This window comes from Megalops cyprinoides, chromosome 7 (assembly GCF_013368585.1).
Source record: "Megalops cyprinoides isolate fMegCyp1 chromosome 7, fMegCyp1.pri, whole genome shotgun sequence".
NCBI classification, from domain to species: Eukaryota; Metazoa; Chordata; class Actinopteri; order Elopiformes; family Megalopidae; genus Megalops; species Megalops cyprinoides.
In genome coordinates, this window is record NC_050589.1 from 19,751,883 (window position 1) to 19,896,061 (window position 144,179).

Consider the following 144,179-nt stretch of genomic DNA (forward strand, 5'->3'; position numbering starts at 1 on the left):
GTGTTTAGCAATTTGGCCTGGACTGTTTTCTCCATCATCAATAACACCTAACACGTCCCATTTTAATAGATCACATTTCACAATCCAGTTCTGGGTGGGACACTGCTGTAGCTGCCTTGAGCAAAGTACTTTACCTCCATTAAATAACGTAACTGCATAAACGAGTGACAGCAAGTTTAAGGGGTTGAGCTGCTTTGGATAATAATGTCTGTTGAGAAGTATTCTTGTCAAAGAAAAAAAAAAGATCCTTACATTATACTTACTGTGTGTGCTATGGACCAAAGATACAAAACTGATCACATCAAGACCAATGCCTTTGTTTTACATTTTATTTTACAAAGAAAAACCAGAAAGGCATCCTCTGATTTAGAAGTTCCTGAAAGAGAGCAGAGAAATACATTTTGTTAATTACTTGTGCAAGTGTAAGGGTCTGCTTAATTTTTGTTCAAATGCATTACCATAATTTTAAAGTTTAAATAAGATGAACTTTTAGGCAGCTAGTGTCATTAATTAAAGGGCAACACTGACACCTGCAGGACTCAGGGTGCAGGTCATCCCTGCTCACGTAACAATGTTCTTACTTTGTCACGATGCCGTCGTTCTTCGCCAGCCTCAGGAGGGAGTCATCAGCTTCACCCTGTGGAAAACATGTAATAACATGGTGAGTGCCATGTGTTAGCAGGATGTGCACATATGAACTTGGAAAAGGAATATGTTTGTCAAGTCAAAAGCATCAGACTGCACTAAAGAAGCTGTAAGTACCATTCTTCGGATGGCACCACAGATGGCATAGGTCTTGAACTGCCCGTTGAAACGGCCTGTCACTTTGTCAACCTGGCAATGAAAACAAAGAGCATAACTGATACCAGAACATAGTGATCAAATTTGATTTAAAAAATAAAACTGACAGAAAGCAGTAGCACATAGCAAATAATGCTGTTTCCCAGTGTCCTGTGCTGTCTACCCACTCTACTCCAGATGGAAACGTTGAACAATGTCAAACAAACACTTACATCAGCAATGTTGATCTGGATAGAGGCATGGTCCTTGGCACCAATTATTCTGTTGCTTGCAGAGCTGCAAGGCAGGTAATCATAACGAATTACCAAATAAGACAAACAAGGCAAAAAGCATGTGTAAAGACACAAAAACGACACTTTATCCATTGACTGTGCCTTGAAGAGTAATTAGTACAGAACGGGATTACCACTCAAATCAGATTTACTTTTTCCACATTTATATTGCATTTGAAGGACAAATGATAGTCAAGTATGCCTGCATGCAATGTATAACACATAAATGACTCACTGAGTTGTAGACTGCACACTTAAAAATAAGCACCAATAAATGTCACAAATATTATTTAGATGCAACGCAAAATAGATGACTAGTTAAACTTTAGCCACACTTACCATTTACGAGGGACGTACAAGTCCACGAATTCACCAGCATCGTTCTGCATCTTGATTTATGTCTGATCGCCCTTAATTCAAAAGAGACAATAAGACCAACCATTTCTGGCAGAATGCCTTGCTTGTCAGAATGTTAACAGTATGTCTGATTCAACGGATCCCTCTTCTACATCAACCGCAGCATATACCTAACTGGTATTCAGTAACACGCTTAACAGCATGGCTAGCTATCTATTTAGCTGGCTAATAACCTAGTTCCTATTCACGTAACAGCTATTATTTAACTAAATACATACAACAGCAACACTGGGAGAAATTTCAGAACCTATTCAGTTAACAGGACATCTACACAAACGAACTGCGGTAGCGATCGACTAGCTAAAAACGCGAATACTGTTGATGGCTCTTTCAAGAATGAAATTACAATAACGTTACAGCCAAGAAGACCGATTCTAGCTAAATTAGCTCACATATGTGGCCGGCTAGCTAGCTGCTAAACATGTGGCTACGGAGACTTCAGTCAGCCTCGTCTTTGCATGGTAAATTTAGCTATATATGGAATATATTGGGCCGCAGACACCGTGAAAAAATAACATAGCTTCCGATCCTATTGCAGCATATCATACAAAACCAGAATATTATTTAAAATCTACAATATATCATATTTTATGAACAAGCTCTGTATTCACTCACCGCTCTTCAGATATGGCTGACACGGAAAGGAAATTCCACCATTCAGGAAGTGACATCAGGAGCTGACACAATACAAATACTTCCTGTGATACGGGCTAACCAGAAATAGTTATCCACTTTGGGTTAACGAAAGTCGTAGTTTGATCTATTTGTCCTCGGAACCAAGACATCAACAGATACTTTGTTGATATCAAGTATCTGTTGATATAAGCAGGGAAACGGTATGCTTGCTTCATTTCCACTGAACCATTGTTTCAGGCTTGAATAAGATGTTTATTAAATACTGGATTTCAAGTCGGGGTCAAAAGTATAGACTGTCGTCTGAAAGTACTGTATAGAGCTGTATAGTTGTGAGGTGTGATAGAGACCTCACTTTAATTTATTAATCAAACATGTTACTAGTACAGAATACATCAAGGGTAATTGTTTAGTTTAAAGTAATTTATTGTTGAAGGGTGAAGATAAATAATAATTAAGTTCAGTAACAGAATGGAGTAGTAGAGGAAATAGCCAACACAAGTCTCAAATCAGACGTTGTCATATGGTCCAGAGGATTGAGCTAACTGGCACTTATTGAGCTATCAGTGCCTTGGAGGAAAAGATTGAAAAGGCACCCATACAAAAACATGGTAAATACCATCCCCTCACCAGTGAGTGCCAACAGCCATGGACTGTAGAGGCTTTGCAGGGTCAGAGTTCTGACCCTTTTTGGTCTCAGTGGAGCAAAGAGGAGGAAGCTCACCAGGTTGAGAAGGCTTCTGAGCAGATTTGGATAAAGATGAATGACCACTGGCAGAGCCTGCAGGGAGCCTTGACTGAGCTTAGCTGGGGACAGAAGGTAGTGGTTCCAGCATGCCAATTCCATTGCCGAGTCCAGCTGCAGTGTAGGCTACTTGACTGAATGCAGGGGATGGGGAAGGTACACATCTGTAGAGGGAGCTGGTAATGACAACAACCAGCTTAGTTGTGTCTCAGGCCAATAAAATGTTTTATACTTTCTTAAAAATTTATTTTATTATTTCTCTTGCATTTTCCACCCTTCTCATGCAGCTATTTTTTTGAAACCAGTTTCCAGTATTAGGGTCCTTTCACCATGACAGCTTCTGCACTTGTGCAGGAGTATAGGTGAGGTAAATGCAATCCTCATATGTGCCAACAGAACTATTTTTCACACTGGAAGTCCAACCCTGGCTGACCTGCCTACTCCTATCCCAGTGGAACAAAGCCAATTTCTGCCACTGGTGTGGGCGCCTGGTTGCTGTCAGCTGGTGTCTATGCTAAAAATAAAAAGTCTATGCTAAAAATAAGTGCCTTGCTGACTGAGCCACTCAGAAGCCCTTTTTGCTCTTTTGTAGTTATAAAGTAGGAAAACTTGTAAAACAACACATTCACATTACAAAGGATATCTGACAGATAATTCCCAAGTGATACAAAATCTAGACTGGTCTTTGGTTATTGGCCCAGTAAAGCCGATTGAATTGAGCAAATGAATCACAAGTATGCACAGTTGGTCCTGAGGCCTGGTGTTGGGAAGCAGGTTATGATGAGAAAATTGAAGAGATATAGTCCATAGGTAAGTGTAAAATATGCCCAAGGCCCTGCCCGGTGTGGCCTCCAGATGTGTTTGTCCATATGTCAGTAACCCTTCAAAGCATTCACTCATTCACCTCAGATTTGTCAAATGTATCATGGATTGTACATGTTGTCATGAACCTTGGTGCATAACCACACAAAAAAGCCCATTACGGTTTCAAAATGCAGTTTTCAATGGATTTACTTTGTGATACTTCTCAAGGTCAAAAGCCATGCTTAGTTTATCTGAAAAACATATTTCTTCCCAAAATCAGTAACATTTATTAGCATTCACTCATTCTTCCCACATTTTGTTTATCCACCAAAATGGACTTCAGATACTGTATGTCCAAGCTACTGCACATGGCTCAACGTCATTTGCCATGCCCAATATAGAAAATTGCTGCCTCTAGACAGACATGATCTTAATATTCTACACAAATTTTATTGTATAAATTTGATATTCATTCACTCATTACAGTAATATTTGCAACATGTCTCTAGATGTACTCTTGATCAATGCTAGTCATCAAGCTCTCAGTTTGAACATGAACATATATAGGTTTATTCATCCTCATTTAGACATATTAACACACTTAAATTTAACGTGAAGACAATTTTGGTTTTAGCTTTTTACTTTTTTCTTTCTTTGTAAACTAATGCATTTGTAAACTAAAGAAAAGATTAAATTATAATACCCACAAGAAAATAATATTCAAATGTTCTTATTAGACAAAACAACCAATTTGACACTACATGTGAGACTCATATTCATATAAGTTATCCAGACCTAAAATCAAACTTGCTAAAAGAAAATTGAATCAAAGAGCAAAATCAAATTCAGCACCTTTGAAGCTAGATGGTATAAAACAGACAACTTACTGTGAGGTACTATTCAATTATTTATGCTGTTTTTAAAAGCCCAGATCCTTTTTAACACCAATGCTTGTGTGGTTAGGTGATAATGTGTCTAACAACCAGAAAATAAAAAGTCACATGAATAGGAGTCTGAAAATATATTTTATTTTTTTCTTCTCAGTGATTTTTATAAAAATCTAAAATAGGTTTATTCACACCGGTACAATGAAGTAAGTCATGATTGGCAGAGCTGCATTCTACAACATTATGGAAAGAATGAACAATGGCCCCCGAAAATACATGAGGTATTGGATTAAAAATGCATAGGACACGGAAATAATAAGAGCAACGACAATGGTGGAAACGGAAACAAATGGGAAAGCCTTTTATCAAACAGAAACCGTATATTTCTCACTTGTCAAGTGAGGGCTTCATATTGTACAGCAGCATTACTATTCACTTCACAGAACACAAAAAAACAGCCAGCAGAATTTGGGTGGGACTGTTTGTATAACGACAAGAAAAAAGATGTTCAATCATTTAACTCATGCTAGAGTCGGTGTTACCCAGCAAAATCAATCTGATCTTTCCCCCATTTTACCTCTGCCATAGGCAGCACCGGAGGTGCTGGAGTGTCAAAGCTTTGGTCAAAAGAAAGTCACAGTGTCACAATGCAGGCAGCTAAATATCATGTTTCCTGCCAGCATCGGTTCCCAGCCAAGACCTTAAGCGAAGTGAAACAGAACAGATGAGAGAATTGGCACCATGACCTGACTGAATCAATAATTCAGCACAGACAAAACTGTGCTTCTTTTGTTTCAGGCACTTTGTACTGTAATGCACTCTGTGTGTGTAGTTGCAGCGTGCCGTGAAAATAGGAGAAAACCAAAAATACAAGTCAATAAAAACACATTACGCATCTTTTAGTCACTATTTTAGGACGTCAAGCAACAAAATTCCCCCAGCATGAGTTATTTGTGTATCCTTTTCTTTCCTCTCATGATTCAGTGGGGTCTGGAAGGGCCCTTCCCAGAATGCAGTTCCCCCCACAGTCCAAACCACTGAGACAGTTTGTCAGCTTTTCCCAGACTTGATAGCTGACAGGGCCTCTTTTTATATTAAAAAAAGAAAACTGAATAGAGGTGGCTGCAGAAGTCAGTCTCCTGCAGAGAGGGATCAAAGTTACAAACCTCGCAACACAAACTAGTTGACAAACAATTCCTTCATATAATTCAATTTCAACACTGAGCAAGGTTTGATCACGTGATTTCAGCTATAGCGTATTAATCTGGAATTATTTCCACTGTCTGGTTGGTTGTCCTATGCAGCCAGCATTATGGCAATCTATGCAGCCCTGACTTTGAAATTTGCCATTTGTTTCTGCTGATGACGTCCCTCCTCTTATTTAGGGTGGTTTAAGTTAGGTAGTTTACAGTACAGTACTTCCCATTTAGGGTTACAACTTGCTGAACAGCACTGTATCCTTACAATTAACCAAGACCAATCAGCTTCACTATGAATAAACAAAGACAATGCAGACAGACTTTTTTTTCAACAAAATTAGTAAAAAAGGTGAAAATAAAAGGTTTGTATTGTTGATAAATATTTCCTGAGAGAACACAAAAATATAATGGATGAAAAGTGTATGTCTTCTCCTAAGAAACTTTACATGCTTATTGCAGTTCTCACCACAAGGTGGCACATTTATCAATAGCACAATGTTTAATGCAATGTCATTTTCAACATCCCTTTTAAAATAACTAAGCAACACTGGCAGGGGTGCTACTAACGCACGAAAATACATACACTAAAGTACTGTAAAACACAGACCACACTGCAAATAAAGTGCAAGTGACTTGAATGTGGTTCTAGATTGTAAAACTCACAATATGTCTATAGGAGTAATGCTTCACAAAAAAGATTCTCAACAGGAATTCTGTAATAGAAAAGGCTTATTTTCTGTACACTGACAACACATGGCAAAATAAAGAGTTATTGTGTAATTCTGAATCTGCACCATATTAGTAAAAGTACATGCATAGGACACACAACAGGACAACAGGGCACAGACTATACATGTATCCCTTTCTACTTTTCATGTAATGCACATTTCCCCCACTTTCTAGCCAAGGGATATCATGCTGACAGTGGCACCAATCCATAGACAACTATCTATATATGTGGCAAATGGAACAATACAGACATGTTGACTACTATCCCTTTTTGCCTAAATTTCAGTATTAAAGACGTAAGTCTCTTTTCAGTAAAAAGTACACTGTTTTGTGCTTATTTAAATATAAATCCGAGAGGAAATGCATAAACATTCAAGTCAAAGGGGAAGACAGTGGCACACACATTTACTGACAAAAAAGACTACCTATGGAGAGGAAGAAGTCATAATACAATAGCACAATAAACGTGCTTATTATTGCGATCTCTAACATAGAGTGTGCTTAACTGGACGATCACCTTAGTGCTACATTACCTCAGAGCATAATTTGGAAGAACAAGCATATATGCGTATATATTTATAAAAGAAAAACACACAGTTAATCTTACAATGGGTGTACAATAATACCTTACTTCTACCAGTGCTTTGTCCCAGACATATAATGCATTAAATCTACAGGTAATGTATGACAGCATGATAGACCAAATACAATGAAAGACAAAAGAAAAAAGAAAAAATATTTTGATTAAGTGCATCCCTTATGAATAAATAGCAAAGTTGAAAAGCAAAATGTGGAAATGTTTTTGGTTAAATGTGAACAGAAATGTTCCTCCCTCAGTATCCAAGTCAAACAGCACTTACATTCTAGAAGCTGAGACAAAACACTTCCTTCCAAAACACTTTTTAATCAAAAATGCGGGCGGGGAGGGGCTTTTCAGGGTGTAATACCAGGTTATCTTAATCTTCGAACAGATTGAGAGCAAAACCCTAATTCATTCTTCGTATTTCATAAAAATGTGCAATTATGGTCAACAGAGGGTTTACTGTCTGAAGACCTGAAGTCGCTCCACATGTAATAAGCCAGCTGTACGGTGGCCTTCATATGGAGCATCAGCGTGCCTTTACACCAGTAAAAACAGGTCATCCACAGGGATGTGACAGAAAAAGGGGGCCACGGCATCAGACTGTTTTGCATAAGCTGCAGCTTAGCGGGCAGTTATGTAAGACTAAAACACACAGCTCAGCATCACCGCTATCTCATTGGGATTGTGCTGTGTCGGTTATAATTGTGTTTGTACAAAGTCTTAACCCACTGGTTAAAGTGGGCTCACAAAGAGACATCCTTAAAATAATAATTTGAATGATAAGAATACTTGGAGCTGTACTTAGTCGTATGCAAGCCGCTGTCTCTCCTGGGCTTGAGTAAGCTGTCTGGGATGTTTCTCCGTCCCGCTCTCTCCGTCTCTCTGGTGCAGTGTCCCCTCCTGTTGGTTGTGATGCACTTCTGACCGTGTCGTGACGGTTTCTCCCTGCGTTCAGGCCGCGCCGCGGTCCACCCCTTAGGGCTGCTGCACCAGCCGGCGGTAGTGTGGCATCACCAGGCTCTCGGGGAGGTAGAGCGCCATCTCCAGAGCGACCAGGATGGTGAACTCGAACGAGATCAGCTCGCGGCGGTTTATTCGGAAGCGCTCCTCCAATTTCTTTTGCCCAGAGGGAGAAAAAGTTAATAAAAAGAGGAAGATTAAGGCAACGTGGATAAAAATAACTACAGAACAGAATTAGAAAAAAAGACTTAAAATGGAATACATTAGGGAGAAGGAAAAAAGAGCAAAAAAAAGTGATTGAACTGGAAAAATAAAGTCAGAGTATGTTGAAGTGGTAAAAACTCCCTTCCCTGGAGAGACCGTGTACTACAAAGTGAGAAAGCAGGCATCATTTCCACACACATGCTGTAGGCAGATCACACCAGAGACCAGCTTGGCATTTAACATACAGATATGACTAATTAAGTATGTCAGGGTCAACTCCTTGGTGATATAGTATAATGACCCCAATGCAATCCCAACACCTGCTCTACCTCCCTGAACATACTGTAAAACTGGAGTTCTTTTACAGAAGACTACAAGTCATGACAGCAATACACACTGGCTTCGTTAGCAATCCAAATGGATAGGAAGAAATAAGGTATAGCACATTTCTCAACAGTGTTTCAGTTCTCATTGCTTGTAGTCTTTTTTACTCCTAATTTATTTATTGCTTTTTAGTCCTTACTTCTGTTTTTATGATATATACATCTCATTAATGTGCATTTTATTATATTATTTTCATTTATTTAATTATTTTAGTGCTACATTGCAAAGCACTTTGAGCTGCAGTTTATTATTATTATTATCGTCATCATCGTCGTCATCATCAGTACAGCTGCACATATTTGTGTCTTATCTGCATAATATCACTATACCCACACACACACACACACACACACACACACACACACACACACACACACACACACACACAGACATATATATTTGGAGGGATAGAAAGAATTTGAAATGGCCAATTGTACTACTGTACCCTCCAACAGAGCACCACAACAGTGAATACTGATTAGAGGTGAGGTGCATCTCCACTGATGTCATCTGAGCACCTTGCAGGTGCGTGATGAGCCGCTAGCAGAAGCCACAGTGGCAAGGCGAGCAGACCCTGGCTAAAGCCACCCACCATCCTCCTGCAGAATAATGCCACCATTTCAGACACCCGGGCATTTTCATCAAGTGACACAGCTCAGACTCCATCAAGGGTCTTAACTGTACGACTCAAGCATCTTAACTGACTGAGCCATTTCGAAGCCCCTGTGATACTGTAACACAAACATTATCCAGATATAATGAAAAGGGGAGAGATGACACTCACGTCGATGAGCAGTTTGACCTCCTGCTTCTTCAGGTCGCTGCTGATCTTGGCTGCCAGCAGCACGCAGGCTGCAGACACCAGCTTTCGGTTGTGCTTGTTCAGCCGCCCCTGGAGCACGAGCTTCTCAAAGTACACAAAGGCCATCGCCATCGTGACCGGCTGCAGGCCACACTCCTCGCTGACCATGCGCATCTCCCTCTTCAGGCTGAGTGGTGGGGACAGAGACCCGTACGTGACATAATGACACACAGAGACAGTCAGAGTGACAAGGACACACACAGGGGTGACATGCAGAGACACAGACACAGAGATTGACAGGGGAACACACACAGTTTACAGACAGACACAAGGAGACACAGGAATAGTGATAGGGAGATACACAGAGTTTACATACAGACAGACACTGAGTGACAGGTAGACACAGTCAAAGTGTAAACAGCGGCAGAGAGACAGTGACTGGCTGAGAGACAGGGTGAAACACAGAGGCAGAGAGGCAGTCAGACAGACAGACAGACATACAAGCTGAGAGGCGCGGTGAGGTAGCATAGTTTTGATACAAACAGACGCACGGGTGAAGTAATTTGGAAACTAACACAGGGTTTACCCACATATTGACAGCAAACTAAAGAAATATCTAACTGAAAGGGACAGGCAGAGATGCAGTGCATGCATCAGCTGCTACACTGTGAGAAAATGAGAACACAAAATCATGAACTTGGCTTCACTGATACGAGAAGCCGTGCAGCATGCTTGCTTCCTGTTCATAGTACCTTCTTATCTTGCTCAGTGTCAGCTTAATGTGTGGAAACTTTTCTTTGAATGTCTCGTTCATGTCCTTCTTCAGGTCTGACGGTTTCACATATTCTATCACAGTTGTCTGGAGAGAAAAGAGAGAATTCACTGTATAGGTTCTTCCCAAGTAATCTTGTTTAAAGGACAACTAGGACTGTCCTCTCATTACAAAAACCCAGGAAAAATATTTGGTTGGAGGTACTGAGACAGCTAACTGACACTTTGTGTTACTTCATTTAAGGTGCTGAGTTCTTTGGGTGACAGACCCTTTAGCTGGACACCCGATCTTCATGTGTAAAAAGACACTGCGTACGGTATGTGCTTGAAATAAAGTATGGATTAGACTAAGACCACTGGATAAAACCCTGATGCTGGAAACCAAAACAAAGCCTGTTTAAAGGGACCAGTGTGGTAATTTCATTACACAGATCCCATATAGTATGGGTATGACCTATGCTTGGTCACTGGCACGCTGCATGCCACCCTGAGCTGGTCCGGGATCCCCATTACTAGCCCGGCGCTAACGTAGCGGACATATGTAGGTCGATGGGCCCAGTGTTTATATTTAGTGTGAGTGCGGTGGTATTAGAGACGCTTTGCGACTGAGCCTCTTTTCCAGGTTGGCAGCGTCTCAATGACAATGCAGCCCAGAGCTCTTTGAAGCATTCATTGCGAGCAACAGAGGAAAATAAATAGCCAAGCTTTGATTCCGCTGGCGGAGGGATAAGTCTGGGCAGTGGCTAAATGCAGCCCTGACAATGTGGAATAATTGTCTTAGTGTCTTCTGGACCCAGGCTCGGCAGGCAAGCGGGGAAGTGTTTTGACAGGATAATCAGAGGCTAAAATGGCCTGCGCTGGAGAAAGAGGACCTCTCCTCCATCCTTTTGACATTGACCAATACACTGCATTCCATCACTAGGAAGGTCTTTTTTGTGTCTTTGCACATGCTGATTAATGAGTTTGCAATCCACACTGAACCAATGGACAGAGCACGAAAGCAAAGAGATTTGTGGACAGAGCCATGAAAGTAATGGATTCAGGCTTACTTCATTCACCTAAGAGAGTGAGTGCCAATACTTTGGTATGCAGTGTGTTTCTGTAAGTTTCCCACTTTTACAATATGTAATAAAGCTTGATGGGGAACAATGGGAAGTCAAGCATGGTGTGAGCATCATCAGCCTGTGGAGAAGGACAGGGCGCTGTATGCAATCTCTCTCACCATATAGGAAGCGAAGATAAGGACCCTCTTGTGTTTGCCACAGGGCCACTGGGGGTCGTTTAGCATGTTGGGGTCGTACTCTGAGGGATCATCCACACCTGGAAGAAGCACATATACCACACACATACCACAGGTGGTTAGCATGGCAAGCTGAGTTTTACTTTCCCTGAAGACAAATATGGGTCTGTGTATGCCTGTGTGTCTGTGCTTGTGCCCTCACTCTCAATGTGGGGACAGCACCATCACCAGCAATGTTCAAACACATTCAAACGCACACAATGGGTTTGTATTTACACACACCCATTACGCACGCAGTAATACTAACCACATGCACTTGCACGCTTTCACAGCTGACTGTGTGTGTCATCATTTGAGCTGCTGCTATATCTGGGATAGGGCCAAGGTGTGTAGATAAAGCCCTATACTGATAGTAAGCATCTGCGGCTGGGTGATTAGAGTAGTCCCCCCCTCCGACCAACTGTGTTGGGCGAGGTAGTCTCTATCAGTCAGTACGACACCCTCAGCTCAGACACAATTATGAGTGAGTACTGCACCCCCTTGGGAAGGGGACAGGGGGAAGCTCGGATCCAGGAAGGAGCACGCCTGGTGGATTTCTGATTGACATGAACGTGGCATGCCATCTCTGCCATTCAAAGTCTGGCCCATGTCAAACCAATGAGTACAGTGCCTTGATGACAGCTTAATTCCTCTGGCGAGTGTGAGTCTGTGCTCCTGGAGTGCTACTCCCATCACTCGAGCAGCAGGCCTGAGTACTCACAGTGAACACCTCAGCCAGGTACGCTGCTCACCATTTAGGCTTGTTACACACTTTGGTGAAAATACTGAAAATCAGACCAGGAGGCCCTGGAATGCTCTAATAACATTCTATTGCACACTTCTTCTTGAATATTGGCATGTCAAATGTGTGCGATGTAGCGACTGTAGCCTAAATACTAAAGCTGGATAATCTTGTGGTAACTTATAACATCTTTCCATCCAGCTGTTCCTGTGGTTATGAATGTCCTGTCACATATCACTCATTGTGGAACCCAATTGCTCACTAGGGAGAACAGAGCGCTGAGCTCCCATAACAAAGGAAGTGCAGACACATTTGACTGAATGTTCGCTACGTTTCTGGAAAAAAAAATCTGCATTCCACAACTAGCAGAAACTATCTTTGGACAGGACAGCCAAATGCATAAATAATGAATTGGAGTCTATAAAAAGAGTCTCCAGACCAGCTGTTACAGGCTCTACATTCACTGTACACTGTATAGAACTGAGACAGGCTTTGCAAAGGGCTGTCTGTCCCGGACCTACCCAAGTCGAGGCCGACAGTACTGTTGAGCCTGGAGGGGGTGTAGTTCCTTGGGATGCTGTTGTGCGAAATGGGCATCTGAATGGTGATGTCCACCGGCGCATTCTTCTGCTTCACCAGGGCGTTGGTGGGGTAGAGGAACCTGGCGTAGGACACGGTCTGGGGAACAGCACACCAGTCGATCCATTAAATATCATTCATCACAACACCTTTCTGGCATGATACTAATATAGAGGAATTAGCAGACTGCACTAATGAAAAATGACTGAAGAGCAAAGACAAACTGGGGCCAAGCAAATGAAGCCACAACTGGACTGTGCATATACAAATACTGACATTCTGAGGGGAGTACCCCATCACACAGCTCCTCATCTAAAATCTGAGGGGCCAGATGTTTTCCTACAAAGAACCAACATTGATTAAAGGCAGCTTGGGCCTAAGGTGGCAACATATTCTTAGAAAGGAAACCAATGGGTTTTATAAGTGAGTGCATTGGAGGAGGAAGGCCCAATGGTGACACACCCTCATCTCTCCATTCTCCTACATATTTTACACATTGATCCCTGGTTCATCACGTAATTTGAGGAAAATCCATGCAATGCACAAATCTCAGGCATTTAAATCAGACAGCTAGATAATGGGTCATTGGGTAAATGAAAGGTGTAATCTGCCACTACAGAGGTTCAATTAGTTTTGTCAGTTACGTAAAAATACTGTTGCATTTTACCCATGTGTTTTACAGCTGTGCTTCTTTAAAACCTGATAGGGGGAGCTGCACCAAACTGATTCAAATATTTCTGTGCTTGTTTTATTCACCGATATTGCATCGGAACTGTGATTATAAATGTTAATCTGTCAAACAATTCAGTCCCTTCTGCCCTCATCTCCTTACCCTGCCATAGGCCCCCAGCTCCACGTCCTCCAGCCCGGGTAGCATCTCCAGGCTGGCGGTCCCAGCGGAGGAGCGCCTGTGTCTGTGAGTATCCAACTTTGGCTCACTATACAAGGATACAAAGAGAGAGAGAGAGAGAGAGAGGGAGAGAGACAGAGAGAGAGAGGGAGAGATAGAGAGTGGAGAGAGTGAGGGGGGAGAGAGAGAGTGAGAGAGAGGGGGAGAGAGAGAGAGAGAGAGAGAGAGAGGGGAGAGTGAGAGGAAAAGAGAAAGAAGAGAGAAAAAGAGGAGAGGGAAACAGAGAGATGCACATGAAATCCCTTAAAATAACATTGCTCTCCCCCACTAAAAACCCAGTAATTAAGGAATATCCGGGAGATTTCACGGGACAGAAATAAAATAAAATAAAATAAAATAAAAACAAAGATATTCATCCAGGGACTTATGTGACTTCAACACAATACCCATTCACACAGATGAATTTTTACAGCAGCAGTGCAGGTTAGGTACCCTGCTAAAGGGACAGACAGCAGTGTCCCACCTGTGGTTCAAAACCCCCAACCTTCTGTTCACAAGGGCAATACCACTGCCACCCTAGCATGTTCTTAAGTCAGAACTCAAAGCACACTTTAGTTATATCATTAGATCAAGTTCTTCAGAAACTCTCCCTTTCTACGAATGCCACGGTACAGTTGTTCCTGTAAAAAAAAAAAAAACAGACTGAAAAACAGATGCTCCCATATTGAAATTCACACCTGTGACAGACAGGCTAGGCTAGTATAGCTGACACCAAGACTTTCTAACAGCCTGCAGACAAAGTGATGTATAAAATATTCAATAAACCAACAGTGCTGAACCTCTATGTACAAAGAGGCTTAAAATGGTTGTTGAACGCAGTCCTCGCTTGTATCTCTAAACGACATCTGTCATGCCACCATAACTCAGCAGGCAAAGGCGTTTTACGCTGACAGATGGCTGTTGCACTGACCTGATTGGCTGCAGCGCTCTCCTCGTCACAGTACCCTGCCCCTCGGAGAGATTTAGTGCAGAATCCTTGCTGTCTCCCACTTATCTCCTCATGGGCAACTTGCATAACATGCAGTGAAATGCAATTTCCTCTTTATGTTAAAAGAGAACAAACAAAAGAGGAGCGCTAATTCTTCTGCCTGGCTCCCGCGGCTCGCATGAAGGACACGACGGTGCAGGAGGCCTCTGGTCAAGAGCCAGCATCCTGAGCATCCTGTGCCATGGCTAACTGGAGCCACACGTGGGAAAATTTCAGCTTTTCCGTCCCCCCCCCCACCCCCAAACCAACGCCCTACACCCAGACCCCTCTCGCTGCACGTACATGCTGCATTTTTAACCACGCCAAGTTTATTTTTATCACAAGAAAACAAGCCTGGTAAGTTACTGTAATTAAGAAGGCTGGGGGGGGGAATGCTGTTTACAGTACATCTGGGCTTGACAGAATCTGGGAATTGGCAATACCCTGGGGAGAGCACTGGAATGTGGCCCCTGCTTTAACAGGGAAATGGGAGGGGAAACGCGGGCAATTTGCACATGTAATTTGACGCACATGTCACAGCCTATATTGAACCATATTAATTTACTATATATTTCATTTTTGATCTCTGCACAAAATTAAATGTAAGATGTAATAGTGGGCACAGTTGTGACATACGGTCACATATGTTTGTAATGGTAATTATATTTTTTTATTCAATATTTTAAAAAAGTTGACATACATCAGACCTGCTCTTCTAACAAGGGACAACTTCCCTAACCAGTACTCTTTTTCACATTCCAGACCGCTTGTTCATTGTGGTTTTTCAACATCTTTCTGTCAAGCCCCTAAAATTTCAGACCTGTACAAACATGAGAATCTTTGGTTTGAGTTCTGGGTTTCCCAGGCTTCATCTCATCAGGAAGTGTACCAAAGCACATTGACCTGAGGTCATAGGAGGTTTTTCAAAATGCATTTATTTATTATTTACTTGTATATACAAAGGGTGAGCAGGAGAGAGATTCTACTAGGAAATGGAGCAGGGTTTGTGTAGCCCATTCTGTACCTGATGTAGAAACCTTCCCCATATGGCAGGACTGAGAACGCAGCACACAGAGACCTTTTGGCACATATCAGCACGATCCTGGAACACAGAACAGCACATCCAAACGTCAGTCAAAATGACACACAAAGGCAGTGGTCAGCTCCTTGTCAAGTGCTGGGAAAACTCATAAATACTCATGCCTGGACACGCATGCATGCAAACATATGCACACAAGAGCAGACATACACACGCACACCCCCCAAACACACAAACAAAAATACACTGCAACGATTGATCCTGCAGCATTTTGCTTCTTTTTCCTGTGACTAAAACCTGGACACACACACTGCATTAGAGAGACCAGGGAGTTTCAAAAGGGTAGAGCTTGACATTTCTATCATGGGAAACCCTTTAAAATATTGTTAAGGGAGAAGCCTTTAAAAGAGAGAGCGGTAAAATAAGGCCAAACACAGCCTACAACATCCGCGGGCCACTTCTACGGGGCCAAAGCATAGGGCTGTCACCAGTTACCAGAACAAATCAATGAAACATTGATTTTCTTTTTCCACTGCCCTCTGAGTGTTTATGCTGCCTTTTCAATAAAAATATGTGAGAGTCCCCGAAGTATCAAGTGCTTTGAGGGGAAAAGGGGTAAAAAAAGAAACAACTCGGGAAACTTGCGAGAGGAAAACAAAAACAACGATGATGAGAAAAATGGTCACGTGCTCATAATTGCCTTTTCTTAAACACAACTTGCCTTTTTCCACTGGATCCGGGCCAAAGCCATAAACTACCCACACCAGCTCTGCAGCAGAGTCGGGCAGGTGAGATGAAGTACTTATTTTAAAAAAAATTATTAAAAGAAAAAAAAAAAGCCAAGTCTGGCAGATGGTGATCTGAAGCACTCTATGTGCGGGGAGTAAGAGGTTTGCATTTGAATCACGTCCCTCCTTATTTAAGGCGAATTTCATTTCATACTTTGATGTGCAGCATGCTGAGCTTCAGATGTGTTTCTGAAAGTGATTTAATTCCCCCGCACCATAACACTGAAACACTGCAGGAGCTTTATGGAACGGTTAAATGGATAAGTGAGCCGGCGCTGCCAAGTCAGTTAAGGGCCCGACTTTAGGGACCGCTTTCACAAAGGCGCTGCTCTAGGAACAGGCACGGCCTAAACCTGGCCAGCGTGCCCTTTCCAACGAATGCGATTACTCGGCGGGCCGCCCTGGCATCAGCTGCTGTAATGCCTTGCTGGCCGCAAGAGCGGTCACGCAATCTGGGCGGGCTATTTTCAGCGTTACGCGCTGTGAGGTGCCTTCTGTGGAAAAGACACCATGGAAAGTGCACACGCGACCAGAAGAATTATTGTACACCAGGTGTAATGGAGCTCTTGAGGCACGTCGTATGCTTCTCTGTGCTCCCTTTTCTAATGAGCATCAGTCGCCACCTGGTTGAAACCACTAATAAAAAAAGTGTTGTGCTTGAAACTGTCTATTCAAAATGCTCAGGTGAAAACAATCTTATTGAAAGGCCAATGTTAAGATTAAGTTTTTTGTATTTGGTGAAGGGTGCTGTGGTAGGGCTGCATTATTACTAATGTACACTGTATATATGAGACCAGGCACTCAGACCTGTCCCCACACCTATGCTGACCAAATACCCGCTTCTGAATGCTATAGGTAAATGCTTCTAGCACTATCTACAAAGCCTGCCTGAATTGCTGCAGAGCCACTGAGCACAGGAGAGCTGGTCAGAGAAGGAAAATTATACCTGCTTTATAGTATAGGGAGATTAACAACTTAACATGTTATGGTAGCCACAACCTATACAGGCTGCAAAAACACCATGAGTGCAATTTTAAGGTTGGAGCTATTTGAAGAGTGGCTGTGGCCAGCATGAAGCACCATGCTGATGACTAGCCTGAGATGTTCTGACCTTCAGACAGACGTAATTATAGAAACTGTTCACTGGTTAACTGAGGACCACAGCACCTTGCGGGGAGGTGACAGGGACAGAGTGTGCTGTATGCGGGTGGCGACGACCTTACCTGCTGCCACGCGTGTCGTACTGCCTCATGTTCTTGATGAAGTGAACCTTCTTGACCGGACGGGGCCTGGGGGAGCATGACGCGCTACGTGACCTGGACAGGGGGGGAAAAAGGAGAAGTCACACCCGGTGATCTGGCCATTTCACCGCTGGGAGGTTTACAGAGTTTATAGCTGTGGTCCTGCGTGGTTTCTACAGATCAGCGAATGGAAGCCGAGTGTTTTGGGGCCTCACTGAGTCAGCGGCAGCACGCCCCTCCACAGGGCCTCTTGTGCTTCACCTGCATGCCATAAGGCAATTGTCTTCCTTGCACAGCAAGAATGACAACAATGGCTGAATGATGAACAGCACGGTTATCCTTCATCTCTCTTTCTTGCTGTGTGACAGGCCCCTATACCAGAGGAGATAAGACATGATCACTCCAGAAACACCACCTGTACAGGACCTCACAGACTATGCAGGTTGGATGAAAGGGTTCTACCACCACTGACATCTGATCTGCTAAGTTATCTGACAGACTTCACAACAAAAGCAACGGGGGCCCTGAAAATTCAAGGACATCTGCAGCCTCTCTTGACAAGCATCTGTCTGTAAGTATGCAGCTACAAGCAAGTCTTTTAAGCAACACTTAATGCAATTGACACAAGAGATCTGGGTGTAAGGGCCATCTATCTACTCAGTTCATCCAACCAAACACTTTGTATGGATAGTATCTTCTAATGCTTATTGAGTTGTTATTGCTGGACAATTTTTGTCAAGCCACTAAAAAATACATCTCAAGGTCCAGTGAAATATAAGAAATATATTGTCATTATGACATTATTGAGGTATAGCATCTATCTATTCATTTTCTCTACAGTGAATAATTCTGGTCACTCTTCTGGAAGGACAACCTTGGCCAGCATCTGTTCAGAATGGACAGCTCGTGTCATTGCGCAAGAGGCTGTGGCAACCAATGCCTCCCATAAAGTAGACCGCAGCCACAAGCCCCTAGCGATGCATCAGGGCAAACACCTTCTTTCTGCTTGGAAAACTGTTACACAACTACACAACGGTCCTCCTCTTCCTCCATGCCATCTGCTGAAATTTTGGGTGACCCAATAAAAGTACTGGAGTTCTGATTATTCTGGGTATGGGGGTGGGAGGGGGAGAGGGGGGCTTATTTTTTAAATTCAGAACAGATTTTTAATTCCCTGATCCGGCAGTCAGAGAGAGGCTGCCAATTCCGTCCGGCTTTGACGTTTTGTGCGATATTCGCTGCAAACGAGACTTTCAAAAACAAGCTTAGGGCTTAGAGGGTGAGTGCACAGCTGCGGTGCTGGAGGCAGAAAAACCCTGTTGCGTTTTTACAGCTGTAAGTAAACCTCATCTCGGGAAAGGCGAGAGGGTGGGGTGACTGCTTTCACATGTTCTAATTGTAAAAGAAATGACAACAATGTCGATATGTAAAATGATACGCAAGAACCCTTTCCCCCTTGCAGAGTTTGTGGTAAGTCATCAAAATGGGTGAAAGGACCTGTCTTCGCCCTGTTAAACTCCACACAATCTGTTACAGCGCATTTAACCTAAAAGAATCTGTCAGAGCCCATTAGAGCTCATAGACTGTCATAGTCCATTAAACCTTCCTTGGCACTCCGTGCATGAAAACGCAGCCCAAACACAGAAATTTCCATTTTTGGACAAGAGAGGCAAGCTGCATATTTTAACTTGATGTTTACCATCAATTACCCAGAGGATGAGGGAAATGCTATCATCATTCAATCAAATTATCCACACTCACAACCTGGCTCTCCTTTAAATACCAAACATTTTTCCCTTTGTTTTTTAAAGCATTCCTCCTCATTCTAGACACATTTTAGGTGTATTTTTAAATCATCTGATAAACATTTAAACGATGAGGGTACATTGTATCCCATACAGGAAATGACAGGAGGGATAAGGGAGAAGGGAGCAATGAGTCACTGCAAAGTGAATGCAAATGCAATTTTTTAAAGGGTGCCACAATTAACTTTTGTTTGTATTCTAACAAAATGACCTCCACTAGCCTTAGGTAGCCATTAGCCTTAAACCAAAGCCTTAATCAGAGCTTCTTTGTTCCACCTTTCCTGTGGTCCTGTGACACACTGTCATAACGCAGATTTACCATAATATCTCACTTAAATTTATATACATATGACAAGGAAGACAGTATATTGCACATGTCAACCTGGATTGTCATTGTGACTTATTTTTGCCATAGAGTATTTATTTTTTTGTAATCACAGGCAATCTGGGCTTGTAAAAATGCAATAAATCAAAACAGCAATAGTCCAGCTGAATTTACATAACAGAATTACTCTCTTTCTGCATGCCAATTCATGTGCTGCGTATTACGCTTGTAGAGCAGACATAGAGACAGAGGGAAATAGAATAAAGAAGAGTGCAAATCTAGAAACAGTGACCTGAGGACAGCTTTAGAGGTTTCAATCAGTAGAAGACTGCAGCCCCATCAACTCAATCAATCACTGAGCCTGCTCTAAAGCCAAATACAGCCGGGGGATATGTCACTGGCTTTTCAATAACCCGTAAATCCCTGTCACTGCCAACTTCAGTGTATCAATGTGCGCTAACCACTGCAGATCATAAGCACATTGCTGCCACCTCAAGATATGGCCTGCTGTCTTAGTTCTAAGAACCAAAATGCAACGGAGAACTTGACTGGTCAGTGTGGTTACCTGCCCTAATATAAAAGCCTGAAGTTAGGTGTTTCTGTTTTCTAAGACAGTTCCCATAAAGGGTGCATGTGTATGGTTCAGATGCAGTTAGAAGTGCTCAGCGTGTGTGTTTATGTGAGTGTATATAGAAAATGCCCTTATATGGAGTCTTACAAAGTTCATAATGTTCATTGTGCAGTCCTGATGCACATTAAATATTGAGTAAATTCTGGCAACTGAAAAGCCTGTGCTCTCCTTTCTGCATCAGTCAACGAAACCTGAAGCAAATATTTCCTTAAGTCAGCAAGCAATTACCGTCGTATTGTAAATAAAGGAACTGCCAAAAGAAGAAGGTGGAGTATGACCTGTACATAAGGCTGAGTAACCGGCTGACTTGCCAACCTTGACTCACATCTATAGCCCTGGATTAAGAGGCAGGGGAGCATGATGAGGGAATACCCTTTAAAGCCCTTTTGTGTGTTTGACCTGCATCCCATTTGGCAGAAGGACTGGTGTAAAGGTTAAAGACTGCTCCCTTTCCATATGGCCTGGAGACAACACTGGGGCACTGGACTGCCATGAAAACAAACTCCAAGTCAGCTCACCAGTATGAGATAGCAGTACGGGATAGCAGTGTGGAATAGCTGTGTGGAGAAGTTGTAAAGGAAGGAGGGTTTCTAGAGAGGAGACTGCAGGATCGAGTCTTACGTGGGATGCTGGTAATAGATGTTTGACCATGATTCAGTAATATTCTATTATTACTGTGTTATAAATGTAACTGGTCTTGGTCTTTATTATAAATCAAGCTCTGCAAGTCAGCCTTGACCAGCAGGTAAATAAAGTGATCTAACACCTCAGCGCTGACAGCTGCTTCCTCTTTATTTGTCCAAAAGAATGCTTGCAGGTGGGTTTGTAATCAGCCAGCAACACACTGTGAACACTGTGGCTGTCTGACACATTACCGGTTTTACCACCTGCATGCTGTGCCGCTACCATAAAGGAACACGCTGCACCACCTGACAGGTATAGTTCCAGTGTCCAAATAGAAAGAGTTATATGGTATCTTTCACTCCAGGGGTGTGTGTGTGTGGGGTGGTTTAGGGACAAGACGCCAAAGTGAGAAGATGGATCAAGTGCCTCCAGCATATGGATTGTGTTTGCCTCTCTGTGTCAAACACTTTCCATTAAATAATCTACAAATGTCAACAAAAACGCGCTAGTTTACATCCTCGCCAAATGATGTATGATGTCGCTTGACTTCCAGCGTGGGGGTGATTAACACTAGCGTCTTCACCGTTTCTTCACCGCGAGTGACTTTAGAAAGCTTTGGTGCCATTTAGGCGGCTTTTGCTCGTCGCTGCTCTTGTACGTGCTGAGATGAACGACGCAAGATGTGGAACTGCTAAGCAGTTTATCCTCGGGCAAACCCCAAGCTGAATACACTGTCCAATCTGTTTTGGTGACGCATTAAAAAAACAGAGACATATGGCTCTGCTTATGGCCAAACCCTAATAAGGTACATGGGAGCAAAACCAGCCTTTTATCACACATGCAAACACAGATGTTTACATAATTCTTGAAGATAAGAACCAAAGGAAATTGCACTACCACCACTATATTAAAATAATGATAATGGGGGCTATTCAACAACAACTGATCAGAAACAAAATCTGCAGCCAATTCAAATCAAGGGCAACTCAAATGTTACTTTGATCTATTTTGTGATATGTGTTAAGTACTTGCAGGGTTCTGCATTCCAGCTGACATTCTGTAGATCTAGACCCCGACCCTCCTCCAGCTAATGATGCCAGACAGTCTTATAACCAGCCAGACCTTTTCATTAAAGTGTACGGAGAAAATACAAACCCCTGTAAAAAAACCCTGCTTTTTCCATCATTACTTAAAAACACCAAGAATCATGTTGGAAAGCTTTCTGAGTGTGTCAATTTGCAATCTGTGCATGATGACGACTTGCATTGTTCAGAAACTACGTGAAAAGATAGACAACTAACACAAAACTAGAGATGATGCTCACAATTCCTTTCAATGAGGACTTACTGAGAGAGGACAGCTTTCTTTTCATTCAATTATTGAACTACAAAAACCTCACCATACACAGACTGCACGCTGACACAATCACGTGAGGGTTTTCCACACGATTCTACAGGATTTTAAATGCCTCTGTAATGAACAGTGCACATAGGTGGTGAGCCTTAACCTACAGAATGCTGAATATTCAATGCACTTAAGCACCTGTTAGACATCATAAAAAATACGACTACGTAATTATTGACAGCTAGTTCTCCTCCTACTTGATTATGCTTAAAGAGCACCTAGGGAGGTTCTGTAAACAGGGTCTATACTAATTAATTGATGACCAAGTTGTAATGTAACAGCTGCAAGTGCAATAAACTATTCAAATATGCCATTTTCTGGAAAAAACGTCAACAAATGTCAATGAAACTGAACGCCTGGAAAGGCAAGCACATATACTATACCAAATGGCCATCATAACGCTTGGATACATCCAACATGACATGGCGTTTAATTTCCTATAGAAATACCAGAAATGTTTTTAACACAATACTTCAGTTTTAGCTAGTGGAGATTTTACCTTCAGCACTAAGTCTGGCTGTATTTTCACACTGCTTACTTTAGAGGTGTAGCTACATGCTGGCATTTTGATAAAGGGCGTGGGTGTTCTTAAAAAAAGATCTGTGTCGCTATCTGTTTGAGAATTTCCCATAAGAGCAATAAGTTACATCCAATAATAAAGTTACATTCGTGTATGTGGTCTTGACATGTTTTCAATTTCAAACAAGCTACTATTTGTTTTGTTCTGCTTAGCTGAACACTGACATAAACGGAAATTCAGACACTGGACAGTTTCAGTATGTGTCACTTTTTGACTGCTGATAATTACATACATTAACGTAAACATTAAACATGACGTTGAAATGAAATTAGTGAATAAGTTTTCTCAAAGTGCCTTCATTTCTTCGGATGGTCTTTGAAAATTAATTAAAGCTAGTGAAGGTGGTCCTGGTAACTTAGCTTGCGGTTATGACAAGAAGCTACGCAAGAAAATTGATTACAAGTTAGACACACAGTTAAGTTTTTGGGACTATGAGCAAAAATAAAGTAAGCAATAGCCAGCTAGCTGTTTAGGTAGATAGCTACAAATGAAATACAAGCAAGATGGCTAGATAATAGTACTGCTTGCTTGATTAGTTACAATGCTTAATATCTTTCTACAGATTATTGGCTAGCCAGCTAAAAGGGCGCTAGCTGGGAGGTTGAAATGAGAACATGAAAATATAGTGGGGAACAGAATGTAAGCAATGTCTGCTTTAGCTATATGTTGGGATCCAAAAACAAAATAGCCTTATCTAGCACTGAAGCAAGGAGCAGCATTGACATGAACCAGCCTGCTACATGAAGCTGACAAGCACGGAAACTCACAGAACCATGCCGACGTAATGTTTACACATGGTGAATCGCTAGCTAACTGGATCAGCTATCTGGGGATACAAGCCGAGCTGAATGGACACAAATAGAAATAGTCATGAGACAATTGTAGCATGGCTAACCACCAGACTTACCTCTGTCGAGAATCCAAAGTCATCGAGTTGCAACTCTCAACAGAAAGCAGGGTCGGTGATTTCCTTGCTCCAAACGGAGTCTGATGTCCAGTTGGGGAAAGGAGGTTTCCCTGGGAAGAGAGAGACCCGACCCTTCCCCTTTCCAAAAAGACCTCACTCGTCCCAACAGCATTGAACCCTGAGTCTGTTGGTAGGACCAGAATCGGGGGGACGTTGATAACCCCGATCCTCGGGACAGGAGTGGCTATGCTCCCGCTCACAGAGTGTGACAGATTGGCAAAGGTTCCATAGCTGCTCGTTGTGGACAGCCTGGCCGTTGCACCGGTGTTCACGGCTTGACACTCATTGTCTCCGTGGCTGGGGTTACCATTGCTCACTTGGTACACTGGCCGTCCGTCAAGGGAGATGTTGTTGAGGAAGAGGAGGGCTGCTTGTCTCCTGCGTGTGTCTCTACTTTTCCGCAGATGCTCTTTACTCGCCTTGCCTGTGTTGGTGCTTAACGTGCTGTGCGCACCGCACGCAGCAGTCGCCATTCTCAAATGAAGAAAACAAACACAAACTGTAAGCATTCTACCCGGCGTGAGGACCTCTCCACGCCCACTGCAATATAACTGGATCACGGTGAAAGATTATGTAAAGTAGATGGTATTTGGACAGAACGGATTGGCTGTTGGTTGTTTTGTACAAAATAGCGCAGTAGATTTTTACCAAAGCGTCTGATGAAGGTTCCCTGAATGCATTTCGTCGTCATAAATGAGAAACGTGTCTTCTTGGCCGTCTTCTTTAGAAAGACTTATCATATTTTATATAATCTTCTCTTGCACACACTGTGCAGTCCAGTCTGAACTGAAAGCATCATCTTTGATGTTTTGATATACATACACACATATGTATGTGTGGGTGTGTGTACATACATATGTATAAAATTTCCAACTGCTTTCATACATTCAAAGTGACTGTCGTTATATATGGTGAAACAAATAATAAAAAACTATTCAAAGGTGGTTACATCACCTCTTTGTATGGCACTCACTGTATGTGTATAACGAAAATCTGAATAAAGTCAAACCCCAGGCTCTCAGCACTCAGCTACAGGACTACATTACTGATGCTGCCTTTAATGGGAGGGGGATCACAGTCCCACCACAGCTCATATTTTGCCTTTAGCTGAACTTAAATTCTAATAGTGTTAACAGAAGCTTCTTTTAAATGTCCAGACAACAAAGTGATAAAGCAAGATTTTGTTTGGACATACTTAGGACTATGCATAATTTTAATCTTTGTGGTTTTTAAAAGACAAACTATTATTATTCTGTTTTTTAGAGTTGTTAGTGTTAAATATAAATCCATTTCCTGAGAAAAAAAGACTCATTCTGAAGTCATTTGTTTTCCATTGAGTCATGTTTTTGTTGAAGGTTATAAATAAATATGGAGGTCACAGTGCATTTTCTCTCGCTGTCGATTCTACTGAATGCTGGATGAATCCACCCTTTGCAAAACAAGCAGTACATCTTTGTTTTTACAAAAAAAAAAAAAAAAAATGCTGAAACATTTTCTATTTGAACAAAAAAGGAGGAAAAATGAAAGCGAATCCACATTTCCTTGCAGTACTTTTACAACGACATTCATGATGAAGTCTTTCTTTTCTCTGCCTCTCCCCAGTGACTGTGCAGTCTCTAATGACATCATGGAGAGATGGGGATGAGAGATTGCCGGAGGATCCCGGGGAGTGCGGCTGCCCGGTGCACCCATCTGCTCCTCGGAGGTGCTGGGGTTTCGAGCATGGCTCTGGGAAGGTCACGACACCACCTGAGAGCCTGTTAGCACTCAAAGATTTCTGTCATCCCCTTTTTTTCCCCTCAAGACAGAATCTATGTGAGTTCACGCTATGCATACTGCTTGAAATGCCCCTATTATGTGCTGTAAACAGGACATCTTATCTCCCTGCAGCCTTGCTGCTTCTCTCTCTCCCTCTCTGTTTTTCAGGTACAATTGAAGTTGTTTGGTATTCATGCACAGCATGCAGATGCGGATGGATGCAAATTGGGTGATGCAAATGCCAACAAAACCCAGTGTATCATGAATATTAACTCGGCGAGGCAATCACATACGCTCTTATGCAGTCCTTATTAGGATAAAAAGTGAATCATGAATATTGAATTTACCGTGTTATGAGTCTCTGGAGTAGAGAATGTAGAGTTTGTTATAATCTGAATCAAAATTTTGACAGTTTGGTATAAGGTATTGAGGCATCCAGGAACAGTTTGTATAGAAATATGATAAATTGCACATTTAACAATGACTGTTATCATCAGAATAGACAAAACGTTTTTGGCTTGCGCTTTCAGACACATTCCTCTCTTGTGACAGGCCTGAACACCCTGAAACTCACAGTCATACATCCAAATGGCTGATAAAGTGAAAAGCCGAGGCATGGCTGAAAATATCCATTAACTTGTCTCGTCTCGGTGCAACCACCTCTCATTGAGTCCCTGAAGATGTCCAGTGTTCTGCTGGTGTCTCCTTCGGCTCATTTGCTCTCAGAGGTAGTAGTCTTCCTCCTCAATGTCCCCATCGCCCTCCTCAAAGCCCAGCGCCTCGATGTCGTGTGTAATGTCCGTGATCATCCGGTTGAAGTCCTGGGACCCCGAGGGCAGGGACCAGCTGTCGTAGCCCCGCACCGCTGTGGCTGAGGTGCTACTCATGCTGCGCTTGATCCGCCCGAAGCTGTCCGTCAGAATGCCACCCTCCCGGATCCCGATGCCCTCCAGGAAGCTCTCAAAGACACCCACGTCCTTGTCAGGGATAAAAGGCCTCATTCCTAAATATTAGCCAGGTTGGACAGATGATGGAGAAAGAAAGCAATTTAAAGCTCCTGTCAAGAGATACTTTTCCCACTGCTGAACAGCCTGGTTTACTTCACCAGTATATCTCCCAATATCTCACCAATCTATCCCCAAAGCAGTGCAAGAATTTAATGAATACATACAGATTGTGTGTATGTAGATGTCCATGTATCTATGTATGTGTGCACTAGTTATGACAGCACTAAGGGATTGATGAATGCTTGGATGTGGTCAGTTATATTGTATATATATATATGTACATACTGGCTGTCTGTCTCTCTTTCTATGTAATAATGAATGTTAACCTCATTGATAAAACAGAAATGAAAACTTGTTGGAATATTTTAACATTACTGAAATAAACAAGCCAAAATGAATGACATGGAGGAAGTTAAATGTTATATAAACTCACAGCTCTGGAAAATTGAAGCATTAGCTTTTCAACATAAACACTCATTTACCCATCTTGTCAGCAGTTTGTGCTTTCCCGTGAGAACCTGAGAAAATGCTTTAGTGTTTTTTCCCCACTGTAGCTGGCAGCGGGGCCATGTATGGCATGCCTTTCCCATAGCTGCAACTATGCCCTCTCGCGCCACAAGACGCCCCTGACTCTGATGAACAGGCAAACGGATAGTGAGCACTCAGAGTGGGTCCCAGGCAATCCTGTTTACTGGCAAGGACATAGCACTCTCTGTGCTTTGGACTGAAATTTCTGTGGCCTCTCGAGACAGTTCTGGACAGGGCAGGTTACCATGAGCTTTCATTGGCAGGGAGGACATTACTTGCTTGCTTGTCATTCTAATCAGTCTTGATGATCACCAACAGCCAATTATTCAGGATGAAAATATGCCAGGCCTGACTATTCATGAATATGTATAAGCAGAGAGAGAACGGGTAGCCCTTGGCAGGACTTTTTAACAGAGAAAGGAACCATTTGACGAGGGAACAGAGACTGCCCGTGAAATCAGCAATCTTTTGAGCGGCAGCCTCACCCAAGAGCAGAAACTTCCTGGTGTCCCCATAGAGCTGGAGGAGGTCAGCACAGAACTCGTCGATAGGAGAGCCCAGCCGGTACTCTCTCAGCAGTAGGGCAAACTGCTGGATCTCCTGGGGGCTCAGCTTGCTCCTTAGCTGCAAATCAAATGGATAGTGACAACCGTGGGCAAACAGAGCGAGAGCAAAGAGGGCCAGACCAACGACCTGCACGATGTCGTCTTCGACAGCGGACTGCCACAGCATGTCCTAATCTACGGTGTCACTTAGTGGAGTTTGCGTCTGTCCACTCACATCTCCGTCCCTGTGTGCCACTCAGCTTGATTAATGAGATGAGGTTGTATGTGTATCTGTGACAGGCGGAGCACCCCGTGAGGCGGTTTTACCGTGATCATGTACTCCTGCATGAGCTGCAGGCCGGCGGTGCTAGGCTCGCCGTCACTGTGCAGGGAGGCCATGCTGCGGTGGGAGTCCTGCAGGGACAGGGACGAGCTCTCGCTGTAGTTCTCGCTGTAGTAGGGGTCAAAGGCGTCCTGGGAGCCGTCACTGTGGGAATAAAGACAAGAGCACTCCACTTCTGAAACCTTAAGGCTTTCGAAGTGCGTTTAAAGCCGTGCAATGAAAGGCACATCTCTGTAATCATTGGGGCAAAATTACGCCACCTACTGGAATTCCCATGCCAGTGTGATTTTTTCCCAATATAGCACACAGAGAGCAGGCGGTGCAATGAAATGAATTCATCTAGAAAATGCATTTTGCTTCAAATTTACCAAAGAACACAAAGAACTCACAAAGAACTGCAGCAGCTGAAATCTGCATCGTAACCATACGTCATATCTGTCAGGCAGCTGTCACCTAAAAAATCAGGGAAAGGAATCCATGCATTTTCACCAAAGCATAGAAGGTCAATAACTTGAACATTACATCATCAATCAGAATCTTTAAAAGGGTACTGCATTCTCCCCTGGAGTACTGGACATATATATTGCACCAGTGAGATCCCCTGAAAGAGCATCCTCTCCTTGTTTTTATGTATATATAGATAGATATAGATATAGATGTGTCTTCACGTTTGATTCAATGTGTCTGCAGTATACACATCGCGTGCTGGACTGTCAGGTGTCTCCAGTTAAACTCACTCCTCTGGAGCCAGTAGCGGTCGGGGGTGGTGTAATGGTAGCCTGCCCTATCCACGCACTCAATGGTCTGGTGGCCGTAAATAATCTGGAACATCTGACATATGAGGGCACAGTACTCCTCTGCAGCGTCCTGGAAGGATAAAATGACAGCGAATCACATGGACACACAGACCTTTCACAAACTCCTCCCATGCTGATCCCAGAGCCCAGAGATCAGGCCCATGGCACATAAACCTCCCCCGTCAACATGCATCACAGAAATCAAGTACACAGCACAGAGATCTCACACATCTAAATTGTATGGATTAAAGATTAAGTTTGCAATACACTGCATGTACACACACACACATATGCACGTGCGTGCACACACACACACACACCCTCTATCATAACATGCATCAAAGGGATAAGTCTCATAGCAGAGAGAACCCACCCCGATCTAAATGGCATGTGTCACCAAGATCAGGCCCACAGCATACAGATCTGCTGCATCTAAACACCATGCAACACAGGGGTCAGGATCACAGCAGAAAACATATCCCCATCTACACAGCATGTGTCAGAGAGATCAGGCGCACAGCATGCATATTTCCTGCATTTAAACAGCATGCAGCATAGAAATCAGGATCACAGCAGAGAACCCACCCCCATCTAAACGGCATGTGTCACTGAGATCAGGCACACAGCGCACAGATCTCCTGCATCTAAACAGCATGTAACACAGAGATCAGGATGACAGCAGAGAAACCGCCCCCATCTAAATGACATGTGTCACTGAGATCAAGCTCATAGCACAGACATAAACCCTCACAGCTGGGGATCTCACTGATGGTGGCTCACATAGTTGTGAGACTTTGAGCACGCATTACATAAGCCAGAGTATTATGTCACAGTGGAAACCCACTATGACATAATACAGCCCCAGCAGGCAGGATGATAGTATTGGATTTCACTATGGATATGTTACTGCGAGGATGAGGAATGCAGCCATGCATGCAGGGTTTACGCTGATAGTATTGTCAGATGTGATTTGTGCTGCTGCCCAGCGCAGGCCTTAATTCACTGCCAGGAAAGCGTGCCTTACTCTGTTTTCTACGGCCAATATCACCAGGTTGCAGTAGGCATCGGGGCAGGGGGTGGGCTCCAGCGGGTTGTGGTTCCGCCTCTCCCAGCTTCCGTAGGACTTGCCCCTCTCCCAGCTCCCCGTGCAGGCCTGTCTGCGCTCCCAGCTGCCACCCTGCGCCTGCTTCCTCTCCCAGCTGCCCCCGGGTTTCCCAGCATGCCTCTTCTCCCAGCTGCCTCCCATGCCGCCGGTGTTGCGCCTCTCCCAGCTGCCTCCCACGGGCCTCCGGTCCCAGCTCCCGCTCATTGGCCTCTTCTCCCAGCTTCCTCCCGCTTTCCGGGTCTGCCTCCGCTCCCAGCTGCCACCCACTCTCTTCCGTTCCAGACTGCCCCCACCCCCGGTTCCTCCTCCTCCTCCTCCCCCTCCTCCTCCCCCTCCTCCTCCTCCTCCTGCTCCACCTTGGACGCCGCCCGCTCCCCCGCTCTGTTTGGCCTCGTGTCTGGATGAAGGCTTCCAGTCCACCCCACAGATGGTGTGCCTGCGCTCCATAGTGCCCCCTGCTGGCCGTGGGTCTGTGTTACTGACTGTCTGGCGTCTGCTCTCAATGCCCCCAGGCTTCTTTTCCAAACTGTCGCCTGCCAGCACTGTATCCACATTCAGGCCTGGAGCACACACACACACACACACACACACACACACACACACACACACACACACATACACACACACACACACACACACACACATACACGGGAGAGATTAAAGGCATTTCTAAAAAAATTGTCTTTTTTAAACAAATTAAACAATGTTATTCAATGTCAGTTGTCAGTTGTAAATTACAAAACACTCTCTGTGGCATAACAAAGAGTATCAAACTGACTGGTTCACCAAAATTTCACAAACAGACCACAGACAGACTTAAAATGTAGTCACAAGATGATTTTAGATCAGCTAACAGCATTTTGACCACATAAGTGGTGTTATTTACTGTTTGATAAGTAGTTCTGAAATATTTTGTCATGAAAATTGTAGCTGTTTAGCGTTTTAAGATGAAGTGGCAGTACAGTGGATAACACTTCTCACAGCTGCAGTGTTAGGGGTTCAAATCTGGCTCTGTCTGTGGCATGTAATGACATAATTATGTCTGCCTGCATTGAGGGTACTCGACTTTACTCCCACAGACATACAGATCCCTCTTGTGTGTATGCCCTGCAATAGACCCGCAGTCTATCTACAGTGTGATCTCACGTTGTGTCCCCTGCCTGCTATGACACTCTACAGCATAAAGCGCCCGCTGAAAATGGATGGAAGGACAGTGCAAGAGTGCGTGGGATTTAGGAAAGAGCTCATTCCCCTCGGCCGCAGGTCCCGCGGCGCCTCTCCCGCAGTACCTGTTTTGAGCACCAGGAGGTGCAGTGCGTCGTCCCGCAGGTAGGAGGCGGCGGCGATCTCGTGCGTGGGGATGCGCAGGAGCAGCTTCTCGTTGTCCCGCCAGGTGAGCAGCAGGCAGCGGGCGGACAGGCTGAGGATGCAGTCCTGCTCCGGGCTCGTCTTCAACGGCAGGACCTTCAGCGTCTGCAGGGGGGAACATAAGCTCTGCTCAGCGGCCATATGGGGACAATGTCCCAGGAACACAATCAGCTCAGTGTTTTGCAGTACCCACGTCACACCCATACATGTCTTAGCATGTGCTGCATATACAGTTTATATCTACACTATTGTATTATAACATATAATATGTAATATAATAAAGGACTAATTTACAAAATACTGTGATATTGTTAATCACATGCTGTGCATCCCTCTCCAGCATGATCTGTATAGTTTACTTTTTACCCATCATGCACTTGCACGACTGTATTTTTTAAGATTTTCAGTTTAAGCCCCTCACTCAGCCTTGACCAAAAGACTTATGATGTGTAAGCTTTCCAAGCAATCTGTGGAGACAGCTCGTTGGACAGAGCTCTCCTCGCTTGTGTAATTGTATATTGCACACTCTGGCTCTGCACCACATCTTCCATCAGTTACTCTGCATGTGCGTGTGTGTGTGTGTGTGTGTGTGTGTGTGTGTGTGTGTGTGTGTGAGTGAGTGAGTGAGAGCGTGCATGTGCGCATGTATGCATATGTGTGTATGCCTGTGTGCTCACTGCTGCATCTTACAGCAGGTGTGTTAAGGCTTTGCTTACCCGGGCTGTGTCCAGTAGCTGCAGCAGCTCGTCCCGGCTGGAGGGGTTCAGGGAGCACGACACCCAGGTCAGGTGGCCTAGAAACTAAGAATGTGGGTAACATTCTTGAACAACAAACACCTGCAGATGGAATGGAAAACTTTGCTCTATCTGAAGGCGTGCCAGCTAGCTATGCATGTTCTGTTTATGCTCACACAGAGAAGGGGGTTGCTGTGGAGTAGCAGCCTGAGAATGCATGTGATGTCTCTTTGAGGATTCTTGTGTTAGGGGTTTCAGGCCTTTTCTGGGGTCTGACCAGGGGTCTGTACCTTCACCTCCTTCTCCACGTAGTCGTAGATCAGCCTCTCGGGGTGGATGAGGTAGTCTGGGGGATACAGGGGGACGGTGTGCAAGGGCCGTCGGTACAGACTGCCCCTGTCCACCTGCCTCCGTCCCGACTTGGGGAAGACCAGACGCTTGATGGGGGAGACAAAGCCCTGGATGGAGGAGGACACACTGTCAGCCCGTGACACTGTTGCAGTGCCACGCTCCCGCTTGGTCACACCGTCACACTCACACACTGTTACACCATCACACTTTCATGATCTCCTGTTGCAATGTTGCGCCATCATGCTGTTGCACAGTCACACTGTCAAGCTGTCATGCTGTTATGTTGTCACACTGTCATGTTTTTGTTTTGTTACATTGTTCTGCTGTCATTGTACTACATTATCAAACTGTTACACCATCATGCTGTCATTTTACACTTGTGCTGTCCTATTGCTGCCCTGTTACTCTGTCACAATGTCATGTGATCACTTATACAGTATATACTGTATATATCCACACACACATGTATATATGCTTACATATATGCGCACACACACACACACACACACACACACACACACACACACACACACACACTCTCACAAGTCATCTATGACAAAATATCAAAGCACTCCCTCCTCCTGTACCCCAGTGTATTACCGAAACATTGTCAAATCCTGACTCAACCAAGCAGCATGACAGCATGCATAATTACTGTTGAAAACGGATAGATTAACAAAGACTAGAATCTGATTTCTTAGCAAATAGGGTTCTGCCTTTAGGTTTTATTGGCAGTTATGAAACATGGAAGATGATCATCTCTCTTGTCTTAAAAGTCAATCAGCCTGTGGGTTCTTAATGCAATTTGATGTGTGAAAATTGTAGTCATAACTAATAAGCTGCATGAAAATTACTGTCATCTATAAAATTCAACTATACCCCCAAGGGTGGTACTGTGGTGCTATTGTCCTCCAGAATGGTATTTGCATATTTCTGTAATATTTTTTCATATATTTCACAATGCAATATCTTGCAAAATAGTTTATGTAAAAAAGTGATCTACTTCAAAATAACAGCAAGCTAAAATTAGTGTCAATTTCACTTTCAAATCACTTTTACAATTTGCTTTCAAAGAAATAATGCATAACACTCCAGGCAAAACAAAACAACATTAAATTCAGATCTATAACTTACAACTTTATTTTATTAATGATGCATGCTCTGGTTTAATTTTTATTCCGCCCCTGGTTGACTGTGTTTAGACGTTTGATAGCTTACTTGCTGGTAAAAGTAGAACACATTCCTGGGAGATTTGTCACTGTTTAGTCTGAACGGAACTTAAAACATATTAGTGTTCATAGCATCAATAAAAAAAAAACACAGTGACAATCCTCCAAAAATGACAAAAAACTGAAAAATAGAAGTATGCATTATTTATACAGTTGCTGCGATACGTGTTTCCACTTTTCAACTGAGTTTTGACAACCCCCCGAGAGAACAAGGCCCATAAATAGGCCTTAAACAACAAGGGGTTCCAAGGCACAAATAATTCAATTCACATTTGATACTGAGATTCCAGAGCCCTCCGAGCGCATACCAGACAATTACAAAAAACAAACAAAAACAAAAAAAAGAGACAAAACAAAAACAAACAAGAGAAACTGCGTTAGATGAGTATACAGGGTATGCAGAAATGGTGACGATCGGCTTGGTTCAGAGATTTCCGCTTCCACAATGGTGAAAGACTAGAGAAAGTGAGGGGGTGAGCGAGATGACCATGATGATGATGAACAGAACCTACCTTTTTGGCTTTCTTGGGCTCATACTCCATCTCAGAGTCAGTGGACGGTGCAGTGGCCGCAGTGTGCCGGCTAGCTGTGGCCTGCGCTGCTGTCCTGAGCGCTGCTGGGGATTTCAGGCCCACAGAGGAACAAAGGAAACCTACTTTTCCTGTTGCAGAGGAAACTCCACCAGAAATCCTGATATAAACTCCCCATAGTCTCCATTCTCTGTGTTCTGATAACACACACACACACACTAAAATGCAGACACGTGTGCGCACACACACACACACACACAATCACCTATTATCCCTCAAACACTGAACAGTGATTGTGCCAAGGATTTTTTTGTGTCATACAGATATAACACAAAATATGGTAGCAGTAATTGTACCAGCTAATCTGTATTCATGGCTCCCTTCTGATAACACACCTGAACACCTGAAGACGGTCATATTCCAGAGCATCTGATGGTAAGTGCTGCAGGCAAAACACTGGTTTGTTACTCTACTGCAAAGAGGTGAAGTCCAGAGCTGTTTTCAGTGTAATCCACAATCTCCTTCCCAGTGGGGCACTAGCAAAACATTGTAAAGCATTTTGCCTTCAATTCCCATGAGCCTCTCCACAAAGGGCTTTGCAGGTTCACACACACACTTAGGTCCACTTACTGCAGTCTCTATCAAATGCTTTGTTTTCTGTTTCTGCTAAGGGAGACCAGGAGCCGCAGTTTTGGGAGCCATGTGAAGCATTGGTCAATGCAATGGGTTTATGATAAGAGGGCTGGATTGAATTTGATCAAATCAATGTTTAAAATGATGAAAACTGATTTGGTTATCTAAAATTAGATTCAAATGCCATTTTGAGAAAGTCAGCAAGGCCTGTAGAAAGTGGTGCTATGCAAACCGTTCAATATTGTGCTGAACAAATGCAAGAAATGGGCGTGAGAGCTAAAGAACTTACTGATTAGTGTTTGAAGAAAAGTTATTTGTTCTTCCAAACATGTCTTATGTCTTATGGTGTTCTAATACAATAGATTAACATTCTGAGAAAAGATTGTGATTTGGCAAAGTTTCCTATTTTTTATTGTTCAATTGATATTATGTGTTGATGGTGTCAGAAAAAAGAGAAAATAAATACAGAAATAAGAGGACTATTGGTCATATAACATGAATGTGCTGCATTTGACATGTCTTCAAGTCTTCATGTTTTCACTGGGAAGAGAAAAAAGATTTTATTTATATAAAATAACTGCTAAATATAAAGTAATGTCTAAGTCAATTCAAACCCATATGACAAAATAAACAAGTGTAAAACAATAAGGAAATGGATAAAAAGATAAAATATACACATAGCACATGATGATCATTTTCTTCTCCAAATGTGTGTGGAAGTATTTACACAGAATATACACACTTACTGGAATGGAGCCCTGCTCACAGAATGGTGTGGAACACTGTTGGGAAAACAGGAAGTTGCTGCAATGCTTCACTGCCTGAGCAGTTCCGTCTCCTTTTCCTGTTGCTAGCTGTGATTTGCTGTTCCTTATATTACAGGTGCAGGTCTTGCCTTTGGTTCTTTACAGAGAGCTGCTGAGAGTGAGCAACAGGTTCTGAACCAAGACACCTTCACCTGCTTGGTAAAATTGGCACTATTGTATTGTATTGCATGTTGAGCTTGCTAGTCCTTTTACCTGAAGTTTTTTCGAACATAGATGAGGATGATGTGCCCAAGAATATTTTGAAGGCATGAAGCAAATCTTTATGTCACAATCCTTTCATTACATTATATCCTAATAACTTAATTCATATAACATAATGTTATATTAAAGATAAAGTGTACAATTTAAGCTACCACTCATTAAGTGCCTTTGAAAACTGCAGGAGGTGACACTTAAGGATTGGAATTTTCCTGAACCTTACAGCAGGCCAGCTGCAGTTTCAGCTCTGTCCACAGGAGGGCAGTATCTGTCTTAGACTTTAATCAGAAATGGGAGTGGCACACCAATTTGAGGGTGTGGAACAGAGGAGACAGGGTGTCGGACGCCACTTCTACAAATGCATCGCATGTTTTGAGCTCTGCCTTTGCCCAAACTTTTGAATGTCAACACTAGCCTAGTAACAATAACATTTTGTTGCTTATTGTCATTCCCTTTCATACTCTATTTTAATGATACATGCAAGAGTGCTTGTTCCAGAAATGGATGACATCATGACTTTGGCTGTTTTTTTTTTACTGTACAGTGAGTCTGACCATAAAACCCCTGGGAATGTGGGCAGCTGTTTCAGAAAAAAGGCAGATGCTCTCCGACAGGCCTCTAAATATGCATGTACGCACACACCCACGTGCACATGCATGCATGTCTGCACACACATGCACACGGGCGTGCGCACACACACACACACACACAACATGCACATTGTTAAGACGTACACAGCATGCCCAATGAATATTGAATCAGCCTGTTAACGGAGATTCATAAGAACTCACAAATGCAAAAGCAGACTGCAGAAGAAAGTCACGGTCAGAAGGCAACAGTTAGTTGCAACAAGAGTTAGTCATGTGTACACCTCTCCAAGAAGCCCATCTGCCAGCAGCCTTCTCTGTCACTTCAACCATGGGCTGTTCGGGATTTCACACTGTTAAGACTCTGTTTACCCAACAAGGCTTGAGTTCATTTTCCCCCGCACTCCAATGAGAGAGAAAATATGCTTCTCTGTGAATAACTCCTCTTGCCACTTGTGTTGCTGACACCATTTGGAGGAGTGCTGTTAACCCCAGGTTGGTACAGAGAGTGCTAGACAAGTGGAACAAATCGCAGGTCGCGCCCCGGGAGAGGTGTACTACTCTACAGGAACTGTTCGAAAACCAGACTTATAATTCTTCGGTTTCCATGGCAACCAGCTGCATTGAGACATTTGTGCTTTTCCCCCCCCCTGTTTCTTTTAGGAGGTGCTCATTATTCTTACTCTCAGTCCGCCTAGTCGTTTCAAGGAAACTGTAACGAAGAGGGCGAATCTCGGAGCATCTGTATTGTGGGAAAGAACAGCAAGTTCCTGCAACGGCCTCACTCTCCCCCTTCTATGGCACCATTTTCATGGCTCTTTGGAAACAACGCCTGAACGTGGCCAACGGATGCACCGGTGCCGCTGCTCTCTGTCTGATCACGAGGGAGGGTCGTGAACGTGAGCTTTCTGCACACGTGCAATCACACAACTGCCACTGTCATTCCTCTTGTATTCTGTCCTGCCAAGTTGCCTGAGTCTGACAGCCTTCTCACAGATGCACACTTATGTTTGTTTGGGTGTGGATGCACATCCCCTTCACAGGTTCTATTATCTCCAGTTATCTTGTGTCTCCCAAGCCTCCGTCCTTGAAAGACACTGGCAAAAACACCTCACTTTTTATTTACAGAGGACGGGCCACCTTCCAAGCAGCGATGGGTGTGGAGATCTGTAAATATTACAGTGTGATGCTGGCCAGATCTCGGGCAGGATGCTCAGAGGCCTGCGTCTCTCTGCTGCTGCCTGGGATTTTATCCACATCAGTGCCCTTTTCCGCGTGTTAACCTGCAGGCAATTGTTAACATGCTTGCAGAGTGCTGAATGTACAGAATTGAAATAACTGACTGAAAATCAGGAACCTGCTTAAGAGGACAGATAGATAGATAGACTGACGTCATGATGCCTTTTATAGGGCCTACACTGAAAAGGAATGAATTCAGACATGAAGCAACAAAAGCCAGTTAGAGAGAAGGGCCTGAATGCTAACTGTTGGCTCTAAAATAATAATAATTTGACAATATGCCCCCTATAAGCGCTTTCATACAGACTAATTAGGATCAGCCCCATATGTCTATATACATTTAGAGCTGAATAATACCTGTGCAGGTCACCGTTTCATTCATCACTGTTTCATTATGCTACTTTATCATTAAGACAAGCACCCTGGGCTGAACTATGGGCAGTGCATGCTCAATCTTTCTGTCTATTGCCATTCTAAAGTAAGAGCAGGGAGAGGGCACTGTGAGGCCAGACTTAATCAATTCTTTTATCAGCCCACTAATCACTGATAACAGTGCCAGCGCTGACAACTGGCTCCACTGTTCTGAGCTGTGTGGAGATGTCAGCCAGCTTTAGTGCCCATTGCAAAGGCTGCATGTCTGTCTGTGTCTCCAAGGCTGTTGTCCAGATCATCTGACCCGGCCTCTTGCTGGCTTTTAGGGCGGTCAGTGAGGGGCACCCTGCCTATTGTAGACTGGTGGTTGTCTTCAGCGTCATTGCAGATACTTAGGAACACTCTAACACAGCAGTGAACTGCTTCATCACTGGAGAGCTGAAGCCCACAGGACTCAGACTCACCTTTCAATTACAATTGATCTGCTCCTGGAATGGAAAATGAGGACAATTCTTCTCTAAATAATATCAATTAAACAATTAAACCAAGAAGCCAGTGACCCTGTGGCCCTCTGGGACTAGAGTTGCTCATTCCTGCTCGTGTAGAAACACAAAAAATATTGGAATTGCACAGAGTATCGAACCTTACACCACAAATTGTGAGAAAACTGAAAGAACTAATAATCCCCAGTGTCTCTGGGTGCCGTTTTTATTTGGTCTTTTCAGCCTCTCAATCAAAGGCAAGTCCTTAAAGGACCTTCAGCATAAACCGAGCAAAGACTTACATTTGGAACGAAAAGGAAAGGATAAAAGCCAATGTTTTCTGGTTCTTGTGTCTGAGAAAAGTGTGGTGGCCCAGAGCAAACAGTTGAGAGTTGCTGGTTTGAGTTAAAAACAAATAAATCCTGCGGTTCTCTCAGTTTGGTCTTTTTTACGAAGTGATGAAACACCCCCCCCCATCCCCAACCCCAAACCCAAACCCAAACCCAGTCCCCCTGAGGCAGCTGGGGCCGGCTTTGAGCAGGACTGAAATCAGCAGCAGACTGAGCCCAGGCAGGACAGACTTTCCCACCCCATAAGAGATGGAGGCACTGTGGCAAAGCATTGTGGGACACAGCAACATTTCCACTCATCTGCCCTTTGAGGAATCAATACCGGCACAAGTGATGGCACATTTTATTTCAAATCAAATGACATTTCAGCACTTATATCCCAGTTTTTCCATTGTACTTAGCTGACGCATAAAGTCATTTCACATTTACATAAAAAGGAAAAAGTTGTGACTCATTCATTGACATTGTGAAGTCTTCGAGGCAATTCGAGGGAACTCGACTGAAGTTTAGCACCAACATTTTATATTGATGTTTATACCACAGTACACACGTTGGGAGAGGTGGACGACTGAAAGTTACACCGGGGTGGTTGTCTTTGAGGTGGGAATTAATCAAGTAAACTGTATGAACTCTAGATGTTCAGTTTGGTTAAATAATTCCACAGAGCACCATGTTTTGCAGATCTATGATCATCAGAGAGTTACGCTTATTGTTGTCATTATTAGATTGAATGGAATGTGGAGAGCGTGGTCATTATTATTTTCACTCCATCTCAATGTAAAAATTCATTCTTTACCTGCATTTTTATATTTATGTTTACCTATTCTCTTCAATTATAGCAGACAAGCAACGTGCATTCAGAGCAGGATCGATTCCTGAAACTATTTCCTCTGAATCATAACATGAATCTCCATGCTGGAACATGGAAGCAGACTTCACAACCTGCACGGTGACTCTGTCCCACTAACATTTGAGGATTTGATCTCTCAACTCTCCAGTCTGAAATCTTACTCATTTAACCTTGGAACTAGTCCAGAATGGAGGAACAAGTGCACTGCTCATCAGAGAGAAGGCAGAGGGTACAGAAAATAAAAAAAAACCCTTATGAAAAAGCAATATGGTAAAATATGAACTCAAACAGATACATTTAATAGTCAAAATTCTCATCACATAAATGAGATCATTCATTTTTGTTTCATTTGCACCATCATATATGCACCGGTATACATCATGGAATATGGTCACAGGTTGATGGCGGTAATTGACATACAGTATGTGTAATAAATTGCTTATATATTTTCTTTTATATTATAGTGAACGTTCCCTAAATTCATATTTTAACATGTATAGACATATATTACTTTTTCATAAGAGAGGAAAAAGACTCAAGAGCCAATACACTGTTAGGCAGGGTAATTAAACCCATACAACGAATGTCACATTGCACATCCTTTGCTTTTGGGGCCAAGTAAGCACCAGAAAATATTTATATCACTATTGTGGATGCTGCACACCACTGTCTTCCTGCCCCAAAATTTCAGAATTGGGTGACAGGATCCTGACCAGTGAGAGACTCTTGCTCTTGCACCAGCTCACGGTCTTGGTCTTGAATGTGCCTAGTCTTTCTCTTTGTCTCTGTTTCGGTAAACATGTCCCATGCAGTGTTGCATAAACAGACACACAAATAGGCACAACAATTTCTTGATACTGTACTTGTACTCAAGGAGTCTTTGTCCTGGCTGTGGTCTCAGAAACAATCCTGCTGGATTTTTTGGCAGCCTTTGGCCCACTGATCCTAACTCCGTGCAAGGATTCAAACTTGTGAGTCACAAATGCTGGCACACAGCATCTGTCACACAGAGCTTTTGCACTGTGGCTTATTGCGTTGATTAATATTCATTAGCTCTTAAAGGGCTGTTGAGAACAGAGCTGTATCAGGTCATTTTAGCTGACAGCACAAAAAGCGACATGTACCAGCAGATCACTTGGGCTTAATAAACAGCACAGTATATACCTTATTCTTATTCTCCTAATAAGGATCTTTTTTTGCAGTGAAAAGCAACAGTCTGTCCATGGCCAGGAGTGCAAAGGATAAGGCTTTGCGCCCTCTGTATTGTCTGAAGTCATGATTTCACTGACAGGAAACAGTACAATCCAATACAGACTAATATAAACACACTGATGTGAACCTGACTCATTGTTAGCACTGACATCACACCCATTTATACTGAGTACCATGACAGTGTCTGTAGAGCTAATGTGATAAAACAATTGGTTTTATGTTGTACATGAGCTCCGAGCTTGTATAATAACAACCATATGTTATCCTTGCACAACACAGACACTCCACCCCCACGACCCGCTTCTCCACCGTCCAATCACCTCCTTCTCAAACTTCACCCGCCACACTTCATGGCTTTGCTCATACTGACATTTTTTAAAAACTTAATTGATTACAGGAAAAAAATGAAATAGCTGTATAAGTCACATACTTGACACAGCAGTAACCATAAATGGCATGTTCACATACCCAACAGAAGCACACTCAGTCACCCACATAGCCAGATTGAATGGTACAATCTCACTCTGTATGAGAGCGCTGAGAGTAGAGTCGGCCATTTAGAGACCCAGGTACAGGTAAAGGGACACAGAGAGACACTGAAGTTCATATGAAATGCTTCTGGAGAGGTTGTTAAACACATGGCAGTCATTTTGTAATCGATCGGACCAACCAGAGATCAAGATTAAAAAGAACAGCTCACAAGCTATATAGTTTTTAGGGCTGGTCACTCAGCCAGTTTTACTACGGTATGTTTCCAACTACATTTTTTGATCACAGCTTTAATTATTATTATTTTTTTAATATACTTTTTACTGCATACTTTTGCTTTTATCATCAGGTGATGTAAGAAGCGGGTTGTCCGAAAATCTAACAAACAGAAAAAAACTTGATCTGTCATATCATTCTAATATATACATATAATATGTTATTATCATATGTATACATAATTATACCATAATAAGAATCATATCAAAGACATGGCCACTGTGTAAAAAAATAATAAAAAAGGTCAATAAATTATAATTACCTAAATGAATAAATGGGTAATAAAGTTTGCTACACCTCACCATACAGAAGCAAACCAAGATAGGACTCTTTTCATGACAGGCAGGGACAACACGGTCACCAATCCAGCTCTGCAGTACCAAACCTCTCCTCCCTTACAGCTGAACTGACTTTTTTCCTTCATCATTGTTAGTATTGTCACTGCTCCCTTAGAGAGTCTTGTCAGTACTTGTCAGCACTTGCCTCACAGCACAAAAAACTCCTCCCCCCAGGGCTTCTCCAACAGTTTCTACAGGCTGGACAGCCCCATGTGACCTTTGACCCTCCCCTCCAGCTGCTGTTTCAAACGGCGACAACTGTGCGAAAAACCCACACACATGCAAAAGTCTCAGGGGTGCAGCAGACGGGGGGGGGTCCAGACCTGGCCAGGTCAGGTCACCCCTTCTTTCTCTCGGTGCACCATACTTCCTCTGCTCACCTGTTTCTCTCCTGCTTGAACAGCAGGGCACTGAAGCTCCCAGTGGCATGGCCCCCCTGTGGAAGGTGGGCATGTTACACGGTGGTTTCATACTCCATCACTTCCTTGGGAGACCCAAGGCTGCGGTACTGCAGACGAGGTGTGACGGGGGAGGTGCTCTCCAGCACCAGGATAGTCTTGCGCAGTCGCCGGTCAATAAAGTGGGCGTCCCAGGCCGGGTACCTCTTCCTGGGCAGGTCTATGCGGATGACCGGCCCTTCTGTCCGGGGGATACGGGGCACGGGGGTGGGAGGCACGCAGGGCCGAACCTGGAACACGGGCAGGCAACTGTCCCTGTCCCCCGGCACCTGTTCCCGGTCCCCTCCCGTAGTCCTCTGCAGGGTTCTGGGGGGGCTAGTGACCACGTCCGGGGGAGGGACCGGCGCCACGTAGGGCTCGATCACCCCGTCCTCCACGCACCTCCACTGCCCTCCGAAGATGGGTCCGTTGGGGTGAAGCAGGCAGTAGTAGACGAACATGAAGAACATTCCCAGGGCAAAGCTGCACACCACCACGCAGACCACTATCAAGGCGCAGAAGTCTGAGGTCTGCTGGCCGCGGTACAGGTACCAGAGAGCCGTCAGTGCCGCGTTTTCCACTAGCGTGATGAAGTAGTAGATGAACATGCGGTAGCGGGTCCTGCCCTCCTTCACGTTGAACCAGCAGAAGATGTAGATGATGCCCACCACCATGTTGTAGATGATCTCCTCCCACTTGGACATGCAGAAGTCTGTCTCGCCCTGGATGATCCAGAAGGTCATGATGCACCAGTGTGTGACGATGAAGATGCCGAAATAGAGCTGGAACACGGAGGCGAAGAGCGCGAAGGCGATGGTGCGTGCCCCGATGGTGAAGAGGTGCCACATTATCTGGACGATCACCGCCTTGTAGGACATGGACATCTTGTCGTCACGGGAATCGCGGAGCACCTTCTGGTAGGACGCAATCATCCAGGCTAGAGACACCAAAGAGGCGGAAGCAGACAGACCTGGAGAGGGAAAACACAGAGCCAGGGAGACAGAGAAGAGAGGGAGACGGGAAAGAAAAGGAACAAGAAACCGGTGAGAAGGAGAGGGAGTGAACAACAGAATGGAGAAGAGAGAAAAAAGAGAGCTTTGCAGAGAGCGCTGTGAAGGGAAATGTCACAACAAAACTGAACAGGCCTTGTGTTTGAATCCTGAACTTGTCACAAACTGCCACAGCGGCAGACTCACAGGATGACATTCAACAGTACCATCTATTTAAGGGTGTGGAGGAGACAACGTAATCCACCCCAGATGCCATGGCTGTGCCCTACTGGGGGCACTGTTGCGTCCACCTGAATGACTCTTCAGGAGGTGTTTGAAGATGTCCTATGAACTGTGTATATACATACTTTGCTTTATTGAAAGTAGTATAAGTATTAGTTTGACATGATTTTAGAAGAGGGAGGCTTCTGGTCAGTTTAAAAATGTGTATGTGACAAAGCTGAATACAATGCTCATCAAAAGTAAAGTAAGAAAATAAAACATATTTCCATACTTACTGGATTTTAGCGTTCAATTTTTAATTACTTGTGATGTGATTAATTACTAATTGGACATTTGGCTGAATTATTAACATTTCTAAATGAATAATTGATGCTCTGAATTATGGCTCTTGCCGCTTGTGGCCTGCCTGCTATGAGCTTATTAATATTTCCTTCACTTCAACACTGATACAATATAGAGAACAGTCAAACCTCAAGTTGACTGTATAGCATTACAAAAACGACACATTAAAATTGCTTTAATTATAAAATTCCTTTGAGTTTTTTGAAATCCCAGATCAAAACTAAGCCTTATGTTTGATATGAACAATGAACAAAACAGGCAGGTTCAAAGACAAAACTTTAAACTGTTTATGCCTTTTTAAATAAGCTACTGAACTGCCTCATCTCCTCTGCAACAAAGAGGAAGTGGGTAAGACTTTTTGGGACATATGGTTGTTTTGATGGCCATTGTAAAGGAGTCCACAATCTCCTTTCATGAATTAATAAATACATGTATTTATATATTTAATTATTATTATGAATTTTTTGTTTGGCAGACATTCTTAACCAGAGCAATTAACAAGGCTGTCATGACAAGGTACATTAATTGCATATCACAGGAGCAACAAGAGGTGTAACAATATTTGATCTGTACAGTACATGCAATACAGTACAAATAAACAGCAGATACATTGATGACCTCTAAACGGCAACAGCTGACTTACAAAACATGGCATGAGGCATATGATAATTCAAGTAACGGGCATCTTACTGAAAAACATACCAACGAAAAATTGTTGGCTTTGGTAAGCAGCTCTTACAAATGGCTGGGAAATATAGCAGAATGAAGCAGCGGACATGCTGCGCTGTCAGACAGCATTCTCTAGCAGAAAACACGTCCTGCTAGTGTCACAGAGCACCTTCTGCTGCTGTCACACATCCCACTGCAACATAACACAGCGCCTAGTGCCACTGTCACATAGTACCTACAATACTGCAACTCCCATTGTGCAAATTTAATAAATCTCTAAACCTGTAAGTGCACATGATTTCCCAAAAAAGGGTGAAGGTGTGATATTATCACGCTAATATTATTCTCCACACACCACCACGATTGAGCTGAATTGAAAACAATGAGGAAAAGGTTTACTGATAAATGATCACAACTCATGCTCATGCGTACACACACACACACACACACACACACACACACACACACACACACACATACAGGGTGGAGGCCTGTTTGAGTTATACATAGATATGGAAGGTCTCAGTGGCTCTTTCAAAGCACTGCTGATATCAGAGGGATCAGCCCTCTAATATATTTCAAAGGCTGTTTGTTTACGCTGCGGCCCATTCCAGATTGCCTTTGTTCGTGTGTGCATCCCACATACCCGCGAGGACTCTTTACAGATTTAAAACAACGAACAGGCTGTTCAAAATGAGACACTAAAAGGTAGACTTGAGGGATGTCAATGCTAAGTGAGCACCTTCCTGGAACTGACATTTCTCTGCACAGGGACTCAAAACTAACCTCCTAAAAGTATGATACACGTTGAATTACAGGCTGATTATGCTCATTGAGAATATTGACATGGCTGACTTGAGGTGGCTGGACTGGATAGAGGTCATTCCATTTAACTGGATTCAAATGTAACATAACAGACTACGATGATTCAAAGGATCAGGTAGCTACTCTTTGTTCAAGCAGGGCCTTTCACAGCAGCAAGATCAGCAAGGGAGGAAAAAAAATCGCACATACGGTAATTATTGTATCTGTGAACAGCACTTCCTCTCTCAAAGCCCTTCACAATCAATAACACATTGGCTTCACTGGTTGATTCTCTTCTCCATTAAAGTGTTATTAAAACCTGTTGTGAGCCTACCTTGCTAATGCTCTGTGTTCTGCTGAACCCAGAGGAAATTTCTTTCTATTTTCTGATTCATTTACTATATGATTTTTTTTTTGTATCAGTTAATCATATAGTTTTCCAACCTGTGAATCGCAAAAGAAATGGAAACCCAAAAACTTTTGTAAAAGTAACTCATTTTGGTCAAAGTGCTGAGCGTTTGAGAGATTTTGAAGCCGTCATAAATATTTGATTCACTTCCTCTCTCTGTCTCTGCCCTTCCATTTGGAGGAGATCCAGATTAGGAAACATCTTAATTAGCTGCTTGACTGAAAGCATTAGTCAACACTTTAAAGTCCTTGGCTGCTTTTTGCTATCCAAGTGTGCTGGAACCACTTGGACAGGGAACGCCTGACAATCTAAATTGAATCTAACATCACAGGGGCCATATCTTGCGCTTGCATAAAGAACTGAAGATTAGAGCTAAATAAAAAGAGGATGTAACAGACAGGGAATCATGACACTGCAGCACTATGCAACCGTGGGCCTACCTGTCATGAAGGAAGGAGAGCAGGAAGTTGGGGGTCAGCAGATTCATCAAATCACATTCAGACATTATCATATACTTGCTGAGGAGACACCTTTATCAAGAATTCCTAACTGAGCCCACGTTTTCATGTGTTAACACTTAAATATCTGGTTATTCACTATAACCATTCTGGTTCAGTACCATGATCAGGGGTATGCCTCCTGTGCCTGGGAATCAAGCATACAATCATCTGGCTATTAAGGGGAGTCAAATCAGGAACCACGTGATTATGGGCACACTATCTTAGCTCACATTTTCACATACTATTGTTTAAATAGCTGGTTATCGACTGTCGCCGTTCTGCTTCACCATGATAACGGGGGCAACTACTGTATGCCACCTGGGAATCAAGCATACAGTCATCCTAGGGGGAATCAAACCAGGAGCTATCTGATTACGGGCACAGTTTCTTAGCAACTGTGCAGCACATCTGCCTCTAGTGTTCTGCCCACGGCTATGGAGGACTCAAGACATATTGTGCTGACTGAAGGTTATGCTACCTTTCCAACAAAAGGAACACTGACAGAGTTTTGAGCAAAGAAAGGACTGTAAGTTAGTTTGTGTACTTTCCAGTTCCAGACAGGTGAAAGGTCGAGACACTGAGTCAGTACAGGGCTCTGTGGTAAGCATGAATATGTGTGTGTGTGTGTGTGTGTGTGTGGGGGGGGCATTTGTGTTACTGCTTGCCACTGGTGTCCTGGGCTTTGACTCATAGGTCTGTCTGGGCTGGTTCCCTCATGAAAAGACCTGTCCGCCTGCAGTTAGAGAGGTTGGTACTGTGGGTCAGCAGAAGTAAGAAATAGAGGCCTTTTGCTGTTTGACCATATGTTCAATCAGATTTGAGGAGACTCCTGAATGAGCCACCTGTGATTCTTTGGCTGCCGATGTACAGTAACAACCTGAAACTGGTTTACCTTACCATGCCTCTGGTTAAGAATGTACTCAAGAGGATGAATGCAAGTAAAGTAATCTCCCCAACATACTAAAATGCTCCATTGACAGGGGCAGCCCTGAACAGAACAATTAGACAACTGGACTCTTAACCTGATCCTGGGTTTGAATCCTTTAGGTGGGAAACTTCTGTTACACGCTTGAGCAAGTTACCTAGGTTCTATGGCTCTATTACTAATCCAGCTGTAAAAATTTAGCGAATATAGCCAAAACCCAACACTATTGCTCAAATAATTTAATATTGAAGAAAGTTAAATGTACGTTATAGCCTCCCCATTTTCAAGCCAATGAGTCTCCATTGGAGGCTACATGTCTTTTCACCACATGCCGTTGAAGATGTGTGTCTCAGCTTTGAAAAGATAAGAAAATAAAAACAGAGGAAAAAAAACAAAGCACAAAGTCATGCCAATGCATCAAACGTATTCTATGCGTGTTTAAAGGCGTTGTTTTAAGGGCTGCTTCCCTCTGCCCGCCCTCCGATCTCCTGTCTCCGAACTGCTCAGAAATGGGCAGCGCAGCTTCTGCGGAGCAAAGGCTGACATAGGGGCTTTTCAATTCAAGGAGATCATTTCACACCCAGCAGCAGAGAAGGGAGGGAATAAAAAAGGTAGGAAATGAAACAGGCTGGTTTGATCTATTTTCCATATATATTTTTTTTTTCTTCAATTTTCCTCAGGACACCACTGATGGTTCGATTACTGGAATGGTCTATTCCAAGCACAAAGGAAAAGCTGCAGTGTTACATGAAATTCAAAAATGAATTTTAAGCCGTGCTACTTTTTTTGTCGTAACTTAAGAAAATACTCTTTTTCCCCCTCCATGCTGAAATGCTAAATGAACACAGAAATGAATCGCAAAAATGAACATTGAGATGAATGCTAACATATTTTTAGGTTAATGTTTTTGCTTTGTGGATCAGTGGAACAGACCCCAGAGATGATTGGACTTTGTGAGACTATAAGGAAGACAGGTGTCTCCTGTCTGCTGTGGTGCATTTCAAACTGTTGATAACATTCAGAATGGCACTGAGTACACAATGGCAAAAGCCATGAGAACATGGTGCCCGGGAAGTTAAAAGTTAATGACAACACAACAATAATAAATTGAATACACAGCAATGGTGGTTATAGAGGGGAAAATAATAAACACCTACAGTGGCAGAGCTGCTTCAAAAAGCACCTTTCAATAGGACAGAATCTGTTTCTGGATTACCATTGACTGCAAAGGATGAGAAGAGCAATCCACCTCTGTAATGAAGAGCAGAATAGTATCTTCACTGGAAAAGCACACCAGTGACAGAAGCCAGGATCTAACACCAACAAACACAAAACAGCAAGATCAGAGACGCTTGTCTTTCCTCTGACAGGATCTCCACAGTTGCCTGTAACCTTGTAGCACAGCACCAAGGCTCAATGTATCTTTGCTGGAGTGACAAGACATATGGCAGGATAATGACACTTTGTGCCAAAAAAGGCTTCATTTTATTTAGTCTGGGCAAATACAATCTGCTGTAAAAGATAAAGAAGTCATGACCTGGAATACAAAGCATAGCACAGTGATTGCTTTTGTGATTTTTTTCCCTCTGGTTTTCCAGGGCTTGGCAGCTGAGTGTAAAGGAAGGTAGATGTTCTGCATGTGAACGTGGTCGCGGTGGGGCTGTCTGGCTGACAGGCACTTTCTGAGTTTAGCTGAGATGCAGGGGATTGCCTGAGCTGATTAACTTCATTATTGGCGGTTTTCAGAGCCGTTCATACTTCCACAAAGCCAAGGAGAGGGACAAGGTGTGCTCGTCCAACAGACAAAGGCATTATTAATTCATCATCAATGTGGGCTCGGCTGCATTGCCTGCCAAAAGTTTTTCGATGGACATGTACAGGCTAAAAGAAGAGAAGGCAGAGAGGTGCAAGCATGGATCAGGTCCTTGTGCTCACATATCAAGAAATAGAGGGAGAGACAGAAAACCTAGTGAATGTGCGTGTTCTTGTGTTTGCGTGTGTGTGTGTGTGTGTGTGTGTGTGAGAGAGAGAGAATGAGAGAGACAGAGAGGGATGGAACAAGAGACAAAGAGGGAAAAAAGATGACCAGCTCTGCTTCAACAACAAATCAGAATGAAAAATACAAAGACCTTGATAAGGAATATTGGAACACTGAGAGAAAATTACAAAACAAACTTAACTCCTTTTGGACCCTTTGACAAAATTACACATTGGTAGAGTATCTCTTCACTGTCAGAGATACAAAGTAGAGATTGTGATAAAGTGTGATAAATTCCAAACAATTAGGGGAGAACAGTGTTGAACTATTTGAATGATACCTAAGATATTAAGTGATAAAGAAAAATTACACTGCATCTTTGGCAGCACGATATGCATCCGAGTACCACAATCTGAGTGGTCAGGAGGCATCTGCCCAGAAACTTTAAAAATGTTGAGTCTATATTTCCTGTTGTTTTAATTATTTAATCCATTATTTTTCCAATTTAAGTTGTCAATCTTTCTAGGTGATTAATAGTATTTTTCTATAATTTTGTCATATATATGTGAAAATTGCCTTGGCAATACTGTAAATCTGTGTAGTCATACAAATAACGCTTGTTTGAATTGAATTGAACTGAAATGAACTGAGAGAGAGAGAGAGAGAGAGAGAGAGAGAGAGAGCGATAGTATTAGCCTCTCACCCTGCAGGGGCTGGATCTGGTTGCCGTGGATCATAATGCTCAGCTGAAGCACCAGCTGGGGGGCGCTCTTCAGGAAGGTTTCCAGTAGGCGCAGCATGTTGATGTCGGCGCTCTCGAACATCATACGCCAGTAGAAGTGACGCCTCTCGTGCTCCCCCCGCCAACGGCTCTGCACGCCCAGGTACAGAGCATGGACATACCTGCAGCACCACAGAACAGATGAGACAGCATTCGTTGTGGCATTCTCAAGTATACACAGAAGAATAGGAATCTACGGTGAGGGGGATGTACCAGACAATACGCATAACATCAGCTGTCGTGATCTCACATTATTGTCATGGAGACATAGTACTTTCCATGCTAACTGTAAGGCCTCTGATATTTGATACAATGGAAATACGTCCTGAATCTGAAAAAATATGCCTTTGCTGTAAAATAACATATGTCTGCTCTATGGCTTCATAAAGTCTGCTGTCTCAAAAGAGCATGTTTTTTGAGACCTACATTCAGACATTATTACAGCTTCAATTTTATAAAGCTGGGAAGACACACTTATTCATTCAGAGCCATGATCAAAAATACATCTTTTCTGAAACTTCACTTTTCCTGAGCAATACAAAAAAACCTCAAGTAGTGTTGATAGCACAAAATGTGAATAAAACAGGTTTAGAGACATCAATGTTCTACTGAATATACATTCTCTTTAATTAAATAATAGTTACTACTACTGGCTCACAAGGGCCAATATTAAATTTATCTTTAATTAGCGACTAGCTTTGTCCTTGAGTTGCATAGTCTTACAAAGCATTTTTCATTAATTTCGGTGACTGCTTAAATTAATGTTTTGGAACAAACATGAAAACTTTGCTTACGACTGCTTACTAGTAAAAACTACATTGTATTTAGATTGAATCTAGATATATGTTTATATACCCATATTAGCTAGAGACTAGTCAAAATGGATTGTCCAAATGGCAGCTAAAGAAAGCTGTTTTTATCTTTGGGGCGCCATTGATAAAGTACATGTGCATGAGTCCCGATGAGAGGAAGTTTTCAGTCATTTGACATCATTAGCCTCTGATCATTCAGTAGGGAAAATGAATATTGCGGCACATTACTAGCCACTGAGAGCTACTTCACTCTTAATATAGAACATTAGATACAGTGCAATCAAGACTACGCTATCCTTACTTCCTGATTGTACTTCACAGATGCTTGTAACTATCCAAAGTTAGCAAATTGTGCTGCCTAGCAAGTGAATTCCTGACAACACTGAAAACACTGAGAACAGTGATGGGACTGATGCGACCCACTGTTCTCATGCATGACAAAAGCTATATTATTATCAGGAAAACTATCAAAAAACAAGGCAGGGGTTATCTTCCCATGCCAGCATAAATAGCCTAAAGCCCATTACCTGGACCCATTACCTATGTTTCATATATTTGTGATAATTTTAGTTTTGATCTAATGTACACTGCTGCTTTCAACCTCCTGTCCTTTGTATACTGACTCGAGATGTTGTGTCACGTGAAGAACCCTAATAGCCCTAATAACCCTCTCAAGCAAACCCTTGCCATTTGAGAGGAAATAAAGCCCCAAAAGAGTAGCCAGAGGTGCCTCCCAGTTCTGCAGAGAAACTCTGAGAGAGTAAAGTGGAGTTTCTGAGGAAGAGGAGAGACTCGGTGCTGCTCTCTCTTTTTCTCCCCTCTCTCAGTATAACTGGATAAGTCTCCTATCCTCTTTTACACTCTGACTGCTTTGGGCAAACTCTATTATCTGAAAGGAAGCAGTTGTTTTGCTGAAGAACAGAGGGGGCACTACACCACGCCGTGGCAAGCTTGGCAAAAGAGGTTTAGGGTGAGCTGTTGCCAAGCACTCCTGTTGAACTCATGGGCAGGCAGGAGCGCTCCAAAGGCTCATCCACGGGTGAAGGCTGGTAAAAACTCGACTCGAAAACAAAAGAGAGAACAAAAATACCTCAGTGCTTCTCTGCAAGCCTATGCAGTCCCTCATGCTGTGTATACATGAAACATTAAGCTCTGGAAGGCTGTATCAGCCTCTTCCTATGTCACTCTACTCATTCAAGAGTATATACGTGAAAGAGATGCATAGATTTTACATATATAGTTGGAAAAAAGGGGGGGGGGGGTAGAATTAGAAACAACCACAGACTGTGTAAGCTCTGCCTGGGTAATGGTGTACACCCCAGCTGAATGTTTACACCCTCCCTGGCAGATGATGTACACCATGCATGACTGTGATATGCTTCTAGTGCCTCCTGAGTCAATTCGTCTCTGCCAGTGCCACTGTGGGCAATGACAGCCCCTGGCAGAGAGGAATAGCTATGCAACATCGCATCCCTGTCATTTATTCTTCACAGTAATTAGCACTAACCATCCCCAAAGGTGCCGGTTGTGAAGCAATCTGCCTTCCTCATTCACAATCAAATAGCAATCTCCTACTTTTCGCACGCTCTCTCTCTCCCTCTCTCTCCCTCTCTCTCTCTCTCTCTCTGTCTCTCTCTCTCTCTGTCTCTCTCTCTCGCTCACTCTCTCTCTCCCTCTCTCCCCCCCTCTCTCTCTCTCTCTCTCTCTCACTCTCTCTCTCCCTCTCTCTCTCTCTCTCTCTCTCTCTCTCTCCCTCTCTCTCTCTCTCTCTCTCTCTCTCTCTCTGTCTCTCTCTCTCTCTGTCTCTCTCTCTCGCTCACTCTCTCTCTCCCTCTCTCCCCCCCCCCCTCTCTCTCTCTCTCTCTCTCTCACTCTCTCTCTCCCTCTCTCTCTCTCTCTCTCTCTTTCTCTCTCTCTCTCTCTCTCTCTCTCTCTCTCTCTCTTTCTCTCTCTCTCTCTCTCTCTCTGTCTCTCTCTCTCTCTCTCTCTCTCTCTCTCTCTCACTCTCTCTCTCCCTCTCTCTCTCTCTCTCTCTCTCTCTCTCTCTCTCTCTCTCTCTCTCTGTCTCTCTCTCTCGCTCACTCTCTCTCTCCCTCTCCCCCCCCCCCCCCCCCTCTCTGTCTCTCACTCTCTCTCACTCTCTCTCTCTCTCTCTGTGTCTTGCTTGTTCATTTGCTGTGGGGAGTGGGGATGGCACTAAGAAAAAGGCAGGTCACAGCACAGTGTCAGGGGACGAATGGTAAAATGGCACTGTTACATTTCTGTACCACCTTTATTGTGTAAGTGCTCTCAATAACCTGTCCTTCAACCTGATATTAATATTCATGCAGAGGTTTTCAAATACTTTTTAATTATGATTTAAAAATGAAGCATTCAGCCCCTCTGTGTACAAACTACCTAAAAGCAACACATGCTTTCTAGGTCACATCATTTCCTCTTTCATTTCCTATTGTTTATACGCTGAAAGCATAAAAAATACTTTGCTGGTGATCGTGCCTGGGGGTTGTGATGGAGTACAAAAGAGAGCAGCAGCACCTAAGAACCACTTATATTAACAATAAAAACAACAATTTTACAAACTTCAGACATTTTAAACCTTGTTGTGGATCTGTATCCCTTTTTAGCTTGAGGCCTCAAATTAAATACCCATTTATGATATTCATCACTTTATTTTCATTAAGTGTGACAATTTATCTCAACACTCAATACATACTAGAACCCCTTTCAAACACCCATGCCAAATGTTGTAGTCCATGATGTTTTGACTGTACAATGTTGCATGGCATCAACTCTTGTAAAGAACCTGGCCAACACTTCTCACAAAAACCTGCAGAACTGAATAGCAAACATTAAAAAACCCCAATAATTTACTTTAAAAACCAACAAACAAAAGAACCAGCCCAAGCAAACAGTCAGCAGAAATGAACCTCCCTGCACTGCAGCCACACACCTGTATTTAATAGGCCTTTAGGCAGGTATGGCTAGTTAACCAATGGGCTTGCACAGACAAGGACAACTACAAACAAGCAAACAATTAACAATTAACAAGTTTGGTTGTACTTTTATTGTTATTGTTAGGTTTGAATTTGACTGATGACAAAGGGCCCTTGAGCAGTTAACATTTTAACCATTTACACTACATTTAATATTTAGTTTCTAGGGGAGGTGAAGGCTCTCCATCACAACTTTGTTTTCGGAGGACTCCAACCCACTAAAAGTGCATCTTACCCAGCATTTCTGTGCAGCACTAGTGAAGGGCCGTAGGTATCAGATGTCACACCCCGATCAGAGGGGGACTGTGGACATGGTTTAAAAGGGGGAAGCGGTGGGCAGGACCTACTAAATCTGGGGAGAGAAACACTCTGGATACATTTGAAACACTTTGAATAATGCTCTCAGTCCTTTGAATAATGGTCTGTCAGGTATGACAAGGCTTATGGCTTGATAACGATGGAGAGCTTCACTGATGGAACTTGTCATGAAAGGTTGTCATAAAAATAGCACAGGAAAAAAAGAGGGTGGCAGTGTAGCATAGTGGTTAAGGAGAAGGGTTTGTAACTGAAGTATTGCTGGTTCAATTCCCCACTGGGGCACTGCTGCTGTGCCCTTGGGTGAGGTGCTTAACCTGCAACTGCCTTTTAATATTGTAAAAACTGTGATTGATATAAGTTGCTCTGGCTAAGAGTGTCTACTAAATACCAATAATATAAAAAAAACACTGGAGGAAAGGATCACAAGGAGTTCTGGCTCTGAAGCCAACAAGTCATGCAAACATTTAATGTCTGAATCACCTGGCTCCATTTCCAAGGTGAGTATCTCATTAATTTCACTTCTTCAATTACTTCCACAAAAAGCTATAAGCTACTTGCAGCATTAATGTAATGAACTGAACACAGTGGGGAATATGCATAAAAGTATCTGGTATCTCATTTTCTCATTGACAGATAGCACAGTATCTTACACTGATCTGTCATCTTTCTTTTTGCAGTTTGCAAAGTACTCATGAGAAGAAGTAGTTTGGCTTCAACTTGTTGCCTGAAGGTAAATAGTAACTGTTGCTCTAATCACTGTTTTTACCCAATATCCTGTAAATAGAAAATCTTTTTTCTTCTTTTGTGTCAGAAACTCCTAAAAAGGTGACATTTTATAAGCTGAAACAACTGTGAGCTTGCTTTTCATGGCTTCCACATATACATAGTAACATTCAGTTAGGAAACCTTCTGAGCAGAAGCAGAAAAGTACACAATTTTACATTAGTTCCATGATCTCCTAGTCAGATAGGTGTACACAACAGCCAATGCATGGCATCTGACAGAGCCAATGCTCATGCTACCACATAGATTTGCTGTTTGCCAGACTGTGAAAACACCAAGAAAGAAAATCTCTAACACCTTCATTCATGGCAAAACAGCAATGTATGTGTCTTTGTCAAGTTTGGCACCATGGAAAAATTTCATGCATATAAACATCACTTATCTCATGTGATGGCTGGGGGCTGGGCCATTGCCTTTTTTGCTTTTTTGCTTTTTTGAAGAAGCAATTATCTCCTATGCGCAGCAGCTTTGTATGGTTCCTGCCAGCATTATTTGCAACTATGGTCTGCAACTATGCCTGGCAGCAGAACACGGTTTTAATACTCAACAGTGTAGTTAAACCTGACAAAGGCTGTTGAGCCACCAGAGAGCAGCCGGTTTTGAAGGCGGTGGTCAAACTTGGTTTGAGTAACGTGGACAGAGCTTGGGTGAACGCGATTTTCCAGGGCCTGTAATCTGCTCACGCTTCTCTGCTCTCAGCACATTTCTGACAATTTCCTCTGGTTCCAACTAATCCGGTCACAAAAAAGGAAAGGCGTCTCAGCACAGATGCAACTTTTCACAGCTAGAGGCCGTACACCCTTAAGCCTCTAGTCCGGCGCATTCGTGAAATGTGGAAATCGTGTCACTCTGTGTCATATCTCAGCTGCTTAGCAGCTGATAAAAGCAAATGTTTTTTTTTTTCTCTTCACTGTCTTGTTTAATTTCCCTGCCTTGTGCGTTTCGTCAATTTTAGCTAACCATAGTATGTTCCCTGGTATTATAACCCCCACTGAAGGAATCATAGAGAGGAAATTAAATGAGAGCAAAAGCTTCTCTCTAATAAGGTGCCAAGCCTTTGAAAGACAACAACAAAGGCGAATGAAAGCGCAGAACAGAGGTGGGATCCCAGTGGATGGAACCAAGGGACAGGGGATGCATGGAGGTAGAATTTAGAGGGAGAGCCGAGCGGCACGCTCAAGTGATGTTCAGCCACGGGAAAACAGAGGGACTTTATACACATAAAAAAAATCAAATCTCCCACAGTGCATTCTGTTTCCCTTTCTTTCCTAGTGCCAATAAAGACACGGGACCGGTGGAGTGGGTGAGGGATGGAAGGCAACACAAAGCGATTTATAAATAGCCGACATGCTGTTCTCATCACGGCTGATCAAAGGGAAGTCTGGGCACCGCTGTCTCTTCCCCCCCAACACACACCCCAAGCACTGCCTTGTTTTCAGGGGGATAAATACTGGGCCACAACAACTTTCAAATCAAATACGCTTTAATTATACATCTTAATCATCCTCTCTGACATGAAAGAGACTATTTGCCTCTGTGTGTGTGAGAGAGAAAGATTGAATTTATTCATTAATTAATTCATTTTTAGCGATTGTGGGGGAGGTTGTGGGAGCGTGGGTGGATGGAGTTTGAGGAGTAGCCTATGGATTTAGGGGGACCATGTCACACTTTTCTTTCCAAAATTGGGTGGAGACCATTATAAAACTAAATGCGCAAATCAGCAGGAGGTTAACTGAGGCTATGGGTTTGATTATTCAGATCCTTTGCTTTCCAGTGCATTCAAGTTAAAATGCCATGTGTCCTTGAACCTGGTTCCACACATATGGAGGAAAATCCTTTTGAAATAAGAGTTAAAAAGTGCAATCAGCTAATGCAACCTACCATTACTCCAAAACATGCATTTTCTCCATCACTCACAAAAGGATCTAAAAAAGTGACTAGCGACAGTCCCCACATTAGGTGCAGGATGTGCGTTATGTAGTTCTCACAGAGTTGAATTCGGCTGACAGAATCAAGCAAAATATTTCATTCTCAATACCTCTGAAACAGCAGAAACATCATGGATATTTCTTTCCATGACAGGATGGGTGGTCTTGAGTTTCAACTGCCCATGCTGACATTATTCTGTAATCAAATTGGTGACTTATCCCCATAGAACAATAAGTTGTCAATCTAATCCTGCAATAGATTGATCTGTCTGACAGGCAGTTGTACTGTCTGAGGACTGCCCTAAGAAAAGGGTCCGCTAACATTTGTATCTGGCTGTTAACCCTGACACATTGAGGTATAGGTCCTATGTGTGACTTAGAATCTCATCCAGGGAATGAACAGACTACTGCTGGCCTACTGACAGCTGTATGCTAAACTGGAAGTAGGATAAGAATTGTGTATTTTATCAGTGTTGGAACATAGCATCCAAATGCTTATTACAGCATTTACACAGACTGGCTGGAAATCCTTTTAACCTGCAAAACTCCTCTGTTTCCTCTGTTACTAAAAAGAAATGTTTCCATGTAAAGAATGCTAACAAATGCATAACTAACAACAAAAAATGAAAACGCAACCATCATATAATAATATGAAGTTTCTCAGCATTAAGCTATATTATGCGTTTCCCTGAAACAAATGCTATAGAACCAAAGGGATTTTTTCCATCTTAAAGCTTTTCGTGTAAAAAGTCATTTTTCCCCATAGATTTTTAGGCTTTCAGTGTCAGCACAAAAGCTGAGTGTCTGTGTGCAAAAGGTGAAATCTGATCAAAGGAGCCATGTTGTCAACGTACGTTTGGTGCATGTTTTTCTAGATGGTTTTGGTGTCCATGTGGAAGCTCAAGGCAGACACGTTGTCTGTGCTTCAGATGAGGAGATATAAGACATAAAGCAAAGGCACATTTATATGAAACAACCGATTCATGCTGGTGACCTTCAGAACCACTTTGCACTTTAAAAGTGTTTTCACTTATTATGGCTGTGACATACAGTGCCACCAGTGGCAGAGAACTTTTTTTGATTTTTTTTGTTTTTTTTTTTGATAATCACCCTGAAGTCACCCTGAACTTCAGGGTGATTATCAAAAATTATTTTTTGATTTGTACAGTTAACAACCACAGCAGAAAGATAATCTATTACAAACTTTTTTTTACATTATTTGCTCAGCAGACTCTTTTATCCAGGCTGAATTACACACGTTATATCTGTTTTATACAGGTGGATAATTTCTGAGGAAACCTGGGTTAAGTACCTTGCTCATGGGCACAGCAGCAGTGCCCACCAGTGTATAAAACTGACAGCCTTTGTGTCATAAGCGTTGCACTACACCACACCGTTGCCCATGATTCACACAACTTAAACAATTACATCGGCTTTGGCGGCTCTCTTTTTACAAATGAAATTAAATGTTTTTAGTCATAGTGAGAGTCATAATCAAAGTGTTGGTCTGTTCTCTCAAATTAAGAGGATTTAGTGTGCAGCACACAAAGGTAGAACTACCTCATTAGACACAATTAATTTTAAAGACACCAGACGCTGACGGATGATGCTTGCTAATATTGGCAAGCTTTTATATCATGAAAAACAGCTTCATGATCATTATCAGTTTAAAGGCAAGTTCGCTGCCTCCTTTATTTGTAGGCCATCATCTGGCCCTAAGTACCACCTCTTCAATATAGTTTTTGCCTCAATGTGTCTCCTGTAGTGTGGTGCCATTGTGAAAGGGCTCCCGGGCTCCATCCTTTTCTGACATTACAAATGCGCTCTGGATCATCATTTCTTGATTTCCACGAAATCGGCACGGTCTTTTCGACGGCGACAGCCAGCACTGTCGCTCCGGTTCTGAATATGAAGGCGAGGCAACACCGCCCACGAGCGTCATGCGAGGGAGTGATTTGTTGCCGGCGCCTCGTGTAGTGGATGAGGTGAGAACACACCGCCTAGGAGGGAGCGAACGATGACGCAGGATCCCTGGATGTGCCATGCGAACCGCCAGTGCTGCTTCGTTTTTTTGTCTCACTCTGACGAGCGCTAGAGGCTCCTGGTTCAATGGAACGTTAAATGTATCATTTCCTTGCATCATTCCTGCACTGCACTTCCATACTCTGAGCAAACCTTCCTGTGGAAAAAAAAAAAAACTCTAACACTGCATTATTCTGGCCAGGTTACTGCTAAAAAAAAAAACACGGTGACCTGCAAACAATAATTTTCAAATTCAATAAAATATTGTTTATTATGGCACTGTGATGTTTGGATTAACCACTGAGTGGGTGAATTTTGGTGGTATTCTTGCATATTTGTGGGACTTGTTGAAATGTTTGCGAGAGAGACACGTACACTGTAGCATATATGGTATATGGATGTAAGACACACGCCACGCTTGCGTGCTTCTAGTGCACTTTCAGCACTAGTGTGAAGCAGTTTGGAGCAATTTGCTTGCTCAACAAATTTCACCCTCCCACCTTAGTACACCTGCCCACCCCCCTCCCCTCACCACTGCACTAAAAACTCTGCTACTGCAAGCATATTTTCTCAGGGAAACATTGTACATCATGGTGTTCTCCTTAGTCATATGTGAGTATCTTATGTGAAAGGCCTTATGAGCTGTCTGGGTTGTTAAGTTCATTATTGTGTATATTAATTGCGTGGGCATGGTAAGTGCATGGACAGTCTTGGAATGAGAGGGCAGCTGTTTAGTGCACTGACCTAAGAGAGCACTTCGTTTTATCTCCTGCTTTGTTGTCTTTCATTAGGTCGTTTTTCACTGTCAAAGCGTTTAACACTGGACTAATCCAATGCCACGGACTCCAGACGGGCGGACCGGGGACTGAAGTGATTGTTTAAACTGTGGTGGGATTAGCGCAGCGAAAACTCATTACCTCATCTTAATGTGGGTAATTAGAGTAAATGAGCACTGCTGTATGTTTGGAAGGGAAGGCAGAGGCGAGCTGCAGCTGGAGATGGCGGTTTGAGATTCCGGCAACATAGGCGTGCCCTCGCACACACATGAGCTGGCAGCCTGCAGTGGAATGCTTATTTTGGAATGCAGCGGCAAATCTTCCCATGACTTCCAATAACCATCCTCGTCCCTCAGAGATCCAAAATTAGATCCAAAATCTAATTAGAGACATTTCAATATCAGATATGCGAAATTCATTTAATTTGTCCTACTGATGCTGAATTCATTGTCGTTTTTGCAGCCTCTTGCTAATCTTAGAGAGAGCTGTGCAGCAGCCATGTCAATCTCATCTAAATGAACATGCATAGGTGTGTCTGCTCTCCCGGTATCGTGCTCTTTTGTCTGTTTTTTGTTGTTTTTTTCCCTCTCCTTTTCACCTCTGACTTCTGGAGTTGTCAGTTATACATTAGGTATGTCTCACCATGACATGCACTCGCTCAGGAGTGCTTGGGTATAGTGAATTCTGTCCTCCAACATCCACATAGGCCTACCATTTTTTCCATACCACAGGTCCCATGGTGCACCAGGAGAGCAAACATCTGAGTGACTCGTAGATGACTGGCGGAGAGGAACATGACAAGGAAACTGGGTAACAAAACCCACCCAACCCTGGTGTGATGAAGCCAGCCGTGTTCCCTTGCTGTCACTGTCAGGGAAAGACACAGCTCAGACCTGAGGCCAGGGCCTCGGGCCACACTTGGAACTAGAGCCAATCAGAACCCCCCCCGTCGCCTTTGTGATGATGGTGCTGGGAGAGCAGAGGTGACACCAGAGACATGTATGTTGAGGCAGTGGGCCACATTTGAAACACAGAACAGCAGTTTTACCGACACCCCGCTATTCTTCAGCTGTTTTAGTTGCCATGATGTTGTACTGGGAAAAACAATTGGCCACACACTGTGGTTTAATATGAGTAAGTCTAATGGTGGCAACAGTAATGAATCAGACTGCTTAGTTTCTTTAGGAGACGTGACATCTTTCAAAGTTCAGAGTTCAAAGATGTAGGACAAAAACATCTGGTTATTGCCACTGGCATAACATTCTTTGCATATATTGTGGAATACATGCTGATGAGTAATTTATATCTACTGTGTGTTTTTTGTTTTCTGAGGGTAAATATTATGTTGCCATTAGACCTTTAGATTAAACAGCAACCAAGCCACATGGCATTCAGGTCATTTTCTAAATTACAATAGTTTTGTTCGATAAGTAAGCTGATCTATAAATAGATCACACATTTATTTATGACTTACCTAGCATAGCTAAAATGTAAGCACTTCTATCATCAGCAATAAATACATTGCTATCAATGTGTCAAGCTAATTCATTAATAAGGTAATACAAGTTTACAGTAGTTACACATTCAAATTATACACCAAATATAACAGCCTAAGAACACATTAGATAAAACATCTGGATGAAATGTAGGGTTTATTGACCACTTCTGACCTAGATCCTTCCATCTTATTTTGTGAGGCTGGAACCTATTCCTTTGTTTATAAGCCCACCACTATGAAGCATGAGAGGGTGGACAAAATCTCTTTCTCTCTCCCTATGTGTGTGTTATATATATATATATATAATAACAAAAAATAAAGGCTAATCAAAACAGAATTTAACTGCAAGTGCATGAACAAAGTTGGTACAAAAAGTTAAAAGGGTGACTACAATTAATTCCAGTCTCTTTTTCTCTTTTTTTTCCACCTTTTTTGTAGGTTTCATAATGACTGGATAGAAAATAATTTTGCGCTCTGTTGAGTTTTCATTAATTGACCAGCTTCGATTTGAGCCAGCAGTTCTGTCTCGCAGGACGAAGCTGCCAGGAAATCAATGGCTACCGATGTCAAAGCCGCCTTCGATGTCCACTGCACACTGGCACCACATTGTGCGCGCACAGAACTGAGAAGAATCCATCAAACTCTCAGCTGAAAAACCTGCTTCTGTGCATGCTAACATAAAGACCTCTATTACTGGGAAATTAAAAGAGCTGAGAAAAGCCAGTTACTTTCACCTTGTTCTTTCTGTAACTCATTGTTCATTTTTTTTCTTATTGTATTAGGTCTATTTTCAATTCTTTGACCTTCAGGTCTTAAATCGTGTAGGCAGGAAGGATAACTATTATTGTTATAAAAATGATCAATAATGTATTGCCATTTATAATGTCTTCACGCTTTTTTACACTGTATCGCTATTGTCAGTACTACAATAGATCATTTTAATGGGAGATCTTAATCTAATCAGTTAAAAAGGTACATTATTACTGCATTTAAATTAGGGAAAATTTGATCTAAATAAGCTATGGATTATGTGCTAAATCCAGGTAAGTGGCTTCTTGAATGGATCCACTAAGCTGTAAATTAAGTCTACAAGTGATTACCGCAAGGCACTTTGGTCAATACCTCCCCCCGGGAACAGTGGACCTGGGAGAAGGAAACAGTGTTGCATATTTTATTAGTGTTTTATATATACTTTCTTCAGCATGTTCATATCTATATCTAAATATACAATATCTAGAGACAGAGAGAGTACTACATATATATATATATATATATATATATATATATGTAGTGCTGTGTGTATGTGTATGTGTGTGTGTGTGTGCGTGCGTAACACTTCAGTTAGTGTTACAGTAATTGTTTTCGTGTAGTCTACTGCCTTAGTAATTACATTTTTAATAACTGATTTGCATAAACAAATGTACATGTCTGTCTGTTCTGTTTTATTCTGCACTTTTCCACTCTGCCTCATTGTTTGACAGATCACCTCAAAAATGCAAGAAGAGTAACGCTGGCCAAAGTCTCAAAGTCACTTCCTGCATGCAACACCTCCTTTTTGCACTGGGTAGCGAGTGCCAGTGTGCTCTGAGAGGACAGGAAAGACGGAGCAGTGAAGGTAACGGGATTGGCGACGGCATGCGACTGCATACTTGGTGCTCTGGCAGGTGAGGCAGGACGGGCCCAGCTGCCAGGCTCCTGGTTATCGGCTCTGACAGTGTGCCCACGGCTCGTCCTTAGCGCGGCTGTCATCCCGAATGGCGAGGTGCGCGCCTCGGCCCACTCCTGCCCTGTCATGCTCCCACGTGTTTGGTGTCTGAGTTTTCTGTGCCGTCTTCCCTTCCCTGATGTCCCACTCCTGAGGACTGTACATATGTGCATGTGTGTTTATGTGTTTGTGTCAGGGCTCCGCCCCCTTAGCTGTGGTGTTTTGTTTTTCCCTGCGTTCCAGCCCCACCCCGCTCCCCGCCTGGTCTCCGCCCGCCTGATTGCCCCATCAACTTCGCCTGCCGTCCTGCCCACCTGCATCCCATCTCCTCGTCATCCCAGCCCTATATCTTCCCTGCGTGTCTCTGTCCTGTTGCTAGTTCGTTTCAGTGTTTCGACCTGTTTCGCTGTTTTCGCCTTTCCTGCCCGTATCCTGACTACGATTCTGCCTGCTGCTTGGACTCGATTGCCTGATTTCTCGTCTGCCTGGTTCCCGACCCTGTCTGCCCCGATTCCCCGACTTTGGATTTGCCCCCGGACTGCTTCTCTGTTTTTTGAACGCTGCCTGTCTCTGACCGTCGCATGTGCGTGTGCATGCGCATGACATTGCCAGTCAGGTGTAGGTTCCAGCCTCTAAGCCCCTAACCAGCCTCAGTCTGCTAAACGTGACCTACAGTAAGCTTCAAATTCAAATTCAGCTGCACAGAACTGATTTTTACACTCCCTATTATCTCATAAATGAGACATTTTCATGACAGTCTGGAACTCCTCGCCAGCATGGAGCACTCACATTCCGAACAAAAACCCCCCACACACACTTGCCTAGTGTGCTTGAACTGCTCATCCCTGTTAGTTTATTCTGCATATCAGAGCAGTTCTTATAGAGAGAACATAGAGGCCCCTATGGGAACTGATTAGTAATTGGACACTAGTGCTACCAGAGAAACTATTCTTCTTCCTATCTTAGTTCTGCCAACAGTCTCCACACAGCTTGTCTCCCACATAAGAGAACTATTACAGCTCCCAGTCCCAGGGCTGAGACTTATGTGAAAAACCGAGAGAAAGATAATGGTGTAAATTGTAGAAATACCTGTATCTGCCAGTCTGACAGCATTTCCTACAGATACAGATTTTTTTCCTCTCTTTTATTGATTGGTTGATTATCATAATGGCTTATCATACTTTTTTCACACTAATGACCAATGACATACTGAAAAAATGCAGACGTGCACACAGTCCCTAGCTGACTGGCTTGAGGTGGGAGAGTGAGGCTGCAGGAACCCCATAATATGCTGGATCTGTGCCATGTGCTGTCAGTTTCTGTCAGGTGCGAATCAAACCACTTTACTCTCCGCAGCACAACACGTCGATTGGCTCAAATCACAGAGTGGCTGAGAGCAGAACAAGAAGCCTCGCTCGAGTCAAGCACTGGCTAATCAGATTCCACCTGCTCGTCCAGACTCTGCCTCGCTCCCGGCCATCTCCATTCTGACAAAGTGATCATCGTTCAGGACTAATGAGAGTAACGTGCAGTTAATGGCATCTCGGCAGCCTCCATTATGCCACATTATGGCAGGACAGGAAGGAGGGGGATGTAGCTCATCTCTCACTCGTTGAGTCCTGCCACCTGCGCCAGTCAAGTCACGCCCATCTGCTGAGAGCCTAACCTACTCCTATACTCCCTCCCCCCTCTACAGTTTTTGAGAAGAGCTAAAAAACTAACCATCATATAGTTTTCAGTAGCACGTAGCGGCAGGTCTCTGACAAAAAGAAGTGCACCATTAAGCTTTTAGTAGTCAGCCTAGTAAAGGACATCAACTTTCTGTGCACTTAGCACTGTATTTCCAGTCAGCTCTTCTCCCTTATAGAGCAGGTAGGACTCTAATGTGCCTTTGAACCAAGATACTTCACTTTCTCCATTAAGCATCTGCTGGGGAATGCTCTTGAAAACATGTAATATGACTTCTAAGCATTGTGATAAGGACAGAGAGCATCAGCTAATAAAGAAATCCACGTTTGCAGAGTGCAAAATTTGTTTCTGAAAGAGAAGTTGACCAAAATGTTGTTCTTTGATCTCGTTTTGGCTAAGAAACATTAAATTCTGATGATGTCAGACGGAACACCTTTTACTTCACACTCATCAACATGATGGAAGCATGCACACACGTATGGTCTTGCAGCCTTCATTTCCGTAACAACATGAGGAGAAAATGGAAATGTGACCAACAAAATGGGAAGTCCCCCTGATCAGCAACTACTAACATACAGCAACATAACTCACACCTGCCTGAGGTTGGACCAAACTGGCCCCACGTATCTAGAGGCTCCAGAAGAAAAATGTTACCTAGTGTTCCCTTTCCACTGTAGAGCTGGAACCAGGCTGGCATGAATTAGAGCCAAAACAGGCTGAGCTGGTATGATATCATTGCCTTTCCATTGCATTATTCACAACCAGAATTTCGCATGTGATGTAATAGGTATATGGGAAGCAGTGTGCTATAGAAAACAATATTGCAGAAAATGAATTCCTTTGAAACATAAGGAGAAGGAAGATAGGCTAGAGTTTGGAGAGCTTGCATTGTATTTACCTGTGAGTCTAATGTTTATTTTTTGTTTGAAAGCAAAAGCAGTATAGCAAAGTTTTTGGCACTCAATGGAGTGCTGGAAACAATTGAAGAATAGCATATACAAGCATTAGTAACAATAATAATAAAGTAACAGGCTGAACTGACACCGCTACTGTATTAGCCCCCAAATAAGCTGGGTTTTTCTCCCAATATATGTTTTAAAAGTGCAACTCAGCCTATTTTGTAGACTTGTCAAAACTGCAAATGCTGAAAGCAAAAAAGAAAAAAAAAAACATACACACACACGCTAACACTAATGGTGAGAGTTGGTGCAATAGGTTAAAGCAATGCCAGTGGATGTAGAGTGCATGCAACATTCATGATGGTTTTTCATTTCTAAATTAAAATATTCCCCCCTTTTCATCCCATAGTTGGAAATGCTAATTGCGTATTAAACTTGCTGCACCCCAACACCTTCCTGCACCCACACAGGGAAGCGTTGAAACAAACCGTGTGCCAATACAAAACCTGTGATACACTTGCTTATAGCCAACAACTATTTCACACACTACACATCTCTCTGGGAAAAAAAAAGTTTCTGCTGTTTTTTTTTCCCTCACCACAGAAGGTGTCAGCAATGCAGCAGAGGTTTTGTTTGTGATCCAATAACAAAGTTTGAAATGTGCCAACAAAAACTATTTGTATATTTTGCAAAAGCTGTAAGACTCAGTGCCACGACATTTGTCAAAACAGTCATATCTTTGTCAGGCACCAATGTGCTACTGTTGTAGTTGTAGTCAGCAAATGAAGCACCACATCCTCTAATTGCTTGTGGTTCTTCTGTAGTGCACTGTATAAAATAGGCAACAGCTGCTTAGTAGTAGAGTAGAGCTTCCTGCATTATTGATTGCTGAAACTAGTTTTATTTTGCTTGATAAAGCATTTCTGTTAATTAAAATATCTTCTTAGATCCACCCTATATTTGGACCAATAAGGTATTTCTGGGACAGCTTAAGAAAAACTATAATGGCAAACCACTGAGAACAGGAAGTAAGCAAGAAGGCCTTTTGGAATAAGCATCTTAAAAGGAACACATGTTGTATGCTATTTATTGCCAAATTGGTTTCCTTAAGGGGTGGAAGTGATCAGGAAGTAGTCTGCTCAGGTTTGGGTAACTGGCCTGCAATCTTGTTCTCTTCTTTCATTGAACACTTGCTTCTTTTTTGTTTTCACTTCCTGACCGAAGTGACAGCCATATAAAAAAATTCAATGGTGAAACTGAATGTGACAGCAGGAAGATATGATTCCCCAGAACTGAAGAAGAGACAGCAGTGCTTTTTGGAAATGACTCAATCTTGATATTTAAAAGAGAAAAAGGCTTTTTTTGTTTTTGTTCTCTGGCTCCAATCTTGAGAAGAAGCGTGGTGATGAACTCTACAAAAGGCACAATTAGAAACTGCATAATCTTTCAATCATAGGCTTTGTGCAAGTGACAGTCAAGTGTGACTGTAAGCATCTTGCTTAGGTCTCGAATTGAACACATCGACCAGAAGAACATTTAATTAAGGTATTTTCTGAACGTGTCTGTAAGATTAAAAAAGGCTCTTAACACAGCAAAATCCAAATCAAAACTTCAAGGTCATAATTATTTACTACCCTGTCTCTCATTCTTTTTGGAAATTTTGATTTTGCAAACTGCAACAGCTAAGTTATTTTAAATCTTAACCACAGTGAGTTACAGAGATATCCAGGAACTTTCCCTAATAACTAGAAATGTTTCACTGATGAAATATTATTCATTCTAGAGCATAAAGAATGCATCATTTTGCAAGAATATTCTCATATTTTGCACACACACACACAAACATTATATATGCAAATGACTACTGCAGGTTAGATTTCTTGCGTCAGTGCTAGTGAACTGTGGTGTGTGCTTGTGGATTGGGACCTGCTGTAAATGGCAGGAAGTTGGATGGGACAGAGGTCCCAGCAGCACAGTGGAGAGAACTGAGGCATGGTGCTGTCACTGATGTTTGGAATAAAACATGGTTTAATGGGCACCTACGGCTGTACTTTGAGAAATGGTCAGTGCTTAAGATTACTACCATCATTCATTCTTCACTTTACTATGTCATTATATGATAGAATATTATATGTTTTATGTGATGAAATATTTCACTGTTCCTGTGAACAACACCGGTGCCCTCATTTTACTACAGTATACAGTATGACCTTCTCCTGGGAGTGCTGCCTCCTTTTCTGAAACTCAGCAGAATTCCTTTTTCAGTGCAAAATAAAGTAGCAGTATTAGTTGTTTTTTCATTAGCATCCAAGTAGTGCTTTACAATGATATGCCATAATGGAGCAGTGTAAACAAAAAATAATAATAATAACAACAATGACCTATGTGATAAAGTACATTACAAATGGGCTTTGTCAGAACAAAAAACTGGTAATGGAAAATCAGAACCTAGCCACAGAGATTTAGCAAATTTGATAAACTTGATAAACTGCATGATATACAATATCAAAGTTCAAACCTGCGTAAGTATGAAGTACTAAATCCTATCAGTCTGCCTGGAAAATATAACACCTGTACTTCAACTTCACATTGAATTTCCTTTTAAAGACGCACTGAAAAAGATTTAAACTAGAGGGTAAATAACACTGCAATCAAGAGAGGAGACCAACAGCAGCTAAATGTTGCCTGTAACTGCGCACAGCAGTTAAGCACAATTATCACTGCAAGGCTACTCCATGTGAAGCCAGAAGAAGTCCCCGGTGTGAATTAGTCATAATAATTCCCTGGGCAGTTTCCATGGAGATTTCCAACAAGCACAATGGTGTTTTCTTTTTTAATCCATTTAAAGGAAAATTGGGAGGTGACAGCTGGGCAACTTAAGATTTATTTTTAGTCAAAATTCTTTTAAATGTTTATTTTCCTTTTTTAGCAAAGTGAAAAAAATAAAGTTCATGTCCATTGTTCATCTATGGTCAAAGCAGGTGTGAAAGGTCTCAGGCTCTTAGGACTAGAAGAGTCTGGATTTAATCAATATCCACCCTCAGTTTTCAGTTGCATTTAAACACAAGGCTTTTTTTTCCCTTCGCAAGTACAATTTGGAGAGTCCAGCGATCACCAAAATGAATGAAAAATATCACCCAGGCCTTAGTTTAGCAGCAGCTCCCACTGCCAATATCAATATTCCACGTGTTCATACCCAAATGGTCTCACCCATGATTACACAGCATGACTGGGCTGATCAATCAGCAGTTATTTATTGAATGGCATTATGTCGATACAGCGGAATGGCATTGGGAGAATGGTAAGCCTGCAGGATGACTTCAGCACTGTAATGAAAGGTGCCTAGAAATGGATCGATTTGTGAAATCATTTTAAAGGCCCACCAACAGTGCCTAAGATGACATCTGCAGACAAAGACAAATTTAATGAGCTGTTCTTTACTGACCACAAAGCAAAACAGGCACAGATGCTTTTTTGAACTTTAATGCCTTTGGCCGAGGGCTTCAATGGTAAAAACGTGATGGATTTTGCTCTTAAGCTTGATTCAAAACCCACTACTAAAAATTCTGGTTTGTCCACCAGTACTTTGTTTTTATCCAAGATTTGCTTATCAAAAGAGAAAATGTTTTCAGTGACATGAAACTGAAAATTTGGAAGAACAGTAGAGGGATAGGGCTTTGCCAGATATTTTTCACAGGGGCCTGTGATAGCTGTCCTGAGAGAATCACTACATATGTGGCTGCCATGCCACGTCAGTCAACTCAGTCTTCTCCATTCAACTCTGCATGTCCTAGACTCATGTGCCATCCCCTGAGCCAGACATTCTACTGTATAGACCTTCAACCCAACCCCCTCACACACCCATATGGATGAACAGCACCATATTGTACCATATTGTACATATTGTTTTGCATCACCTCACATCATATTTCCAGTGTGAGAACTGGTGTAACCTTATCATTTTTTTTTACTGGTAAATGATGACCTACTGACTTAATGATCAGATTGTTCATTTGCTGTCTGTGTCATACACCAAGAGAATTACCTCCACGCATGAGTTGCCTCAAACAGGATGTAAGTCCCTTTGTTATGGACAAAGTGCACAAACATGATGTGGTTCTGGGACACCAAGGTCACAGTAAGAACATCACAGACACTACATCAACCACTTTAATATGCCCACTTAATTTATACTGGATTTGCCAGCAGTGATCGCATGGGAAAAAATAGTCTGGGATGGGAGGGAGAAAGAGAGAGAGAGGGGGAGGGAGAGACAGAGGGAAAGCGAGAGGAAAAGAACAAAGAATCGATACGTCCTGTCAACCTTTTTTGGTGATAAGATCTCATTGTGAGCTGTAGTGTTTAATCAGGAGGAAAATGAGTCCTGTTGAAAAGCCTGGCCACACATCTCTGCGGTGGAGACATTGGGGGGGGCCACCCCGCAGGTCGCTAGTTATATTCCCAATTACATGACCCCCCCCCCCCCCCCCCCCCCCACGAGAAAGAAAAAGGGCCTGTCCGTGGGTTTGTAGCTTTAGCTGTCACTCTAAAGAAACACTTCATTGTGGAGAGACGGAGGGAGAGAAGGGAGGGAGCAGCGGGGAAAGGGTCGCACAGACAGCCTTTTAAATCAATTTCTAATTTGTGAATTTTTGACCTGTTACCGCTGCCAGCCTTAAACACCCCTGGAATTTCATTGATAGATAACCATTTGAAATATAATGAGAAAGCAACAGCGAGGGAGGGCAAGCCATCAAGGCGGGGAGAGAAGAGAAGCAGAGACAATTCTCATTTGCCCCCTGGAGAAGGGTTCGGGATGAGTCGGCAAACTGACTGACGGCTGTCAGGTCTGCGCGTGGCGGTTTGTACTCTCAAATGGGTCAAGATGGAGATCGCTTCGAGCGGTACACAGTGGGAATATCGTGGCAGAGGACCTGCTCACAGTGACGCTGCTCTTGCTGGAGTTTCTCAGACGTGTACAGGTTTTCACCTCAGCTGGCTATCTTGGACACCTTTGGAAAACACTGGATTAACGCATCTGGATGTTTCTATGGCTGTTGTGTCTAAGCGGTCCTATGCAGAACATGTTAAACTTTGGCCGTTTTTATGTTAAATAATAAATAGCTAATTTCATTCAAAAAGGACACAGGACACTTATAACAGCAGCCATAAAGACAGCTTGACAGTGAGATGCTTCTTTCTCTTACTCCCCTTCGTGCCTCACACACCTGTGCTCAAAGGTTACATTTGTTTTAGCCATTCATTACACCAGCTGAATTTAATTAGCACAACTCTTCAGCCAGGTAGAGGAGCTAATTAGTGAAATCACCTTGTTTAGTGAATGGCTAGAACAAACACGTGGCAGGAATTTTACTTTCTGAAGCTGGGGTGTCCACCTCTGGTTACATTACACCCATTGCATACAGCTTGACCTGCATACAACATCACTCTGTAACACACATTCACTCCAATCACACACATCCACTCCATTAATCAACAAGTATAAACATTCACTCAATCACACTCATTGGATTAAATAACTCACAACTTGGTGGACTCCATCTAAACCTTACACAGTGTCGTAGTACAGCAGTGACCTCAGTATCTATATATGTGTGTGGAAGATCAGTGAAGGCATGTCCTTCATAGTGTTTGATTGGATCTTGCATTGTTCTTCATTGAATCATTCATTGTGCCAAACTGAATTTTCTGCAAATAGAAGCCAGCAACTTCCACTCCGTATTTATATGGTATGCACAAGGACGTGAACAGTAAACATCAGAAATGTTTGTGTCTCTGTTTGCAAGATGTAGCACACCTTCAAGTGTTTACTAGAAAGCAGACCTGTTTCCAGCACCGATAGCTCTCTGCAAAACTGTGACAACTGTTCCCTCGCTGACATCACAATGGGGAAAATGCAGAGATGTCTAAAGAAATCAAATAACTATATACATCTCTGTGGAAAACCTCCCTCCCTCTGGTCAAGACATTTCTGACAATGACATGACCTTATTGAACACATCTAGTTTGTTAACCTCCAATAAGTATCCCTGTAGTAAAAGACGGGTGAGAGCTTGGCATGATTTCTGTAGCATGAAGCCACAGAATCATGAATCAACCCAACACACCACAAGGCCATTGTCCAAGACCATCTTGGTGATGTGGAATAATAAGGAGACAGGTCATCGATCCTGACTAATAGGTTGTTTAATAGATTGTCTTTGGTCTCACTAGACTTGGCAATTAACTCACAGTCTTCCAGAACCAAGGCACACATATTGCAAAGCCAACAACCTATTGTTTGCTTGAGTAGATGATGTCAGAAAGTGAACAGAATGGGAAATAGTGCACATCTCTCAGTGATATAGACATTTTTGGGAGTACAGTAATCTCTGACAATGACCAAGACAGAATCAGTATTTCCAGACTAAAGTTCAAATCAATCAATTTAATGCTCAATAAGAACATACAAAGTTGGTTAGTTATTGCTGCTATTTTTAGAACAAATTCAACAGATCCAGCCTCCTCTCCTTTCAAAACTCACATTTATCAGGTGATGAAAACACGCTCATGGGGAGGGAAACAACTTGAATGTGTATATTCTGCTCAGGCAGTAAGACTATGGAATGTGAATTGAATATTTCTTCCTTTTGGATACAGAATAGTATGTGATCCCCCATTCCCATGTAGCTTACACTATTTAGTCTTTGTCGATAGTCAGCACAGTGGAAACCTACCCCAGGGCCCACATGATAATGACATCATAGCATATACTGTACGGGCAGGCTGTTGTCCCCATCCAGCTAATAGCTTGCTTGGTCACAGACAATGAGTGAGGGACAACACCTCCCTCCTAGAACTGGATCCTAGTACGTAGAACTAACTAAAATGAATAAATAGAAAAGACATACGGAGAGTGAAAAAAGCCATTTTCCTCCTCCTCCCACAGCAACAGCAGTGACAGTATGGCATGGAGAGATTGTGATTGTGAGGGGGTTAATTGTCATATGAAATGGAAGTGATCTTGCAACCATTCATTCAGCATTCATTTGGCATTCTAATGTTACAATAGTTTCATCTTGCCTATGTATGTCCCTAATGTTATTTGAGGCTATGCCTGTGAAAAAATGACATAAATACGTACAATATCTACACAATTTCTGAAAATATTTTATGTAACAGGTTTAGTCCCACCTCCTCCGTACCTTGGCATTTCTTAGCGTGACTTACATGAAAAATGTGTCTCCGCCGAGAATTCGCCCCATCATCCAAGTGCTTCTCACCTTCAAATCTGTGAGGCGCCACACCCTCCCCCACACTCACACCCTCCACGCTGCAGCCACGAGTCACAGTTTATCGCAGGCTCCGCACCCGCGAGAATCTGGCTGGCCTGTAACAAGGCCCAAAGACGTCACCCAGACTGGCTAACACCTCCGCCGTCTGAACCCGACTCATTTAAGAGCCGTCTGTTCTAAATCTGTTGAAAACAACTTCTGGGCACACCGAGGAATACTACCACTTTGGGGAGTGGCGGCAGAACAGCATCTCTCAACGATCGAACGGGCCCCACCCCCACCTCTCACACCACAAGCCTCCCTCTCGTGTCCTGCTGTGAGGATCTCCAGTCAAAGGCTTTGGGTGACGGATCCACTCCTCTCCAAATCCCCTCAGTGAGCAAGTAGAAGCTCACGCCGTGCCGGGGGGGGGGGGGGGGGGGCAGGCTTATTCTCTTTACTTAATGTGTTCTTCTTCTTCACTTTTAGACATGCGTGTGTTTTAGTTCACTCCTCAGCAGCCGACAGCTCCTGAGAATGGGGGTACTCGAACAGCGGGGCCCACTTACGTCTTGTTGGTCTATGCCAAAATTTGGAGCTGCTTTGTACTTCTGCTTTTGTCTGGGTGGAAGCCCCCAGGAAATACTGCTGTGTTGTTGCCTTTCAACGTTTCAAAAATACTCTAATACACAGAGTGGATTTCTCTCTCCCAAGCCAGTTCTTTGAATAAATACGCTAAACTGTATTATCTGAATAAAACAGCAGAATATTAAAATATTTGGCCATGGCTAGTACTGTCCCATGGCAGTAGGCCCCTTAATATTACTCTCCCCTGGACAATCACATTAGATGGGATTTTTCTTTTGATTGTGTGGCCTTTGTTAGCATGATAGAGGCAGCATGCCAAATCGAAATGACCAGAAGCTAAATGTCAACGTTCACTGACAGGCAGGTGTGGTCTGCTCTGAAAATATAAATGAAGCAACAGGATATCAGCTTTTCACATTGTGTCTGAAGCATTCTTGGTTCTGTCTAAAAGGCACTCAGGTGTTATACTCATGTTTTACAGAGGATGAACAGCAAGCAGCTTATTCTGCCACCAAGTCATAATGGTATGATAATGTTTTTCTAATGCTTCATGAATCCTGTCTTGACTATTTATCACTGCGTATTTAGCTAAGCTAAGAAGTCAAAGATGAAAATATAGATATTCTAATTGTTGCCTGTAAGGCTGAGCACTTCATTTTATTGCAACTCTAATGCTCAAGGTCCTTTTTATTTGCATGCGGCTTTCTATGTTACCCACTGAAACCATTAATGACAGCCAGGAAATATAACTCCCCTGATTTGCTTCCATCAAATTTTCATTTTTTGAGCAATGCGCACATTTTGCTTTGTGCCATGCAAATGGCTCAGGATAGAGACGATCTGGATTAGCATCAGCAGATTTGTGCCATTAAAATGTGTCATGGCAGTCGTTTCTATGAACAGCAGCGACTGAGATATATAGAGCCTAAGCAAGTGTGCTCAGAAAGTATGAAACATAAATCTTCAATGGATTTTGCAGTTAATTCAATAAGGTATATATCATACTTATCATTTCAATTGCATGTACCCATTCATTCCTTGTTAAATCCATTCCTGTGCACTTTTTACAATCCCGTGTGGCAATTTAAATATTCCGTTTCTTTCATGTTTTGTTAGTCCTGTTATCAAATTAAACTTACCTACAATAATGATGACTTAAAACGTCTTTGAATTTCATTATGTTCATTAATATTATCTTATTTTAGGAAAGCGGAGATGAAGGCAGCAGTTTTGCAACGCTTATTTAATAAGCTCTGTGAGGGATGTGAGGAGACAGAAGAAGAGAGAGGACTTAATTAACATGATGGCTGCATTTTTTTCATTCTTGTTTATCCTTTGTTCAAAGGACTCATACCACAAGGAGAGTGCTGATCGTCCAATAACCTTCATTAACTAATCAGGAGGAAGTTGGTTATGCATCATCGGCAGAGCTGTTTTTTTTTTAACTGTAGCACAATTAGCATTGATTGTCGAGCAGGCGCTCGCTCCAATACATGGCGCGAGCCTAGCATGGAGATGCATTTCCATGGCTACATATCAAAGCATGCAGGGTAGCTGCTGATTTTGCTTTCACACTGCCACTATTGTCCTGAACCCTATGGTTCTTAGTCGCTATTTATAACATATTAAAACTCCATTGTGATAAATGATTTTAGCATCATGAAATTAATCAAAATGTCTTGGGACCGCTCAATAGGCAATTCTATGTTATGATTTAAGCCCAGGGTGAATTGTTCTTTCCCTTTGCATAATACACTTGGCTCACAGACATTTGCTGTGGTTAAGGTCTTGCAGAATGCAGCACCGTCCCAGATCAGCTGAAGTGAGATACTTCTGGCCATATTCATGTTGTCTGGCTATGAGCTGCAAGAGGTGCGGCCAATAACATCCGAAACCCAATGAGAAAGATTAATGGCACTGCCTGTAGTGTGGTGGCACTTTGTCTGTGAAAGCAATGCCACTGTTCTGCAGCTTCAAGGACGTGTCGTGACCTTCTTCACCTCTCAACGCTGTATCTAAAAGGACACTGTGACCTCTACCCTTTGTGAGGTAAGTGGCGTGATCACACAAACAAACTTTCTGCATGCTACTGTGGGAAACTGCAGACGCTGGTGTCATTACTTACTGGACATATGCATTTAAGGATGGATCTTGGCATGGCAGATTTACACATTTGTTTCTCTGCTGTTTTCCTTATGCTAGCCTGGTAATCTGCATTACTATAATCAACTGTATTTATAATAACAGGTTTGAAAATGGAAACAATATGTCCCTTGATAAACAAATAATGTCCGGTAATAGATGTCTGGCCAAAAGGCTTACACTTGTTGGGTCACCTTACACTTGTTGGGCCTTAGATCATTACATCATCAATACAGGGATGCTTAATCAGTCTGGTTTAATGGTTTCAGTATGGCCTTGTTTCATCCTGGGACTGCGAAGCAGACATTGAGTCATATGTGATTTCCTTTGCCAGTGAAAAAGTGCCTCCTAACTACTGAGGTCAGCTTCCAGATGTGGGCAGAATGATACTTCTGAAGCCATATATTCAGAAAGCTGAGTAAACTTGGTTTGATTTGGAGAGTAAATGACAGGCCCTGTCTGCTTGAGGTGAATTGAAACCTTGTTAAAATACATTATCTAGTCATGTTTATGTTGGCAGTTTTTACCATTGATTGAATGACTTTTGGTATACCAAACTATGGTAGGTTAAATTTATGAGGTGAGCATTAAGCCACATATGTAGCTATCTTAATGTTAGTTAGCTAGCTAATTACCTAGTGTAGCACAGCATAAATTGGCCAACATAGTTTGCGAGATAATCATTTTCATATTTAGATGTCTTTAGCTACATGCATACTCTAGCCATTGTTCATGTCTTTAGCCACTCTGTGTCCTTTATCCCAAGTGTGGCAAACAGATCTGAGTTTCTCCAGTTCACAAGGGACAAAGCAGCTTATGATTCCATTATGCTCTGAAGTCATTAACTTTCAGAGGAAGTTTTAATCATGAAATCCAATGAAGTCTTAATCAGGTCCTAGCTGAAAACTAACCTGAAAAGTAACTGCCCTAAGACCTGACAGGGACCTTGACAGGTAAAAACGTCCAGGTCCCACTAGACTGACTGACACCAGAGGGCCAACCCTCCTCTGCTGAAGCGAGGACAAAGAGGGACACGGAGCTTGGAACCCCCTCCCCCCACCCTCTGTCAGAAACAAGCGACGTAATCCTTTCGAGTGGAGTACAACAGCGTCTTCCCTGAGCCCAATCAGCACATCAAAGGGAAAAGATCAAAGGACTTCTCAGTGGAGGAACGCAGGGAAAACAATCTTCTGGGTCAATTGTGCTCGTTGATACACTGATTAAGCACAGACCATCACACTCCAACACCCCTATCCTCACAAAAGGGGCCTGAATATATTACATTTTTAATGCTCTTGCAGAGGATTTCCATCAATTTAGAATGCAGAGAGAAGAGTGTGAATACAACCAACATGGAATGTCAAAGGGGAATATTGTAGATGCAAAGCTTCCAGATTAGAGCATGTTGCACAAGGATCCAATTTTAGGTGATCGGCTGTGTCCAGGTATCTGTTTCCTCTTGAAACATTGTCATTTTGCATTATGTCTGTATAACTGAGGGGAAAGCAAGCTGTGGAATTGCTGGCTGATGGTATTTAGGGCCTCCCTTTTTCACATGGGTTTGAGCTGTGCTTACAGGAAATATCTCTGGCTGTAGGAGAGGGGACGAGGCTCAGGTGTGCGCAGTGCAGTGGCTGTGTGTGACCCAGAAGCACAGGGCCCTGCTGAAGGACCATGTGCTCCATTTCCCCGAGGAAGAGAATGAGAGTGACGCGCACACCTCTATACTTGTTCCCTTTTCTCCTGGGCACCCCGCTCCTTCTCCTTTTGTCTCTCTCTGCCTCCCTTCCTCTCACTCTCTGCCCCCGGGGCAGCTACTTCAGAGCTCAGCAGGAGAGATGTTTAAAAATGTGCTGCTTAATTAAAAAAAATAAAACACTCTAATGGAGCAAGGCAAATCGCGTTTACAAAATCCGAACCTGACTTGTTTTGTCTTGCGCAGAACAAAACGGCACCGACGGGCCAAGGGGGCGGGCCGGGGTCTTGCTAAAGAGAGGGAGGTCTGTTTGGGGCGATGGAGGTTGTGGGATGGGGAGGATGGGATTAGGAATGAAAACAAATGGGAGAGCAAATTGATGAAACCTCCCACAGCGTGCATATGCATTTCTCTTCCTGTGGGGCTTAACTCATCACAATGTGTCCCTCTGCCCTGTCAGCTGCCATACACTTCCTGTGTTCTAACTCAAAAAATCTGTTGTCTTTTGTTTTATTTTGAGTCACTATACAGTATATCTGTATTGTAATTGTTTTCACTCTTTTCAACCAGACATCTGCTAGTTTGATACATATCAATACATATCTTGCCCCATATGTGTGTGTGTGTGTGTGTGTGTGTGCATGTGCGTAAGTGTGTCTAGCCCTCTCTCTCCAGTGCCACTCATTCTGAATCAGCTGTCTCTCCTGGCACTGGCCCACATGCCCAACGAACTGCGCTGTGTCTCTACCTTCCCCCATAACCACTCAACTGTAGTGCTCCCCCCCGACATGTCCACTCAAGTGCGCTTGCCTCCGCTCTGCCCCTCCGCTCCATGCCCGCTGAACTGTGCTTGTCTCTGTTACCCCCCCCCCCCACACACACACATACACACACACACACACACACAAACATTCCTCTATGACTGTACTCTGCCTTACTGCCTCTTCACACGTGCGCGCACGCACACACACACACACACACACACAGAGGAGTGTGCGCACACATACCTCGTACCCAACAACCTGTCCCCGAGTTATGTTAGCCCCTGCCTCAGTGATCATTGTTTCTCCCCCACCCTCATCTACACGGGGGGATGAGTTTATTAATTAAAGCATAATGCAGCAATACAGCACTTTTAATTCCTGTCATAATCTTTTTTTTTCAAAATTTTTGACATTTACACATCTTGTTTTGCTTGGGTTGACTGGACAAAAAGGCAAAGGAGGGCAGCAGTAATGGAGAGGCAATGTGCAAATCTGTAACATTTCGAAACTGCATGCGTCACTCTGCCTTCCTATTGACTGGCACAGGAATATAAAACAGCCGGATGTGGAGCGGTGTGTTCTTTCTACTTGTGATCAGCTTTGGAAGATGAATGTGAGAATTGCTTACTTAACACACACCTTCAGCCGTGTGAACACACAAACTTAAACTGTCCACAGCTCATTTAAATATTTGGCTTTTCCCTGGAATTGAAAACCTACCTTAGTCAAGAATGCAACCACAGTTTGTCTACTGGACCAGAATTTAGGATTAAAAAGAAATCACCAAAAAAAAACAAGCTTCTGGTAAAATGGATTTCAAAAAAATGCTGAGAACTATGCACGTAATGATAATAATCATTCCTACATCCTTAAATTAAACTTATATTTTCCCCAGTTTTGCAGCTTAAAACCATATAAAGGCTACCATGAAGCCTCCAAGCCTTCTACAACCTATCAAGAAAACTAGTGTCACTGAATGAAATGCCAGACTCAACACATACAAACTCAAAATTACAAAAGCTTTTTTTTTATAATCTAAGCTGGCATCCTTTCTTGAATAGGACCTCCTAGGATGCCCAAATAACCATAATGCATTACAGAAAGTCTGAGAGGAAAGTTCCTCTAATCACCAGTCCATGATCAGTTTGATCTCAGATGACATTGTGAGTAAGATTAGCATTGAGATTAATAAGATGATTTTTCTCCACTGCTTTTTCCTCAGAGTCTTAGGCAAGAAGGAGAATTTGTCATGTCTTCGTAATGGTGCAGACATTGAATAGACATATTTTACTGAAACAAAGGCCAAGAAACTGGACTTTATATGGCTATATTTAAGGGCCTACTACCAGGAGAAACTTACTTTGTGCGGGCTCAGGCTGGACAGCTTTTTGTATAAAATATGGAAATGCTCAATGTGTCTAAGTGGGTGCCTATACGCCTATATTAAGTTAATGGAGCATTAAAATGTTACACAAACAAAAGTTAGGAAACATTCCTTTTACAAATTGTTTAAAATGAAAGAGCAGAAGTCAAAAATAAAAACCTGGTGGTGGAATGACTCTGCAAATTTCAAATTTCTTACATGCTGAGTGACATGGGAGATTGACTGTTGAAAAAAATTGCCACAAAGGAAGAATTTTCAGGGCTCTTAATTCCTGCTGCGGAGGGTGAAAAGATGGCTTAGCTGTAAACAGCTCTTGGCAAGCCAACCTGTGGGTGCCTTTGACTGTAAATACATTATCCTATGGTCAGTGAGGGAAAGCATATTCATAAAAGCGAGGTAATCAAACCACCCACTCATTTTTCTCACACACTCATGCAGTAATGAACTGCCGCGTACAGCCAGTACCACGTAGATCTCTGTGACAGATTGTAATGTTAGAGCCATTCCGCTCCCGTTTAGAAAAAAAGCACCATTTATGTGAAAGTTTGTTCCTGGCCTAGTTGTAGCCTAGTTAGAAGCCAAAAAACATAGTGTGGAGCAAGCCAGACTTCCCACACAATGGCAGACTCATGTAACAGGCTTTGCAAGTTTGTGAATGAGATTTGCTTATGCTCTGGTAGCTGGAGATATTTATGACTTGTAAATGGCAGGCAGCATGGGTGGAAAGACAGCCCATTTTTTTCCCCTCTTGAAGTGGTGGGCATGGACAGCGGTAGATCCAGTAGGCAGCAGGACCCAGTGCGGTTCATTTCAGTCACGGTGAAGGATGTGTTCTTTTTCTGCATCTGTCAGTTGGTTGGACTGCCGCTGAATGAAATCCGGAATCTCTCTAGCAGGGACAAATTTGCTCCTGTTCCACGTTAAAGAACTTTGAGGGGATGACGACAAGGGATTAGGTTGGTACTTTTCACAAAAGCTCTCGGGGATGGCCATTAAGTGTGCATGGCTGAGACTGGTGGTGTGAGAAGCTCAGTGCCCGGGATTAATGTATTTCTGTGGTGGTCGTTGGTTGGGGTTGCAGGGTTCAGTGATGTGGATATGCACCAAAAATGAACTTGGAAAACACAGTGCCAAAATCCCTGATCACTGGCCATAGGACAGCAAAGACTTTATTACTAAAAATAAAAAAGAAAAAAAAAAAAAGAAATGCTTTGGTGCCTGCCTGAGGAACCTGGGGAGTGTGACTCGTCCCAGTCTGATTCAGCAACGTGAGGAAAAAGCAGCTACACAATTAGCTCATTTTATGTAGGCTACAGTGAATAGGGAATCACGTGGCTAACAAGACACAACGATGGGGAGAGTCTGAGCAGACCTCTGCTGCAGGCCTGACACAAAGCAACAGCTTCCCCCTGGACCTGGTTATTTACAGAGAGGCATGAACATCCACTCTGGAGGGGCGGCTCAGGAGAGCAGGCAGTGATGGATTCCTTGCACACGCTGCCAGACACACACACACACACACACGTGCACACACACACACAGACACACACGCACGCACACATGCACACACACACACACACATAAATACACTGTGTGCGCGCACACACACACACACACACACACACACATATGTACCCACTATATGCACCCACCATATGGACACACAAGTACACACACATTCTCTTTCTCTCACACCTACAAACACATACACAGAAACACACACACACACACACACACACACACATTAATTGTTGGAAAAAACAATTAATATTAATACTGAATCAATCCATTATTCATGGGAACACTGAACAAAGAACGCCTGTGCGCTCTGTCTCTGTTCTCTTGTTGAAATATCAAACACTCTCTTAGGTTCACCTACATTTTACAACTTATTTTTTTAGTGACACATTTGAACATGTCAGGAGGAAGCACAGCCTGAACGCTCAATCTGCTTCCCACAAATGCACCCAACATGCCTGCCCTTGCCTTCACAGCAACTCCCTGGGGAAGGAGCGCTGGGTCCTGCTGCCCAGAGGATGAATTTAACACCTGGAGGTCCTACAGGCCTCATATTCATAGTCTGCAAGCCAGCATCCAGCATGATTGCTCTGGGAAGTGACTCAGCTCTCATGTGGGGTCTGGGTGCTGCCTGTGCCCATCAAGTGGAAAAGCACTAAACCAGTGGTACTCAGACCGCGGCTCTTTGATGACTATATTGCGGCTCTTTTAAGTCTCCAATTTTGCGTTTGCTAACACTTTTTTAACAAAATATTTCACCAGATATTGTCCCACCCCAATCAGAATTTCCAATTAGAATCTAGCTCGGGGCTTATGTCACAGCATGTCAGTGAGTGGGAAAACAGCTAACTTGCTAATGCGTGAAATGTCAAACTAAAATGGTAAAAGTAACCAAAAAACGCAAATACGAAGAGGGGTACAGGACATTCAAAGGGGAATGGGGACTGGAATTTTTCTTTGTGTCCAGTGGTGTGGGCAAGTGCATTTATCTCCTTTGTGATAAAACAATTTCGCAGTTCAAAAGGTCCAATTTACAGTGGCATCACAAGACTAAACACCCAACGTTCAGTACAGATTTTCTTATGGGAGGGGGAGTAAGGAACAAAAAACTTAAAAGACTCAAACAACACCAATCTGTACAGAAAATGTATTTCCACATCAACACCAGTGAAAAGGTGACAACAACATCATTCAAAATCACCCATGAAATGATGAAAGGGAAGGAGGTAGAGAATTTACAGCTGCAGTTATGGCTGTGGTGATTGCCAGTGAGCAGTAACAAGTATCCTTATTGAAATAAAAATGTGAATTACACAACACTGCACGATTATGTTTTGTCATTCCACATAAATTGGCTATTAGTAGCCTTATTATTTTAGGTTTGTTTAAAAGGTTGGGTGAGGAGGCACATTTTTGTAATGTGGCTCTTTCCAAAAAATAAAATCATCAATGTGGCTTCTGAGTTGGCCAAGTCTGAGTACCGCTGCACTAAACAGTGGTACATTTGAAGCCATCCTTTAATTCCTCCTGTACCAAGTTTCCAACACTTAGATATCTGACTATTCTGTTGATGCTAAGGGAGAAAATCTGAAAGATTACCTCACCCCTCTCTGTCTTTTTTATCCTAGCACTCTGTGAACCTGTGTCAGTAAAGTCTGCAGAGAGGCCTGCATGCACTTATACTTTCCAGAAGAAAAGGCCAGCAGGAATGAAAGGGCTTTGCTGAATTTTCCACAGGCTTCTCACGCTCTTCTGAGGGGATATCAGTCATTTCACAGCCTCATTTTTCTTCAGAAGAGTTTTCCTCGTTTGTATTTTCTTCCTCTTCATTATCAAGCATTCAGATCCTGACCAAGTAACGATTTACTATCGTGAAATGAACTCCACACTGAGAAAAGACACCCTGAGCCCTCGCTGCCATGTCGGCATGAGGCATGTGTAAGTTGCTTAGCTCTGTTACCATATAGATCTGATGCTATTACCAGCGGCAAGCTTTGGTTTGCAGATATCCTGTAATCCTCTATAATGCAGAGAGTAATCCAGCGCTCTAATGCTCAGTTCCTCACAGTGTTGTATGTACGGCGCTTTTGTTAAGCCTAATTGTGATTCACATGTCATTCACTCAATCGTGAACCTGTCATCCGCAATAAACAAGCTGCGGTGCGCAGCTCATGAACTCAAACGCTAGTCTGTTTCACTAGTGTACACTCGTGCGCTCCTTCTCAGACACACACAGTGTACGCTCACATACACAAACACACTCTCTCGCAAGCACACACACTCATTCACCACCACCATACACACATACACACACTCTCACAAAGTGCATGTCTGTATCCATGTCATACACTGCACCACACACAGAGAACCTCTCTTTCTCACACCCACACATACACAAGTGTGGTGGACAGTTATGACCTCCCATTGAAAAAATAAAGGCAATACTGTCATAAATGTCTCATTGTTTGAAATTGTCATTGTAAACGTACACCAGTTAACATAATAATAGTGTTATATTTGACCACAATACAAAGTCATAATAACAGTATGTTTAAAAAAAGAAAAAAATACACACATAAAACACCAAGAGACTTGATTTGTCTCTGATGCAATTTGGAAAGTACAATACGCCTCCTCAGAATTCACTACAATTTAAATTTTTGGTGTAGATGTTAAGATTAAAACCGCAATGTCTGCCACATCCTGTATATCTAAATATCGTCCCCAAACCAGATGAGAAAATAATGATTTTATTTATTCCCCTGTGTAATTAAATCATTAAGAATGCGTCATTATGTGTTCAAACACATCGGAGGAGCTGGGAATAGACGCTAACAGCATAAAGCTACAATAATTATTTTAATAACAATATTTCATTGTCATTATCGTTCAACACTTAAAGCAACATTTCACAGCTTGTCTGCTGTAGGTTAAATCCGTTTTTGAAGCAGCAGGAGAGAAGCGTAGGGTTTTGTGTGTGTGTGTGTGTGTGAGTGTCACCATAGAAGTGTGGGGATGAACACCATCCACACTCTTGCAGTCCCCTCACTGCAGGGTGCATATCTCTTAGTCCCGCTCTCATTTGTGATGTGACAGCTTTAGTTCCACACACACACATTTTTATACACATCATCCTGGACAGTACTGCTTCTTTACTGACCAAGCAAAAAAGCAGTGAAGTAGAATACTGCCCTGCTGAGTGTGGATGTGCCGACTGTTGCCCCCATGGGAGATCAGCCTTGACACAAGACATTACATTGCTGCCTTATTTCCATGGCTTCAGCACTGCAACCTCCGAGAGCTCACTATTATTAGGAATGAGCTTAAGTGAATCAGCTGTTCCAGGGGGGCCTTTCTGAACATTTTTAATATCGAGGGATCCTCTGGTGCATTGTTTATATGGCTGTGTTTATTTGTTTAGCAGTTCCTCATTCAGGGTGACTTATGGTTGTACACCTCAGACGTTCTGTAACCCATCCAGACCACCAAATTTCCACTGGAGCAACTGAGTTAGAACAATAATACTCCCAGGATCCCAGCATTCAAACTCTAGTGTCTGGACTCCTTGGCCTTCATGGATAGGTGGGAACAGTGGCTGGGGTAATGTGCTCAGTTTGAATTTCAGCAGCATAGTACATTACATTATTGCTGCCATTCATACCCTGTCAGTCATTGTTCTGTAAATGACATTGAGAGGTTAGGATTAGATTTATGTATATATACACATATATAAAATATTGTAACAAAATATCCTTAAATAAGCACACTGACTTGTTTGGCAATAAAGGACTTTATGTACCAATATGTCATTTCAACTTCTTTTCTACTCTGCAGCGCAGGCGAGTCAATAGCTCTTTTTTGTCCGGAATTTGCGATTACTTTCATTTGAAAGAGAGAGGAAGGAGAGGGGGGGCTGTAAGCAGTAAAAAGCGCAGTGTAAATTCAGCAGGCAGAGAAGGCAGGCTGCTCACGCTCTCGGCCTTAAATCAGCTACGGAATCAGGCACATCAATAGAGCCCATTAGCTAGTAAGAACCCGCGCAAGGGGAAAAAAGTTTATGCCTGCACTTTCAAATCATTTATCAAGGTGGCGGATGTAGCAAAGATTACCATTCCACCTTTCCTCAAATCGGGGAGCGTGACTTTCTTCCCACAAAGTGGCTGCCTGGTATCAGGCTTGTTTAAATCATTTTGCTATTTCTACGGTGGCCTCTGGGCATTTTCCCTCCACACTCTTCCCCCAGAAGAGCCTTCCCTGTCTCATTGCTATGTGCCCCTCCTCCCCAACCATTCCATATATAGGTCTGCCCCCACCTTCACTCCTGCAGCACCGCCCACCACCCAACACTGATTACCCTGCCTACTCACAATTTACAGGCTGACATAATTTCTGCTCTGCCCCACCTCCTCCTTTCCTCCATCCCACCTCTGCTTGCACCATACAGCACCTCCCACGCCTCTTAACCTTATCTGGAAATGGTCACTCTCTCACCTTAGACCTCATTCATCATTTTTAACCCTCGAGAATCACATATACTGTGTGTGTGTGTGTGTGTGTGTGTGTGTGTGTGTGTATGTATGTACACACTGTACTGTGGAATAACACTAGTGATGAAGAATGAGGCTCTGTGCAGGGATGAAACTTTAAGAAAGAATCTGGCAGCTAGAAGGTTTTCCTGTAAAGGACACACTTGCATCTTTTGGTGGTGGCTTCAACGGTCACAAAATAAAGCCAGAGCCACGCCCAATCTTTGCAATTGACAAGAATATATGAGCTGCAGGCAACCGTGCCCTCCTGGACCAGAACGAGAGCATGATGAATCCAATCAATGTACTGCAGTGATCAGACCTGTCAGGAAGAACAATGTCAATGTTGAGTGGAGCTGTCAAATTTCCAACTAAAGCCCCATTCCTAAGTCTGGGCCCAATCCCATGCATGTGAGCACACCATCTCCCCTGCACGTACCGCTCAAGGCACTTCTTCCTAGTGATATTAAAAAATGAGCATGTCCTAACGCTGACCCCCCTTTCTCTCTCTCTCTCAGTAACCCGCAGGCCAGTGTATTTACTAGTGGTTCGCTGTTCAGCAAACATTTAATTAGCACACAAGTTTACATAACAACTGCTCCCCTCGTAGGCGCTGGGAGAACTGATGCAGAGATTTCTGGTCAAGTGCAATGAAATCAGCTCTAATAAAGCCTCAATGAACTCATTAGTACATTCAGCCGTTAATAGAGACCAGCTAAGACACTGGTCACACTTTACGTTAAGTACATGATAAGTGCACTGCAAAAATAACATAATTACATATGCACTGTCCAATAAGACTGCAAGCAATGACCATATAAACACCAGACATGGACATGCTTGTGTAAATACATGAAGGTTTTAGAGTGAGGTTAGGTTTAGGTTTGGGGTTAAGGTTAAAGGAAAATTGGGACTAGAATTAGGTTTAAGGGGAAGGTATGAGGGCTAGGGATATGGTTGGATTAATGAGATAATTAGATAAGATGGAATCCTGTGTTATGTGTTAGGTGCTGTAGGTATCTTGTTAGCATACTTAACACAAAGTGGTACTGACACCAAAGCTATATTTGGATGCTACTAGAGAGTGGGGCTCAGTTAAATTATATTTTATTTATGAGGCATAACAAGGCTTTTCTTCTGTGCAGATCTTCACAACAAAGTTTTCTGTAGCTGCACTTTAGAGAATATATGAATTAGAGCCTGCAGAAAATACTACAATGAAAGACAGTGGCATCAGTGTGAATCCTGCACTAACCTGCTCAGCAGCTAACACGTACGGTATGACTAACAAACTCAATGATGACATTTTTTGAAAATGCAGTTGATTTTTTCTGTGCTTGTCCAAGGGCTCCTGCTCTCATCCCAGAGGAACTCTGCCAAGAGCAACAGAGGGGGTCATAATTTGCAATTAGCAGGCAGACAAAAGTTCCGTCTTAATCTGGGCCTGAGGGCTCAATTGTAAGAGTGCAGCGATAAAACCGCGTGGGTAAACCCAGTTTGCAACGGCTTAGAGGAGCTGCTCAATCTCAGCCCCGCACGCACTCGCTCACGTAGTCTCCTTGAGCAGAACATCAGATAAGAGCCAATGGCAGCGCCGGTCGCGGTATGAGCAGAACTCTGTGCTGTGAGACCCGCTTGATTAACAGTTTCTTGGATACTGCCCATCTGGGCAGCACGCACAAAATTAGAGCAGCCCCCAACCTGCTCCAAAAGCAAGGAAGAAGATATCTCTACATAGTTTTTTAATAAATCACACTTATCTTGGCTAATGAGGTTTTGTGTGAGCTTTCACATCCACAAAGCCACATATTAAATGAATCTTTGTGTTTTTTGGCACACTTCCCAGATAAATGGGGTGTAGTTATTAAGAATCCATAATCAAACAGAAACACTCAGGAAAGGGGAACAAGACCTACATCGCTCGTGCAAAAGCCCTGATTAAATCCTTGATTAAATCCCTTATTTCTGTGACAAGCATTGCGAAATTACATTTTGTGTAATTCAAAGATTCAAAGATGTGGTAGCTACGTGTATGAGATTAGATTTTCAATCGTTGCCAACTTTGTCTGATTCTTCCCTTCTTTGTATCCACCACATTGAATCCCCTCATTAAAAGAAATGCACAAACAAACCAACCGACCCAAAAGACTTTCAAAATGCCAATTATAAAACTCTTGGAGCGCATAACTAAAAAGAGAGAAATGCCCCCCCCCCATATGTCAGTCTCCATTCTTCTTAAATGCCTGACTCCCATTTAATGATTTCATTAACATTTCCAGGCTTGAGTGTTTCAGTCAGATTGCTAAGAATCACTGTATATGCTCAGAAATGCTAGTGAACTGTTTATGAAAATACTCTCTCTGCCCCTCTGTAAGTACATATGCGGTACACTACACATATACATGCAGACAATGTCAGGAATGAGGCATGGATATGAATATTCATAAACGGCATAAACAGTTCTGGTTCCCGCAGGAAACACATTGGGTCGGCCGTCCAGCATTCTAGAGTGTGCCTGTTGTCCTCTCCCTGTGTGTCGGGGGGTCACAGAGGCTTGTCATCTGATTTCACCGGGGATCTTGCCCCTGGATTGTAGGTACAGTGCTTGCATTCTGTGCTGGGGAAGAGAAGCTGTGGGGACCTGCAGCCTCTGAGCCAAGTCTAACACCCCATGCCACCAAAAAGTCAAATATTTATTAGATGACTAATCTGCCTGGTACACAGACTGCTGGAGAGCTGGGGCTCTCACCAGAGCTGCTGACTGAGGCTCACAGGCCTTTGTCCCTCCTCTGGGGTGTTCTGATTAAAAACCCATCTCTCCTCTTTGCTGTAACGGGCGAGCAGCTGTAGTCGGCCGCTGGTATCTGGCCCCAGAAATCGATCTAGGATCAGCTTTCCCAGCCCTAATCCGAGCCCATGTTACGTGAAAAAGCTTTTAGGGGTTTTCTGGATGGAAGGCATCAGTGATTTGGCATGCGGCCCTCTGGGACAAGAAGATTCCACAGAGGCAACCATGGAAACAATTCCACAGACATCACAAAACAGCGATTTGTATTTAAGCATTCACCACAGGTCTAAAAAATGTGACACCTATATGTGCATTGAATGGCAAAAATGGCATGTATTTACGACATACATACTGTATATACTATTTATACTATATACTTTCTGCTGTATTATATAGTACATACACATGCTGTTCATATATGTGCATTTGAAACAAAATTCCTATCATTATGTGTGATATTATTATGTGATTGGCAATAAATTATTCTTTTTTTGAATGATTCTCATGAGTGTTATACATGGTTCATTGTTTCTACAGATATAAGAATTCCAAAGACCTTAATTTAATAACACTGTAGAGAACAGGCAGGAGAAAAAAACTCTGTGTTGGATTTTCTGGCTAATACCTGTTTAATTCCTTCACCTCAGGCAGTGCTCTGATTACTACAGTCTCAGGAGTTCATGTCTCCCCCTAGCTCTGGACGCACTCTCACCCATACCTTGGCAAATAAGGAATGGAACACTCAAAGAGGGTTTTTTCCCCCATGTATTAGGAGGGTGGAGTGGGGACACACTGCTAGGCATTGCAATTATGTTCTTCTCCCTTCTTATCTTCTTCTCAGTTTTATGAGGAAGTTTTGTATGTTCTGTCAGATCTGGTCCTTTCTTTATTTTGCTCTTTCGCCCCAACTTTTTAAAAAATGTTTTGCTCATTAAGCACACAAACCCAAAGCTGCACACATGACCTCAAATTGACCCCCAGCTGGTGGCCCACTGTACAGCTGCTCTTTGCGCGTTTGAAAACCTTCCCCACATTCACATCCATCTCTGCACCTCTCTCCTTTTATTTTAACAGATACACTTTCTCCAATTAATAGCAACAACAACAACAACAGCCAAAAAAAAAAAAAAAAAACGCATGGGGAATTAATTGGGAGATAGATTTCTATCTTGCTGTCAAAACCTTCCACTGCGCCACCCAGCTGAAGATGTTTGATGCTTCTGGGTGCTGGAGAGTAACAAATGAGAATAAATGTATCTCATCAAGAAAAAGGCTCCAGTCGTCTGCAGGGATCTGAGAGCAGTCTGAGACTGGCGTGCTTCTGTCTTCTCTCACGGAGCAGGAAAACGCTGCCAGATCTCGGTGCCATGTGTGCTGCGTCTTGGGTAATGTTGAAACAGACTTCGAGTTTAGCGACTAGAACCAGACGAGCGGCTCAACATAAACAAATGAGAGAGGACAGAGCGAATTTCGAGTTTCAATTTGTTGAGCCGGTAGGCTGATACTCTCTCCGTGTAAAGTCTGTGTAGGTGTTTTTTTGTTAATATAACTTTCTACATAAATAACATTTAATTTCCGTTGATAACTTGCACTGAGAAGATGGGGACGAGCGCCACGAGAGCTACCACTGACAGCCTCTTGAATTTCTGCCAGTTCGCTTGACTGACAGCTTGACTACAGGTCTCGCAACAGAGCAGAGACAGAACAGGTTTTTGTACATTCTGATTCCACCGGTCCCACACAGTGCAGCGCACATGCACAGGGCAATTTCATTTCAGCGTAACAGTAAAAAAAAAAACGCAACACAGGGTTGTTCTGTACATCAGGCACTGGAGAGTTCTCACAGGGCCTTGGAAATCCATTGAATGTATCCCATTGTTCTCCAAAATAAACCAGACCTGAGACTGTAATTGAATTCTCCCAGGCTGCCTTGAAAAGGCGAAAATAAACAGAGGAAAACAACCGCCATCCCGTCTTAACCACAAGCAGTCTGTTCTGCAGAGTACCTCATTCTCAGAGGGACCCCTGCTATCAGAAACCAGGACCCCTCTGAGGAAAAAAAGAAATTAACTAAAGGACATACAGGCTGATATAATTCAGGGATTATTGGTATGGAATATGAAATTTCACAAATGTGCAGAAATCAAATAAGGTTAGAATGTGTGATACCAATCAAATGCTGAAACCATGAATTGATTTAATTTCCCTTGGTCACAAAAGTCTTCTCTGCCATAAAGTACAACGAAATAGATAGGCAAAAAAATGGAAACAAAGACTTCAAATTTTTTATGTTTTTATGCTGTCTCAGATCTTAAAAATTGAATAGGGGCCACCTCAGGTGCAATAGATTTTTGCCAATCTGGCCATATGGGAAATCTCCTGTTTCGCAGTAAGGGGTTACAGCATCCCCTTTTTCTTAAGCCTGCTTTCAGACATCCAGCAGATGGGGTACACTGCACATCAGGACTGGAGGGACACTTTGACAACACCGGCTGTGCGAGTCCATCCCGTTCAAGAGAAAGAAAATCCAACTCAATCCACTTTATTCCTCTCGCTCCGTTGAAAACATCTACACTCGCATTTACAACACTTAGCTCTAGCGCTGCGGGTCCTCTCCCCAGAATGTACACTGGCGCCAAACGTCACTCAGCTGTCAGGATCAGTTCTGCTTCTTTGCGTGTGAAATACTACTGTGCTCTCTCACGGTCAGCAGCCCCTACTCCGGTGTCGACAGCTCTCAGCATGCAGCCGCAGCCCTTGCAGCCAAGGCTATTCGCAACGTTTTACCATCATTTAGCGTGTGTACCTGATTTGAGCTTGAAATTAATATTATGCTCATGGGGAGAAATGCAAAATACTGTAGCTGGCCTTTGCAAGGCAGATCAGGAAATGACTGGTACAACACTCTAATTGGTTTCCTGAGAACAACCTTATGTGGAAAGCTGTGACTATGGGGACCTCCTTGTCTATGGTAGTGAACGTGCACGCATGCATACACGCACAAACACACACACACCCACACATGCACACACACGGACTGACATACGCTGGCACGCACACTCTCACAAGAGCAGCCACAGAAGAAGGAAAGGAGAAGCTACACCAGATTTCCTCGTTTAGTCCAAATAAAAGGCAGGAGCAGATCGAAGCCCTCGACAGCCTCCCAGGGGGCAGCACATTATCGGTTTCATGTGCCATCTGTAATATTTCCACTGCCCGCTGCCCCTCCTCTAATACATTTACTGATTAATTATGTATGTCTCAGCTCTGCCTGCTGCCCATCTGCTGTCCACCATACTGCCCTTAATGCAGGACAGCAAAGAGGCAGCAGAGAGCTCCTGTGGTGCTTACACATTAGTTTACACAGTCTCTCTCTCTCACACACACACACACACACACACACACACACACATATGCAACACAAATACGCACACACTCATAAACACACACACACACACGCAAAACAAATATGCACACACTCATAAACACACACACACACACACACACACACACACACGCAAAACAAATATGCACACACTCATAAACACACACACACACACACACACATGCACGCATATTCACACCCACTGAAGTACACACACAAATGCACAAATGGGTGGGCACACACACATACACACAAACCCAGTCAGTCTAACTGGATGCTTTGTCCATCACACTTTCAAGCAAATTCAAGCAAGTTTTTTGATTACATACAGTATATGAATTGGGCCTGTGTTTAATTTTAGCCATTGCAGAACACTTGAGCAAAGCCCATGTACAAGTACATGAAAAATGCAACATTTGTGTAAATTCACTGTTAGAGTGAATCTGGACCACACAATGAAAAACTGCAGTGCCTTTAACACATGGCAGCACTGAAGCTGCAAGCTCACGCACTCATGCATGCACGCATGCACGTTCGTACGCTCATGCGCATGAACACAACTAACCACACTGTTGCTCTCTTTCAGAATGGTCTGTTTCATCTGCCCCTGTGAGGGAGACCCTTTGCATTCCCATGGGAGATAAAAGAAAATTTTCTAAAGAAATTGAGGACATAGGGCAGAAACTCTTAAGAGCCCACCAGATGACTCTATGCATACAGAATGGCAACGACAGTAGATCGGGGTGGTGGATGGCAGTGAGACGTGGTCCCAGTGGCACCGATTACGCCTTTGTATCCATGGCAGGATTGTCTAAATATGGCCCAAGGGCCATGATACAACCCGTACTGCAATATACCACATTAAAGAAACCCAGCATAGCAATATGAAAAATATAGAATATAGCTGTACTTAAAGTAAATAGGCAAGTATGGTGTGAACAGCCATTAGAATGACACCGTTTTTTTTCTATGGGGAACTATACACGCTAAGCAGTTCTGGCTTAACTGTGCTTTCATCTTGAGTTGTCTTTTTTGTTGCAATTTTCAACATTCAGCATTCATATTTAGATGACACTATGCCACTCTCACTATGCAAACATCACAGATGACAAGTGATGTTTGCATAGTGATAGTATTACCTAATTTAGCCATATCACAGCAGTTACATTGTTCATTAATAGTAAGAACTGAACCGGCACTTATTCCTATTGGCTGCTTCTCCTTGCTAACATTTTGCTCTCTAGTGCTAAATGTGGTTACTGCAGGAGCAAGTTGCTCTTCATTGGTCAGTCAATCAATCTGTCAGCCAGTAAGGTACACTTCCATTTCCAAGCCTGTTTAATCCAAGGCTGCTTAATAGCCAAAAACCTAATAGCTGAAATGTGTTGACATATTGACAAGTATGGAGCCTTCATTAGCTCCATTTCTTACCCCCTCCCATTCCTTGTGTCTGTTTGATTGAGACACACCCAGGCATTGGCCCTACTGCTGATATTATAAGTGTGGCTTCTATATTTAGGTCTGCACACATTCATGCTTCCATTTGGACAGCAGTTACTCTCTCTTTCTCTCTCTCCCTCTCTCTCTCTCTCTCCCCCAAACACTCAAACACACACACACACACACACACACACACACACACACGCACACACGCACACACACATACACACAAACAAGGCAAGCCCTTCCTCTCAATTCCTCATTAGTCCTCAGGGATGCCACGCCCCAATAATTACAAAATTACTCCCTCTTCCCAGACGGGGGTGAGAGGGCAGTGCATTACCACCATACATTACCCCTGAGGAACTCCCACCCCTCTTAATTAGCCCTCCCCCTCCCCAGTCACAGAGTAACAGAGAAATATGGTTCTGATTTGGAAAGGTTACAGTAGCTTAAGGCCTCCACAGAAAACCACAGCCCTACTCCGCCCCCAGTTCCTGGAGAGAACTATAATCCTACTGAGTAGTAACATTTGGATGTTGCAAAACTGTTTGTACCAAGACAGCTGTGGAAGAACTGATCAAGGACATTGTACTTCTGTTAAATCACATTTCAAGTGGAACTGGAACCATTTATTTGCATCTCAATATCACAGCATTACTAAAGATGGTCCAGCCCCAGTACTACTGGACAGGACCACAGAATCCTGTAGCTCATTTATGTTGTTGGAAATGTGGCTGCCAAGAGTTAGAGCACCTGCCAAGATAAACCAGGAGGATTGCAAAATGCATTTTAGGATAGCCGATCAGTCATCTTAGAAATGATTCTGTATTTATGCTGTGAAATAAAATAATGTGATTAACAAGGCAAAAATACAGAGAAAATGACTTTGCCTTTACAAAGGAATCCTTTTTTGTGGGGCATGTTAAAACACTATTGAGGTTTTCTGCAAGAACAAGCCTGTGCTTGACTGTCAGCACCACACTGGAGGTACCATAAATTCTGTTTAGATCACATTGTTATTGAGGCTTTCCTGTTTCCCGCCTGAGAGTGAGAGAGGGAGGGAGACAGAGAGAGAGAGAGAGAGAGAGAGAGAGAGAGAATTTTAAACACATTTCACTATCGCCAATTTCCGGGGTCACTTAACTGTGCCAGTGAGCACCAGCTTTGAAGTGGAGCCAGACCAGTTGCCTTCGCCGGCACATTGGTGCCAGTCCCTCTGCTGTATGTGGGGCATTTCAGAGTCAGCGCTTCTGCACCCGGCAATGCCATGCAAACAAAGAGAAGGAGGATCCCATGGTGCAGAGCAGCTGAAGCATAACGCTCCCATAACGGCCTCGTATTTTTTAAAACGTTGCTACAATGTCACAGCAATGTTGAGGGAAGGTTACGCATCAGCCCTAATCGCCCTGCCGACCGCTTCAGCGCGCGCGGGATCAGACTGATGACAGTCGCTCTTTCCGCCGCGCTCTCGTCTCTCTCCTCGCCCGGAGTGTCACGGAGGAGCGGTTTTGCATGCACGCTGCAGCCCGCTTAGAAAACGCAGGGTTCCGTCCCGCTGTTTGTTGGCGCGATTTTTTTATTGCCTTCTCCTGCAGTGCGGAGGACCCCGTGCTGTTCCGGTTTTGACAAGATGAGTTTCTGCAAGAGTGCACTGGGCTATTTAAGAACAAGACTTTAAGGTTCAATAAACCATCCTATCCTACATCTCCCAATGACAAGGAACGAATAAACGCGGCTCCTCTTCTGCCGTAATAAAGCTTTAATGATACAAAAAGATGTCATGTAGTTCCTCACCGATGTTAAAAAAATTGGCACACACTTCCCCTGCAAGAATGCCAGAGGATATATTATCATTAATTCACTCCAAACCGTTCCTCTTATAAAAGAGAACGAAACAAAAAGGATTTTTGCTTGTAATAAGTGAATGTCAATCTGAACTAGAATGAGAAAACGAAGAGGTCTGGATTGCTGTTACACTGGGAGAATTTTGTGTGTTGGTGTTGGGAATTGAACACAGGTAAGGCTTCCCAACAGGGTAGTGTATGAGATGTAAGCGCAATTATGAGCAGCCCCAGGCTTACAACTTACAATGTGCTCTATGAACTAGATGGAGTTTAATAGTTCCCCTCTTTTTGCTCATTTCTAATGAGTTTTCATGTCTGCTTTCCTGGAATGTGAAATTGACTGGCTGAACCTTCCACAGTGCATTTCGCTTCAAATACCTAATCATTTCCAAGAATAGGCATTTCGACCATTTGGCAGCACTTACTGAGCAAATCTACTCAGAGAAGACTTTATTAAGGCTTACATCATTAAGCATATAGGATAATTAAAGACAAAGATTTGTTCATGGCTTATGAATTGATAAAATTGAACACTTGCTGTAGCTGGGAATGTGGGCTGGTCACTTTTCATTGACGTACTTATGAGCCCTTCAGGAGCTTGAGGAGTGCCCCACGACGGGGGTTCAATGATGGAATTTCACACCCATGTTTAAGAGTAACACAGTCGCAGAAGTACATGAGAGATGTGAGAACCCCAGGGGGTGTTTGAGTGCTTGTGGTCACTTGTGAGAGGAAGTTAATTGGCTTGGCTGACCTGCTCTCAAAAGCCGTTCCCACTTGTATAAACCATCGGCCTGCAGCGATGGCAATTGAGGGGGGGGGGGGGTCACAAGCTTGAATCAAAGCCGTTCCACTAGTTTAGGATGTCCCTCTGCAGGTTCCAGAACCTTTGATTACGCTGCTATAATCTTTTTGAAGGAAGCGAAGGGGCACTGTGCTAATGAAGTGGAAGTGCCTTACTAAAGAACAGGGAAATCTTTTCAAGGGAGCGAGGTCCGAAAGAAGGCACTCCTGTCAATGACTGCAGCCGCCGCATGGACTGGACCTTCACCAGGTGATGGCAAAACCCAACCTACAGCACCTTTAGTTATCCAGGAGCGCATAACGTACAAAAAAGAGGATCAGCTTAGTGGGAGAGCTAACTAGAGTAAAGGTCTGCACAGACCTGAAACTGAAACCAGAGCCTGACATGACTTGTGCACTTTAATACCCGAACTGGACCTGGCCCAAAGATTATAACTTTATCTGTTACCTGACCCAGCCCTAACCCAACCTAATGAGGGAGCAGATGGGTTTGCTTGTGTGAAAACATTCCTAATTACCAACCCAGCAACTGGTAATAATGAAATCAAATCAAAATCATGTTCGGGAGCTTACATATATCAAAATTTTCTTACCAAACCTTCTCCTTTTCAGTAAAACCCAGTGAATAGGTGCTGTATAAAGTCTGTACAAAAACTAAATAAATCCCACAGTATGTAATGATCAGCAGCTTAACAAATGAACACAATGCAGTCCATCCTTGTTGGGGAAACAGTGCATTTTGTGGTGAATAAAGTCTGTGCAAGTAAAAAAATTTGAAAAATGAGAAAATTCAGCTCAACAGTTTGACAAAACAGTCCTTTTTGTGAAAACTTGTTGGTTTTTCCATCTAAATAAGTAAATAAATTAAATAATAAATCCATTCAAGCTTGATATGTTCAGTAGCCTTAAAAATGTCAGTTCCTTTTCTGTATAGGTTATTCATTCCAAATGAGATTTTCGCACCAAAATTTTAGACAGCACTGCATTCAAAACCTGACATCCAGAAACATTAAGCCCAACCCAACCCACATCTGAATGCTATTGTGTAATGATGGGCCCAAACTTGAGCAAACCCAACATGTTTTGTTGGGTCCCTTAGGGTTCATGTTTGCTTGCTTGCAGTAAAAGATATACCCCCACTTTTGCCCCCATCATGCTACACAGAGTAGTATCGGAGGGTAGAGCAGAGAGAATTGGGAAACAGGGTTACAGCACTGAACAAGGTCATAATAACTAACGCAGGGAGAGCTGTCTTCCCAGTTTACCCTCAGTCACCCAAACTCCATTAAGACACCAGCAGATCACAGCTATGACAGCCTGCAAGAAACCAGGCCACCGACATCATTAACTAAATAAGACTACTGTTATCAAACTCACTGACTGCCTACCAACTATGCTTCCATTCAACTGATTACACAAGATAGTCATGGTGTGTGGTATCCTTCCTTGCCTTGACAACTCCAAGAGTGACTCAGGCTCCCTTCAGTTCATACTCGCCCTTGAACTGCTCTCCCTCATTCTAGCGCCGCCATTTGGAACAGCGTTGCCCCAGGCATCCAGCTTGCTGGATCTCAGATCCACTGAGACATGGAATGCGTGTTACACTAATGTCACACGGAGGGGATGGTGTGAGGCAGGGCTCTGCCTAAAAGAGCCTATGGAACCAGATATTTTGGATTCACCCCTACCTACACCAGAAATTGATATCCACCCCACAACTTTGTGACCCCTAACCTTATCCCAATTCCTCTTATTCCACCTTACTTTCTAATGCTCATTGTTTTTTTTCTAAATCCCATTTTTCCCATTTGTAGTGAGCCTTTCCTGGCTCACCTTCAGTAATGATCATCTCTGTCTTATGTAAGGCACCACTGTACGAAAAAAGCATGGTCTATTGTTTTCCTACATCGAAAGGGTATTCAAAAGTGCCATGACAGATGCATTCCCTGGCATTCACAATATGTGCATGAGCACAATTTCTCCCTTTGGCTTTTTAAAACAATGCCTCTCCCCCAGCACAACAGCCTACACTTATGGCTGAAACATACTGTAGGCAATTATTTTCATGCTAAAGCTCTGGAAAGAAATGATGCTCTCACCCAGAGAAGAGCGCTTCTCATTGCGCAGGGGCTGGTATGCACCAGTAGTTATTACTTGCAGCTGAGGAGAGTAAATGGCATTTAGAGAGAGTTATTAATTTATTTGACTCGTCAGCGCAGCTCCTAGGCAGGGTGGTGGGGTGAGGACGGTGGGGAGGGAGGCAGAGCAGAATGGGGCAGCACGCCGAGACACAGTCCTGCCTACTGGTGTCCTCCTGCTCACTGGGGGGCACTAAAGCAGGGGTGTGACCACAACACACATTGGGCAGCGGGCAGCAGACAGTGGGCAGGGAGGCGTAACAGTGCGAAGCACTGCGAAAAGACACGATCCCCCATAACTATATCCTCCAGTCCAGAAGGAGGTGCAAAAATTGGAATGTTGGCACATCTCTCTTGTGTACCCAAGGGTTTATTGTTTTCCATCAAATATCCCACCCTAATCCCTGTTGTCTGTGTCTCTGCCCCCACTACCTCATCATCGATTGCCTCCGACATCCACCATGCATACCGAGTACAGAGACTTCAGATCCGTCAGAGGCAGACCTGATGGTGCAGATTTGCCTCATGTAAAGTTTAACACTGACACTTCCACATCCTTAAACACAGCTGTACAGGAAACACACAGGTAAGCCCTTAACCAGCTTGCAAGAGCCTTGTCTAGCCAAGGCCATAATAGCATTTATGTAATTCCAATCAAACACACACCAACTTAGTGTCAGTTCACTCTCCCCAGTCTTGTGTTAAAAAGAAAAAAAGAAGTTCATCAAAGGGCAATGGAGAATAGGGATGTCAATCAGTCAATAGGATGTTTTTCAGCCCTTTGAGTTGCAGTTCTGTGGTTTCCGAAAATGAAAGAGACAGAGCATCTTCAGCCTAACCTAAGCACGTCACACTCAATCAGAGTGGCAGCACTGTGACACTATAAAAAAGGCAGATGCTTCAATGTGCTTCAATGTCTTTGTTGTTTTTATTTTGCTTCAAAAAGTGCTTCCACAGCAAATGCTACGGGGCTGAGAACACTTGGGAATATGGTTGATTCTCTGGAGCACCCAGAGTGAAAACACATGTTCTAAATGCATAGACACACAAATGTGCATGCCCGTGCAGGCACACACACACACACACACACACACACACACACACACACACACACACACACACACACACACACACACACATATATACATTTATACATAAAACATGTTTTTGCATTTCCACTACAGCAGTAAACATGAGAAAGAGAAAGTAATAACTTAAGCGTCTTCCTTTCAGCAAAAATTTTATTAGGAATAAGTGAGGATAATCCATTTTCTTTCCTTTTTTGTTGTTTCACTCTGCCTCTCTTGGTTTCTCCCTCTCTCTCTCCCCTATGTAATCAGCTTACTTACAAGGCACAATTAAACCTCTGATTCCTGCATCACGTTTTATTCTCTTTTTTTCTCACCAGAAACACATCAAATGTGAGAACTAACACTTCTATAGCTGCAACACAAGATCCAGCCATACTGTGTCTGCAAGCCTTTCAGAGCCCCTTCGAACCCTGCTGAATGGAATATTTGAATCAATACAGTATTTGGGGAGCCTTTTTTCACTACTGAGCCCCTCTGTAATCCCGTGGTTTGGCTGTCAGTGTATTCCGGCCTGACTCTAAGTGACACTTTCACTGTTCCCCGTCATTATGCCCGTCCGAAAGCCACATTCACTTCTACCACAGGTTCCAAAATTCATATTCAGTGGAGCACAAAGAGAATGGGCCATTATTATAAATTACAATAATGAGGAAACCGCTGGGTGACGGTCAATTCGAATGCAGGTGATAATGGCCTGTCTTTAACACTAAAGCGTTTTGGGCTTCATTGTTGCACCTCTGTAAGTTATCTGTTCCTGGCTAATTAAGCCTTTCAGTGGCAATGTTGGCAAATAACTGAAGCGGTTTTCTTGTTCTGTCGCCTTTTTTGCCTCATGGTTGAGAGAAAAAGGAAACACAAAAACGTGGCAGCATTCCACATTCCACATAAGCGCAGCATTTTTAATGGAGTCTCTATCAAAGGAGTACGCAGTAATGTACAATTTATTCAAGATGGCTCATGCCATCATCAGTTAGCTTTTATTCAAAGGGTATCTGAAAATCCTTCATGGAAAATTACTTCAGAGACCCCTCACCCAGTCCGTGTGGGACTGCAGCAATACCTACGAAGACAGGCCCCACTGCGAGTTTGGGACCAGGGCCTGGGCTGGTGTCTCTCCCTCGGCAGGCAAATTCGGAGGACTATTGGGAATCAGGCAGGGTTGCAGCGGGTGAGCTGCCATTCAGTGTGTGTAATATGTTGCCCGAGTTTCCTGCCTCAACAATCGCTCCACTAAATGAAGTGGATTTGGATAATCTGCCTTTTGTCTCAGACAGAGTGAAAGAGGCCGTCTCATTTTCCCGCATTTAGAAGAAGCGTGGAGAGGAGAGGGATAAAGAGGGAAGGAGAAAGGAGAAAGAGACTTTGTACTGGATGAAGTACTCCATCACCGTGCTTTACTGGTTTAGGTGTGTGAGTGTGTATATATGTGTGTGTGTGGTTGCACTCACCTGTGTGTGTATCTGTGTATGTGCCTGTGCGTGGCTGCTTAGAACATTTATTACAAGCAATGCTGATACTGGGGCTATGGCGCTGTGCATGGCTTCACTGTCAGAAGTGTCATGACAAAATAACATTAAACATGATCACCGAGGATGAAATTGGAGTCTGGGCTTAAAGTGACACCTGGATCACAACAAGCTGCTCACTCCTTTGAGACGTGATGGGAGCGAAGGGCAGAGGGGAGGAGGAAGGGAGAGAGAAGCAGAGAGGCAAGTGTGTGGGGAGCAGGGGTGCGCAGTGTAGAGCAAAGGCGAAAGGAGAGAGGAGGAGGCAGAGGAGGTGGAGGAGGGGATAGGCCTCTTTTTGTGGCTGGAAGTGACCAGTGCAGGCTGCTGTCAGAGCGATGCATGGATGGAGAATGACGAACGTCCGAGCCATCGGAGAGAGTGAGCGTTTGTGACAGGGCCTCCCTGCTTCAGGGTCCGTGCAAGCTGGGCTTTTACTGCAAGCACCAGATGGGACTAGCTCACTGTCTTCTCTGAGGAAAACAAAGGGGCAGGGGAATTGGTGGATACCAGTGAGATAGTCTGAGAAACGGAAGCATCAGGGCAGCAGGGATTTTCCCGCTATAGTGTCAAATCAGGACTTAATCACTTAATGTCAAGTTATTAGCTGGATCATATCACTCAAGTTTCTTTTTTTAACCAGGGAAAGAGTTCCAGTTTTCATTCTTCTTCTTCAAGTCATAATTACTTCGTTTATATCAATGTTTGGAGGCGAAAACAAATTCTTCTACTGCAGGTGTCAACAAGCTGCTGATTGGAGGGTTAATCCAATCCTCCAAGGCTGCAGCCTGCTTGGACCTGAGGTGGTTCTCTTTAGACTTACATTTACATTTTGTTATTTGGCAGATGCTGTCATCCAGAGTGAATTACAAAAACAAGTACAAAGTACATCTAATAAAATGCTTGTTCTATAAAGACACAACGTGGTTACATTGTGAAGCATAAGCTATTACCTTGTGCAGTCGCTTCTGTGTTCTTCATACCAGTGTGTGGGTACCATCCCTTACTTCTGCAGAGTATATCACAGTAAAACTTTATAATTTGTTTTGTATAATGATGTAAGCCAATCAATTTGCTGACAGACTACACGCTAAATTCACCAGTCTCAGAGAATTCATCACTTTTTTTCCCAGGCCAGTCTGAAAACAAAACCGCAATGAAAGAGTACTGAATTAAATATGACAGTGCATTGAACCGAGTTCCAGATGGGTTACACGTCCCGGGACGTTATTCGTTTTTAATTTCCCCTGCTTTATTTTTTTTTTTATCCTGCGAGGTGAAAGCACATTCTCTAGGAGGGGGAATCACTTATTAATAACGGAAGCAATATTTCTGTAAAATATTTTTTTGACACATCTTCCTACTCTCAATACCAAAACACTGTCTTGAGCAGCAGACACTATATTTATTGCCATTGTGCTCACAACAAAGATGAAAACTGTCATGTATCATCAAAAGGATGAGTTGCCCTACTTCTCCAAAAGAAAAAAAAACTGAAGAACGAATAGACATGCTTTTCAGGTCTGCTGTAACACTGTCAGAAAACATAATCAACCTGTATCCCCCACAGTACTATCTCCAGCTGTTTACAGCCATGCAGCAGAAAGGGAGCAACCAAAGCCAATCTCACCACAGGGGAGGCCAAGGCCAAGGTATAGTTTTTTTGTGAATAAAAATGAGTGTGGCCTCTATGCAGCTTGCTTACGCATATACACACAGACCTTTCCCTGATTTGCCGGTCAAAGGCACATGAATCCCAGCCAGAGGAAGGCTCCATTTGTCTTTTTTTTTCCTGCCCGGGACTGAAATAGGTTTCCTCTATTGTAGCAAGGCGGCAGAGTTGTCACATGACTCCTACTAGGGAGAATTAAAAAGCCTCTACCCCACAGCTACAGACACAGAGGTCAAAGAGCAACAATGGGTGTAATTCGCAATACGTTTCCATTACAGCAGCAATCAGAGGCCCTATTTTGGTGAGACAAAACAGGCCTTGACTCTCCTGTTTGACGGCGAAACAGCACATGTAATTTTTCATCACAGTAATCACAAATTGCCTTTGATGATGATCGATTCAGCTTTTATGCTGTTAATTTGCCTAGCAGAGGCCTTGATCCTGGGCCACCTACAGATTTTACTCCTACCCTGTTCTGTCAGCCATTAACACAGCTGGGCCTTTCGTGGGATGGCTGAGACAAATCACCTTTCCTCCCTGCTATAGAAAAAGCCCCCTCAGGTTCAGAGGCCAGTTACAGGAAGACTGAAACCCCACTGCTGCTTTCATCTGTATACGTCTGAGTCCATTTGAACCACTGGGACACTGGGTTGCATGGTGTCCGGCTGCCAAGGCGTACATCCCCATAATTTAATTCTACAAAAACCTCCTTCAAAAGAAAAGCTGATAAACAAGCAAATCAGAAAACAAATATACTTTACAAAATCCCCTCAGCAAATGTCCACCCATTACAGATTCTCGACGCTCTGATTTGCCAACTGGCAGGCGGGGAGGCTGCAGGGTCTGTCGACCAATAAACAACCGTTATTAACGATTTAGAGCTCCGCTTGGAAGTAAAGCATTGAAAAACACGAATGAAAAACCAAGTGGAACCTGAAATGAAAACCTCAGGCACTTCTATTTGGAAAGAGAGAGAAAGAGAGAGAGACAGAGAGAAAGAAAGAGAGAGAGAGAGAGAGAGAGCATAAGTCTGGCTTTAGGACAGAGCTATTTCTTAAATGAGAGGAAATATCTGAAATTAAAAACAAGGCCAGGATGCATTCCACTGTTGCCTGTACCTCCAGTTACGTAGGACACTGCGTATTGTCATTCTTTCCCTTCCCTCCGTGGAGGCCAGGAGGGATTCATGATAACCATATTTACACCCATTGCTGTGCAGCGTTACCCCCCTCAGGCTCTGCGTCATTGGGAGATGTTCTGCAAAATCTCAGGGGGCTCCTTGTCCTGAACTGGCTGCTGGAAACCGTAAAACTACACTCTCTGATGCCTAGCATCTTTGTTTCTTTTTGGAAAACGAAACGCAATGAAACTGGGTCAGATGTGGCGAAACACAGCTCTAAGGAGGGAGGGCTGCGTTTGTCAAAGGCTAGCTAAAATGGTTGTGAGGAAAAACAAAGCAAAGCATTCGGCAAAAGGTGGCGGTCGCCTTGATGAGCGGTCAAGCCACATGCCCAGGAATTAGCATTGGCTTTGCTGGCCTCGACTGCAGAATTCAGAACACCGGGAAGTCGCGCAGCGCTGTGGCAATGCTAAGCTGGCATTCTTGGAATTAAGTGTATCTGTCGTGAGTGACAATCTGTGTTGTGAACTGTCTGTCTTGGGCTTAGTCGTCTGCTGGACAGCAGAAGGGTCTGGTTTCACACAGAAGGCGTTGTGCGTCTCAGCATTCATTCCTGAGAAATGCCATGGTGATCGCCCTTATTAGCAACACATGGTGCGGAGTGTGAAATTAGCCCTCAGAATATTCCTTTATTTATCTTTTTATGAATCCCCCAGGACACCCAGTTTTCTTGCTGAAGGGCAGACCGTAAAAAATTTCCCCCATGAGAGGCAGGTGCAACTTACTGGCAGCCTTAGCGTACAGGTATGCAATGGAAACACTCCTGGGCGTCGTATCTGTCACCTTGTTCTGTCTGTTCCAAAGCAACAAACACTACGTTCCACCAGCTGTTGACGAGCTGCTACCAGAAATGTTGCTAGCTACAGCAAGGCAGAAGCGGAACGGAAAAATATATTTCCTTTAAAACGTTTTACTCTTCTGCAATGGCTGGATGTGTTCTTCCCTCCTCTGTACGCACTCTGACAGATGCTCAGAAGCTGCCGAGCCCTCATTCGTCTGTCTGTGTGTGGTTTTACTGAGTATTCTGACATGCCACCGCATCCCCCAGGGGCCAGGGCATTAACATAAATCCAAGGTGTGAGACTGAGAGAGAAAAAACCCACAGATCATAAAATCCACGGGAAAGTGGTATGGGACATTTGCTTGGCATTCACTTGCAGGAGCTGTTGGTCTGCTTCCCCATGCAGAGACGTACTGCCCTGCCTTAGGGATGTAAACAGAATGCAGCCTTACACAGGGCATCACTCTTTACTATAGCACTGATGCTGGTCAAGATTCTGGCTCCCTTTTTGATCAACTGCCTTTGCATCAAGAATTGCACTGGGTAGGGAGGAGTAACATTTTCATGGTTTTTCATTTGGAGTGGACAGGATTTGTGTGTGTGTGTGTGTGTGTGTGTGTGTGTGTGTGTGTGTGTGATGCTCGTAATGGGACCTGGCAGGTTGTTCCGCTCATTGTGAACACACATCTCCTGCTGTGCCTCACTGTAATCTGTCTTGTGTTTTAGACTCTAACTGTGTTTTTTTTAGCCTACTTAAGCACTGAGAAGTGAGACTGGGACTGTTTAACCTAATGAAACTGGGAATACTTCAATAGCATTGTGCTCCCTATTGTTTTGATTAGAATTGCTAAAATTCCCCATACCTCCCTCACTTTGTCTTGCCTCTCATTGTTGTAATAACAATGTTGTGCTTTTTTTCAGAAAAATATTATCTTAAATGGCACATCAAAAAGGTTACATCACACACACACACACACACACACACACACACACACACACACACACACACACACACATAGGTGTGTTAAAATACAACACTGCCAATGCAGCCATGGCATGAAAAAGAAAGAGAGAAATAATAAACTTGGAAACAGGGAAACCATCCTTGTTGATTCTGAGAGGAAGCACTGCGTCCACTGAAGAGAAAAGTCACTGAGAAGCATTAAATGACAAGTTGGCAGGAAACATCCTAGCCCCTCACATAAATGCTGAGGAGCAGATTCTCTAAGGCCTCACTATAAATGATTGAAAAAGCAACAAGGACTAAAATACACAAACGTAGAAAAATAAGGTAAATAATAATACAAGTAAAACTAGCTGCTGTATTTACTAAATAGTCCAGAGACCCAGTGGCCATACCAATGCAGAGAATGAAAATATGACACCATCTATCTGGGTAGAAACCAGGCAGGTCCTTTTTTAAATTATTGCATTAAGAAGGCATTCACCAGAGGCATCCAAGCATCCTATGGATGGCTTCTTAAAGTAAACCTCAACCCACAGACATCCAAAGATCGCCAACATCAAGACGTTTTCTAGACTGTGATTTATATTATGGAGCGTAATGCTGTCCTTCCTATTCAGTCATAATACAAGGAGGTAATATTCTTTCAGTCCTGTGATTTGACCAGTGCATTACAACGGACATACCACAGAAAAAGACATTGCTACTTTCCGTCCACACATGACTAGACTCCTTGTCCACTGCCGATAAACGGATTTGTGATTATTTATTATATGTAAAATGCAATGCAGTTGCCGCCGGGTGAGAATGACGACTCTCTCCTGGAGACTATTGAACTACAAGCTCGTTAAACGACCATCCACCGACTTCCTATACTTAGCAAAGATGAACAAGCGAGACCACAGGAAATATGGGAGTTCCTTACTGGCTTAGTATATTCAGCATTAAATATTTATAACTCAGTTGGAAACCGTGGACAAATACCATCACAGGAATGTCCGCTCGAGGGGGGTGGGTCAGTTAATAATTTTATCAATGAACTCTTTACCCGTCGCGAAAAACCCTAGAATGTAGGTTTCGTCACACAGGCTCCTGTGAGACTAAATGAAGATAAAAACTTCACTCCCACGTTTTCGGAGCGGAATTCAACACTTCGGATATGTACAGTGCTTGCCACGCTCTCAGAGCAGAAGTCTTAACAGCCGTCGATAATATCCTTTTCAACACACTCTAAACAGGAAACTGTTTATCGGACGGGGAGCACCGGACCGACCGCTTTTTGGCACATATACAAGTACAGTATCTGTCAATTGCCACACAGGCGAATTCTTGTATCAGAGGTCCATCTGTTTCAACTGAGGCATAAAACAGCATAGAGAATACTGTGATAGAAAAAGCCCACAAATCTTTGCAGTTGCCTGTGCTCCCGAACAAGTGCCACTGTTAAAATATTGGGAAGACCCTGCTGAAGTCATTCAAATTCGTTGGTACGTTGGTATTACAACATACCATGCTGTGATGTCTTAACTATTCACACCGTGCAGACATAAAAATATCAGCATTTATAACATGGTACTGTCTTTTCGTTTTATCTGTGAGCTTAGGTGCACGTGTTTCATTTTTATATGTAAAGCATAAACTGTACAGAGTTCGCGGTCTTACCTCCAGACTTGTCCCAGTTGCAGTATGTGAATGATGGACTGAAAGAGCCACATGCAGATTCTGCAGCACCTCCGGGTACCGCTCCTAGTGCCCGTCGCAGGCACTACTCTGGCCCCAGTAGCGCTGCCAGCGCCCCGCTGTTCGCTGCCCTTGGTGCTGAAATTGCAATCTTCACCCGCCGCCGCTGCAGCCGCCGCTGCCGCGCTGACAGCGGCGGCTCCGCTGCTGCTGCCGTTGATATCCGAGTAATCGTACACAAACCACCTGAAACTCAACACCTGAACCACAACGGAGGGAACCACCACGAAGACCAGCGTCAGCCCGAACCACCAGTAGTCCCGCCTTAGGTAGTAGTCCGCGGCCAGCCACAGGTCGGTGGCCCCGTCTGAGAAGAAGACCAAGAGGGCGCACAGCACCCAGCAGCAGTCCAGCAGCGAGTAGCGCTTTCCGGCATTGCGATTTTGAAGTGGGCGCTGTTCAGGGTTTGCCAGACAACGAGGTGGGTTTTCATTCTGCACAGACACGGCTGCTCCATCCGATTTAGCGGCCATGTTTGTTGTAGAAAAGAGAGTAGGAAAGGGAGAGCGAGGGAGAGTAGGGGGAGGGGGTGATGTGTGTGTGTGAGTGAGAGAGAGTGAGAGAGCGAGAGAAAGGGAGAGAGAGAGAGAGAGAGAGGGAGAGAGAGAACATATGAGGGGAGGGGAGGTCCTCGGGGCAAATAGGGGTTAATGTTTTTTTGATGGTTCGATTTTTCGATTTTATTCGTGAAACCTACTTTTGAATGTGTTTATTCAGAATCCTTTTGGATATAATATTTATCTGTTTGGTTGAAGAACTTCCGGATGTGGAGTGAGTGCCATTCCTTCCCATGGCATGTTGGTGGAGCTGCAAATCTCCGCTGGCTCGCAGTCCTGGCCTGGTTGTCATGGGAAGGGGTGGAGGTTCATTGGCATAAAGATACACCGGAAAGAAAATTGATTAGAGAAAAATTTGATCTATTTCCTGATGCAGAAAGAACTCTAATTATTCTCCTGCTGTCGAGGGACACTTCTTGTTCCTGCGCTCATATGAACCCATGCATTCTTAAGACTCTTTCATCTTAATAATTAATAACTAATTTAATAAGTTTTCTCTGCAGTTACTGGCAGTGGTCATATTAATTCAATGCAGTAATGTGCAATGTCCTGAGATGAATCCAGCGCCACTAGGTGAGCCGCTGTATGTCTTTTTATGTTCTTATAAAACACAATATTACTTCAATTAGCCCTACATGGTTCAGCTCAAGGACTTCTACTTGATGCACAGTGCAATTGTGATGAACTATGTTGTGAATGCAGAATGACTAGTCTTTTCGCAGGAGGCGCAATATTCCATGGTCAATGCGTAAATGGTTTCATAATACACTGTATACATTGTATGTCTACGCTGCCAGGGTTCCCATTATAAGGTATTGATTAAAGACAGCTGTGACTCACACCATAGTGTCCTTTACGGCCCATAATTTCGCAGACGCCTCTTCACATGCTCCACCGCCAGGTGATCCAATTGTCACGGTGTGCTTAGGTGGAATTTTTATATCCTTGTGTGGTTACAGTATGTGGCAACAGCACGTTGAATTCTTGGTTTGGATTTAAGCATGTTGTCAGAATCAGTGTTGTATCTGTACATCCAAATACACAATATACTTTGACCTCTTCATTTTTGCTATTAATTTTAGTTATGTTTTGTTATTGACATTATTTTATTCCTACCACTACAATCACCTTTTTACTAGTCCAGCGGGGTCAACAAACAAAAGTCAAATGAACTTAAATACTGACAAAATTAATAACCGCCATTCTCAGCCTAATTATTGCTTAAATTCACTGCAAATTCTTTCACTGCATTGACCATACTGTAGGCACCACTTGTCATTGCCGATTACCTGGATCCAAAACGAACAACTTGTGACTTGCCAGTAGAGGATTAAATGTTTAGATTACCCATGACATTGCCAAAAATACAGCCCTGTACTTAGTCACCCCTCTGCAGTCTCTGTAGTGATATAATTGTGTTCTGTAACATGAATACCAAAAGGTTGACAGAACACAAAGGGAAAGTCACAGTCTGGTTGAATTTAGATAAAGCCTGGGTAACATAATCTTCTCCCACCTACTGAAAAAATACTCACACGGTACAGCTAAACTTTTTTAGGTGGTCCCTAAGTTAATAAAGTCCCGACTCTTTTAGATTAAACATTTGATTGGTTTGCATCCTGCCTGGGAAATCAAATCTGGACTAGTTAAAACCATGAGGCTGTGCAGGTCCTTGCAAAAGCAATAGTATTGCACCGAACCTTTCACATTCCTCAAGAGATAGTGTTTGTTGCAGTACTCCATCACAAAAATAAATCAAATTGTGAAAAGCACTCTGAGACTTTTACTCATGGCTGGCTCAGACATAAGTTCAATTTAATTCTAACCCATACGTTCTGTAATGGAGCGCCTTTTTACATGGTTCAGCTGGGGCACTGGGGAAGATGCAGGGCAGTCTATCCTCATTGGACAGAGGAGTTGTCTGTGCATGGCTGGAACGGGAAGAACAGCTGCAAGAACCGGGGAGAACAACAAGCTTTATAAGCCCGTTGAGCATAAAAAAGCAAAATGGGTCTCATGTAGATCTGCACCAATTATAGAGAGTAGATGCACATAAATTATGGGATTGCATTTGTTTTTTTCTTGCTCAACAGACTTACAGTACAATGCTAACTGTTTTTCACCTTTCATTTCTGGTACATAGATTCTTACCGGAGCAGCTGAGGTGAAGTGCCTTTCTCAGAGTCCCAGTAGTCGAGCCAAACCCATGGCCATCAGGGCGGAGAGTCCACTGCTCTAACTCTCGCACCACATGTTGCCCTACATAGCAAGCGGATTGACAGCTGGTAGCCAGAGGACTGACCTGAGCGATGGAGTGAAACAAGATTAGCGGGGGAAAGAGAGGACCAGGTGAGCAACTGAGTCCTACATTTGCTGAGACCCTACGTGACAGCACATCACGCAGAACTAACCGTTGTTTGTCAGCAGGGGGCCGGCTCAGCAGCACAATCTCAGCAGAGCCACAGAGAGCCCTGGGAAGTGGCGTGGTTCCCGTGGTCTGGGGAGTGGTTCTGTCTGATCCAGAGGAGTGAACCGCATGGGGGGGGGGGGGGGGCGGATGGGGTGCTGGCACTCCGGAGACGCAGCGTGGGCTTGGAGGCTGTTTGTTTCTGTGTCTCTGCAGTGAGGCTGGTGCAGCAAGGCAGCTGCCACAACCTGTCATCGTTGTTTGGTCCCGGCCCCCGCCCCGGCCCCTACCCCGGCCCCCGCCCCATTCGCCAACTGCAAAGCTGCAAACAGGGAGGAAGGAGGAGGTCTAATGTGTGTAGACAGCCCGGAGACCAAACAAACATCTGTAAAAGATCGAGGTCAAGGCAGAGTTGTGTGGCACTCGGTTGAAAACAAAAACTACGCAAGCCACATCTTGGCCTGGACCAAAATGTCGATTATTCCTGATTGGCCTTTCCGGATTCTTATATCTCTGGGGCGTACTGAGCTATCTGATGGCGTCGGTGAATTTTCAGAGCTAATCACAGAGCCACATGGAAGCGGCGATGTCATCTGGGTCCCCAGGCTGTGTTTATCAGTGAAAATAAAACCCACATGCAGTTTATCAATGCGACAGTGTGTCTTTGGATGAAGGCTTTGGATGAGCCAGTTTAGGCCATGTGTTATCCTATTCCCGTCTCTGTTGGTCCAAAGCAGTTTAAGGCACTGGCCTGGAGACATTCTGGCGTGGGTGGAGGATTCTGGTCTGCAGGTGGACAGACCTGCAATAAAGCACGTGAAAGGAGCTGACGTATTCTGTGGCTCCGGTTTCCTGACCTCACGAGGCAGGGACACAGGCCTGTCGCTTTCCCACTTTATCAGGGAAATCTCAGTGTATCCGATTGCTTCATTTTTCTTCTTGCATTATGCAGGCTTAATACAGTGCAGTTGTCGGCCTTGAGAGAACATCACAGACATAATGAAAGTTCAAGGGAATTTCAGTCCAGCTGATTTCAATGTGCTTTCAATGGGCTGCTCCTTCCTGTTACAGATTTAATGCTATTCAATGCAATACCAGAGTGCTTTTTTTATTTCTCTTGTACAATGCAGTTTTTGTTTGTAAAGTGCATTGCCAAAGGGCTGTTGTCTCTGCTCTGATTAGAATGGAGAGCTGCCTGACATGTCAAGATCGATCGTTTCTCCGGCGGAACCTAAGCGCCACTTTATCAAGTTCTCTTCATCCAGTGATTTATGACGCCGCATGAATAGAATGATAGAAGAAACTATATGTTATAAAAACATGTTTTTATTGCAGTTTTGCAGATGTTGTTTATTATAGCTGGAAACTGATAATTATGAGAAAGAGGTAGTTGAAATTGTACTTTACCCCCCCTCCCCCCCTGAAGTCCGAACAGTTTGTCAGCAATGAATAAATTGCTGTGATAGTTACTTTCACTGTCTCTAGCACCCTTTAGTAGGTCAGATTATGCCTTTTAGCTAGGGTTCCAAACAAAAATTCAAGAGGGGAATCTTCAGACAAACTCTATGCAGTTAAACAAATCTAGACAAACTGGTCCAATCCACAACTGTAAAAATCCCCTTACCACTTCCTATCTGTGTCAGCTGTTCCCTCCTTCACCCCATCCCCCCCCCTTCTTTTCCATGATTATGATATCCAGATGTAGGGTCCACTACCTTGTCATTGGATTCCAAGCCCAATGCAAGAACCATTCGAGCCACATCAATCACAACATTTACAATATGATTGTATGGAGATTCATATAAACTGAATAATAAGATTGAGGTAAAGACTGGGAATTAAAATGATGCTGGACTGGATCTTTGGGGTGGAAAGTAACAGCTGTTGCCTTGAAAGGATCTACGTCACCAGGTCTGACATGACATGTATCTACATGTCTGCATCAAAAATCACATACTTGCATGGGTTTTCAAGGTGTAAGGTGGGTAAGCAAGTAAGTAAGACTAATTTATCACTCATGAAATTAAATCAATAAAATAAAATTAATTAATTAAATAAAAATAGAATGGATATTTGTATCTTTACTTCTGTTCTGTTTGCCACTGATTGAAAAAAAAACTAAATTCATAGCTAATATCTCAATTTTGCTTTATCAAAATTATGAAGGACTCATTCTGACCTTATTGAATTAAGAACAGGAGAGAGGTACAGAAGGCGAGAGAGGGAAGGAAAGAGAATAGGAGAGAGAAGCGGGAGAGATAAAACAGGAAACTGGGGAGTTTGAGATAGAGGGAAAGAAAGAGGAAGAGGGAGTGGGTGTGTGGCAGATTGCTCAGAGGTGAATTAAGGGACTGTTAGTGAGGGGAGAGAAGTCTTTATCAGGTGAAGAAGATTAATTCCAGGAAGTCCTTGGAGCCCCAGTCAGCACTTTGAATGCATTTAAGCAAGATCTTAATGAAAATTGTCTCCAGGCTCCAGCTGCCAAACAGCAGATATAAGATCTGACCATACATTTCATTGAATTGATTTGGGACCATTAATTTATTTCTTCCCTTTTTTATTCTATAGTTCAATTACTTAATGCACACAGCGGGGATCTAGTTGTGTGCTGTTTCATCAAAAGTGTCATCCGCTCCACTGCATAATTAGCGTAGTTAAAATCCCGTATGTGTATAAGAGAGTAAATTGCTTCTCATGCTCAATTTATTGGCTTCTTACCATAATTAAGTACAATCTTGAGCAGATCTGAGAAGAGCAGTACTCGCTTATGACATACAACAATCAATCATATTTATTTTAGTTTAGGGTTTGTCACAAGGTATGAGTGAATTCCATTACTGACCCAACGAAATGATTTCTCAACCCTGTAATGTGAAGTACAGCAGCAGTACAGCCACAGGTAAGTTCTGGGCCTCAGAGGGGGATGAGGAAGTGCACCAAGGGCATCACACAGTACAGGAGAGCAGGGCGGATCAGACAGCTGCAGTACCCAGCTAATCCCCTTCATTCACCTGGGGCATTAACGGCATTCATCAGCGCAGTGAGCCTCCAATGGTTTATTTCTCTGAGATTGTGTTTATGTGTGTGTGTGTGTGTGTGTGTGTGTGTGTGTGAGAGTGAGAGTCTGAGCTCAGGTGATGACAGGTGACAATACAGATCGGGGTCTCCAATCGAGCTGCAGCGTCAAGCCACCCACATCTGATACATTCAGCACTCAGTGCTGATGGCAGAGCTTATAACATGGAGTGAAAGCAAATACTCTGACTGCCCTTCCATGTGCACAGATAGCGTAGAGGTATGTGTCGGGGTGCAAGGGTGGGAAGCTCAGGGGCAATAAGGGATTCTTGCACAGGCCAAAGCTGCTGATGTTGTTTTTTAGATACCTTTGAGCCCGCCCCTCTCTCTGCCCCACCACCAGCACCAATAATGTAGCAGCAAGCGATTATTGAGTGGGTCAGTTTTTTTTTTTTTTATTATTTGACCCCAGCCTGAGAAAGAACCACAAAGTTGGGCGCTTTCCCCTCGGAGGGGACTTCAGATGCCGAAGAAAGCAGCGAGAACGGAGAGGCGCTCTGTCAATCAGCGACTGAGACACTGAGACATGCACTGTAACCCTAAAGAATGCATTATTGATGTGGCGTGGCTGTCGGTATATTTTATTAATAACCTCTCAGACAGACGCGGGCAGAATCCCCTCTGTTTTAGCTGAAGGTGGGGAGATCTGTGAATAAAACAGATTTGACAGGTGGAGATTGCTAGGGCGGTGGGGTCCAAAATGAAGGGATTGATGGTAATTACTCACGCGTGGCTACTTGACAGTCCCTGGGCTGCCCAGGTGGAGATGGTGGTTTAATGGCAGACTGCCCCACGCAAATCAACTAAATTGACATTCCTGGAGAACTCAAATTCGGCTTAGCAGTGAGACGCCTGATTTGAAGTATATCACATGCAATTTGATGAATTACATTTCTATGTCTGGCACACAAAGGGAGGAAAATGGGAATTTTCCATGAATTGACCATGGAATGAAATACCGTTACTGTATATTGCTAACTCCGTCAAGACTAGCTTTCTCTATATGAGGCACAAATGCATAGCCATAATGTAATCCAGTTATATTTCATTTCTGTATTAATGTCTAAATCTGTTTAAGATACCAATTCCTGAGGTTAGTATTTGAAAGCAGTGGGAATAGTAAAGAAGAGAGATTTTATATTTCTATTTTCTTTTTCTACCATAATAAAAAAGAAATAAGCATGTAAAAAATCCACGAGCAAAAAGGTATAAGTGTATGAATCCATAATAGAAGCCTCTATAAATCCATTCTTAATAGTGCTTGTGACATCTTCTTGCATGTAATAGCATCCTACAACATAATGCTAGAAATGTAAGCAAAGATAAGTCTTTGACCTTTTGTGCAGGAATATACAACATCACACTCCTGTTTGGGCTCTTCAGAATCAAACATGTTCAAACCTTATTTTTCCATTTACTACATACCTCAGTGTCGTGCGTTTTATAACTGTTGGGTTTTCTGAAATAAAACACAATACATAAGAAAGAAAATGCACAACAAAGGTAGCAATGGGTCAGAGATATACGCCTTCCTGCTCTGCGTCCTGTAAGGTAAGGACAGCTCAGGCTGAGTGGAGGGAAAGTAGAAAAAAAGCATTCTGTGCCTTTAGTCCCTAACCACAGTGGTGTCTGCTGCGTTGCCAACTACACAAAATCTCATCAGCGCACTGGAGTGGAAGACAATCGTCATTTAAACATGGCCCTGGGGGGCGGGGAGTTAGAGAATGAGAGGAAAGAGAGAGTTTGTGTGTGTGAGGTGGACGGGTCGGGTGCATGAGCCAAGTGGGAGAATGTCGGTGGAACTGGGTGCTTTTTGGACAGTGTGCTGCCCCGGCGTTTGTTGGGGATTTGGAATTCACCAGCAGCAGACATCATGGTGTGTGTGGAGGGACTGTGGGACAGGCAGATGTCTGAGACTGCCCAGAGAGCTCTAACACTGGTGAGATTCCTCTGAGAAAAACCCTCTACCTACTGAACCAAAATGTCTCCGCCCAGCGATCAATCTACAGTAGAACTCCACAAATAAATGCTGCAAATGTGAACTACTCCCATGGATGAGAGTGTGCACAGCTGTGTCCTCAATAACAAATTCATGCTAATTCCGGCATTGCTTACAAAGGGATTCAAATGTAAATGATTTTGAATTGGGGTTTTTTCATCCCACTGTGAACAGTATACTCTTTCCGTTCATGGCAAAAACACACTGTGATGTAATACTCAGGACATAGATACAAATGGTTCGCTTAGAAGGGGTTTGTTGCTGTAGGGTCTTAGCACATTGAAAGTACTCAGCTCTGAATCAGTGAGGAGAGACGCCTCTACCGTCTGACCCCCATTGCCCATCGTCTGGCTCTGGCTCCGCTGGTGGCCTCTTGATCTGATTTTAATGACATCTGGGGCAGAAATTGGCTGATGCCGCGGCGGCGCATGACTTGTGAGGATTGCGGGATGGAGTCAGATTACATCACAAAGGGAACACCTGAGGTAACGTCTGCTTCCTCGCACGCATTTATTAGCAGAGTTAAAACAAAAAGGCTTTACCCTCCGGTCACAAAGAGATGAATTTGTGGGCCTGTAAAGCGGCGCTATTTCGAGAGATTTTGAAAACGCCTGGATTGTGTTAATCAGATCATGATGTTTAATACACACGGGGAGAGAACCCAAGCCTCTTGAGGTAGTAATTCTGTTTTTGACAAATAAAGAGACATGAATATGTCATTCATAAGCAAAACTAAGTACCGTAAAACAGGATATTTCTATGACAATTTAGCTAAGTCATGCCAATGCAAACCTTTGCAGCAGAATGTCAGTTGTTGATAAAGGATGTGTTTTCTTGCATAAATTTCATATTTATCTGCCACCATACATTGCTTGATTGATTGATTGATTTTATAGTTCATAGTTTCCTTTTGATTCTGTTTTATATCACCCATAATTTGTTAAACCAGCAAAGGTCTCCTTAAGAAGCAAAACAAAACTGTACATACATGTATGTATGAATACAACATATATATTTATATGTAATATACATACAAAACACATACATGAAAGGCAACAAGAGATGCAAACGGTAAGGTTCATAAAGAACAGATCATAGATTACTGTCAGATATGATAACCATATCACCGTACAGTGGTCCCATAATCCCACTTATCCTTCTTATCCTCTTTTGAGGCAGCTTGCAATGCAAGGCAATGCAGTTATGGCACTGGAGCTGGGAGGCTTTGGACTGAGCCCTAGATGGGTCTTTGCAGTTGTTACCCCTGAACAAGAAGCTTTACCCCAATTGGTCCAGCTGTCTGGATCAGTGACCTTTCAAAACCTCCACATACACAGGGTTTCTTTAGCTTGCTGTCAGTATAATGCACACGTATCACCCAGTGCCAGCGCCGAGGCCGGGCTGCAGTCTTCCTTGGGGCAGAGTTGTCAAGCTCAAACACTCTGTAACATAGACAGAATACTACTTCAACAGCTCTCCTGTTCTGCCACAGAGCAGCAGTCCCTGCTGTTGCGGGGTGCTGCACTGCTGCCACCTACTGGTGCAAAGTGGTGCAAACAGGGTAGACTGAATTGTGCAAAGCAGCTCCCCATTGCCGTCAATCCTATTTTCCATAGTGACAATAGGTCAAAGGTATCCACATCGTTTTACCTTCTCTACAGCAATGCACATGTTTGTAGTAACCTGTTCCATATATGAATCTTAGCTCATCTACATGCTGTCTGACAACTGTGTGGCTAGTTAGCTAAACCAATCATATCACATTATGTACACATGTGAATTGCATTATGTACACCATATACTGTAATAATTGATTTGATTTACTAAATTTTGTTGTTGAGTACTTTCTCAGTGATAGCCAGTTCATTGTTTGTAAAACTAGTTTTTCAATAAGTAGTATATCAATAAAATACCTTCCCAGCAAATCACATCTATGCAGACTGCCATTAACATTTTTCAATCATTTTGGAAAAACATGGGTTTTATCATGGCATGTTGCCAGCTTGCTAGCTGTATGGCACGCTTGCTATAGTACTTGCCAGTCATCTGCCCAATTTCTTTTACCATTTATGTAAGCCTGTACACTTTCAACTTAGATAACACTACGTGCGTAACATAACACACTTGAAAGCACATCTATGATGGAAAATATGTACAGAACTGAGGTAAAATTCACAAAATTTCATAAATGCGCGTTCCCTCCAAAATTGCACCACACTGATAGCAGGCACCATCTTGATTAACATTTTTAAAATTGACTTACTAAATGGGCCTATTATTTTGGTGGTTTCAAAAACACTGTACAGTGGTAAAAGACCCAGTCCCCGTCCCCTTTTCTCTCTCTCTGTCAGCATTTCCCTCTCCCTCTCTCTTTTCCCGCTCTTTCCTTCTCATTCCGCTCTCAACCTTGCTGTCTAACTCACTGTTTCCTCTCTCCCTCCCTCTCTGTTGTCAGTCTCCCCCCCCTCAGTCCCTCTGTCTGTCCCCTGCTAACTCTGTTCATCTCTCTCTCTCTCTCTCTCTCTCGCTCTCTCTCTCTCTCTCTCTCTCTCTCTCTCTCTCTCTCCCCCCCCTCTCTCTCTTCTTTTCTCTCTCCTTGTGTAATGGTGGAAGAAGGAAGTTCTATGATTAGCTCCCGACAGGAACGTGTCCATCTGCCAAGGTCAGTCCCAGACGATTGCTCTTATCAGCCCTGCAGCAGCTGTCCGGGCTCGCTGCCTCGTGTAAACAGACGGAGGTTTGGCCCACCGCTTCTGTCTCGGCCGATAAGCCACAACAAAAGGGCCTTCGGAGGAGCGAGATTGCCGGCCGCCGAGGCAGTGGACACTCATGGCTCCCCGCAGACAGACTCATAAACCCAGTCCAGCGGCTCAACTGGATCAGTCCCGTGCTCAAGCTGCTCGGGGAGGCCCCCTACTGTGCATGTGAGCGAAGAATCAATCAGTGGACAGCGAGGTCTGAAGGGGTTTATCGGCATTAGATTGGAGCCTGCCATGTTTATGGAATTTGCCAATTTAGGGAATTCTGATTAAGTAATAATCAGCATCTACAGAAGCGCAGATTGCAATATCGCACCAAATGGGCAATCATGAAAATCCCAAAGTAACACAGAAGGAGGCTCTGTGGGTATAGTGCAAATATTAATGATTAAATCACTAGCTCTCAGTTTCAGAAATTTTGATAATTTTGGTAATACAGAACAGTGTGAAATATGAGTGCAGAAAATACACTTACATACACAAATACACATGCACACACACACATACACACACACACACACACACACACACACACACACGCGCGCGCGCGCACTTACGCACACACGCACACACCCACACGCACTGCTACAATCATTCCACTCCATGCACAAAATAGAGGAAACAGGGAAGCTTGATTAGAATAATGAGACAATCTCTATACATTTGCTTTCTCCACAGTTGTGATTCTATGCAAGACAAACATTTAATGTATAAATGCCAAGCATTGTGAAAAAAAACAAAAGACAAACTGAATGCCTTTGCCAGGTGTTGCTTTATAGCACAGTAGGTATGGTGTGAACAATGCACAGATTATTTAGAAAAAATGATTGCATAAATAAATAATGGCAGATAAAAAGTCCCTTGTCCCCTGTATATGACACGGTGGGGGGTTGAGTGGTCATTGTTTATGGATTGCTGTGTTTTTCTGCACCTCTGGTTCTCAGGCTGGGTTCAGTGAGAGCATCCTGTCAATAATAGCCCCCCTTGAATGAGGCTCCAGGAAAAAGCTGTGTGAGTGCAGTGGGGGTTGGGGGTGGGGTGGGGGGGGGGGGGTGTTTGAGATCTGAGATGGAGGGATTGAAACACCTGGCGGAGGAAGAGATTTTTCCCCACTGCAGGAAGCAACATGATATAAACGAAAACATGACGTCAGCAGGCATTCTCTTACTCCAGCCACCCACCACTAAAGGCGATCTCAAGTGTGTGTGACACAAGACCCTTGAGGAGGGCTTTGTGCCTTAAAAGTCTCCTGGTTGATCTTCGACCGGCTTCTACACATACAGTCGAGGGGGAGAATTGCAGGTCCATTATGTTCTATGGAGAAAGGTTCCTTGACAGCATGACTCAAATGCTTTGTATCACTTTCAGTGTTCATTTTCCATTTCCTGTGCCCGAGCTACACGTTTTTTTCCTACAGTCTTGAAACTCATATAAGATTGCATCCTGAAATTAAGCCCGCAGAAGAGAGTTTAGGTATGATATGATAATTTATCAACCATAATTTAAGCCTTTATCAACCATCATGGTGTGCCAGTCTACATAGATCCGTATCTACATAGTGTCGTTGGTTGGCTATGTACATAATACAATGATGCGGTCATGTTAATACTAATTATTGTAAAAACACAATCATGGTACTTGAACAAAAGGTAGACCTGAAACATTGCTTGTATAAGAATGCTTACATAGGAAGATACTATATTTATAAAATTCCATGAATACATCATGACTGTAATAATAAAGCAATAAGACCACCTATTACAATGACAGTCAAAATGTAGAAATATTACATTTCTTCACGACACACAACCTGGGACCCCCTTCATCAATACATTCATTTTCATTAATTCATTTGTTTCCTTTGGGAATCTTAGATGTCTTACATATGATACTGTATCCATTTATACAGCTCACTATTTAAGGAAACAAAACATGAAAAATACATTAGCTGAGCAAACCCATGAGTATCTCATCTGAGGTTTTAGCCTAAGTCCCTGGCCACTTCTCCACACTGCTGTCCTTGAACACATGTCCATCCCCATATATACATTTCACTGAAAAAACACACACACACACACACACACACACATACACGCATACAGACACACACACACACACACACATACAGACACGCATACACATGTGCACACGCGTACACACACACACACACACGTGCACATGCACACATACAAACACATGCACACACACATTAGTGCACTGCCACAACCCTTCCACCCCATGCACAACATGCAGATGAGAAGGAAGCTTCTTTAGATTTCCCAGACAGATTCTGTCCCTTTGCTTTCTCCTTACTTGTGATTCGATGCACAGATAAGACTGTCTAGACATCTAAAATATAGATGGCAGGTATTGTGGAAGTCAAAATAAAAGCCATTGTGAAATGAAACAGAATGCATTTACCAGCTGTTGCTCTAGAGTACAGTATGAACACACTAAAATATTCACACGCGCGCACACACACACACACACACACACAGACAAACTGCTCACTCATTAGGTAAATGAGCTCCAGGCATCTTGCTCAGGTGGCTGATGGTGGATCGGGCCTTGGCTGCACTTGGCAGAAGCCGTTGGTGGTTATGGAGTCCCTGCTTGTGGAATCTCCCACCACAGAGTGGACAGGTCCCCAGCTGCTGTGGCCCATGGGTTCGTCTTCAGTGGTTCACCAAATCACTGATGCTGCTGGCTAGGAAACTCCATCCTGGACCATTCTGCTGCAGCTGACTCCTGCTCTGCACACAAGCACGTAAAATACACACACACACACACACACACACACACATACATGCATGCTCAAGCACACACATAAAAATGCTCATGCACATACACACATATCCATCCCACACACATTTACACAAACACACACACAAGTGTGTATGCTCATGCACATGCATACACACGCTTGTGTACATGCTATTACACAAGGACACAGACCCACATACCCTTTATCAAGCCTTCCCATCTCTTACTGTTCTGGGGACTTTGATTGTGACTGTCAAACTGCACACAGGAGGAGACCACCCTCTCTTTTCCTGCATTTGAACAGGAACAGGGGAATGTAAAAAAGGTGCAGCGGGGAATTTGGATTCACACACTGAACTTCTGCTGCTCCTGTTTTCTTTTCCCTTTTGGTCCGTGTCCATCACTAGAGGAGCCAGACTGTCATTCTGCAGCAGTGATCCGCTCCAAGTGGGAAGCCTCATTCTCACTGCCTCCTGTATTTAAATTTCTCCTGACATGAACTTTATGGAATCGCAGTAAGTTCAGGGCCCGGGCGCTGGCCAGAGAGGAGAAATAAAATCTGTGCTTAATCTGATAACGTACAAATGTTCTCATACGGCTTTGACCAATCCAGAGACAATCTGGACAAGTAATCTCATTTTGTGATTACTATTCACATTTGTCATGGCCCCTGCGGTCTTGTGAACTTGACAGCGGCGCGTTCTACCATGACGCAGATCCTGTCTCACACACTCACGCACACATACACACACGCACACACGCACTCGCGCACATACATACACTCACACGCTCAAACACTTACACTCTCACACACGCATAAATAGCCGCAAGGGTGTTTTAAGACTTAATTACAGAAGCTGCGGCCATGAGATCAGCACAGGTTCTCAAGCCGTCCTGTTTCCGAATATCCTTCCAGTGTCCTTGTGCGCTGCTTCCCTCCTCCTTCTTCCTTGTAAAAGTGTCCCTCTTCTCCTCGGGTCCTCCGTCAGTGGCATGCTCCTCGCAGCTTCCTGTTTTCTTCAGAGCACTCTGAAGCATCTTTAGTTTCCATTAATAATGATTGCGATGAAATAAAAGATAACAAGAGGAACGGCAGCAGTGTTTTGAAGCCCTGCTGACGTCTGTCAGGACACAGGCCAAGAGCTTGTTCCAGTGGGGCAGCTGCAGTGTGCCTGGGAGGTGTGACCCTACCTCATGGCTCTGCTGTAAGACACCGGAAAGAGGCCAGGGCAATAGCCTGCCTCTGCTCTGCCTACCAAACAAGAAGAGAACAATAACAAATACACCCTGCTCCTAATGAAAAAAAAACCCCACCACACTGCTTGATGAACATATCTGTGCGCACTTTGTTGGTGGTCTTCATTTAGCGAGACTTAAACACTCTGGAAAAGACACCACATGAAATCCGCTGCTGGATGACATCTGATTCAGAGGAATTCTCCTGGAATTCGGCTGCCATTGTTCAGAGCATGACCGATCCCTCTCGGAATGCAGGTGCAGCAGTCAAACCATTGCAGCTATGATAATGACGATCATAATAATAACCAAAGATTACGCAAGTCCAGCCTCCGTCTGTCCGGGAGCCAAAATTCCGTGATCTGCCTCCCAAGCGCGCTTCCGTTTCTCTCTTTTTTACTGTAAGTTCTGCAGCGCAGGCAGGAAACAGAGCAGCAACTGGAATAACAGGGGAGAGGAAGCAGGACTGACAGTGGTGGATTAAACAAATCAAGCGAAACATGGGTGAGCGGTCGGCACCAGAGGCAGGCGGAACACAAGGTACAGTACAAAGGGGAGGAGTCTCCGGGGAGCACAGTGAAGCGCTTGCGGAAAATGTCAGGCCCACCTCAGAGAGAAAAAAGTTCATCAGGAGCGTGTCAAAGGTGCCCGATCAGAGATGCTCTTCCTCAGGGGTATGGGTGTGTTGGATAGGTTTCTCTGATTTGAAATTTTTTTTTTTTCTCAAAGTATATACCTTGGTTTATTTTCAATGTCACTAGACATGATGAAGACTGAAATACAGCAATAAATAACGGGCTCAAAAACAGAAGAAACAGCAGCCAGGACAGGCAGCAACTTGTAGATCTATTATATGTGAACATTTATGAACGTTTGAATGTTTTTTTTTGTTTTTAACAACAAATAGATATAGAGCATATACAAAAAAACATACTCCTGCTCTCAGGGGTGTGCAGTGTGTTTCAGCTTGAGGAAAACATTGATTGAAACGTTTTGGGTAAATGTAGGCCTTCTGAGTATGTATCTTCTTGTACAGGATTTCAACTTTCTATATTGGGTTCAATTTGTTATAAAAGTTGTTCAGTCTCCTAGCTGACAGAAATAAAAGAAAGTTGGAGCTCGCTGGTATTACAGGAACTCTTTGCTGGAATTTCCTAATAAAAACAGAATGAGACCCAGAGGATAATAGGAGTTATAGCTTTGCATAATTTTGCAAAATGGTGGTCATTTGAAATTACTTACAGCTTTTTTCAGGAACACTCATGTCAGTAAGTGCCAATGAGTTAATACATTGTGTGTATTACATAAGAGAAAGGAAATACACTTATTTACAGAGAACAACCATACAGTATATGTGATGCAGGTTTCATGCCCTCTGAGGTCAACAAATTACTGCTTTCTGATGAAACCTTTATTAAAACAAGACAAGGTGTAAATGGAATTTGAATAAAGAAGTTACTCTGGGTGAGGTGTTTATACATATTTGCTGCACCTCACCGCTGCAGTGATTCCAACCGCCACCGGTCCCTGACAGAGCACTCTGGAGCTTGAAAAATATCCTACCTGCGTCATTTGCATCACTCTGATTAATTGTACATCATGATGATTCATTTCCATATGAGAAGCAGAAGAGTAATATAAGTGGCCACGCCACAAACTGATAGAAGACTAGTGAAGAGGATTGTCTATCACAGCTCAAAGATGCAAATAAGATAAACTGCTGCCAGCTCAGAGTTAATGGTGCTTTAGTGATTACACCAATTACTGCTGAAATTCAAAGGGAGGGCAAAGAAGAAGAAATAAGGAGAAAAACACTTCATGCGCTATATAAAGGCATCAGAGAGCGTCCCAAATAATAAAAATGGTGTGGTCGCAGGTCATCCACAATTACTGCGAAAGGGGCGGGCTGGTTCCACAGCCAAGCTGCACTGCAAAGCACCCATTCTGGAGAGTGCTGTGTGTTTCCAAAAGTTTGTTCGAGGAGAGCAGCTCTGGGGGGAAAAAAGGAAATGTTTGGCTTTCAGTAAGCAATTCTCATTCTTTTTGATGTGCCTCAGAGTCTCCTGTGGGTGGATAGTGGATGAGCTTTCAGCCGCTGGGAAGACAGTTTGCGAGGAACTTTCCACAACTTGTTTTTTTTTTCTTTCTGTTTTGTTAGGGGAAGCGAAAAAAAAGAAACAACAAAGGGAAAAATAAAACAAACTGAGGAGCTAAATAGCAACTTAAGCGAACAAACAGATAAATGGTTAATTATGTAAATCAGCTGCATTAAGGAAGCATGCTCCTCAACTATTGACAATGCTTACTGCCCTGTAGAAACCCTGCCTTAGTCAGTTTCTTGTGATTGGCTCAATCAAAGAAATACAGCTGCGAATGGTGGGAATGTAGAGGGATGAATGCCACTTTTAATGGAGACTCCTTACCACTGGTCCTGTGGGACACAGGCCTCATAAAGAAAGATATCCTCTCTTATTTTCTCTCTCCCTGTCTCCTTTTCCCTCTGATCATCTCGTTCTGTCTCCCTCCCTCTTTCTTTGCTTCCCCCTCCTTCCCACTCTCTCTCTTTCTTTCTCATTCTCTTCCCTTCTCTTTCTTTCTCTCTTTCTGTCTTTCTCACTCTCTCTTTTTCTTTCTCTCTCTGTTTCCTTCTCTCTCTTTCTCTCAGAGCTTCTCCTGGCATCCCTCCATTCACCACACTCCTGTGGTCGCGATGCTTTTTTTCACAGCAGAAACCACTCAATGCAAACAACAAAAAAAAAAAAAAGATTTTTGTTTTCAATTTTCAAAGCTCTGTCACATCACAGCACAGACAGCCATTTACCATCACAATAATAAATCACTGGCTAAGTGGTACATTTAAAAAAATGAACGAGCAGATGAAATAGGTCATTCGATTCAATTTTAAAACAGGAGGTACATGCAAATTATATGGATGGCAAAAAAAAAAAAAAAGCGAGACGGCTAAACGTGTGTTTTTCATACAGTCTGTGAGTCAGTAAATTTGCCTGCCTGGTTCCGTTCGTGGGAAATGCGCTGGTTTTTCTGAAGTTGTGCCACTGTACGGATGAATGGTAGGGTCGCTGGGTGCATGGTGGGAAAGCTGTCCTCTGTCCCCCTTGCTGTGACCACGTTTCCACTCGTGGTGCAAGGAGTCACTGGGCTCTTGGTGGTGTGCGTGGGTGAGACTGGAGTGGACTGGGCTCATTTGGTGCAAACAGAATGATATGTTATGAAGACAGGAGTAGAAACTAGAGAAGGGTACTGGTTTTTGTTGTTACAGGGTGGGAATGGAAAGAAACCCCAAAATGTTAAAAAAACGGGACACTTTATTGGACCTTTGCTGCGCACTGGCGTCCGTGTTTGATCCTTGCTGGAGCATGACACATTGTCACCATCGAGTCCCACACAAACTGGCCCATAATTTCAGAGGCCATCTGGATGTCACAGGGAGCAGTGGAGGGCCACTGTACAGGGGGATGATTTCTGGAACACAGTCATTTGTTTCAGTAAGGGGTTGAGGGAGATTGTCCTCGCAAAGAGGTAACTGTAAATTAGGTGCAGTGGTCCGCTTGGATATCATGGTTAGTTCCTTTTGTATCAATGTATGTTTGAAGGTTAGACATGTTCTGGAATCCATTTTTGTTTGGCACTTTCACAGGAACCAATACGGTCTAGTGCCCAAGTCATTGGCAGGGACAATTGGGATCTGAACCAACAAGACACAGATCCATCCACTGCTACCCTGTATACTGTATGGTCATAATCATTTTCAAAAGTTGACAAACAGGAATATGATGAGATGATGAGATTTAGGTTTCTAACCACATGGGAATGATACTCTTTGCTACTGCATAAACGAACAAACAAAAACCCTTTCTTACACCCGGTTTCATTCAGGGACACAAAGAGGACATGCTTTTCTTTTCAATACAACCAGGTTTACACACATGCCTTACGGTGTAAACTTTTGCTTGAGCTACACAAACATTTGTCAGCACTGCTCTGTAATCTGTACCTTGTTTTTCCTGTGTGTTCTTTTCCACCTAGATCCACGAGGAGGGATATCTGTGAGCGCGCAGTGATGTCAGCGTCTCTCATTCCTGTGCCCTGTTATAGCCTTCCTGTGCATTTCTGGGTCACATGATGCGCTGAAGAGCGAATAAGCAGAAAATCATCCCTTTGCTTTCAAAGGTGGCGTTCCGCTGCGGCCTGTCAACCGCGCGCGTGACCTGACAACGATCCGTCTGAACAATGCTCACAGATAGCTGCAGACAGCTCAACAGGTGCTGGGCTTTGATGCGGATGTAATAGTGATAGCGGGGCAATTAACACAGCAGTGGTGCTTGTGTTTGGGCGTCGAACTCCTGAACTGCAATGAATCAGGGCCTGGCCGAGTGTGTCGCGAGCAGACGGTATTTCCTTTAGAAAACGCGGCGGCCCCGCTCACACAGGATAGGCAGCGCGGGCCGCGTCCTGCACTGCGGGGGAAGAGCGAGGGTATGGAAGGGGTCGTGCATCCTGAGTCGCGATGACATCATGATGTCCGCTCGACACCGCCGTGTGCAGGAGAGCAGACCTATGGAAAAGCTGAGGCTCGGGGTGCGGGTCGCCTGGCGAGGGGTAAGGGCTTGGCCAGCCACAGCAAAAACACTCTCCTCCCTGACCCTCTCACCTCTTGTACTGACAAATCATGTGTTCATGACATACGGCTCCTCACCTACAGATATTATCATGTGTAAAACATCCACCGTGTCATTACAGTTGTTAAAAAACAAATACACCCATTCATTGAAGAATGACGAGGAACGTTTAAAAGGACAGGCAATTTTCAATGATTTTTATGGTGTATATTTACCATGTGGAATGTGCACTAATATATTTATAAACCAGCAGATGCACTGTAAACAATGTTGGGATGAGACAGCAGGGGATTCTGGGAAAAGCTATATGGAACACACTCTGCTGTCCTCTAGCAGGTACATACATACAGACTCACACATAAGTGGGAATTTTCATTCATTTTGAGATGAGAAGGAGTAACCAAACAACCTGCCCGTGCAACGGTAAATATTATTTTTTCCACTGAAAGGGAAGCCTCATCAACAGACAGAGGTGAGGTGTTTGGACAGAAAAAGCATCCCTTCCCCTTCAACATCCTTCCCCCAAAGTGAAAAAATCCAGCTATCATCACCTCCTGGGGTTTGACAGGATCTTCCTCTGTTTTGACATTCCCGCTAATTTTATCGCTAATTAATCGGCCGTATGAAACTTTATGACTCCCAAATGACTTGAAACTTCCACACCGCTTACCCTCTCCAACCCCCAGTCAGCAGACAGCTCTACCCATTACATTCCTTCCATGCCATCTTTAGAAAAAAATGTCTTCCACAAGGCATTAAAATCAATCTATATATTCAACGAGTAGACATGTACACAACAGAGTGTCCAAGTGCGTGTGCACATGTTGAGCCCGCACTTCTTAAGCCCAGCCAAGACAATAATTTTTCAGAACATAAACTGAGAAGCACCTTAATCGGAGTCAAGCTAATATTTCGGCAAACCACATTGTGCATAATAACATGACCGATTTCGGAAATATACTGTACAAATGAGAATATTTTTTGACACTGAAATGTTAACCATAATTTCGATAATTACGGCGTCCACTTTCAAAAAGTTTAAAATTTCAGCCCCGTTTGGTGGAATTTCACATGTTCTTGCATTCCCAGTGCTCAAAGAAAACACATCTCCATTGCCTGATTTCCCCTTTAGAATATGCCAAAGCATTACAAAGCTGGATTTTTCTGCAACTTAATCATGTCTGCAAGCAGAACAATAGCATGCTATTTTCTTAAAAAAGGCCACTTCTTTAATCTTCAAACAGAATTTTCTTTATATAAAAGAAGAAGAGGACGAAGAAAAAAGTTTGAGTTTTTTTCCCCTGTTAAAAAATGTTTTCTTTCTGTCAGTGGTTTGGGAAAAAATGCTTTATGAGCCAAACTCATTTTGTGGTTGATCAAAAATCCAAGAAAATGGAATCAGACAGTAGAGCGGATTACATCTTAAACATTGCGGCTCTTTAAAAAAGGCTCTCAGAGTAGTCATGTTTGCAATGACTAGTCTGTGCGCACAGCAGTGTATGCACAATCAACAAGTAGACGCTTTTGCCTTAAAAAATTTAACATTTTTGTTACAAACAGTTAAAGATTAGAAACTTTGAAGACACACATTGTTATAAACAATTTTATTTTGTAAAACAAATTAAAGCACATCCTGATATGCAAATAAGTCACTAAAACAAAACTATTTACAGGCATAAACAGTATTTCCTAAAATCAAATCCTCACTTTGGCAAAATGTTGGGAATGTATACTATTCACAATTATATGTATTCAATGGCTTCATTTAATCGCTCCAAGCTATTCTTCTTTTTTTTTTAAATAACCATTTTAAATTCACACCACCAAAAGCACTGGAACCTTTTATTCATGTTTGAAATCTCTATTTTTAAGTGCTCTCTCAGAGGATGAGTAAATTTGACAAAGAAACAAATACTCCGAGCAAAGTTAAACGCAAAAGTAAAATAGCGCCGATAAATAATTTACAATCATGATTAACCAGTAGAAATCCATATATTTTACACATCCATATTTTATAACATCAAATACAAAAATTTCCAGTCTTCTGTGTAAAAAGTATAAATATTTTCAATTTGATAGGTAATAAGTATATTGTGGCATTTGAAACATTACTGCATTTTCTATACAACTCAAAAAGTATTCTTTTTTTGGACCCAGTGCAGATTTTTTACCCCAGTTCTTCATGTTAATATTAAAAAAGTTGAACAACAAAACACACCGTAAAAAAAAAAAAAAAACTTCACAAAAAAGGTAGATACAAAGGTTGCAGTATAGTGTCAAAATACTCACATTCTTATCTAAAGCATTAATTTGGACTGAACTCAAAAGCCCTTTTCCCATGTTTAGGTGTGGGACAGAGGAGGGGTGTCTGCAGTTTACCCAGTGATGCAGGCGCTGTAGTAGACGGCGCTGCTGGCATCTGACAGAGCGGATATCAGGGGGCTGCTCTCCTCACAGGATATGTGTCTGCCGGACACCTTAGACAAAGAGGCGCCATAGCCTTGCGCCGCGCACTCCAGTCGAGTCCGGCTCGAGTCCAGGTACTGGTCAAACTCGTTACGGTCCACTTCTGTCCAGAACTCCGAGGGGGGACCCAGGTGCTCCACGGAGTCCAGGCCGGTGGCCGGGGGCGGGCCGGCTGCGGCGGTGGACTCGGGCGGGGGCGACAGCTGGCCCAGGTGCGAGGTGAAGCTGCCCGGCTGGCCGCCCGGGTAGAGGTGGTTGTAGTAGGCAGTGCCAGCCGGGGCTTTGGGCGGGTCAGTCAGGCCAGCCGGGCTCTGGGAGTAGTGAGCGTTCGTGGCTCCTGGGATGTGGCACTTGTCAAGCCGAGGCTCAAGAGGCGCCTTCTGGCCGTGGTGGGGGTGCGAGTGGCCTTGCGCGTGGCCGTGCCCATGGTGATGGTGAGGGTGGGCATGGGGGTGGGGGTGCGGGTGGGGGTGGTGGGGATGAGGGTGGTAGTTAATCCAGGGGGGCAGGTTCACATCCTCCTGCATGTGTGGGGGGAAGAACACGGAGTCTCCCCCCTCCTCCAGCACGTCCAGCGGGGACATCTCAGGTGTGGGCAGGCCGTAGCTTTCGTAGTCCGGGCCGCCGCCAGGGTGCAGGTCACCGAAGTGCCCGAGGGAGGGCAGCAGGTGGCGGTGGTGGGGGTGTCCCGGTTGGCTGTAGCTGTCCCCCGCCGCTCCGCCCCCGCAGGCCTGGGACAGGCCGTGGAGCAGGAGGCTGGGTTCCATGCGTTTGATCTTCTTGGCCTGCTTTTTTCGGCGGGGGCGGTACTTGTAGTTGGGGTGATCCTGGAGGTGCTGCAGCCGGAGCCGCTCCGCCTCCTCCACGAAGGGCCTCTTCTCAGGAGTGCTCAGAGACTTCCATGACTGGCCTGCCGAACCAGACACACACTGTGAGCCACATCTGAGAACCTACACCCAGACAACAACTGCCCAAAACAACCCATACAGATGCTGCCGTGTGCTAGCCTTTATTTTTCTCATACCATCAACATCTAACTGTTGAAATCAGTGTTTTTGTCTATACTGATAAAGAAACAGGTACATGATTACACCTGAAATAACTTGTCTATCTCAAACACAACTGCAGCTGGATCAGAAAAGCAGTGAGGCTGATAGCTTGGATAGGGCAGGACACCCAGAGCAATGCACAATGTATGCCAGATGACATGCACATTAAATCAAAGCACCACAGTCCAAACTATGCTTTACTAGATGCTGCAATTGAAAACAGCATGAAGAGACATAATTACAGGCAAGCAGAGGCTCTTACCCAGCATCTTGCTGAGGACGGCGTTGTGCAAGTCCGGGTTCTGCAGTGCCAGGCGTTTCCGCTCATCCTTCGCCCACACCATGAAGGCGTTCATGGGCCGGCGGATTCGGGACTCTGCCCCTGTCTTCCCCGCGGGGCTGCCCAGGACCGGAGCTCCTACGCAGGCAGGGTCGGGGCTGCCTGCCTGGCCCTCCGCTCCCCCTCCTGCTCCGACTCCCACTCCCACAGGCGCTGTGGGTCCCAAGTCTCCTATGAGGGTCTGGTCGAATCCCCGCCCACGGTCAGAGCCGGGGCTGGGGGCTGCGACCCATGAACGCTCGCCCCTGGGCTGAGAACTCTCCTCTCGACAGTAACTAGACTCAGATATATTCATTCCAGCAAGACAACCTTGGATTTGTCAAACTTTTTTTTGTTGTTTTTGTATTTTGTTTTTTGTAAGAAAAACAAACAAAAAACAAACGTAACGAAACAACTGACACAAGGAAAAAAAAATGAACTCGGAACCTGAAAGGTCTGAAGAAACTGCAAAATCCTAGTAATATCCTACACAAATCTCTTTTTAAAAAATTCACTCTTGTCCAAAGACTTATGTCCAGAGCTTTTTTTTATCCCAGAGTTTGAAAGTTGTGGTGAGAGTTGATAAACCCATGGTGTAAATATACGAAGCCCGCACCAATCAGATGCAAGTGAGGCAGGAGGGGTTGCCTTTGGGATAGCAGGGGGCGGAGCCCTCCTGTCTGACAGGGAGGTGTAATCTGAGAGGGGCATTGTTCCTCCCCGTACCGACAGCGCAGCCGGGAGAAGAACAGTGCTCTGATGGAGGTGCAGCTCAGCAGTCTTGCTGTGTCTCTGTGAGTTTGCAAGTCGTCTGCACCATCGGGGGGCATACCAACTGTGGCAGCTGCAGACCTCAGGCAAAACCCGACTCATTTGAGGCCTGTTTTAATGAGAAATACTAATTTACACAAGCGTGACCGCTGGGTACTTAAACTGGAAAAAAAAGAAAAGGAAAAGAAACTTTTTAATTTCCTTCTGCCTTGTAGACTCTGAAGTACCAGTTGCAACCAAAACAACCAAGCGTTTCACAGTGTCCCCAATCCCGCATTTCACACAGATGAATCTAAACTTTTTACTGTTGGACACATTCTTAACATACCAACACAATACAATTACTTAAACATCAAAGCTACTTAAAGTTAGTATCCGTGTAAAATCAAAAGTGCTGTTTCAGCACCTCATTTATAAAAAGAACAAAACATATTTTTAACCAAAAAAAAAGAATAAATTCACACTCATACTTGAAAAACTTAGCAGTATATCACTTAGCGCAATCTTTACAAGTGACAAATGCATAGCAAGTGGAAATAACAAGAAAGCCGCAGTAAGCAATCACAATGACACAAAAACTGGGCCTCTGCCTGATCGCAATCCTTAAAAAGACTTCCGTTGCTGCAACTGATCAACGGCCCATCCAAAAAATAAAGGGAACCACTTCAGTTCCCTCACACAGAGAACAGAGGGCCCACATGAAGGCTAGGCCCACGCCTGCTCTTCCACACTGAGGGCTGGTGGAAGGTTTCACTCTCTATTTCGAGAGCCGCGCAACACGCAGCCCCTCTCGTCAAAACACCGATGTGGAGTCAGCAACCCGCTCGCTCTTCCTGGCTCAGGGATCACGCTAAGTACTCGCCACAGAGGATGCCCCGAAATATCATTTAAACGGAAATCATCTGCTAAACGCTTCTTCCTTTCTTAAACACACCAAAAAAAAAACCCATATGGAGCAAATCGCTTAACCCTCGTATTACCTTTTATTTAAATAGTGGATATATCAGCTAGGAGGTGCCAATCTCAAAATGCAAAACAAGCTGAGGTTACCAGCATCAATAAAAATGCACCTTATTGCAAGTAGGGGTCAAAGGGCATGAATGACACACTATGGCATTAAAACAAAATCCCAAAAAGCAGATAATAAGATAGTGGGTATTTTTCCATTTCTCCTTTCACAACTATATGGTTGCAGACTCAGTTAAGTCAATTGATATGAAATCAAACCAACAATTTCTAGTATGCTGTTATACCTGCTTTGTCAGCATCTAGGTTAATTCAGTGAAATAAAAATCACTTCTTTAGATTCACCAATAGTTATTCTCCAAGGTCGAGTTTCTGGGGTGTGATACCTATTAGCCTGCGATTCGTATTTGCTTTCAGTACCATGCACGTCACGCGCACTGACTGAGGGGTTTCTTCAGTTGTTTCAAGGAAATAAGGAAAATCGGAGGGAAAATTATCAACAAAAGAGAGTGTGTGTGCATGTTTGTCCTTGCACATATTTTAGTGTGTATGTTTGTATGAGAATATGTGTGTGTTTGAAGGTGATACAAGAGGCACACCCACGCTGAAGTAATTTTACTGGAAAGGGAGGAAAGGGGACAGACAGGCAGACTGCAGGAGGTGCAGTAGGTGGTGTGGTCATGGGTGAAAGTTAGAAATGTGACAAATAGTGCTCCGCAGTCCTGTGCTCCAGACTCTTGAGATATACCCACAGATTTTATAGCGCCAGCCCCCCCCCCCCCAACTCCTACCTCCCCTCCTTCCCAGCCTAGGACAGGAAGACAGGGATGTTCCTGCTGGCTGTAGTGGCTGACTCTGATAAGATCGGCTGCAGGGAAAGCTGGACGGACTGGCGGGGGGTGGGGATGTATTGGGGGGGGGGGGGGGGGGGGGGTGAGGGGTGGCTCCAGGGGGTTACCTCTTTCAACCTCAAACCCACCCATGGCTACCGTGCCAGCCCTGGCGTCGGACTGAGCTGGCCTCCAGCCCAGCGCTCGAACCAGCGTCCCCCCTCCCTCCGCACGGCTGTCTCTCTCACCCTCTTCCTCTGTCTCTATCCACCCCCGTCTCTCTCGCACGCTGCCAGAGAGCTGGGGCACCACACCTACACCACAGCGGAAATTTGGCCATGGCTCCAGACTCAGCGGCTGTAAAGAACTTAGCTCCGTTCTTGCTCTTTTCTTTCTGGTTTTTTTTTTCTTTTCTGTAAGGGCGAGAACACACACTGAGACATGCTGACTGGGACAGACAGACACACACACACACACACACACAAACAAACGCACGCACGCAAGCACGCACGCACGCACACACACACAAACAAACACACACGCACGCACACACACACACACACACAAGCGTGCTCCACTGTGTACACTGGGAGTGGGAGAGGTCATGTTCACACACGGTGCTATTTTGGATCCCTTCAAGGAGGGAAGTGTGGTGATGGATGGGACACCGCGCTTGGGAATCCCCCTCACCCCCGTTCCCTCACCCCTCCCGCCCGATGCCTCCCTCTCTTTTTCACAAAGACACACACAGAGTGCGCGCTCGCGACCCAACACTGCAGCCGTGACCTCTGACCCCCTGAGCCTTTCAGCCATAGAGGCAGGTTTTGTTGGGCAGCCACGGCATGGGTCCGTGCTTATTCACTCATCTTTGAAAAAAAAAGAGAATAAAACAAGACTTTCATTTATCATGTCTATGAGGCCGGATGGTCAAGAGGTCAGGATCCTGTTTACCTCCTCTTTTTTCGGGTCTATGTGATGGGTGCAGCTGAGTGGTCATCGTGGGGTACTTTCTCTTGTATGAGAGTTATGAGGCTATCGCATGAAAAACAACATTAGCATAAGCATGTAAAAATCTATAAACTTCCTGTTCAGGAATGTCTTCAAAAATGATACAATAAAATGGCTGTGTGTTATCAGCCAGCCGGGTGACACCTCTGTGGCACTGTTTGAGTCAGGGCGTCTAATCACATTTCCCCTCCCTGACATCTTCCCACCTCTTCCTCCAAATATAGACAAAAAGGAAGCTGATCTGAACTTGATTGAAAAATGCCATGGCTGCGAGAAAGAGTAATTCAGGAAGTCTATATTTAAGCACCATGGCTCATCCATGCAGTGCTCTGAAGAAATGCCTATTGCTGTACGAGAGAGTTGCAAGCTCATGTTTTTGGGTGGGGTACAGGTCACTTTCCCATGCTATGATTCTCTGCTATCTGCCGGTCACAGATAATTCCATTTCTTTCCCTCCTTCCTCTTTCTTCAAACTGAAAGGGTCATATTTTTATACAGAGAATTGGATACAGATAAAGGAAATGTAGTGTGGTCTTTTTTTGTCACAGAGCCATGGGTTTGAAGACTCTTCCAAAAGATTCCAATACACATCTTGTTGATTGACCCCAAGGAATACCTTGAAGCTCATGTTATAATTGGCATCTGAGTATGCCCACGTACCACATGACTGTAACTGAGAATAATTATTTCTGGTGGCTTTACTGCGTGTTTTCTTTACTGAAAATTGATCCCTGATTTATCCAGTATGAAGAATATGATGTCCAGATATCCAGTACTCAGAGCTCAGAGCTAATGAAAGATAATTCAACAAATCAATCTATTCGTTGGCTACTTACTGTATGTGCTCTTTGTTTTATGTAAGTCTTGACACTTTTCTTTATGCTCTGTCCCTGATTGAATTTCCCTGTTCAGGGCCACTTAGGCCGTGTACACTACATGGATTTGGGGACGTCTGTTGTTTGAGGAGAGCTATTATCTTGATATGCCACTGAGATACCGGCTCCTCTGCTGGCTTGCAATATTTCACGTATTCCTCTGCAGCTCAACAAAAGATTCCAAGCTGTGGCCTATTTTTTTCCCCTCGGGTGGGCAACTTTCAGTAAACTTACTATTTTTCTGCCTCATATCCATTTCCGGAACAAATCTCTTTCTACCATCGAATGCTTATCAAAACAAAACCAAGAATTCGCCAGTAAGAAAATTGTTTAATGCGAACTTAACAGCGGATTGGAGATAACCCGGTTCTTTTGTCATTTTGCTGTGGGAACGTAAATCAGATTTTGGTGATTCCCAAGGCTGACCCACAAGTCAATGCTATCAGCAAAGGACACACTTCTACTTGGCTGGAGTTCACCCGAGGCAGATAATGAATCGGACCGAGACAGTAGCTGCAGTACGTGCTCTGACCTTTGTCTGGATTTGTGGCAGTTTTATCTACAGATGAGAGGGTTGGAGAACTTTAGCATGCAGGCGCTGGGAAGATGTGTGCTGTTGTTGTTTTTGCCTTTTTTGTTCAGTTTTGTTTTGTTCATTTTTTTGTTCTCTGAGAGCTCGTTTGTTTTCACATGCAATGGCAAAACCCGCTGAAAGTCGAAAGCTAACAAGAGAAAGAAAAACAACAAAGAGAACTCTAAATCTGCAGGGCGTCGCTCGTGACATTTGCTTGAATATGCATTACTGAATGTGAGTATTATCTTTTAATATCTTCCTTTTAATGTTTCTTGTTGCTGTTTTATATAACAGTTTGATTTAAGTTCTCAAATATAATAACTTTATATTGCTCAGCAGAGAACTAGTACAGCATGTTACTAGCAGATAATTCTTCTTAACCATTGTGGTGTCAATGCTGTAATTGTCAACGCCCCAAAATAAGAGACTATAGCTTTACAGTAGAGCAGTATCTTAAATCCAGTAGTGACCATCTTAGAAAGGGAGAGTCTCCAGTATTCCACTCGCCACAAAACTAGGGAAACTATTTTGTGGTTTGCACAGCTATTTGGAAAATGTTAAATACATGAGGGAGGGGATTTTAAACTACAGTCTGTGTGAAAGGGGCCTGAATGTAGCCGAGAGGACGAAAACACAGTGTTGTTTCCTACAGTCTCCACAACAACAATTAGATTTAAATATAGCGCTTTTTTGCATTTAACATCTCAAAGGGACCTCGCTATGATGTTCCAGCGTGACCTCAGGGTTCAGTTACCAAGGTCTGGAGCCTCACGGCTCCCGGCAGAGAGGACAGTGGGTGTTGAGGAGGACCACAGAGGTGCTGATTCGGCAGTCTAACGTGCAGAGCGGAGGGAAAAAAACAAACACGCGTACACACAATTAGGCCCGGGCATGAGAAACGAGAGGGGACGGCTGCCGAGGCTTTTGGACTCGGCGGCCCCGTCACCGCGCTCCCCCCTTTTCCCCGAGCAGATGCGTTGCCTGGCGCGTATCCTCAGGGAGGGCGGCAGAGAGAGGCCAGGGGGTTTCTGGGAATTGTGCTGCTTAGGGGGGTGGGGAGTAGGGGGGTCGCTTATTGTTGCTTCTAAACGATAAGTGCCGCTTTTCACTTTTTTCTAGGACATGGATGAGATCAGAACGGCTGCACGTCAGCTGCCCCTTAAACCCGCCCCCAACCCTGCCACCCCGCCCCCATTACTACTCTGCCCCCCCCCCCCCCCCAACACACAGCAGGACTTCTGCACTGACGTGTTCGAGGAGGTGAAACAATGTGTGCAGGCATGCTAACACAAATGCCTACATTTTCGTTCATTTGTCCTTGGATAAGATACACTAATATGACACACTAGATCAGAAAATGTACCAATGTGTCAGGGACAGTGCAGATTCCACGCACACAACAAACCAATCAGAGAAAAGACTTAATTAAAAATAAATTAGGCATCCTAAAAAAAAAACTTGCTATAACTTTTGATCCATTTATAGTGGGATATTGGACCATTTTTCAAGACTTTCTGGTTCTGTGTAGCAGTGTGTATGGCAGCATTATCATCTTGGAATTGGGGAACATCTTGAGGAAACAATGTTTGCAGCGGGTGTGCTAAAATGACTCTCTGCATCCTGGCTGCAGTTCTACCATGCAGAGGAATAATTGGACCCAATGACTCCCACAAGATGGCTGCTCATACCATAACAGATCCACCACCATGTTTAACAAGTGGGGACAGGCAATGTGGGCTGAAGGTTTCCTTTGGCTTTTCCATGCATAAACCCATCCAGATGTAACAAAAGAGTAAAAGAAGAGTGATCAGACCACATCACTTTCTTCACTGCTCTGAAATCATCTGCACTCATTACACTTGGTTTTGTGCGAATGTTAATGTCAATGTCAGTGTTGTGCATTGTCTTGGTTACAGACATTTTACGAATGACAGCCTCACAAATGTAGGCTTTATGAAGCTCATGACACGCAGTTTACGTTCAGACACAGTCACAAGGGTGTAGATTCAGTTCTATGGTAATATTTGAGGCTGTATTTTTTGGTATGCTTTCCTCTTTACTGATGCAGTTTTTTGTGTTTGGTGTATGGTGTCAGGATTTTTGACACTGTTCCCCTAGATAGATTAAATTATGTTTCCATTTCTGTGACTGATACACCTGCAGTTCTGGCACCAAATATTTGACCTTTTTAATACTCTGTTAGATCCCTCATGATGAGTCTGCTTTACAAACTCATATATTAAATTACTGAATTCAAAAATGTCTTTTACAGCAGAAACACATTGGTAATTAATATTGACATTAATATGAAACACATGTGTAAACAAAATACGAGCCCTTTTTCATTTTTCATTTTCATTTCATTATTTTGTCTACCCCCTGTATACATGCAAACACACACACACACGCACGCACGCACGCATGCACACACGCACACACACACACTTCTGTGGTTTGTAATCACTACTCAAAGGATCAAAGTATATCACTTGAGGGATAGTTTAATAGGCTTTGAAGGTAATGAAGGATACAACTTCTGTCTAATTTATCTACCCTTCATGCCTCAATACCTTTAAATTTAGTTTGTGTAGCTTTCTTATGAGCCATTATTTTCCTGTTAATAATAATTATAATTGTCTCCCCACAAATTGTGTTCATCAGCATTTCCTAAATCTTAAAAGAATTCAATTTCTTTGATATTCAATTTCTTTGATATTTACCATATTCCCATTTTAACATGTCTAATATGTTCTAATATGTTCTCAGTGTATTAAAATGTATTCTCTTGGGTTCTTCCGCTGGGTATCGTTATAGCATCATTTTAATTTTATGTACGGGGGGTGGGGGTTTCCCTGGAAGCAGGCGTCCACTGGCGCACCATAATAAAACAGTGACTTTAAACTGAGTGAGAGAAAGCAACCTTAAAGTAAAGGCAGAGACTGTGGCAGCTAACAGACATTAATGTCACCCCAGAGCCAGCTCCAGGGACGCTGGATGCAGGAAACGCGCAGACGTTGTGTTTTTTGCCCCGTTCTCCTATTCTTCTGCGAATCCCCTCTGGAACGCTACCTCTCTTTTTTGTTTGGTGAAAGAAAAAAAAAACACATCTATCTGGCGTTGAGCAGGCGATGTAGGAAGTGTGGAATGGGAAGAACACTGTGTGAGAGTTCAGCAGCCCATGCCTTCCCACAGCGGGTCTCTACCGGGCCACCTTCCACAGACCTGCTGTCGCTGGCCAAAGGGAAGTGCTATAATACCCCAGCAGAGCCAGCCAAGGATGTGCCGGGGGGGGGGCAGTGCTGGGAGAGTGTGTGTGCGTGTGTGTGTGTGTGTGTGTGTATGTGTGTGTGTGCGTGCTGGGGGGGCGGAGGGTGGGTTGGGGCGGCTGTTGGGGGATGGTGCACTATGCCTTTATGTTACAATGCGCACTGCATCACTGTACTTCCCGTTGCTGGGGAGGCGAAACCGCTCTCGCCCCTTGTGTGACAGTCAAATCTCGATTTCAGGGACAGGATGGTGATGTCATGCCTGCGCTTGGGGGGCTGATAAGTGATAAACACAAAAATAACGCCATCGGTCACGGCGCAAGAATGGCCTTTGTTTCGGACTGCGCCACGCTTCATGCAAGACCTGACCCTTTTGTCCTGCGGACCACGGGCCAGTGAGCTCTGACACAGCACATTTCACATGGGTCCGGTGCAAATCGCGTGGACTAAAACACATTTGAAAACTTGTTGTTGAAGTGATCATACCTGGCAGTACTGCAGCTTTACCGGCTTTCAGCTTCGTGACAGTCCAAAATTGTGTCATTACTACAAACAAGCCCTCTGACCAAGTGTAATGCTTGCAGTTTGTTCCATTAAGCTAAGGTAAGCTTCTCACTTAGAGTACAGTGCTTCACTATTGACAGAGTCCAGTGGCATACTTACTTAGTCACCAAAAAAAAAACAAGAAAACAAACAAAAAAAAAAATACACCAAAATTGTATTTAATGGGTTTCCAGTTTAAAACTTAATAGGCTTAAAACAGGTACAAAACTTTGTGGTTGTGCAAAGAACATACACAACAACAAATCATCCCTTTCTCTGGACTGTTCTCATGTGTCCAAGATACTGTTTTATGTGCCTGCGTACATGTGTTTGAGATTTAGAACATGTACTTTCGTCAGGCAGAGAAGACCCTTGACAGAGGCAAGATAATGCTTCATTGTTTTGAAATAATCTTGGACGTTTTTCAGTCTCCTCTTATTCATTGCTTGCCGAAGCTATATCTGTCAGGCATGCTCTCCCTGCACACATTTTCATGACTGGGCTTTCAGAACAGACAAAAGAGCAAATCTAATAAATACAATGAAACACGCCAACCATGTGCAGCGCTGCTCAGAGCCAAAGCTCTGCTGGCTCATACAAAAAACAGAGATACCATGACGTGCCTGTCCCCGTGGAAGAAGAGCTGACAGATACGCCGCCTAAACGTGGCCTCGGATCACACATGCAGTCAAGCTGACGAAGGCTGGCTGCGGCGGGGCTTTGTCGAATCACAGAAACCCTTGTTGCGGCAGAATTTCTGACCCATAATAAACACATACCAACACGCTTACATGCACATGCAGTATGGCGGAGTGTTGTGGACTTTTTCTGAGTTCAGAAAATGACAAGAGCTGAGGAGCACGAGCTCCCTTGTATTCCAGTGTGGCTTCATAAAATGAAATCCACGAAAGAAAAACACATAGTCACCTGAAACATAATACTTGTGACAATGACAAATGAAAGCTGTAAAGCTGTTCGGAGCAGAACTCTCCAGAAAGACTGGAAAAATCTGTCTTTGTCCACACCTAAGGACACAGACTGAATAAACACAAAGAAACTGCCCGCTGCACACAAACAGGTGATGTGCATTTCCGGAGGTTTCCTTCCTGCAGTTTTAGACACAGTTCTCATGCTCTCACACCTGTAAATGGGTATTTACTAGTGTGATTAAGAATCCAGATTGTTCCTCACTTCTATTAATTCATTTGTGTAATGCGTTTTAGTAAGCATTTTAATCATAATAAGGAGCAATCAGTGTATTCTTGTGGTCTAATATTTGTATGATGTGGCTTCAGCCCTGGCAGAAAAACCTTCATGGGTGCATGTTGGCAGTTCATGCACATTTGTACTTTGGACAATGCCTGTGGTGGTGACATGAGCAATTTCATCTGTTTCCACAGGAATTCAAAATTACATACAGATTATTTATTTTCCTTCCTTCCCAAAAGTGTGCATGAATTCAGGCCTCTCTGCAGGGAGCCATCATTTTCACAGAAAAATGGGATTTTATACAGTGGTTTGGGCCATACAAAAGGGAGGGGGTAAATTATTTGAACACTCCCCCTTAACATCCATACCTTGTACACTTCCATAATCTGTATTTATATTCATTTTCATATTATTTCATGTATCATTTTTGGCTATATTCATGTTCGGATTAATCAGTGCCCACTTCACAAAATCACAGCACTCTGCCAACCAACAAAGTTGAACAATTAAGGTTAGGTTTTAAACTCACAGCAGTGAAGGGTCTATTCATGAATCCCCTGGCTCTGTGAGAGACTAAGCCTCTCAAACTCTCACACAAATACTCATTTAACATAAAAACAGAACAAACAGTAAAGGCAGTTACTGCAAAAACATCAAAGCAAATATGCACATGTTGCGGTCCTTACATTGCGCTGTAGTGCTGATCTCGGCAAAAATTCTGCCTGTGATGAAACATGACTGTCTTGGACATGAAGACGTCTTTATGCTCTCTCTGAGAGTTCAATGCCTTGAGCATACCTCCCAAAAAATCAATTTAATGTCTATAACTGTTTCAATAAATGATGCATAAACAAATGAAAAACAAAGGGATGCATTTTGACAAGCTTTCATCCAGTTCTGTAGTGATGGCACTGAGTATTGGGATACTGAATACTCCAAAGAGAACCTAATAACTGATGCTTTGAGAAATTTCCTAATGCATTAAATGTGATAAATACACTGATTGAATAATGCCAGAATTCTCCCAAGAAATACCCTGCTTACTGTTACTTTCACAGAAAAGTACTGAAATGCTGTTACTCGGACAATAATAAAACTGCTTCCATGTGAGGCTGTTCCATCCATTAAATGCTGATGTAAAAAGTTCCATTTTAGTCAGTGCAGCTTTAAGTGAACAAATAAAACTAGATAAACCTGCTGCTTTTTAGCCAACAAGCCAAGCATTAACCCTCCGCATCCAGATTCTAGTTTAAATTCCAAAGAGCTGACAAACTGACATGCCCAAGTGTCAACCAGGTGTGGCAGGTCATTCACTATTAGACTACCTGTGGGGAAAGCCTATTCAGCAAGCAGCAGATGTTAAGGAAATATGAATATTCCATGTTGCTAGCTTTAAAGCCTTGGGAAATATTCTTGATTGACTTTCTGCCAATCCAATGGGCTGGATTCCAGCGATGGGCATGTCTCTTGAAGAAATTTTGCAAACTAATTTTCATCTGCATTCTGTTGAACATGAGAGGCGCAACCTTCTCGAGGGAGCATCACAGCTGTGCTATATTTCAGTGCTGGCTAACACAAAGCAACCTTCTCATCACAGTACCTGTCCTGCATCTGACAAAACTGGAGCTTCCATGGCAATGTGGACATTCCACAAACTGAACTGTTAAAGCATATGTGATGTGGACCCAACATGGATACAATCTAAGAGAATTTAGCATTTGGTCTGCAGCTGAGTTGGTAATAGGCATGCAATTTACCACATATTCTGATATTATCTTATGAAATGCATAGAGCAATATATACATTTTTGTGAAGCTTATATTGATCATTATAATTGTCAACTGTGAAATTGCCTAAAAAAGTACTTACAAGTTGCTCATATTTCCAGAGGTTCAGAATTTAGAAAGTCTTACACTTGGAACACATCATGAATTTGCTGGAATTAGAATGTTCCACAATGAATAAATAAATAAAATTATTGCCACCAGCAACATGTGTCAGGAACTGATAACCATGGCTTTGCCATCAATAAAATTGCACAACTGAATTATCTTTACCCATGGGTGTTGTGAGTTTAAATTCAGTACTTCAGAGGATGCATTAAAGGGCAAGTCTCCAAACAAAGATATGAAACAACACATTAATTACTAGAAGTTGGTCAAGGCTCCATCTGCAGTGTCATAAACCCATTTTTAAAGTAACATGAAAATAACATGGATTCCACTTATGTTCATATACATGTTAACACCTATGGTTAAAGGAACTTATGGGATGTTGTATGGGACCTACACAACCAGGCTGTATCATAGGATCCAGTGTAGGAATATTATATAGAAGTGTCAGAAACTTACACAGGCATAGGTCCAAGCAGCCCTTCAAAATGTCAGAAAAGACTTAAGGCACAATGGGAAATGTATTTGTGTATCTGAGTGAAAAAGGAACGGGAGCCGAGGGTGTTTCCCCTATAAAGCAGGTTGGCTCCTTCTGAGGTGGGGTTTCCTTGCGTTGCACACCACCCAAACACACAGCCCGTGTGAGCGGACCCCCTCAAGGCCTGTCAAGAGAGTTTTCTTTGGTCTACACTACCATCACTGCTACTACAAGTTTACCACCCCACAGATACTACTTCAGGCTTACCACCATTGCAAGTTCTATTGCTTCATGTTTACAACCACTGATATTACTATTATTACTGCTACAACGGTAGTGCTACTGACACCAATGCTGCTAGTTACATCTTGACTATTACCACCACCGTGTCAGAGCTGATGCTAATCACACTGCCATTTCTCAACAGTATTCCTACCAAAGCCACTTCCACTGTCTACAATGTGCTGCTGCTATAGTGCTATAGTGGGCAAAAAACAATTATACAAATGTTATTAAGTTGGCTTGTCGTTTCTAACATTTCTTTTACACTTGCAAAACTTGGCCAATACCTTCAGCTAGTCCCGGATTGCATTGCTTCTGCTGTTTGTATCAGTTTCTAAAATATTTTTTTCAGATATTTAGAATTTAAAATCTAAAAAAATCGCCACTGACTAACATGGGTGGAACGTTTTAACAAGTGCAGCAGATATCACGATAGGCCTGGTACCGCGGCCACAAAATATTCTTGCCTCAGGAGTAACGCTTGTAACTACTAGCTACTACCATCCTAGGTAGGGATTTTATGAAAACTTTCCTTTCTAGCAATATCTATATTTTAACTTTTTATAGTGAGAGTTAAAGAATTTATACACAGAATTCTGGCAACAGCAATATTTACAGCTACCTAAAGATCTAAAGGTACACTAAATGGTGTCATTAGTGACAACGAAAAGCAAACAAAAACAGCTGAGAGAAGCAAACGACGTTATGACAGTCCTCAAGGATTAGCTACTATTTTCTTTCGCTTTGAGGAAAATCTTTGACTCAAGATCCGTGTCTGTCGTGTGGATGCGTGAATGCTACCTAGATAGCTGTTTTGGGAGTAAGACGGCTGTCTCTGAACAAACGCTGAAAATAGGCAGCAGGCAACATTTTATATGTTCAGTATTTCATATGCAATTTAAAGTATATTTTGACGCAGGGCCTACTTATGCATTTCGGAAAACATCTCTTTTCCACAACTGGCAGCTGGAGAAAACTCATATGCGTTTCCATTTGGTAGTGACGCTGGCTGTTTTGGCAGATGGGTGTTCAGGTTTTCATTCCCCAACGGATCCGATCCACGACGTCACAACGTCCTTTTGTTATCCGTTTTAATTTTCAACGTATGTTCTTTGAACTTGGAGCTACTGGTCATCACAGCAACGTAGTCCAGCATCATGGAAAGCACTCTTGACCCCTCAACTTAACACCCCTTCCCTTCCTCACCACAAAAGACTTAACACTGTATATTTTGACCACTGCAATTCTTTGTTGTATTCATCCGGTGC

General features: G+C 43.4%; 5 protein-coding genes across 5 annotated transcripts; all 5 read right to left on the reverse strand.

Annotated features, from left to right (window-relative positions):
* Nucleotides 1-311: 311 nt before the first annotated feature.
* Nucleotides 312-2,144, reverse strand: LOC118781044 (40S ribosomal protein S21-like). The gene is made up of 6 exons (XM_036533891.1): nt 2,106-2,144; nt 1,413-1,483; nt 1,014-1,077; nt 763-834; nt 582-637; nt 312-376 (listed from the first exon to the last, which is right to left on the reverse strand). Exons 2-6 carry the CDS (start codon nt 1,460-1,462, stop codon nt 367-369), a joined length of 252 nt encoding a protein of 83 aa, XP_036389784.1. The 5' UTR covers nt 1,463-1,483; nt 2,106-2,144; the 3' UTR covers nt 312-366.
* A 2,548-nt stretch (nt 2,145-4,692) lies between these two features.
* cables2b (Cdk5 and Abl enzyme substrate 2b) lies at nt 4,693-24,571 on the reverse strand. Its single transcript, XM_036533534.1, has 9 exons — nt 24,013-24,571; nt 17,719-17,811; nt 15,693-15,770; nt 13,624-13,729; nt 12,734-12,890; nt 11,414-11,511; nt 10,173-10,279; nt 9,403-9,607; nt 4,693-8,186 (listed from the first exon to the last, which is right to left on the reverse strand). The coding sequence occupies exons 1-9, from the start codon at nt 24,543-24,545 to the stop codon at nt 8,046-8,048; spliced, it is 1,518 nt and encodes a 505-aa protein (XP_036389427.1). The 5' UTR covers nt 24,546-24,571; the 3' UTR covers nt 4,693-8,045.
* An 823-nt stretch (nt 24,572-25,394) lies between these two features.
* Nucleotides 25,395-34,440, reverse strand: ccm2l (CCM2 like scaffold protein). Its single transcript, XM_036533413.1, has 10 exons — nt 34,350-34,440; nt 32,548-32,715; nt 32,240-32,323; nt 31,445-31,628; nt 30,075-30,715; nt 28,991-29,120; nt 28,643-28,706; nt 28,238-28,397; nt 27,851-27,989; nt 25,395-26,833 (listed from the first exon to the last, which is right to left on the reverse strand). The coding sequence occupies exons 1-10, from the start codon at nt 34,377-34,379 to the stop codon at nt 26,553-26,555; spliced, it is 1,881 nt and encodes a 626-aa protein (XP_036389306.1). The 5' UTR covers nt 34,380-34,440; the 3' UTR covers nt 25,395-26,552.
* A 7,949-nt stretch (nt 34,441-42,389) lies between these two features.
* On the reverse strand, nt 42,390-107,420 carry xkr7 (XK, Kell blood group complex subunit-related family, member 7). The gene is made up of 3 exons (XM_036533801.1): nt 106,870-107,420; nt 50,220-50,419; nt 42,390-43,627 (listed from the first exon to the last, which is right to left on the reverse strand). The coding sequence occupies exons 1-3, from the start codon at nt 107,418-107,420 to the stop codon at nt 42,675-42,677; spliced, it is 1,704 nt and encodes a 567-aa protein (XP_036389694.1). The 3' UTR covers nt 42,390-42,674.
* A 21,234-nt stretch (nt 107,421-128,654) lies between these two features.
* sox18 (SRY-box transcription factor 18) lies at nt 128,655-130,582 on the reverse strand. Its single transcript, XM_036533868.1, has 2 exons — nt 130,161-130,582; nt 128,655-129,759 (listed from the first exon to the last, which is right to left on the reverse strand). The coding sequence occupies exons 1-2, from the start codon at nt 130,531-130,533 to the stop codon at nt 128,759-128,761; spliced, it is 1,374 nt and encodes a 457-aa protein (XP_036389761.1). The 5' UTR covers nt 130,534-130,582; the 3' UTR covers nt 128,655-128,758.
* Between the last annotated feature and the right edge of the window lie 13,597 nt (nt 130,583-144,179).

Excerpts from the sequence above, each read along its gene's own strand:
- LOC118781044 (XM_036533891.1), bottom strand. The coding sequence starts at position 1,462 with ATGCAGAACGATGCTGGTGAATTCGTGGACTTGTACGTCCCTCGTAAA. Across the intron at positions 835-1,013 it reads TCCAGATCAACATTGCTGAT|GTTGACAAAGTGACAGGCCG; the intron begins GTAAGTGTTTGT and ends TTTCATTGCCAG. Across the intron at positions 638-762 it reads GTGGTGCCATCCGAAGAATG|GGTGAAGCTGATGACTCCCT; the intron begins GTACTTACAGCT and ends TGTTTTCCACAG.
- cables2b (XM_036533534.1), bottom strand. The coding sequence starts at position 24,545 with ATGGCGACTGCTGCGTGCGGTGCGCACAGCACGTTAAGCACCAACACA. Across the intron at positions 13,730-15,692 it reads GGGGAAGGTTTCTACATCAG|TGAGCCAAAGTTGGATACTC; the intron begins GTACAGAATGGG and ends ATCCTTGTATAG. Across the intron at positions 11,512-12,733 it reads TACTGTCGGCCTCGACTTGG|GTGTGGATGATCCCTCAGAG; the intron begins GTAGGTCCGGGA and ends TGCTTCTTCCAG.
- ccm2l (XM_036533413.1), bottom strand. The coding sequence starts at position 34,379 with ATGGAGTATGAGCCCAAGAAAGCCAAAAAG. Across the intron at positions 31,629-32,239 it reads AGCTACTGGACACAGCCCGG|ACGCTGAAGGTCCTGCCGTT; the intron begins GTAAGCAAAGCC and ends TCCCCCCTGCAG. Across the intron at positions 26,834-27,850 it reads CAGGAAGTTTCTGCTCTTGG|GAATGAGGCCTTTTATCCCT; the intron begins GTGAGGCTGCCG and ends GCTAATATTTAG.
- xkr7 (XM_036533801.1), bottom strand. The coding sequence starts at position 107,420 with ATGGCCGCTAAATCGGATGGAGCAGCCGTGTCTGTGCAGAATGAAAAC. Across the intron at positions 50,420-106,869 it reads CAACTGGGACAAGTCTGGAG|GTATGTCCATGCTCTGTACC; the intron begins GTAAGACCGCGA and ends GTGGTGCTGCAG. Across the intron at positions 43,628-50,219 it reads CCAGATCCAGCCCCTGCAGG|GTCTGTCTGCTTCCGCCTCT; the intron begins GTGAGAGGCTAA and ends TTCCCTCTCCAG.
- sox18 (XM_036533868.1), bottom strand. The coding sequence starts at position 130,533 with ATGAATATATCTGAGTCTAGTTACTGTCGAGAGGAGAGTTCTCAGCCC. Across the intron at positions 129,760-130,160 it reads CGTCCTCAGCAAGATGCTGG|GCCAGTCATGGAAGTCTCTG; the intron begins GTAAGAGCCTCT and ends CTGGTTCGGCAG.